Source organism: Globicephala melas, chromosome 5 (assembly GCF_963455315.2).
Source record: "Globicephala melas chromosome 5, mGloMel1.2, whole genome shotgun sequence".
NCBI lineage: Eukaryota > Metazoa > Chordata > Mammalia > Artiodactyla > Delphinidae > Globicephala > Globicephala melas.
The window spans coordinates 121638166-121782344 of NC_083318.1; the positions used below are offsets into that span (position 1 = coordinate 121638166).

The window sequence follows — 144179 nt, forward strand, 5'->3', positions numbered from 1 at the left end:
CATTTATCTGGGGATAAATTTTTCCACTTCTGTTAATTTTCCAAATAACTGAAATTTACTCTAATCTACATTAATATTATTTTTGTGCATCTAACTCTTTGTAAAACTCATTACACTTCCCAGAAGTCATATTTGGAGAATACTAAAAATGATTGAATCTTTCATTAGTAACTCAGGGACATTACCAGTCTGAAATTCAGTGATACCGTCTGGAGCTATTGAGATCTGTTTATCCCTACTTAAAAAGGTCCTAGACTGCCATTCTTTCTGGGCTTTTATTTCCAAAAAACTTTTGGAAATAGTTTTTGTTTTCCTCATTCCCCAACCGACTCTCAGCTGTTAGTTCTTAGTATTAGACTTCAGCTTGCCTGCCTCTAGCAGGCATCTTTCTCTCTTCTAATTGCTGTTTTGATTCAATTATAAAAATTAAAATAAATGATCAAGCATTATTCATTTGTTTAAAACAAAATTTAAAAAAGCTCTTAATGAGGCCATAGAATTTCCTCCTGTTGGAAGACGCTGGAGCTTTAGTATCTAACTTTCACCAATTTGGTAACTTAGAAGCTAATTTTGCCTTCTTTTTATTATGGACTATGTTCTACAACAGTGTTTGTTTGTATTTGGTTTATAGACAATGTACAATAGGATCAGCTGTGGGACTGACATAAAATTAAGACTCTAGGGCCCAGCGTTAGAGGTACTCACACTTAGATCCTGAGTTGGACCCAGGAGTCTGCGTTGAGCAAACACTTTGGAGGCTTCCTGTCTCAAGCAAATTTGAAACCCACCGTTCCTGTGCAAGTGTCACTACTCATCTGAGGATCATTGTGCCTTCTTTAAATTCTCTTTACAGTATCTCTTTTATCTCCCATCTTCTCGATTATAGCTGAGACACTCTTCATGCTGCATTAGAAGACTCGTTTGTCACAATTAGGAAGCTTCTTATCACTTAATGACTCAATCCTTTCCATTTCTTGGGGGCAGAAAATCAGAAGGGAATGTACTAACGTACATATCAGTCCTCCACACCTGATCTGTGACCCTTCAAACTTAAACACTGACTGGGTAGAGCATCTAAGCTGCAAATTCACAGATCTGCCAACAAATACACGTTTTTCCTAGAAGAAAAAAACGGATGTAGAACTTAAGGTTTAAACTGAAGCTCCTCTTGTGGATGTGGAAACAATTTCCTCTATTTGAAATACGTATCATGTATCCAACAATTAATAACTCTTGTCTGAATTTTAAGAAGTCCTCCAAAAGTGACTCATCCTTCATTCTTTTCTGTCTAAAGTTGCATGAGACATAAAAGGAAATCCAAGATTTTGTCTACGGTAGAAAACCAGAGAGAAAAGACATCTCTGAGACCAATTCTGGTGGAAGAAAAGCCCTCTCCTTCTCTGTCTCCCTGTGCCTGTCTCCCAGCAATTGACAGCTGTGGAAGGAAATCACATACTCATGGTCACCACTCTCAACTTTGTTCCTGTATTACCTTAGCACGTTTTAATAAGCACCTGACTCTCCACTCTCTATAACAATTCATTTATTCCACAAATATTTATTGAGCATCTATGAGGCAGGAACTGTGCTAGTTGCTGGGGATACAGGAGCAAAAAAGGAGATTAAAAAGCTCTGCTTTCCTTACTTTTACATCCTAGTGGGAAAGGTAGACAATAAACAAGACAAAAAATTAAGTGTATAGTATGATAGGTAATTATAAGTGCTAAGGAGAAAATAATAAAAAAGGGATAGAGATAAGAAATGTTGGTAGGACAGTTGACATCTTAGTGTGGCCAGGAAAGTCTTCTCTGAGAGGCAAGTTTGGGGTAAATCCTGAAAGATGTGAAGCAACTAGCCACTTGGACATCCGGAGAAAGGGAATCCCAGGCTGAGGAAGTGGTGAGTGCAAAGGTCTTGCACTGAGATCATGGCTGGTGTTTTCATGGAAGGCTGAAGCTGAGTGAACAAGGGAGAGAGGAGTAGGGGAAGATCTCAGACAGGAGACTAGGAGGGACAGAGGCGAATGATATGATGCACAACAGGTCTTAATTCTTGCCCGGTTCTTCATCTGAACCAGACAAGTCATTGGTGGGCTTGAACAGAATGATATGATGTGAATTGAGTTTTAACAGGATCATGCTGCTGCTACATTGAGAACAGATTGGAGAGAGATGAAGATAGAAGCAGTATGAATGGACTAGAGGTTATTGCAATAACCTAGGCTAGAGATGAAATGATTTCTACTTTTCTATACTGTTATCAAGTTCCCAACATACCCTTTTCCTGCTCACTCTTAGATGATGGTACCATCCACCGGGAAATGTGGAGCAATCCCACGAGAAGTCCCTCACCTTCCCACCATGAACTTATTCATATCTGCAACTGTGGCGAACCTCTCTTCCTTTCTTCTAACCACAATGGAGGAAATTATCTTCTTCTAATAAAAGGTACGTAGTAAAATACACTGAGTGAATACTGGCTCTGGAACTAGATGCTTGAAATATAATTTTGTCTCCTCCACTTCAATTCTCTGTGACTTGGGAAAATTCCCTGTAGTTCTACGCCTCAGTTTCTTCATCTGCAATATGAGGACAATGGTGAAAATCACTTCAACACATTGCGTGAGAACTAGAAAAATAATAATAGTATATTCCTGTCATTGAGAAGGGAGCCTGGCACATAATTAGAGCTCAGTAAAACTTGGTTTCACTTTCCACGCATGCTCTGGAGCCCCTCTTGCCTCTGTCCTTGAAAACGACACCCCAGTGATGAGTCTCCCTTTCTCCTGCAGTTTCAACGGTTTCTTCCCGACAAGATCCTTTTCTTCAGTGATTAAATGTGCTCAGGTCTCCCCTATCTTTAAAAAAAAAAGGGTCCCTGGACTCTTTTATTAGCTCAGGTTTACTATTAACTAGGAAGCCTGTTAAAAAAACTGAAGCACGAATGCCATATTTGAAAGGAAAAGAAAAGTGAGGCAGGGAAGGCGTAAAGCAACATAAAATGAGGTGTTATCAAACAGCTACCCCTTCGTTTTTAGCTCTCAAGTATGCAGAGGGTTATTCAACAGATAGGACTGCTTGACTCTTGCACTTTCTCCGGAAAGGCTGCAAGAAGAAAATGTGCCCCTAGGAATACCGGGAGGAAGAAAGGTGAGGGAATCGATTTGCCTAACTCTTGTGTAGCTCTTGTTTTCCAGAGGGCTATGCATGGCCTTTGAGGAGTGAATTTCTCTGCCCTTTGGAGTTTGTGGTCTGAGTCTCTGGGATGCCAGAATCCATACTGGAATACGTCAGTCTGGCTGTGGTTGCGATTCATCCAAGTTTAGAAGTGACAGGAGAAGCCAGAAGATCCTGTGGTGCAACCGGTCAGCTTGGCCACCTAAAGGAGCCGAGAGAGAGCCTATTGCGCTTAGGGGCAAGTGACGGGTCAGGCCCAGACAAGGAACCTGTGTTGGTCAGAGCTGTTTAGCTGCCACTGAGGCTGAGCATCTGAGAGGCGGGTGGTGCCAAAGGAATATGAGTCACAAAGTACGTATGGCTGATGCAGCCTCATAGCAGCTCACATTTACCCCTGTTTCTTCAACTCTTTACCAATTTCTTGAAATAGCAGTCTATACACTCTGTCTCTTCTTTACATCCTATTAGCTCTTAAGTTGTTTTCACACTAACCCTAACCGTGTATTCAAATGGCTCCCAGTACAGTCATCAGCGACCTCTATGAGCCAAAATCCAAGTAACGTTTTTCAATCCTTATCTTATTTGACTTGTCAGCATCATTTGCTGCAAATTGATAATCTTCTTCTCTAGTCATTCTCTGCCCTTGCCTGCCAAGACAGGGACTTCTAGATTTCCTCCTATCTTTCGGCTTGCTGCTTTCCGTCTCCTCTACCACGATTCCTTTAGGTGGTAGAGTTCCTCAGGGTTGCATTCCAGATTGTCTTCTCTCCTTTCTCTACTTGCTCTCCCTTGATATCGCATTCATTGCATGGCTTTAATTACCACATATAATCCAGAGCTGCCTCCTATGAAACTATACCTTTGACCCAATCTTCTCTTCTGAGGCCCAACCTAACTTCTGTTTATTTTTATTTTGTGTTTTTATAGACACCTCAAACTTAATCCATACTCAAAATTTAATGCTCAACGTGGGAATCATCCTTGACTCCTATGTCTGTCTGTCTCTCTCTCTGTGTACATATAATCACCATGTCTTGCATATTTTACTTTCAAAATCTTTCTTGAATTCATCTAGCTCAAGCCATTTCTTTCCTAGGTCAAGCCATCTTTTGCCTGTATGAAAACAATGACCTTATCTTTAGTTTCTTCTCATGGGCCACTCCAATCTATTTGCCACACTGCAGTATAAGTGATCTTTCAAAACTATTTCCTAGGCCCTATACCCACCTCCCAGTAGTAACTTCCCTCTCCTCTCTTCTCAGCTGAGCAGAAAAATCTCTAATATGTACTTGCAATCAACATTTCCTGTTTCCCATCTCCTAATCATAATTGGCCCACTCCAAATGAGTTTCCACCTCCCAGTAATTCCCTCTCTTCTCCAATTCTTCCCAGTTAAACTAAAAAAAATTAAAATTGCTGATATAATTGCAGTCTGCATTTTCTCAGGATAGTTCCCAATCTTCTAATCATGCATTAAACCATTCCAAGATGGCTTCCATCCACATTGCCTGCTGAGATATTGCTAAATCCACAGGGGCACTTTAAAGTCCTCATCTTATTTAACCTCATAGCAGCATTCCAGAGTGTGGGTCTCTCCACTTTTCTTGAGATACTCTTCTTTTTTCTCTGTCAAGAGGTTTTAATCTTATATTTTAGAAGTTCCTTTTGTCTTCATAGACTCCTCATCTTTCATCCAACAATCACGTGTTAGAATTACCATAGACCCTTTCTTCCTTTTCAATTTTATCCATTGCATTTATTTTAAAGGACAGTGTATGTATAACATACACTAAATTCACATCTCTAGCTCATGCTTTTTCTCTTATCTTCAGATAGATATATGCATGTGGCTACTTATATCTCATCTTGAATAGCTCAAGAGAACCTAAAACTCAACATCTTCAAAACCAAACTTAGGAGCTCACTCCTGAAACCTTGTGTATTTTTATTGTTCTTTGTCAGTGAATGGCACCACTAGTCTTTGAAGTTTACAAGTCAGAATCTTAGCAACATTTTACTGTCCTCAATTGTTAATTCAGTCCTGCATCAGGTCAGCTCAATATAACCTTCTGCATATCTCCTTAAATAATATTTTCTTTCGCAAGGCATCAGCAGCTCACTCCCCTGCCTAGAATAATTCCCTGAAAACTTTTGACCCTTATGATAAATTTCAATATCCTTATCACGGCAGGCTTTTGCATGACCTGGGTCCTGACGATCTTTCTGATCTCATATTGTATTACCCCCTTCTTGCTCATTTCTCTCTAACCACAATGACCTCTTTTCCTCTGCCTTGAATGCAATAAGGTTTTCAGTTTCTGGGCTTTCACAATTTCCCAACGAGGTCTCTCTTTGCATATCTAAGACTCACTCATCTTCTAGGTCTTGAGTTAATGTCTAGTCCTCAGAGAATTCTAAACGACTAGAGTTTCTTTGTTATATATTTTCACTGCATAATTTACATTTCTTTTGTAACTCTCATTACATCTTTAATTAAATGATTTTAATAGTTAAATATTTATAATTATGTTTTTATATTTTTTATTAAGTAAGTGCTATGGACTGAATCCCACCCCCACCCCCCACCCCCCCACACCCCCACCCCCCCCACCCCCGCTCCAATTCATTTGTTTAAGTCTTAAGCCACAGTGTGATGGTATTTGGAGATAGGGCCTTTGGGAAATAATTAGGTTTAGATAAGGTCATGAGGTTGGGCCCTCATGATGAGATTCATGCCCTTAGAAAAGAGACACCAGAGAGCTGGCTCTTTCTCTCCCACCATGTGAGGACATAGTGAGAAGGAGACCCTCTGCAAGCCAGGAAGAGGGTTCTCACCAGAAACTGAATCAGCAGCATCTTGATTCAGTCTCAAGAACTTCCAGCCTCCACAACTGTGAGAAATAAATTTCTATTGTTTAAACCACCAGTCTGTGGTATTTTATTATGGCCGTTTGAGCAAACTAATACAATAAATCATTAAATATTATTAATTAAATGATTTAAAAATAAGATTTGCATTCACATCTTAGATATCATGAGAGCAGGGACTATATCTGTCTTATTGTTTTATACCTGTTCCCTACACCAGGGATGAGCTCATAATAGGTACTCAATAGATATTTGCTGAACAAATGATGATTTAATCTTTATAAACTGCTGTATCGTATTTGCTTGATTCCAGTTATTCTGAGAATTCCAAAATTGTCCACAAGTCTTGAACTCTAACTAGGTTTTAAGCCCTGGGTTTATTTTTTATTTTATTTTATTTTTTGCGGTACGCGGGCCTCTCACTGTTGTGGCCTCTCCCATCGCGGAGCACAGGCTCCGGACGCACAGGCTCAGCAGCCATGGCTCACAGGCCCAGCCGCTCCGCGGCATGTGGGATCCTCCCGGACCAGGGCACGAACCCGTGTCCCCTGCATCGGCAGGCGGACTCTCAACCACTGCGCCACCAGGGAAGCCCCCTGGGTTTATTTTGTGATGCTGAACCTTAATCCATTGCTATTTTAGACCTACCATCTCTTGCTGGAGTTCTGGACAGAGAATAGGAGTATAACCAGAAAAGCACTGGACCAAGAGCAGGGAGGCTTGTTCAGAGCCTGACACTGACCTAGTTAGCTTCTGAGACTTTAGTATGAGTGTTATACCAAATGAGGACCTCGCAAGTTTATTAGCATAAACTCATCCAGCTAAATGTTTTTCCTTTACTTCAAAGACTTTGTACAAAAAAATAAATCCAGTAAGTAGTTTTGTAGATTTAGTTATATATGATCTATTCATCTGATCAAGGAATATCTTCCTTCTGGTTTTCTCAGAGAGAACAGAGCCTTTCTTCCACATGATTTTGAGTTGTGTTCTTAGTTAGCATCTGCAGCATAAGTAATCAAGGACAACTGCTCAGAAATATAAGAGGAGTTTAAAGATTTTCTCTCAGGAACCCAGAGCAGGTAAACATTGTTTAGGGACATAAAGGCTTGAGAAGAGTGATCTTTCCAAGTAGATTTGGAGTCAATAGAGGGGAAGTATTATTTGGTCTTTTGGGGAAACAAGAAAACAAAGTTACTGTAGAATTCCCTCACTGAGGCTTAGTGATTATCTATGCAAATTACAATGCTGAATGTAGAGAATGTCTGTTCTGTTCTCTAAAGTATGAAAAGCCAAGATAGCCTCTGTGTGTGTGTGTGTGTGTGTGTGTGTGTGTGTGTGTGTTAGAGAGAAAGAGAGAGAGAGAGAATGAAAATGAAAAACAGAGAACTGGTACAGTTTCATGCTACCTGTACAGATTTAGAGACATTTTTCCAGAACCATATTATTTTTTAGTTGAATATTTTAGACATTTTAACGTCCTCCATTTAGCTCCTCCAGGAAGGACAAGAAAAAGATTTTGTGGGAACTGAAGCTTATAAAAAGTGATAGTTATTTTTAAGGAAAAGATATAAGGTATGAAGGCAATTATTCATTTAGAATGAGAGGAAAAAAGCACAACTGATGATGTATTTTAAAAGCCAACAAGTATCACAAAAGTCACAAAAAACACAGTTCTGTAATACTTATTTTCTACATATTTTGGCTTTGTAATATTTGATCACTTCCTCATATGACAAAAATTTTGTAAAATCATTTTCTACAGGGAGAAGAGAAAGATAATCATTCTTTCTCTAGCTGGGTTGAACAAAATTTGTTCTAGGTTACTTATAGTTGAGATGTCTAAACCTGTGACTGCACACATATATACTTGCTACTTCTGCTACTAATCTAAGAAATACTGGCAACGTGATAAATTCTATTTCTCATGATTCTTATCAAAAAAGAAAAAAATTACATTGCGTTTTTATGTGACTATGTGGCATTTGTTGTTTTCCTGACAGAAGGGAACAAAAGGAACCACATGTTCAGCATGTACTTTGATGCATCTCATGAGTAGAATTATTCACAAACTACCATTTGACTCCATACATTTCAAATATTATTTTGCTTCCACAGTCCACAAAATTCCAGTTCCAAGGGCTATCAAATGCATTCATATCATAATCAGACACATGCCTATCCACGTACAGCGCAAGGCCTGTCAGTGCAGTGACCAGTGAAGACATTCCTGAAAGGCAGTAGTGCGTTGAAGCAACTAGCAACTTAATAATACATAGAAGTGACTGTAAACCACAAAAAATACCTGTCACCAAATCCTAACTAAATTCCCAACTCAATTTCCCCTAAGCCATATCCTCATAATATCCATTCCAATGCTACCCAGCAGAAGAGGAAGGGAGACAAGGGAGAGAGAGACAATAAACCTAACTGATTTCAGCTAAAGCATCTTCCTTTTATAAAGTTTATAGCAAAGACATATAACTACATGAAAACTTTGCTAAGTCCCACCTAGATAACCTTGATATTAGTATATGCAAGTGAAAGTCTCTGAAACATAAGTTTCATTAGCTTTGTGATAAATCTGCTTTTGCCCCGAGGTCTGTCTCTGGTGGAAGTTTCATTCATCAGTGTATGGCGTTTCATGCAGAATGAAGCCTGTGGAAAGGACAGTAGGTGGAGAGGAAGCCTGGCCTCCTGCAGAGTAGAGGTTCCACATGGCCTCTTAAAGGGCCATTAGTCCTGAGCCTCATATTTTGTCTTCTACATCTTTGTCTCTTGGAACATCAAAGGGGAAAAATACGTTTAGTATAGCAGGAGCTTCCATCTTTCATTATTTTCATCATGAAGAAAATCAACCAAAGGAATAGGCACTGCTTTTCCAGTGATGCCCAGGCAGGGCTGTCATAGAGGGAATACGTGGTTGGGCCACAATGGATCAGTATCTAGCGTTCAGTTTTGTAGCCCCAGAAACTCAAACTTGTTGAATCTGGAGAATTAAACCAAGCTAGTTACACTCAAAGAAGCTGGTTGGAGAAAAACACAAATGCTAATTTAGTAATTTAATAGAACATAATTACTGCTAAGGAGCTGAGACATTTGCCCTATGGGTCAATATGTTTTTTGGTTGTTTTTGTTTTTTGTTTTTTCCCAAGAGAATTCTACTTGGGTTGCGAAGGTGTTATTAGAAGATTATTTGGGCAGCACAAAACAAAACATGGTATTATAAACTGATTAGATAGAATGCCCTTCTAATAGAATCACACCTTGGTCACCATGTCTCAAATTTGAGTGTTCACAAAAACACCTCGGCCAAATAGAAAGGAAAAAATCAAAACCACTTTGAATATAACCATTATTTCACGAGTTGGCAGTATTTTACTCTTGTTCTATGAATCAGGATGCAAATATAATGAGATTTAAAAGGGGTTCATGAACAATTATTCAAGGCAGTTTGGAATGTTTGGGATTTAAGAGCTCAGAATCATAAAAACTAAATATGTCTTTCCACATGGCCACTTGAAAAGATCATGACAGGCTTAATTAGCTGTGAGGCTGACAATTAATGGAATTTATATTTTAATTTAAAGCAATAAAAATTCTGTAAAAGTGAGTTTCTGAGATATTGTTGCTGCTTTTTTATTTTTTATTTTTGCAGTATGCGGGCCTCTCACTGTTGTGGCTTCTCCCGTTGCAGAGCACAGGCTCCCGACGCGCAGGCTCAGCGGCCATGGCTCACGGGCCCAGCTGCTCCGCGGCATGTGGGATCTTCCCGGACCGGGGCACGAACCCGTGTCCCCTGCATCGGCAGGGGGACTCTCAACCGCTGCACCACCAGGGAAGCCTGTCAGCCAGTTTTGACAAGAGTCAGGGTGGGGTGTATGGAACATCATAATCTGGGAAATCTCTCCACAGGTTAGTAAAATGTTGATCTGGGATACAGCATCCAAGGGGAAACCAAACTGAAACACCAGTAGGTAGAGGCCATTATGAAGGGCATCAACTGGATCCTGGGAGGGAATGACCAAAGAAGATTGGGAACAAAATAGACAAAGAGAGCACACAGCAGTTTCTTGAATCCCCGGGGGAGTAGCCCAGGAGCCATTAGTAAGGTAACTCTTTCACTGAGTTATGTGTGAAGAGTGGTTTATTAAGAGGAATGAACCAGTACAGACACTCCGTTTCTAACTTTAAGTTTATATGTTTCTATGAATACCAGAAAGCTGTGCCTGCAGTTGGCTTTCTTTATTTGGAAAAAAAGAGAAAAAACAACCCAGTTTCTAGAGAATTAACTTCAACTTCCATTTGTCTGGAAGTTTGGAAGGGAAAAGTAAATAAATCCCTCATCATGCTTTTAAATTGTTTCAGATCTAGTCCTGTGAAAGATTCCTCTGAGTATTACGAAATGGCCACAGAGATGAACAATGCAAAAAGGGATTGGGGAAACAGAATGAGAACTAAAATGGGTAGAAAAAAGGAGGAAAATCTGAATAGGTAAATTAGTTAACCTGGATGGAGTATATATGAAGTGAAAGCACTTAGATGCCATGCAGTTATGTCACACTTTTGTATGAACATAACTGTAAAAAATCCCTGGCATAGACTACTCACTCAATTTTTATTAGGTATCATTTGACATAAGAAAAGAATATTTCCCTAAGATACTATTTCTAGCACACCAAAACTAAGACATCGGAGCAGAAATCTTGGACATAGGGTATGTGGTAACAGCTGAGCTAAATGGAAAGTTGAGTAAATAATGAAGTACTTTATATTTGCTTATTTATCAATATTTCTGAGTTCATTTACATATTACAGAATGCCAAGGAAGTAATCATACCTGTGCTTCATTAGATATAATTAAATGAATTATGTTCTATCTTATTCCCCAGAAGTGCTTGTAAAAATCTCATTTCCTTATTAATAGGATTAATGGAAAAAACCCTTAAGCTCAGTTTTGTACACAAAAAAACCAATTTATGACAATGATTTCCAAAGCTTCTTAAGGCAGATAAGGATGAGACATGGTGATTGAACTTTTTAACAAAAAGCATAGCCCAACAGGAGAACTGTGTCACAGAGTAATGAGCCCCAGTCATTTCTACGTTTGACATGCAAGCTCATTCACCATTTGTCAAGGGGATTCCTGACAAATGATGATGCTACTAAGAATTTTGTACTAAAGTAACTTTTTTGAATATCTTATCCATGAGCGACTGTGCTTTTACAATTTTCCCATATTTATGCCCTTATATATCGAGACTTAGAGACTGAACCCTATAAGGTTAGTGAGTTAGTGTGAGGTGAGAGCCTTGTCTTTATATGTTGAGGTGTAAAATTATAATGGACCATTGCAGAATGTAAAAGACAGGCTCTTCGGAAACTTCAAAAATCAGCTTACCGTGTCTTCTTTTAACTTGAGCAATAATGAAATAGCACTGGCCCTTGGCCACTGGGAGTTGATTATTAGTAAGTGAGGAAGATATTTTACTGACATAAGTTTGGCCAAATGACTGGGCCCGCCCACTATTGATCCTCGCATCCATTTTGGCTTTGCAGGAGGGGGACTTAATATCTCTAGGACCATGAGCCTGTTTGTCTTCAGCTCTGTTCCCAATACCTTCAGGAGATTCCCCAATTGCCATTTCAGATAGACAAGTAACAAAAGGAATCTGTTAGGTTCTATCTCCACTGAAGAAAGGACCTGATATTTAAAGAAACTTAAATGTGGAACATGGAATAAATTCCTAAAACTAAGATTTGGGAGTCTGTTTAATCTGCTGTCAACAATATTTTGGGACTCTCATCATCGGAATACTTCTTAGGAAACTGGTCAATCACTTTGGAATAATATGGTTTATTTAAAATCTGAACAACCTGAAAGCATACCATGGAACGAAGACAATCTATTTTAGCCTAAACTACAAGGTTAAGGTTTGTCTGTTTTAATATACAATTTTAGAAGACTTTCTGGAATCTCACTTAATTCTCTACACACATTTGAAGTTTCCATGGTGATTATCCCCGTTTTTTCATGGGGAGACCAAGGCATAAAGAGGCCAAGTAATTCAGTTGAGCCATGAAGGACCAAAAGAAAGAGCCAGGATTGAACACAGAGCTCATGCTCTTTGCTAGTTCATGATCCCTTTTTTTTTTTGCGGTACACGGGCCTCTCACTGTTGTGGCCTCTCCCGTTGCGGAGCACAGGCTTCGGACGCGCAGGCCCAGCGGCCCGCGCGCGGCATGTGGAATCGTCCCGGACCGGGGCACGAACACGTGTCCCCCGCATCGGCAGGCGGACTCTCAACCACTGCGCCACCAGGGAAGCCCCATGATCACCTTTTGGCCTTCCTACCATTTTAGGTGATTTTATTCAGTGACGCGCTAGGAGAGAGGAAGGAGGCAAGGATGGAAAGGAAGTTTAATTTGGGGCTCAGTAATGGTGCCGGCTGAATAATCTTCTCAGCACCACACAAGTTAAAGTATGCCCATCAGTGTTGGAGTCTTCACTACACAATTTCTTCAGTGTCAAAGATGTCAATTGCAAACCTTGAGATGTGCTGGGAAAGAATTCTGAGATTGCTCTTGCATGACCTCACAACAGCTTATCTCTCAGATTCAACAAGAATACAGAGGACGAATTGTGAAAAAAACAAAAGCAAAAACCTCTTTTCATTTCTCAGATTAGAGTGGTTTAGTTCTCTTCACAGGTTTTCTTTTAATAAAGTGCTCTTAAATCACACACTTCCAAATAATGAAAACATTCAAGTAGGTTAGAATAAAAAATGTTTGTATAAATATTCCCTCAAAATATTAAATTAAACAAAAAGTATCAGGTCAAACAAAAGTTTTGTTTTGTTTTGTTTTATGATAGAGATAATACGTTTTACTCTGAAAATCTTTTTAAGAAAAATAAAAAAATACAAGATAAAAACCATCCACAATTCGCTGCCAGAATATAAGCACTGTTAACATTTTCTATTTTAAATACATGTGTATATTCACACATATGTATATATGCATATGTACATACAAATGCATAGATACATGCAATAAAATATCATGAAGGTGTTTCCACATCCATAAAAAATTTTTTAATACTATTTTGTGGCAGAATATTCCATCTTATTCCCCAATAATTAATGTCCTTGACAAGTGTTCATAATAACATAAACTTTAATGAGCATCTTCCTTTTTAGAATAAGTTCCTAAACATATCATTGCAAGTTCAAAGAGTATGGTTCTTTAACATAGATGTATATTGTTTTAGTGTATCAATAACCTTGATGTATATTGTCAGGTCACATCCCCCTGAAAGGTCATACCCCAAGAATAAGACAGTAACTTTCCTTGAACATTAATTAAAACTGGGTATTGTCAGAAAATACACCTAATTATATTGGAAAGGCAAAAAAAAAAATCTGTTATCTCAGTTCTTGAATATCCATGTGTTTAATTTCTACTGAGATAAATATACTTTTCCATTTTGTTGGCCTTCTGTTTCTTCTATGATGTTGTTATTTTCAGGTGCAAAGTCATTGTTTTATTATTGATTAGCAAAAGGTCTTTTCATATGAAGGATATCAAATCTGTATTATGTATTATTTTTTCATGAACTTTTACATTTGCCTTTTCATCTTGTGTGTTGAGCCAAAAATCTTTTAATTCCTATGTAAGAAAAAAGATCAAGTCTTTCTTTTATGTATTCTGCTTTTGGAGTTATGCATAAAATGTCCTCTCTACCCCAGTTATATGCAAATAGTCACCCATGTTATCTTTTAGAATGTTATAATTTTGTTTTTTATGTTTAAATCTTTAACATATAAGAAATTTATTTTGGTATTTGAAGTAGATACCTAACTTTAATTTTTTTTAAGATGGTTAAAAACCTGTCAAAAATCACCTATTAAATAATACATTCTACTCATCACATTTGCTGTATATTAAATTCATCTATATCTAAGCTCGCCACACACACATATGGGCAAATATACCTATGTATATATGTAGATAGCTATATATATTTCTGTGTCTGTACTTTCTATTTTATACCATTGATCTGTCTCTTCTTGCAGTCGCCACTGTTTCAATGAATTCTTTTACCTTAAAGATACCCCTGATCTATTAAGATAAAGCTGACCTACTGTATTACTCCTATTTTTCCTTTTTTTTTTTTTTTTGCCTAACCATTTAAAAATGCATTTCTCAGATTTTGTTTTTATTTTCTTCATCTACAGGTCTTATCTTTTAAATAGACATAATATTCTATTATCAAGCATTCTTGGAATAGGCATCTAATGTTTTTCACGGAAATGCCTAGCAGTCAGGCATCAGAATCAAAGAAATCAAAATGCTATTGAATTCCTGCAACAATGATTGTGACCAACATCAGGACTGACCATGTGTGCTGAAAACTCCCTAGTTAAAGCAGAGGAAGGAGCAGGAAGTGAGGTAATGTGAGTGGCTCCACTGTGAGTTCATGGCCACACCCCAATTTATTTCTGGAAAGTGCATGTGACATCTATTCACATACATTGCTATCTTTATACTCTCCAGGATATGACAAATAAAGTAACAGCTCCAAAGACAGTCTGTTTTAGAAAATTACTTAGAAGAAAGGGTAAAATTAGGTTTTATACACAAAATAGACACTTAGAGGCTCTTCTGAGACTTGGTATAACTTAGGATAAAACAACCTAGTTTTTGGGGTGTTTTGATCAATCAACTTGCTCTATCCACTCTCGGAATAAGTCCTTCCCTGCACCGCGCAGCAGTGAAATGTATGTCCTCCTTATAAACAGATAAAGGTGTACTTTTGGAATAGTTTTCTTGGCGGAACAGATGAATTAATATTGACCCACTGACACTCTTTTGTCCAGGGGCTTCATGCCTAAAGGTATATAAAGGACGATTGGCTGAGTTTAGACGTGTAGCCTGTGGCTGGGGAGAAGTGTAGAATTACTTGGCGCACACACACAGGGATTTTAGTCAGGGCTGAGCCTGCGTTAGCACCATGTTTTAATCAATTGCTATTAACATCAAAGAGATCCTTAATACACAGAGTATCTTGCCTGATTGACATTCTGGTCCAAGACTCCATCTCTCCCTACTTCATTGACTTGTTACAAGGGCATTCCATCCCAGTGCCATTCCCATCACATTTCCTAGAGAAGAGTATCCACAGGGTATTATAAGTATTTTTTCCTTTTCCTTCAACGAATTCCAACAATAAGACCAGGAATGAGCCGTGAGCACTCACGGGTCTTTACTTAATTCTATTAGAAATATCCTGAAAAACCTCCCTGGCCATCAGATAAGAAGTCTTTTCACTTACTCAAGTCAGAGCATGATCTACTTAATAAAGTTTTGCACTTATCTCCAGAAGGTGGTCTTTACTGATCTGGCTTTCAAGTTGGAAAGAGAGAAGAAAAGTTGATTCTTTGTGGATTCTGCTCTCAAATTTAACCCTCAGGCAATTAAAGCCTCTTTATCCAAACCAAGTCGTTGTTTAATAAGGCCCCTTTATAAACACTCCAAAACATGCTTTCAAAACAAAAGTTAGAAAGCCTGTAAGATCCATTCTCAAGAAAGATCTCTTTCTGTTCAAAACCCGTCCTGACCTTTTTGTTGAAGAAGAACAAAATAATGTAGTAACAAAAACACAAGTGGCTGCCAAAGGAAGAGAAAAAAAAAAGTTCCTGTAAGGGACTGAAACAATAAATCTCCTCTCTGCTGAACTCCCAAAGGGAGTGTGTGCATTTCCTCCTGTTCTTTATCAGAGCCCCCGAAATAAGTAGGCATGGGCAGTGGCTGTTCAAGTCCAGCACACCTTTTCCATTTGCTGAGAAGGCCCTGCCAGGCTGGGAGGGAGTTGTCCCTGCCTGACTCTGGAGAGAAGAGCCACTGTGACGAGCCACAGGCACCATGAAACTGCTTCAAGGGACCATACTTTGTCTTCTTCTGTCCAGTCTTTGTAGCGGTTTGGACGACGCAGGTACCCTTTTCTCTTATTGTTCTGACGGTGTGGATCAGAAATCACTAGTGGGCGGCTCTGAGCCTCAGTTTACCTTCAGGGAGCCTCCCCTGAGAAGTAGACGCAGCAGTGCGTTTGCTGAGTTGAGTGTGTGTGCGTGGACGGGGGGATGCGTGGAGAAGGCTCTGCAGAGAGGATGTTTGTTTTCACGGAAGGAAAGTGTTTGCTGCTGCAGCGGCCTTGAAGTGTGTTCCATGGCATCGTAAAGGTACCGGGAATATACAATAGCCTTTTCAGAGAGTAACAATCTGGGGATCCAATGCTGGCTAAAAATGGACTATTTCTCAAAAATGTGCTCTTTTCAGACGTAAGTCTAGAAATAACAAGATTGTCATGTACCGGTGAAAGGCTGTAATCAGAAACATTGCTCTGCAGACGCTGGCCTATATTTGTCCCAACTATCTTTCGGCTCTGATAAATTGAGAGGTTGGATAAAACTGCCTGGGCAAGTGAATCTTAATATCTTGAGGGTGAGGGTGAGAATGGAGGAGAGTCACTTGATTAAAGTTTATGGATGCTTGCTCTAGAAATTAACACAGATCTACACACATACGTACAATATTTTGCATAACATTTCAGGGAATTTATAGACATAAAAACCCTACCCATTGACTGCAGGTTCTGAAACTTAGATAAAGGATATATATGCACCTACATAAGCCCTGACTATATTAATGACCAGTTGCAAGAAATTATTACATTTGACTTTTAACCCTTCCGGAGGGATTTACTGTAAGCAATTAGATTTAATCAATATTTATTAGGCTCTCACCATGTATTCAGCAGTGCAAGGAATACAAAAATGAGTTAAGACATTGTCCTTGCCCACAGTGGCAAATGCACTATTGGGAGAAATAAGCATGTAAATCTAACATAAGACAGATTTAATAGGTGCGAAAACTAAAGTACAAACTATCATAAAAGAACACGGTTGGGACACATTGATTCTGGCTCTGAGGAGCCCTGGAAAAACCTCAATTCTAATTTTATTGTGCATGTGCTCTTTTCAAACTTCACTGCTTACAAAATTCCATTTGCAGTGATTAGGTAGGAAAAAATAAACACACTCCCTCTTGAACAATATTTATCATTAATTTCTCAAAATATGTTATATAAATTTAGTACAAATGCCCAAACACTGCAAAATCACATACGATTGATTACAATCCATCTGGGACTTTCCAGGGTTAAGCTGAAGTGGGTATAAGACCAGAAAATTTCACTTAGATGAGTTACAAAGTTCTGATTTTTTTTTAATAAAGAATATTTATGAGATGACACAGAAATCAGTGCACTAGCTTATAAGTAACTCTTCAGTTTGCATGGGAGAGATAGATAGGAATGGATTACATGTACTTCAGAAAGCAAAGTGGAATAGAATCAATAGAAGTAGCCTACAAAACCTGACCGTAAGGAAGCTGGAAAGGTGAAGGATAACCCAGAGATGACCTGGAAGATTTTTCTATTATGATCATTGTAGGAATAAAACCAGCGTCCTTTAGCTCATTGGTAATGAGCCCAACCTCTCTATTAATAGTGTCTTCTTTCTAATGAACTATTAACCAAAGTAAGATAATTTCTTTTTTTTAATTTAATTTTGTTTATATTTTTATACAGCAGGTTCTTATTAGTTACCCATTTTATACATATTAGTGTATATATGTCAATAGTAAGATAATTTCTTATTTGAGCAGAGACAGCGGTTACATAATGACTATCTCTTTCAACCTCTGCCAGGGAGCCTTTGTTAATTTTAAGGCAAGTGTCTGTAAAATCTACCCCATTTATCCTAGAAAAAGAAGTGCTGGTTCAGGAGCATAAATTGACCATCGGAGTGAGGCCTACAAGGAACTGGAAGAGATTTTCCCATCCACGTGTATGATTTTTTTTGCACCTGGTTCTGCCTGTTTTATGTTTTCCTTCCCAGATACGGTTCAGGAAATGAAGCATTTCCTAAGCTGATTTATTAAGTTCTTTTCCTAACCCCCTGTACCGGAAACACATTGATTTCAAAGCTTTATATGTTCCCCAAGCTTAGAATGCTTAACATATTTCATCAGCAGAGTTGATTATAGGAGTACAGAAGGAGGCATTTCATCTGCCTTAAATTCACAAGTTGTCAAGAAGATCCATGCTTTTTTGCATAGTAATTTATTCCTAAATAATGATCTTTTAGAGAAATTGACTACTTTTCTTTTTCTTTGTCTTTTTTGTCAGTTTCAGATTTAAATAAATACAATATAGTTTTTTGTGCTCTTCGTGAAAACCAAGGAAATCTTTCTGCACGGCAGTGAGTGACTTTATTACTTGGTGAGCAGTACAATATTTTACAGTTTCCAATTTGGAAAGCTGTTCTATTGAAGTATGTATGGGAGGTTCTTGAAAAGGAACTGTCATTCTTTCCCAAGGTTTTCTAAATTGTATTTAAAACTGAACAGACCCCTGCGTGGCTTTTAAGCTCCTTTGGCTTTTAAGTCTAGACTGATGAGCTTTAGACTGTCAGGACTGAGAAAAGTTAAATGAAGAAGGATTCCAAGAAAAAGGAGGCCCTGGAAGCAATTTACTTTTCAAGTGCCATTTGCTTTTTGAACTTTACATTAATTTAGGAAAGATTAAAATGTTTTAGCCATCTGCAAGCAGGAACACACGTCACTTTATTGGTGTCTGAAGAAGAATTTAATTGCTTGTTGAAATTCATTTGTTAGGGATTGAACATTCAGTGTCATGGGAAAAAAAAAATGGATTGAACACCCTCTAAGACAAACACTATGCTAGACGCTGTAGGTTTATAGCGATCACTGTGACTCAGCCCTTGTCCTAGAAGTGGTGGGGAGAGAGGAGCGCCAAATAATTACAAGTTTGATTCTATCGTAAGTCTTAAGTGGTAAATAAAGAATGCTGTGGAGAATTCACAACTAGCTTAGTTTTGGGTGTAGGAACATCAGAAAAGCCTTCATATAAAAGTGGAAATTATGATAAACTTTGAAACTTGAGAAACAGGTTGGATGGATGGAATTTCTTGAATAGGAACTTTAAAACATCAGTATGTTCCAGTCTAGAAATGTAAGGAGGTCACAGATTGGACAGAGTTTAAGTGTTGGAAATATAGCCTCAGGATATGTTGAATACCAGGATGAGTAATATTGACTCAGGTAGTTAATTACATTGGATTCTCTAAATGTGTTTGAGCATGGGAATTATCTGATTGGGACCATAAACTGAGAAGATTAATCTGTCAACAGGGTATACATTAGACTATTGCAGTCAGGAGAGAGAAAAGCTAAAGAAAATGGTTCAAGTGTTATTCCAAGTCTGAAAGTCTGTCAATAAAATGAAAAGAAGGGTCTAGGGAAGAGCTTTAAAGAAGTAGGAAGTTTGTGACGCCGTATTATTGACTGGCTATGAGAGAGATAGTGACTGAGGTGTAGCGTGTTATTTGAATAACAGAAGTAGGGAAATGGATTGGGACCAGACGTATGGAAAGATAGGAGGAGATGGTTTCGGGAGAAAGTGATGAACTTGATTTTGAACATGGTGAGTTCGAAGTCTTAATAAGATATTCAAATAGAGATGTCCAATGGTAGGTTAAAATCGTCTGGTTGGTAGGTGGAATGCCCCTGGAGGTGATGGTGGGGGATGAGTGTTCTTTACACTTGTCTGCCAAGAGATTTTAGTCCTGTCCTACTCACTGGAAGATTAGTAACATAGCGAGGCAATTTATTTCTCTGCTGGACGCCCATATTTGTAACTCTCTTATGGCCCTTATTTTCCAACTTTATCTTAGTTATTTGTGTGCATATCTTATCCCCTGTACCAGACTATAAGCACCATGAAAGTAAGGGTCATATTTATTATAGTCTGGATAGTAACAGTTCTAAACACATAATAAGGATATAATAAGCTGAATGAATGCATAAATGAATGATATAGTTGCCTATCCATTTTTAATTTCTTACTCTGATAATCACTTTTTGTTTACTACCTTATCCTTGTGAAAGAGTTGTGGACAGGTATGAATCACAGAACATAACATGAAAATAAGTGGAGTATTTTGATCCCTGGCTATGAAAGCACGAGCCAAATATATGGAAAGGGGCTTCTTATCAAAGTAAGTCAATTCCCAAACTCCAGCAGAGGAGAAGATGTTAGGGGTAGGTGGACAACCTAGTACCAGGTGACAGTAATTTACAGCAAACCTGGACGAATAAACTACTCTGACTATAATCATTGGGAGGAAGAATATCTAAATAAAATTGATTCTACTTCTCCTTTTTTGGGTATCAAATACTTTATGTAATATCTTCTATGGCTATAAATATTCAAGGAGAAACCTTATTACCAACCAATTTCTCAAAAATACAAAATGCCTTTTTTTCTAAAAGCAAAGTTCACATAAGAGAAGTTGGAAAAAAATTAAATAAATATCGTACATCATTAACTCATGTGTTATTTTAAGTAACATATGTGTTGCTTCAGAGCAGATTATCTTACTTGTTACTTCCTCTTAGCTTAGTCACTATCAATAGATCTTACCTGAAGTGGGTGATCTATTATAGAAAGAGTGAATGAGTGTGGAAACAAATTCAATGGGAAAAGTTTCCAAGCCTTTTATTTGGCATACTTTCCTTACTACTCTTTTTTTCTTCAATGATCTTTAAAAGTAGAAGTGATCATTCTAGAATTCTTATTTTTAAGAGACTCATAACAGTTGTCACTGGCAAATTGGCAATTTTATCTTGCTGATTGTAATTATTCAGATGTTGAGAAAAAAAGATGAACGTCTGAACGTTTCAAAAAGCTTCTAATTTACTGGATAGTTGCCCATCCTTTCCTTTTCATTGATGACATTATATTTCAAGCTTCAGGTAAATATTTTAACTTGTAAATAATTATCTAGTCCAAGTTCCTTATATTCTTTTTTTCTTAGTCATCACTTTCCAACTTCCTCTTTACCTCTGAGAACAATCTGAGATGTGTTTTTCTAAACCTTGAATGTCAAAGCAGGAATTGACTCTAAACGACATTCCATTCCATTCCTGTGTAGTAAATGTCTCCATTCCTGTTAGTGAATTCCTGTGGGTCATTATAGCTCTGTCAGGTTAGGCTAATAATGCCTGTTGAGTGTTAAAAGAAGTTCTTTTAGTTAACAAGTAAGATCCTTTTTCCTTTTCTACTGTTGCACACAATATCAACAGTAGCATGGGAAAGATTAGTGGTGTCAATCACATCTAGAAGGGCCACTATATGATTCCCAAAGTCTGGCAACCATAAAAAAAATAGTTTTCTAAACTTGAATAGAGGTTTTGTGTCTTGTAGAATGACATATCAGTAGAGGTAATCATAACTAGTCTCTATATAGAAGCAGCCACCTACATCCTCTCTGGATGCCTTTAATCTAACCATTGCTATGGCAACCTCTCAGGTGTAGCTTGACAGTATCTTGTCTCACGTGAATGAGTATCTCTTGCTTTCCTGTCTCCTGTTGTTCTCATACTAAGGCATGCTTCACCTACAGAAACCCACCTGGCACTGTTGTGTATCTGAGCTAGAAGTGCAGGAGCCTTAGCACTCTATGAGACAGGCTTTGCCCAAAAGAAGAAAGGGGCCAGTGAATAAATGCTTTCCTCTTCTATTGCTGCTCCATTTTCACTATTTTAGTTCTCTACTCCTTTTCTTGACATCACTTTCCTTTACAAACTTCATACAAACCCTTGTCTCAGGCTCTGCTTTTTGGAGAAATTCAGGATTGATTATTTTCTGATGGGAACATTTTGGTTTGGATGATAATATATACATTATACCAGAGTTTCTCTGATATTCTAATTGATATTCACTACCTTTCTTCCTCTTCATTTCAAGAAAAAATTCGATAAAGCTTTTGTTGAATAAGTTAAACAATATTCTAAGCAGGTCCTTTCCTAAGGCAATCATTTGTCTGTATAGAGTCAATAAGGAACTATATTGTGAGGTTGGTAGTCAAAAATGTCAATGTCATTGATTCTATTCTTAGTGTGCTGCTCATCTGAAATGTAAACTGATTTTTATTCTGTTTAATCAGTCATATTCTGGCCTAAACCTAAATTAGTTGTGTCAAAAAACAGAGAATGGAGACTTCCCTGGTGGTCCAGTGGTTAAGACTTCCACTGCACTTCCACTGCAGGGAGTGTGTGTTCTATCCCCGGCTGGGGAACTAAGATCCTGCAAGCTGCAAGATGCGGCCAAAAAAAAAGAAAAAAAGAAAAATGGAGATCACAACTAGGTCTGGTCCAAGTTAACCAAGATATGTATTGTTACAACATCTACTGACATCTACCATTTGTTGTACCTGGCACTTTACACACATTACTTCCATCACAACATTTCAAGGCCAGCTTTGTCATTCCCATTTTACTGATTAGGACACCGAGGCTTGGAGATAGTGTAAAGTTATCCTAGAGTGATAGTGCTTAAAATCAAATCAGAGAATATTATTCTTCAAAATCTTCCCTTCTAGCTTGCTATCTTCCAATGCAGTACAACTGCAATAAGTTGAGTTTTTCTGATCAGAAGAATAAGGGTAGAGACGTTCCACTTGAGTCGTTTGGAAGCACTGCTGCCTCTCATAGCCCCTTCAGCACCTCTAAACTGCAAACTAAGACCACAGTGCTATGAATGAATTTCTACTTAGTGCTAATTAGCCACTTAATATCCTGGATTCAATTAATTATTAGGGGATGGGTTAAAGGAGTTGTAGGCATTTCCCTACCTACTCACTGTTATGTTGGTTGGAAAAAAATAATGTTCTTGGCTCTGATACAAATGTCAGTGCAGCTAATATGGGACTTAGAAGAGAAGGAAAGAAGCAAAGAGGAAATAACTATTAGTGAAATAATTACTTAGTGTCACATCTATAATTCTTCTGGAGCCAGACTGTCTGGGTTCAAATTCCAGCTCTGCCACTTACTATCTATGTGAACTCGGGCAAGTTACTTAACCTTCAGCTTTCTCAGCTATAAAATAGGGATAAGTACAGTCTCACCTCATAGGGATATTGGGAGGATCGTGTGAGGTAATACACAAAAACACTGAGAATAGTGTCCAGTATACAATGACTCTATGTTTTGCTGAGTTTGGGAACTCAGAATCCTACAGATTATAATATCCAATTCCTTAGACAAACTACTTTATTGCCAAGTTGATTCCAATCTGGAATCAGCAAATATTTAAATAATTACAATGTTCATTCTCACAAAGAGAAAAACCAGCACATAATTTTTCACAATAGAATTGAAGTAGGAATGAAATACGATTGCCAGTTATGTTCTTAATCATAATATATACAGGCACAATTTGACATATACAGACTGGTATATTATCTAAGATGCTTTTCAGATTTGTAAGTTATTTAACTCACCGTATAAACTACTCACTCAAATTAATAAGCAAAATTGTACTTGTGTTTAACGAAAATTCTAACTTTTTAGTCTGAGAATAGTCAACATCCTCAAATATTATTTCTTATCTTAAAGTATTGAGCATTGCTTACTCTTAGAGGTGGGATAGGTTAGTGGAAGGAACTTTGTTCTTAATGTGAGAACCAACCAACTTTGGATCCAGCTTCTTAGTATGCTGAAGCCAGCCAAGACACTAAATGCTTGTTACCCTCAGTTTCTTTATCTAAAAATGAGAAAAATGATAATTGTTGACACAATATTGGTATTAAATAATTGGAAAACCTATTTTAGATGCTCTGTAAGTCATAAATCACTATTAAAATTTAGTTATTAATATGCAACCTAACATTTAACTCACGGAATCAACAGATGAAGAGGAATGTACTTCATAATTTGAGAATTTTTCTTTACTGTCTGGGCCTTTAACTGCCAATCCATCATTGCTCTTTTAGCCATGTACCTTTACATATTTTTTTATGGCTGCTACACACTCAAATTGCTATGTGTTGAAATTATGCCCAAGTTAAAAAAAACACACACACAAAACACAGAATATCATTTGTATCACACATTGAACTTATTTTTTTTCCCCACATCTTTATTGGAGTATAAATGCTTTACAATGTTGTGTTAGTTTCTGCTGTACAAAAAAGTGAATCAGCTGTATGTATATATATATATCCCCATATTCCCTCCCTCTTGAGCCTCCCTCCCACCCTCCCTATCCCACCCCCCTAGGTCTTCACAAAGCATCGAGTTGATCTCCTTGTGTTACGCAGCAGCTTCCCACTAGCTATCTATTTCACGTTTGATAGTGTATATATGTCCATGCCACTCTCTCACTTCATCCCAGCTTCCCCTTCCCCCCAAACTTATTTTTAACTGAAGTGGGAAAAGGAACGATTTGTGTGTGTGTGTGTGTGTGTGTATGTGTGGTATGAACTGTGAAATTGTCCTCCTAGGGCATTCAGCAAGTATGAGGACATAAATGCTGAACTCTCACACACTTTCCCTAGGGAAGAGAGGCCACTCCTGCATTTGTCAGCTCAAGGCTATTCTGACAACTCCTCTGTCCAACAGTGAGACATCCCCCAGTTATCTCTCCCCCGCAAATCCAATTTTAAAAAGTGAGAATCACCTTTTTAAATGCACATAATTAACTAATTTAAAGGTTTATTAATGTTAATTGCATTATTGGGATTAAGATATTTAAATTATGTGAATCTATAAACTTTTTTTTTTCTTTTTCATTTTCTGAAGGCCTCATTTGTTGGGTGCAAGTTTTATATCAATTAATGTTTAAAACTCTATAGATTTGCAAAGTAGAAGAAAAATGACAATGTTGTCAATCATTTAAAAAACCCTTATTAGAGTCCATTACAACCTAACTAAACATAAATCTCTTGGAAGCAAGGACAATGTCTAATTGATCATTGTTTTCCCCATGACCTATCTTTGAACACATAGGTGATGCTTACCAACTGGCTCTTGCTTTAATTTGGAGAACTGTATTTCTTCAAAAGTCAGCAGAGTTGAAAATACCCAAGGCATTCCTGGCTTTGTTTTCAGTGACTTGAGGACAATATATATATAATTTATTTATTTATTTATTTATTTAGCTAGCAGTACATGGGCCTTTCACTGTTGTGGCCTCTCCCGCTGCGGAGCACAGGCTCCGGATGCGCAGGCTCAGCGGCCATGGCTTACAGGCCCAGCCGCTCCGCGGCACGTGGGATCTTCCCGGACCGGGGCACGAACCCGTGTCCCCTGCATCGGCAGGTGGACTCTCGACCACTGTGCCACCAGGGAAGCCCACAATAGTTATTTTTATCCTTGGCCTGGGTTGTGGAGAAGCTGTGAGTGTCATTTTAGGATACTCTCTTCATTGGCTGAACTTATTTGATTTCCTTTATGAAGTTGACCTACTGTCTTATATTTGTATGAATAACAGAAAATGCCTGCCTTTCGTTTACATCAACTGTCCAAATCACACCAGAATGGTGTGATTATCTGAAGGCAAGTATTGAATCATTCCTGTGTCTTGCTCACAAGAAAAAATTGGTATCCTTTTATTCTAGGCACCATTCATCAGGTAATCCTGAATCATTTAGCTCAGAATAATCCTTACCGCCACTAGAACAAAATGTAAAATTATGGAAATTCAAGACACGCTGATTACAGAAGTCACCTCTCTGTTTCTGAAGTCTTGGTTCAGAAGGTCAAATAAATAACTTTATCCTATCTAATCCTGTTCAGAAGTAAAGGTATCCAATAATTCAATTATTCCCAGATTTTTAAATTGTCACTGATCAATAAATAATCAAAGTGCCATCTGGGCAGTTGACATGGGACGAACAGCTTTTTCCTTTGTCAAATAAAAACACAAAAGTCCTACAACGCATATACCATTTTACGATCGTATTACATAAAAGAAAACCTGCTGTAGCTCCTTCCACATATTTGGAATATAAGATGTTCTCTTCCCTCCTTTTCTCATTGAGCTCTGGCTGGTGTCACAGACCAACGCTGTGCACCTGTGCGGGGCGCGCCGTCCTCTGAGCCAAGACCCTTTGGCTTTCGTCACCAGCAGCCGCAAGCTTGCTGTGTGACTGAGCTAAGCAATTTTTTTTTTTAACCTCTCAAGACTTTCAGTTCTCCATCTATAACATGATGTGGTTTGACTAATCGATATTGACGTTTTCTCCTGGATCTACAATTGTACGATCTTCCTGTAGTGAGCAATTTCTGTACATTTCGCCTCAAGTTATCTTGCTTCATTTTCATTCTGTGATTCCTAAATATGTTCATTCTGGAGCAAGATGTTCAATTCTGTTCCCTAATGTTTACCTCCTTTGGGAATTTTCAGATAGGGCTGTTAGAACGGATCTTCTTTGCATGTGAAAAAGCCAATTCTCTGCCGTGAGCAACATTTCTCAGAGTACGTACCAATGAAAGATCTTTTTTCCATTTTTCTACATGGCATTATTTGTATTTGGCTTGGCTGAGGGAGGGGTAGAAAAAAGGACTGAGAGAGAGAGAAGGAAATTTTCTGACGTCAGAAAAAGATTGAGAGGAAAAATGAGGTTAAAAGAGATGGAAAAAGTGATGGAGGCTGATAGAGAGGCAGAGGCTCTCTGAAGGGGCTGGGATGGAGAAAGGTCAAGAATGAGAAGTGGAGGAAGGCTGATAGAGAGATGGGGAGACATTCTTTTTTTTAACATCTTTATTGGAGTATAATTGCTTTACAATGGTGTGTTATTTTCTGCTGTATAACAAAGTGAATGAGCTATACGTATACATATGTTCCTATATCTCCTCCCTCTTGCTCTCCCTCCCACCCTCCCTATCCCAGCTCTCTAGGTGGTCTCAAAGCACCAAGCTGATCTCCCTGTGCTATGCGGCTGCTTCCCACTAGCTATCTATTTTACATTTGGTAGTGTATATATGTCCATGCCACTCTCTCACTTCGTCCCAGCTTACCCTTCCCCCTCCTGTGTCCTCAAGTCCATTCTCTACTTCTGGGTCTTTATTACTGTCCTGCCCCTAGGTTCTTCAGAGCCAATTTTTTTTTTTTTTTTTTAGATTCCATATATATGTGTTAGCATACGGTATTTGTCTTTCTCTTTCTGACTTACTGCAGTCTGTATAACAGAATCTAGGTCCATCCACCTCACTACAAATAGATGGGGAGACATTCTAAATGCTCTAATGATTTGGGAGGAGCTTTCCCCATCGGCCCTCTAGCCACTTTTACAGATCCAATACCTTGTAGATTTCTTTCTTATCATTAAATCTCTTGCCAGTTCATTCCTCCATCCATTGCTTTGGCTGAATGCTGAATTTTTCAAAGCACTTTCACTGATCAAATATCTCATTTAATCCTTGACATTAGCCAGGGGATTGGCCAAGCTGGTGTTATCTGTGCTCATTATCAGAGGAGGAAAGCCCAAGGACTCGCACTTAGTGACTCAAAGCAGTAGCCCTCAGTGTTAAAATATCTATTAAAATATTTTTTCCCAGTGATCTCCAGGCCACTCCCTTTCAGTAAAACACAGAAAACTATTTTTCCAGCAGTTACTACAGATAATTTTTATACACTTGTACATTGAAATACCCTCTGAGAAATCCTAGACTAGACTCAAGTTTGTGACTAGTCCTCTGAGCTCTTTTCACTGTCCCATACCTGCAAGATAACCAGAGGTGTCTGGAGGTGTTTATCTTTCAGAAAAGTGCTAGGGTGTAGTGCCTTCAGGGAAAATTTTGGTATTAATTCAGTATAACCTAATTTCTTCTTTTCTTTTTTACTTACACTAGTTTAGGATAATAGGAAACTTGATTTGGTCAAGACAAATATTAGTGGAAACGTTGAAATCTTCCTAGTCACATAGGCTTAAATTCCAGCTTTTTTTGACCATCTCTTTATAAAGGAGAGTCTTTACTCCCTACTCATTGTAAGATCTTATGGACTGCTTTCCATTCTGCTATTAGCCTCCCTTCTGTTTTCATTAATACCAAAAGACCAGGAGCCTCTGCTGTGTAGGCTGCTCAAGAAAATTAGCCACCTTGAATAAAGGATTGATTAGGGAAACAGCTATAGTAGTCCTATCAAAGTTTCAAGTGGGGTCAGGATGTGTTTGATAATCCAAACACAAGTATTTCTGGTTCCCAGAGAACTGTTAAGAGCCAGAGGAATTTGAGAAGGTAGGGAGGATTAAATGATTAGCATTTGAGCATGAAGAGAAATGGAGAAGCGGTGAAGTTATGAATCTGGGCAATATATACAGGAAAACCTCCAGTATTAGAAAATGACAAACAAATCTGTAAACTGGTCATTACCCTGCTATTTCTTAATAAACCAGGATAAGATAAGTTTTAGAAAGAAGTCAACAGCCTCTCTTCCAGAGTTTTACAAACTAGAAACCTCTGATATCTAACTGGCAGAAGTGTGTTGTTTGGCCACACAATGTTTTATGACTACAAGCTACTATTTAAAAATCAGCAAGTTTCACAAAACAACAACGGCGACAGAGAAAGAAAGAGAAAATCTTATTTTCAGCTCTTTTGGCAACTCTGGGTTTCATATTTCCTCACAGCAGCACTCGGTTAAACCTGAGTAATAAGTGCCCCCTTTAAATTGGGGATGCTCTCATTCCTACAAAAGTATGTGCACTTCCACCCAATCTGACTCTCTCATTTGCTGCTTTGCAGATGTGGGCATAGGGTTAATCCCTTCACCTGTAGGATTTCATCTAAGCATTACGTGTGCAATTTGCAAAGCTATCACCATGTGCATGGTGGTTCAATAGATTTTTGAAAGGACAGGGTTCTGGGACAATTTTCTACAACTAACTAGGCTTGCCAGCTCAATCTCAGAATTTTAAAGACATTCCAGTCACCATTTTCTTTTTTATTTTTCTTAAAGATTAATGCTTTTATTACAATATGCTATAAATAATTAACTTAGCCCTGATTAGTACTCTTGTTTCACAGTCTTGAGAAAGCATAAAACTTAGAAAATAATTTAAAGAATTTAGAAACAACAAATCATAGCACACGATTAAAATGTTACTTTATTTTTCTTTCCCATCACCTCTTTACAATTTATTTGGTGAACATAAACTTCCTGCCCTTAATAAAAATATTGAAGCTCCATGACTTTTTTGCTTACTCTTAAGAAATGGACAGTTCTGTGGACAACAAAATTTGCAGAGGCTATCAATTTAAAATTAGAATATATGTAGTGGGAAGCAGCCGCATAGCACAGGGAGATCAGCTCGGTGCTTTGTGACCGCCTGGAGGGGTGGGATAGGGAGGGTGGGAGGGAGGGAGACGCAAGCGGGAAGAGATATGGGAACATATGTATATATATAACTGATTCATTTTGTTGTGAAGCTGAAACTAACATACCATTGTAAAGCAATTATACTCCAATAAAGATGTTAAAAAAATAAAATAAAATAAAATTAGAATATATGATACAAAAATCATAACTGAAAATTCTCTCCTGTAGCTCATGCCTGTGTCAGATGGAATTCTACAAGTGGCTTCTTTACAAGCTCTCTATTTTCTGGTTCCCTATTCCCTCTCCAGCCCCTTTCTGACCACTCCACATTGGAAGCAGGGTAAGAGAGGAATGAGACAGTTGAATGAAACTTATTACTTGACCTGGCACCATACGTAGTGCCCAGAGCCTGGAAGATGGTTAAAACCAATAACCAAATGGTGCATTTTCATGGGTTCCACAAAGGTGTGCTTTTGGACCTGTCTCCCCATGCAGCAACTTGGTTCATGAGGATGGATCCTAGTCTGGGAGTTCAGTGGTTACTCCTTCCAAAGCACCGGTAATCCTGTGTTATCTCAGAGCTTCTTGATGCTAAAGTGTCCAACTCTCCACACAGTCCCAAGGAACAGGACTCAAAACAGCCCACTCTTTCATTCTCACTCTTCATTTGGTCCACAGGAAACAGTCTTATATCCCTATCTCTAACACTCCTTGCTCAGGTAGGCTTATTCTCAACATAGTAATAACCTTCCTGGTCCTACACCAAAGCAGCTAGGCAGCAATCCTTCATTCTTTTGATTTCCCTGGGGTAAATCAGATCCAAGGCCTCTATGCCTTTCAGCTGTAGGGACCACATAGTAAGGTAGGTTTGAATTGCAGGGGGACAGACGAGCCTGGCTCCTTAGGGGTGAAGGAAGTTGGAATGGGATTCAAAAGAGGTATTTGGCAAAGACGACCTCTACTCAAATAATATCTATATATCTCTGCACACTTTTATTCTTTTTATGTTATACAGTGGGTAAAGAGATTCAAGGGTCCACAGACAGGTTTTGGATATTTTATCTGAAATTCTGCATACAATGATTTATCCCACCCCTTTGTAATTTTACCTATTTTGGTACCTGATTAAAACTTTAATGTTCACATATTGTGCCAGATGTCTTACACCAACATTTCCTTTGAAACAGCTAAAGACCTGGATGTGTATTTTCTCTGAATTTATTGTAATCATGCTATAAACCAATATTATAATTAGAACAGTGAAATTTCTGTATGCTTAGAAATGAAGATATTCATTTATAAAAAACCTATGGATATAGAAAAAAGAATCATGATAGAAATTAGAACAATATTTTGAAGATGAAGGGAAATAAAATATTTTATAAGAGCATATGTATGATACAGCTAAACCAGTAATTAGAAGAAACTTTATAGTCTTAAATGCACACATTAGAAAGAAAATAATTTTTAAAAGGCTAAAGTAAACCCACATAAAGTATAAGGGAGAAAATAATAATAAAAGCAAAGTTAATGAAATAGAAAAGAAATATATAATGCAAAGAATTCGTGTGTATATTAATAAGATTGCTAAACCTCTGCCAATACTAATCAAGCAAAAGGAGAAAAGAAGCAAATCAATAAAAATGAAAAATACAGGATCATCTGAACACATGCAGGGAACACACTTTTAAGAATTCAACATTTCTTCTTGATAAAAACATTTAGGAAACAAGACTATAGGGGATTTTCTTAATCTGATAGGGTACCTTCAAAAACTACAGCAATCATTATACACAATGGAGAAATGTTAGCTTTCGCTTGACAATGAGAATGAAACAATCTTGCCCAGCAATGCTACTTTTATAAAACACTGTACTAAATATGCTAGCTAGTTCAGTAAAACAAGAAAAATAGATAAAAAGTAATTAGAAAGGAAAAATAAAAGCTGCTTATATCTGAATCACTTTGCTGTATACCTGAAACTAATATAACGTTGTAAATCAACTGTATTTCAATACATAAATAAATAACTCTCTTTTGTAAATCATCCTTTCAAGTAAAAATGGTATTCTGCAGAAAAAAACAGAAAGTTCACTTTGTAACTCAAGCTGCATAGGTGCTTTTCCTCGAGACACCATTGTACTTGTTATGCTGCACAAGTGTCTCATGAATACTTCTTGTTTTGTCACAGATAACAATAAAAAAGTGCATTCAAATAATATTTAATAACTTTTACTGTCATTAAAGAGATCCTAAGTGAAAAAAGAGAAAACCTTAAGAAATACCATGAAAAGTCATGGAGAGAAATGTCGACAGCCTTCAGAAGCATTTTGTGACAAGAACAATCTTGTTTTAGCAAATAAATCTCTATTGTCATTAATCATACACTATTTGCAAGTTCCCCATTTCCCTCACATCTCTGGAACAAATCTCTTATGAATAGGGAAGATACTGTGTACTTTTTAAAGTTTTAATTTAGCTATTATTGATTTCCTCCCAGTCTCATTCTGTTATTCTCTTACTGCAGGTTGTCATTCACCTTTACTTTCTTAGGGTCAGAAGCCTTTCATGTAAGACTTGCCTTTGCTCAGGTTTGTCCTCTTGCATTGAGGTAGCCTTTTGTAAGATGTTTCTACCTGGGATTATCTAGTAGTCAGAGGCATTCATCATATTTAATTTGAGTAGTTGATTTGTAAATCTGCCCCACTAGACTGAAGGCTGACCCTTATGTTAGTGTACCTCAAGATCTCTGGTCTCCACCAGGTCCTTACTGTGAGGCTAGGACCTGTCTTCTGAAGTCTAGATTGAAGCTTGCTTTGTATGCTTCTTGGTGTTTCAGATAGGCTGTCATGAGAAGGAGCCGTGTTTAATCCTCCTTAGGACTTTAATTTCATTCAGATTCGACTTTCTCCTATCTCCATCTAACTCAGGGTAAGAGAAGTACTTTAAAAAATTTTTACCATTTTTAAAAACTGTTAAAACATTTATTAAAAGTACTTATAAGCAAAGCCATGTGCTTTGTTTTCTATAAAATCGTTTCAACAAAGTGGAACATCTGACTTTATAATTTAACAATAATGCCATATTTGCTTATTAATTGAGATTTTACAAAGTACTTTTACATACATTATCTCTACAAAACCCTAAAATGCAGGCAAACTGGTATATGTTAACTATTTTCAATTTATAAATAGAGTTTTAAATACTTAAGGGAGTTTAATTAACCAAATATATAAATGGGATTAAATGTTAAAGAGACCCTAAGTGATTGCTAAACTTTCTACATTAATAAGTAGAATAATAACATTTGTCAATTGAACTTAAAAACTTGCGAGAAATAGACTTTTTATTACATGAATTTAAAAAAAACCTGAATATTAACTTCAAAACTAAATTAATCTCTATAAAACCTTTTCTGCACACAAAATATTTACTTGGGGACATTAAAAAAAAGTAAAAACACATTTAACAACTTGAAGAATATACTTGCAAAACATATATTAAATATCAGTATCATAAATATAAGATATATAAGTGAATTATTTGGACTCGTAAGGGAAATAAATAATTAATTTTATGCCATCACCTAGCACAGTCCTAGAACATAGTAGGCATTCAGTTATCATCTGTGTTAGTTGAATGAAAAGGGACTCATTAAATGTTCAATTCTGTGATTTAAGAATTGCATATTTAGAAATTCTAAGGAGAGGATAGTCACTGTAGATGCAACTAATAAATAAGGGTTCATGCAGATAGTACAGCTTCAGTTGAACTTTAAAGACAAAAATTATCCATGTTCTATAAAAGTTTTTTTAAATAAAGAAGAGGGAGGAACAACACGAACAAAGCTACAGAGTAGGAAATAAAAACGCCATGTTTAAGGGATAGAAAACCAGATTATCTATTGGGGAGCAATGGGAAATTTGAGTGGGTAGATTCAGATTTTAAACAAAACTTTGAAGTTTCTTCCAGAATACAAAAATTTATTTTTTAAAATTGAATAATCTTTGTACTTGAAAGTAATCTAACAAATTGTAAGTAATGTGGTAGCCAGTCTCCAAGATGGCCTCCAATGATCCTTTCCTCTTGGTATTTAAGCACTTGGGTGGGCCATTCTCACACTTACTTAGGACTGAATTGTGTGAGTCCTGGAAGTCAGTGGAAGTGATGTGTGATTTCCAAACCTAGGTAGTAAAAGACACATGGCTTCTACTGAGGTCTCTCAGATTGCTCTCTCTGAGGGAAGCCAGCCATCGTGTTATGTTTTGAGAACAGTCAGGCAGAGAGACCCAGTGGAAAATAACTGAGACCTTCCACTGACAGCCAGCACCAACTTGCCAGCAAGGGGAGTGAGCCACCTTGTAAATGGATTTTCCAGACCCATCAAGCCCTGAGCTGACTGCAGAAACTGTGAGAGACAATAAATGATTATTGTTTTAAGACACATGCTTAGGAATAATTTGTTGTGCAGCAATAGATAGCTAATGCAAGTGTCATCACATAAAATTTGAAATACATTTGAGTTTTTGACACTCAGATGAACAGAACGAACATCCTGTATCAAGGGAATTTTTCTAGATTGCAAGGTAAATTCTTTTCTCTTAAACTATATCCACAGTAAATATTCGATTAATATTGGCAACATCCTTGCCTATTAAATTCATAAAGTTGAGAGCTTTAATTTACCATTGAAGAACTGGTGTAGACAGAACTAGAATGATGCTTTATTACCTTTTTTGTGGTACTATATTACTACTACCAACACTAATAAATTTTATAAGCATATAGTTTTTTCTGTTCTTCCAACATAGATAATTAAAAAGTTACACATTCTAATTATGGAAGTTATCATGTTATTTTCATGGCAGATATATTTTACTAATTAATTTGGTTTATAGTTATCATTTGCATTTCATGATGTGCTTACATGAGAATTAATTTGTTAGTGAACTGTATTTGTCCATTTATTTTCTCTGCACATTAGTAAAATAATTACCGAATTTTTTCATCTAATGAAACAAAAAGGTGAAATTTTAGGGTGAAATTTTTAACTTTCATTCACGTATTGGGAAATTAAGTTAAGGAGACAAACAATATTAAAGAAACAAATTTGGAAAGGATTAAATTAGTTTCAGATATTATTTCCTCAGATTAAAGAGTAAGTCATTCCAACTCCTTTTTCTTCTCCTCCTGGAATTCAATTTACCTCTTTACTCATGTAAGTTTCTGTTCTTTGACAATTTTGCTCCTATTTGTTTAAACTGCAGAGATGTAAGTTGAATTCATGTTCTAATAAAAATCTAACCACTACTGAGCAAAATAACAATAGTTACTTCTTAGTTGTATAGCACGATCTCGTCACACAGTTCCATTTGCAAGTATAATTTTATAAGATATATTTTATAATATGATAAGTATCATATTAATTATTCATTTCTTGCTTGGGGTTTCCTTTGCCTTTACACCTTTTTCTGATGTATTTATTTTTACCCTGTTTTACTAAATTTGCACATTTTTTGCATTTGCTCTTTTGTTGTTTATATTTATTCCTACTAAACTTCGTCCTGTAAATGAATAATAATTTAATTATTTTTATATTGCAAATTTCCTTACTATTATCCAAGATATTAAAAATGCAGCTCAACACACTCTCCTTTAAAAACCTGATTTAGATTCTAACTGGATTATTTTAGGTCATATGGCCCCTTTTTTTTATACAGTTGATCCTTGAACAACATGGGTTTGAACTGTGTGGGTCCACTTATATGTGGATTTTTTTAAATAGTAAATACTACAGTACTATGCAATTGGAGGTTGGTTGAATCCATGGATGCAAAACCTCAAATACAGAGGATAAGGAAGAATTGTGGAGAAGGAGGGCAGACTATAAATTATGTGTAGACTGCACAGAGGGTCAGCACCCCTAGCCCCCATGTTGTTCAAGGATCAACTGTATAACATTTTCTCCACATAGGTATTTGAGACATTAGATAATTATTGATCACCTATTCAGCCCTTAGTTTCTACCTGTATTATCAGTCCCTTAAACAATACTAAGCTTTGGGCTGCTTTGACCCTGATTGTTAAAGAAAGATGGGAATAACGCATAGTGGTATGAGATGAAAAGGGAAGGATAAAAATGGAGTTTGGGCTGACGTTCTGTCATATGGAGAAGCTAAAATTTAGGACATTACAAGGTACTTTAAAACTTACTGAGTGGGGACTTCCCTGGTGGTGTAGTGGTTAAGAAACCGCCAGCCAATGCAGGGGACATGGGTTCAAGCCCTGGTCCAGGAAGATCCCACATGCCACAGAGTAACTAAACCCATGTGCCACAACTACCTAGCCTGTGCCCTAGAGCCTGTGAGCCACAACTACTGAGCCCACAAGCCACAACAACTGAAGCCCACGCACCTAGAGCTCCATGAGAAGAGAAGCCACTGCAACAAGAGCAGCCACTGCAATGAGAAGCCCGCAGACTGCAATGAAGAGTAGCCCCTGCTCGCCACAACTAGAGAAAGCCCATGCGCAGCAACGAAGACCCAACACAGCCAAAAATAAATAAATATTTTTTTTAAAAAAAAGACTTACTGAGTGGCCTTAAAAGGCCCTCACCTAAAGCAGTATTTCCAGGGTGTGTAATGGGTACAACTGGTTGTACTTGAGATAATTTTAGGCATAAATGGAATTAAACAACATTGACTCAAATCTCTATGATTCTTACAGTTATACAAGTGTATGTTTGGTGTTATGTCTTACTGTGCTGTAACACTCATTAATTTCACTTTTCAACATAGGGAGAGCAGGACTCTAGCATGGAACCATCATAGTCAATGATATCTTTATAGAATATGAATTTTGTCGTAGTATTTATTTATTTGCAGTACGCGGGCCTCTCACTGTTGTGGCCTCTTCCGTTTCGGAGCACAGGCTCCGGACGCGCAGGCTCAGCGGCCATGGCTCACGGGCCCAGCCGCTCCGCGGCATGTGGGATCTTCCCAGACCAGGGCACGAACCCATGTCCCCTGCATCGGCAGGCGGACTCTCAACCACTGCGCCACCAGGGAAGCCCCCATAGTATTTATTTTTATAGTTAATTTTTTAAGTGAGTTGATTTTAAGAAAAAGAGTAAGGAACCAATAGCAGATAGAGAATATGAATAAGCTCATAAAACTTGTACAGGAGTGAATGAAATTTTGGACACACTTTACTAGAGATTAAACCTTAGGAGGCTGCTATAACCAAATATGGTGTTTCCTTTTGCCAGCTTTTCTTTTCTCACTAGGAAGTTACTAAAATGCACAAGAGTTTTAAAGACACTTTTATAGTTGGTAAGTGACTCTTCTGAATTTTAACAAACATATCTCACTTCAACCTTTATCACCCAGGAGAATAGGAAGTGTAATGCTTTCAAATGTTACAGAAGTCTCACTAGAAATAAGAAAAATGCCCAAAACATAGAAAATTCCCCATAAATTCTTCCCAGATTTTAAAATGACCCATATATCAGAAAAAAATCATAAATCCAAGTTTATGCAGCATTCAACACTGTTGAGTTCACAAAAAAAGCAGAGAAATGTTTACAAATAGTAGTAAAGCATAAAGGAATAATGATTCAGCAACAAATTTAAACTCAGAAATTTTATTTCAGTATGAAGTTTCAATAGTAGATCATACGTTCAATATAAATTCAACCCAAGTTTGTATTTTCTATTTTTAGTTTAAAGTGATAGATTAATTAAAATAGTTTGAAGATTCTGGCTATTCCGGTAAAACTTATATTTAGCATATAATAAACAGTTAATAAACACCTATTGTCAAGGACTAGTAATGGGAGATACACAGATACATGTTAATGCTATCAGAATTGCTTGAAAATTGATTATTCTGGTATATTTTACATAATGATTCTAAACTAATAAAAATGTTTAGTTATCACTAATCAGTAGAGAAATGCAAACCAAAACTACAATGAGTTATCACCTCACACTGGTCAGAATGGCCATCGTAAAAAATCTACAAACAATAAATGCTGGAGAGGGTGTGTGGAGAAAAGGGAACCCTCATGCACTGTTGGTAGGAATGTAAATTGATACAGCCACTATGGAGAACAGTATGGAGGTTCCTTAAAAAACTAAAAATAGGGGCTTCCCTGGTGGCGCAGTGGTTGAGAGTCCGCCTGCCAATGCAGGGGACACAGGTTCATGCCCCGGTCTGGGAAGATCCCACATGCCGCGGAGTGGCTGGACCCGTGAGCCATGGCCACTGAGCCTGCGCGTCCGGACCCTGTGTCCCGCAACGGGAGAGCCCACAACAGTGAGAGGCCCGCGTACCGCAAAAAACAACAACAACAAAAAACTAAAAATAGAACTACCACACGACTCAGCAATCCCACTATTGGGCATATACCCTGAGAAAACCATAATTCAAAAAGAGTCATGTACCACAATGATCATTGAATCACTATTTACAATAGCCAGGACATGGAAGCAGCCTAAGTGTCCATTGACAGATGAATGGATAAAGAAGATGTGGCACATATATACAATGGAATATTACTCAGCCATAAAAGGAAACGAAATTGAGTTATTTGTAGTGAGGTGGATGGACCTAGAGTCTGTCCTACAGAGTGAAGTAAGTCAGAAAGAGAAAAACAAATACCCTCTGCTAACACATATATATGGAATCTAAAAGAAAAAAAAAAAGGTCCTCATGAACCTAGGGGCGGGAAGGGTATAAAGACCCAGACATAGAGAATGGACTTGAGGCCACGGAAGGGGGAAGGGTAAGCTGGGATGAAATGAGAGAGTAGCATTGACATATATACACTACCAAATGTAAAACAGATAGCTAGTGGGAAGCAGCCGCATAGCACAGGGAGATCAGCTAGGTGCTTTGTGACCACCTAGAGGGGTGGGATAGGGAGGGTGGGAGGATACGCAAGAGGGAGGGGTTATGAGGATATATGTATATGTATAGCTGATTCACTTTGTTATAAAGCAGAAACTAACACACCATTGTAAAGCAATTATACTCCAATAAAGACGTTAAAAAAAATGTTTAGTTATACAGAGCACCATGCTTCTTAGGCATACTGGATAAAAGAAACTAAGTATGTATCAATAATAATGTAAGATTACATCTATTGGTTTTCTCTCATTAATATTGCTGTTAGGAAAGTAAATTTAATTGTTCTGGCATGAATTCATCTTCAAAACCAGAAAAAACAGTTTACAAATAAATGTCAACTGCAATCTAATGGTAACCTTCACACTTAGAAAACAACTTTATTACTTAATAATGGTGGTATCTCAGATTTAAGTAATTATCGCTGCTGCATTGAAGTGCTTGTCCTATAGCTCCGTAGTCTATTTGTTCTGATTATCCATCCTGCCATATTTGTGAAGCAAACAATTTATAGCCAACTCTGGAATAATTTGCTATAGAGCAAATTTACAATTTCTTCTGCAGCAAGCACATAACTGTGACTCAGCCAATTTGATTCTGAGTCTGGTAAACAGCATTTAATAAAATAAAAATAATTTTATATAATTCAGATAGCTCCTGGCTATCTCCAACTTTAATGTAAAAACATGTTCAGATTATAGACTTACTTGCTGCTCTGGGAAAAAGCCCAGTGCAGCCCATTTCTTCAAATCTTTCGTGGTGGAGGGAGGATTGAGTTCTCATGTTCACCTTTCTTTCCACCTTCTTGCATCCTTCAAATTTTGTATTCCACTTGGCTTCTTGTGACATTTTCTTTAACTTTGCACTGGCAACAACCAAAATGTAGTTCTCCTTTCTTTCCTGCATGCCCAGAAAGATCCACTTAACTGAAGTCTTGCTGGGTATTTGCGGACTGCATGTGGAATAGGTGACTTTACCGAAGGAAGGGAGGTTTTACAACAGAGTGGTGCAAAGTTAAGAATGTGTTTTAGATATCTCCGTTCTTGAAAGTCTTTTGGATGCTTTACCTTCTTTCTTGGTCTATTCTCTCTCCTCCTCCCCCATATCTTCTCCTCTCTTACCCTCAAGGGTAAAAAATAACAGATCATTTCCATTTTCTTGGGCAGAACAATTCAGTTCTCTCTAGCTCTTTCTCTTACATTTCTTATAGTTTTGGACATCCTTTTGAATTTCCAAAATCACTCTGACAAGTGTACACCTGACTGTTTGCTCTTAGATAAGAACAAATTTTCCATCCTAGTCATCATCTTGGCATTTGGGAAGGGATTTTGGAATGGTTCTTTCTTCTAGTTAAATTTGAATGATATTATGCGAGAGGGCACTACTTTTAAATGATGAGGCAAATTTGAGTTGATTGAGAAATAAAAGTATACAGTCATCCTTCTCTTTAAATATGGATTTCCTGATTTCTTCCATTGTCAGCAGAGCTGAATGTATCAGAAAGATACTTTCCAACCAGGCTTTGAAAACATATTCTGTAAACATGTCTGTTGCCTACTATTAAATAACAAAAATCTGTTGCAATGTTCAGTGTAAGCGCTTTCTTTTTCCAAAGGCTGCATCTGTCCCACAACACGCAGAGTTATTTTTAAATGTGTTAGATTTAATTAACCCATCACAAGTGACTCTTCAATGGCATCCTAAAGGTATGTTCAAAATATTTTTAATTTGGAAAATATACCATATAAAAGCTAGTCTCCAGAATCAGAAAGTAGACACCATGACTTCTTCTCTGTTCTTATATAAATACATGATAGGCTTCTACTGGGCATGTGGTTCCATCTGAGCAAAACTGAGCAGTTTTTCCATCTCCAGTGTGGAGAAACCGATTCACAGAAAGAAAAAGTATGCTTTTATGCTAGCACTTAGAGCCAGCACATATTGGAAACAAAGAGCTATAAATCCCCTTCTCTGTAAGTCGCTGCTTGTTTGTTTCTAATTAAAAAGTATGAGTCATGGGTGTTTAAAGACTGACCCTAATTATTTGCAGGGAATGGATAAGACAAGATATCAAATTCCGGCTCAGTTTGTGATGCTATATAAAGTCATCAGCCAAATAAACAAAATTGTACTGTTATTGACATACTAAGATGCACAAAGGAGTGGTCCCCCAATGTTTTGAAGATAAGTACCTCATTTACATGGAAACTGAACCCCTTTCCAGTAAGATAATAATTGCACCCACTAATTGAGAAGACAGAATGCTGCTAAATATTTAGCAATTTTTAAACATTTGTATTTCATTAATCACAATAGAAACTATATAAATTTTAAAATGGTAGCGTATATGTGTGAATCATTTTTTTTCAATATGCAGACAATATTTACTTTGAATATAGATTCAGCGATCCCTGGTTGAAACTCTGTAGATCCCAATTGTACCATGCCCACCATATGGTAGCAACCATGGACCTATGGAACAGCAACATGGAAAACCTCTTTCTTCTACTACATGAAACTGACTTTCATGTTTTCTTTATTCTATCCTGGAATCTTTCTGTTCCATTATTATAATCACAGTTTCTTAAAAGAAATGGTATAAGGATATCAGAAAAAGATAATACTAAAAATAATTTATAAAATCTGGCAAAGTTGTTGTCAAATTTAGGATGTAATTGGAAGAATCAGGTTTTGATTTAGGGAGGAGCTTACGTTTTATTTAGAAAGACTTTACTAGCTTGAACTTACTGTGTTGGACATGGCTCTGTAAATAGTTAATCAAGTATTTAGGGACAGTATAAGCAAGAAACATCAATTTGTCTGACCTATTGGTAGAGCTCTAAAATGTATCTCATGTCATCGACTTTTTTTTTTTTTTTTTTTTTTGGTACGCGGGACTCTCACTGTTGTGGCCTCTCCCGTTGCGGAGCACAGGCTCCGGACGCGCAGGCTCAGCGGCCATGGCTCACGGGCCCAGCCGCTCCGCGGCATGTGGGATCTTCCCAGACTGGGGCCCAAACCCATGTCCCCTGCATCGGCAGGCGGACTCTCAACCACTGCGCCACCAAGGAAGCCCGTCATCGACTTTTTAATCAGGATAAATTCAAGTGTAACCTAGATGTTAGCTGCATCTCTCAAGCTTTTATATATATTAATGTTTTGCTCTGCACAGAAACCCTATGTTTCTATAATTTTAAAAACAGAGGCTAAAGAGATTAAGTAATTTGCATAAGGTCACATAGCTGGTAAATTGTGGAGACCTGCAGTCACCTACGTCCTACACTACACTGCCCCTTTTTTTATTCTGTGCTAAGATATTTTTTTCATTTATTTAGTGTCTTTTCTTGCATTCACAGGAGACCCTGAATATATATGCTAAAAATAATTTGATGCAAATGAAATAAAGAAGGCAAAATAGTTCTTTGATGTGATCAATGTAAATTAATTGGTGATTTTGCTGTAAAAGTGAGACTGAACAATAATATATTCACTATATCACTGTTGCTTTACCCCAAAACAAGAAAGGAAAAAAAAAATTTTTTTATCATTTCCCTAAATCCAGAACTAACAAATAAAGGACACTGAAAAAAATCATGTCTTAGAAAGCCCTTCATAAATTTTCTGAGTCATATGATATTACAATAAAAGTTGACTTTCTTACTTTAAAATTTTTTAATAAAGTTGTTTCGCACTAATATTCTATTGATGAACAAGATAAGATATAACTTTGAGTGAAGAGATTTTGCTCTGTTTTATTTAATAATCCCTGATGGATGATGTGACTGGTCAACAAAAACAAAAAAAACGGAGGTACTACTGATGACAAATGCTTTTTACTTTTAGTAATTTACCTTAATTAGTTTCATTTGTTTTCATAATTATTAGCAACAATATGAGAAAAACAATTGTGCTCTAAAGTACTCTAAATAATACCGAATAGTAGCACAGAAATACTGCAACCACAAACGTGACATTGCAGTTCTAAGACTAGCCAATGTAGAGGAAAATCACATGAAAGATGGGATTAGAACATCTGAGTGTAAACAAGGCTCTAACATCTTCCGCTGCTGCAGAAGATAATTGTAACTGTGACTCTTGGCAAGTCACAATCAGACCTCAGTTTCTTCATCTATGAAATGAAGATAACAGTATTGTCTGTTCTACTGTTCTATGAAATTGTTAAAATCAAATGATGTCAGTGAAAGCAATTATTGTTACACATGTTTGCATTCTTGGAATGTCTGTCATTTATAAAGTTTTTTGTCACTTCAAATAATTCTTTTTAGGGCAAGAAAAGATTGTCTTTGACTTTTCAGAAGATAGAAATAACATTTTGTCCTTTTATTTTACCCCTTAATAACTGAAATTACCATCTTCAACAGATACAAATTAAAAAGCATTTAAAATCAGAGAGTTTTTCTTTACACTTAGAGAAGACAAACATAGAGTAGATGAGGTGATAAATATGACATCTCAAAGTCAGCCAAATATCATTTTCTACCTTCAAATGCAATACTGTAGACTTTTGTACAAACTCAGCTGTCACTCATTAAGTGTAGACATGAACACACACACACACAGACCTACACATACACATTGCTGAGAAGGAGCTATCTAGCTTATTGTATATGAGCTCTATTCATTCACGTAGATGCTAGTTTACCTATAATAAAATATTTCATCATTTGTTCTGCTGTGTAAAAGAGAAGTTTCGGGCTTCCCTGGTGGCGCAGTGGTTGAGAGTCCGCCTGCCGATGCAAGGGACACGGGTTCGTGCCCCGGTCCAGGAGGATCCCACATGCCACGGAGCGGCTAGGCCCGTGACCCATGGCCGCTGAGCCTGCGCGTCCGGAGCCTGTGCCCCGCAGTGGGAGAGGCCACAACAGTGAGAGGCCCGCGTACCGCAAAAAAAAAAAAAAAAAAAAGTTTCAACACAAAGTATTCCAAATACCTATTCCAAACTTTGTCTTTCACATTTTCTCTATTTCTGGGTAGACTAACACCCTAAAGGGAAATACATTTTGTCCAGGTAACATTATCAGATTGCAAATAAACATAATCATTTTCTCCCTTGTAATAAGAATGCCTTTTGGGGCTTAGATTTCTCCCAGGTGATGAGTTTATAACTCTATAAAGCCTTTGTATATAACTGCTAAAGTACAAGCCTCCTTCTTGGTATGTAGAAATGCAACTTATGCTCAATTATTTGCCATAATGGATATTTACATTGTAATTTAATCTTACAGGTAATATAATTTTACAGTTGAAGAGATTTTGTTCAACAGACACTTTTCATAGAGAGGAAACTGAGGCCCAAAGTGGTGAAGTGGCTCACACAGTTACATAATTAGTTGATGTCACAATTGCCAAGGCTGTGTGTCCTTCCACCTCCCGTGGTGTCATTTCATGTGTGTCAATCACTCTTCTAATGTCACTGCTGGTGGAAAGTGTCTAGTGAGACCTTCCCTGTTCCTGAAGAAATGCCAGGAGAGCCTGTAGTGAAGACCCAGGATTTCAAGTGGCGACATTCTAAACTCAGAGGAAAGCTGGGGGCGCCATTAGCGAGAGAAGAGGACCACCTCCTCCTCCGTTATCACTGCCCCTGTGTGGAGCCCAGACAAGGGACAGAGCAGTGCTGTTCCTCCCAGGACTGAGAGGGCCCTTGATTGATCCCCTTCCTGAGACAACCCCAAGAGACTTGCTTGTAAGGTTTGCTGGTGCCGACAAGAACCTGCAAAGCCTAAGCATCTTGTTTCCTGGGAAGATGCTTTTTGAGCCACAGAATCACAGCTCCTCTCTGGGGTCAGAGCAGAGCATGGTAGGAGGGGTATGGGGATGGTTGATCTAAGAGCCCAGGAGTATGGCCAGGTCACTCCTCTCCCCTAATACTCTCACTCCTATAAATATTAAATATAACCTTTGCTTTTCTATACCTCAAAGAGCTGAAACTTTCCAAACCTGATACAGTATACAAAAAGTCCCCTTATAATAGAGTCCACAATCTCAAATATCTTATTATGCAACCTGAGTTTTAAAGAATCACAATTATTTTGTGAAGGAAAAATACCTGCATTGCCCCATAATTTCAAACCTGACACGTGGGTGAGTGGAGGAACCTTGCCTTGGGAGGCTCCACCTGTGTGTCAGCCAGAACACCTTGGATTCTCAGGTCCATTTTGCAGATATTGTTGTTTTCTGTTTAAGAAACTCGCCAATGTACTGCTGCCTTCCCATTCTCCCCAGAGGGGCCAGGTGGCTGAGACACCTGTCCATGCTTGAGCCTGCCAGGCCTGGCACTCCTTCCCCACCTCACAGATGGCTGGCAACCCGAGGAGATTCGTCTTTAAGGCATAGCTCTCTCCCACTTACCTGCAGATTTTCCTCTCTGTGAGAGATGAGATCTCCTTCTTTTTATTTTTATTTTTTTAACATCTTTATTGGAGTATAATTGCTTTACAATGTTGCATTAGTTTCTGCTGTATAACGAAGTGAATCAGCTATACGTATACATGTATCCCCATATCCCTTCCCTCTTGCATCTCCCTCCCACCCTCCCTATCCCACCCCTCTAGGTGGACACAAAGCACCGAGCTGATCTCCCTGTGCTCTGCGGCTGCTTCCCACTAGCTATCTATTTTACATTTGGTAGTGTATATATGTCCATGCCACTCTCTCACTTCGTCCCAGCTTACCCTTCCCCCTCCCCGTGTCCTCAAGTCCATTCTCTACATCTTCGTCTTTATTCTAACTTATCCCCCAAATTCATTCCACCTAGGAAAGGTAAGCATTCTAAAACCTTTTGTGCTCACTACAGTATTTTGTTAGCCTTAATCGAAAAAGTAAACTTCAAATCCTTTTTTTTTTTTTGAGTTGCCACTAGCTCTGATGTTTTCATTGAAAATTAAATTTTTCTGTTTTCCTCTCCCCAAAGATTCTATTTTTAAGTGTCTAATATCCCCAAGGCCCCATTTCAGGCCTTATGTTATATAGCCTCTGTTTTATTTGGCACTATTGTCTTTGCCCTTCTCTTTGAATATCCTTTCTTCTTTTTCTACCATGAAGCATGATTTTTCTTTCCTTCTTGTGCTCATTTATCTGATTCCTTTTGAAACCTGTTCCACGGAGAAAATGATTCTCATTATCCTAGACACATAGAGAGACATCACCTTACTTTGATTTCACTCGTATAGGATGAGCTACGCATAGCATTAATTATACAGCACCATTTTCCTATGGCACCTTAGCATAACCTTATAGGTGTTTCATGCATGTAGAGCTTGAGTATCAAAATAAAGTCTAAGATCCTCTAGGAAAAACATATTTTTAATTTTTGCTTAGGTCTTATTGAAATAGATGCTTAGTAAACGTTTATTGAGGTAGGTTACTCATTGGCTAGTAGTTTACTTATAAATTTCATATAAGGTATCATGAAATTTTTAGATCAATGCAAGTAGAAGTCATCAGGAATACATCATCATGTAATAATTGTTGTTTTCTTTGAATTGAGGAAAAAAATTAACTTCATTTAATTTGGTTGGCAATGAACCAAAGTGACCTGTGCTGTATAAAAGAGCAAGGACCACCATTAATGGAAAAACGTGTTGCTATGACACTGATAATCAAAAGGAGTTGGTGCCCTGTCTTTCACAAAGGCTCTCTTTTGATGGGAATATAGAAAGGGTATCATATTTCCTTTATTTATTTTTATTATATTACTATAGAAATATATTTTACTTATATATAAATTTTGTATATTATACTATGTAATTAACATTTTAATATATTTTTAATGGGTGAGGGAAAATTGAAATTTTCCACTTAAACTTTGCTAATTCTTTGTTACTTCTTTTCTGACAAAGAAGATATAGCGTATATGTTGAACAAAAATTATAATGCTAGCAACTACTGACAAAGTACTACGAAAAAGGACCTTCTCACTATTTATGATACCCCAATTTGTGCACTGCCATCACATACAAACGTTAAGAAGTGGATCTCTATTCACTATAAGCCATGATGCATAGGGGAGAAGCAACCACAAATGACAACTGAAAATTGACAATTACTTTATTTCAAGATAAAATCTGTATAAAGTTCCTAAAAGCCTAAGGGGTGGCATATATGGGAGGTGGCACTGCATGAAGACAATATGAAATAGTAGAAATAGTATGTTGTAAGCTATCGAAATATAAAATTAGCTACTTTACCATCAATTCCATAGAGCAGTTGATCTAAGTGATGAGATTATTACCTAATAATGGTACTTTGAAGGTTTATAAGACCATTTAGTAGTTAGCATTTTGAATTTACTGTAATTATATATTTCTAAAGAAACCGTTCTTCTGTTTCCTTAAAGAACTTAAAACCTTCTTCTGAAATTGTGTTTATGGTTAAAACTAGCAAAGTAAATATTTTCAAAGGGAAACTTCAGCACTGTCTCTGCCACAATTGCATTCCACATACCCAAATGGTAGAATTAGAAAAAAAAAATCAACTTTTTACTAATTGGTGCTATGATCTTTTGAAACTACCTTAAACTCATACATTTTCTGAGCTATAAAATGTAGGACTTCTATTACATTAAGATCTTTTTGAAAAGTTCTTTCCAGATCTCAAGTTCTAGAATTCTAAGTTACTGTCATTCGGTGTTTGTGTTGATCTAGAAGAAGCAAGATCAATCTTCTTTAGTAGTGGATTTTCAGTGGACTTTAGAAACAGAATTGGTAGGGAAAAAGAAAGCTAGAGAAGCAATTGCTCCTTATGAGGATGGATGAAATTCTAACTCTTAGAGACTATTCGTGAGTTACCTCTAAATGTAATTACAAAGCATGTCTGAGAAGATTGGAGTCGATGACTTGATCATTTGAAAACAGGAGAAAGTATGAATCTTGGTTTCTAGCCATAAACTGAATTCTCAAAGTTCTTATGATTTTTATAACTAAAATAGTTATTTTATTAAAATCCCAATAATGCTTCATCCTTTCATAGCGTAGGAAACTGGTGCTATGGCGTCCCTTGTGCTCTCTCAGTTGGAGTGTATGGATATAGGGTAGAGTCAGGATGAAATGCCATCTGTTTCTCCCCAAAGCAGCACTGTCTGGTTTGGCACAAGCAAAGCTGTGAGGCACAGGTCTCCTTGTTAAATTATTCTTTAATCACTTTGGAGATAAAGAGAGGGGAAATGCTACCTCACAGTGTCCTATGAAAACACTTCAGAATTAACCATTTTCCTCAATGGTTTATTATGAGATCAAATCAGACCTAGAAGAGATTTACAGATAATACAGTAAAAGCATAATTGATGGTTACTTGAATCCTGGTCAATAAAACCTTCAACAGTGGTAGTTACAGGGAATAATTCTTTTCCACCATATGAGGAGAGAAAGTTTCTATTTGCAGCATTTTTTTAAACTCAGTAAATCTCTATTTTTATTTTTCAATTATAAATAGTTTTAAAAGATTGGAAATATTTTAAAGCTTTCAGTCTACTATGGAAAAATTTTTATATGTGTGTTTATGTATAGGTACACGACAGTATGAATGCTTGTTATTAAAAAAGAAAAAAACAGTGAGGTGTTTTGTCTGTTTCCTCATCCTAGGCACGTAGAGGTAAAACATCGGTGCATCTAGTCACTTCCACATTTTTGATATCACACTCCGTCAAAGGCAGAAAGCAGGTGGGGCAGGGGTATGTGGCTTGGCATGGAGCCACCTTCCCATGGCCAGATGTGTGACGCTTCAGGGTATCTTCTCCGGAGTCAAAGGTGTCTGGATTCAAATTCCAACTGTATTACTTCCTATAATATGGACAAGTTGCTTACCATTTTTGATCCTCTTCTGTAAAATGGTGATCTAAGCGTATAAACATTGTAGGGTCTTAGAATTAAATGATATAATCCATGGGAAGTATTCACATACTACCTGGAGCAGAGTGACGCTCAGTATTCTTAGGGGTTGTTTGTCAGTCCTTGCCAAAAGAGGGAATACTCTCTGCTGAACAATCTGAAGAACTAGTAATGGAGACATTGATGAGCGCTAATGGATTAAGGTTTTACTCAGGGAAATCCGTGGCCAAATGTGTAGAAGGGCGGTAAGAAGGAGAAGCCTTACAGCACATTCCAACCTGACCACATAAGTAGCTAGAAATGTGTCTTGTTGTAGTTTGCCTCAAGTCATTGTATGGATGAGAACTCACTGATCTCACATGATGACTTCAAGAGGGTCGACCACATTGGTAAACATAAAAATGGCAGCTTTCAATTCTGTTCCACTGGTATCTTCTCATTCTCTGCCCCACTTATTTCCCCATTGTGTTTCCTACGGTTGAATTTCCATTTGGTCACTTCCTATGGCTCCCCACAGACTCGTAGATAAAGTCCTAAGTCTCTGGCTTGGTGTTCAAAGTCCTTTACAATCTGGTCTCCAGAATTTTACCAGACACATCCACCATGTCCTGTCGTAGTACACAGCAATCCAGCCAAACAGAGCTCTTTGCAGTGCCCTCAGATATGTCTCACTCTCCCACTTCAGACATTTACTCATGCTCTTTCCTCTTCCTGTGTCACCGTATTACTCACTCTTCAAGCTCCAGCTCCTATGTCAACTCTCTCATGAAGTATTCCTTGCTCATGCCAGCAGGGTGGTCATTTTTTTTTTTTTTTTTAATTTTGCTGTACGTGGGCCTCTCACTGTTGTGGCCTCTCCCGTTGCGGAGCACAGGCTCCGGACGCGCAGGCTCAGCGGCCACGGCTCACGGGCCCAGCCACTCGGCGACATGTGGGATCTTTCCGGACCGGGGCACGAACCCATGTCCCCTGCATCGGCAGGCGGACTCCCAACCACTGCGCCACCAGGGAAGCCCAGGGTGATCATTTTTTATCTTATAAATTCTTGCCCTAACTTTTTCTTGTCTCACAGTTTTCACATTTTTAGCTGGAATCACAGTAAGAGATACATTTTGCATTAATACACATTTCATTCTCAAACACACACACACACACACACACACACACAATGCTAAACAAAAGCTTCATGAAACAATACTTACCCTCATTATTTGCAGTATTAATCTAATATTGCCTCTTTTCTCTTTCATTTGGGGAAAAAAAAGCTCTGGCTGCAATGTATTAAATAGACTTAAATTACTCTTTAATTGTATCATAACCTGAAGTTTGAAAAACACTGGTCTACACAACTCATACAGAATATTCTTTATTATTTACTGTGTATAGGCATTATGTTCCCTACCAGATTAAAAGCTACTCAAGGGTGATACGATGTGGTGCAGTATCTAATCATGCTTTTCATATTAGTTCCCCAATAAGTATGTGTGGAAGCAAAAAAGGAAAGAAAAAAGTAAGGGAGGGAGGAAAGAAATATGAAAAATATCTCTGGAGTTGTTGATTATACTCAGAAATTAAGGTTGTTGCTATTTAGCAAGTCAACAGAGAGAGATCATTCAAGTTATTTACTGGTGAAATTTCCAGTCCATGGGGTATATGCCTCTTCAAATAACTTCTTCAATCTCAGTTTAAACTTAGAAATTAATGTTACCTCATGGACTCTAGGACAGAAAGAAAAATAGTGAGAACAAAATGACTAATAGAGAAAAGGTAACCTCATACACGCTGTGCTCCTTTTCTCTGCTGAGTATTGAGGGGAAGGAGAGGATGGGAGTAAGACCAAGGGTGTGAAGTGTTTCTCCAGAGGTGAAAAAAGCTTTTGACTTGATTTCGGTAAAGCCCTTGAAAAAGCTGTTCTGTCATTCCTGTATGTGCGGAACACATCGGTATGTGCTGCATACATCAAGCAATTTCTGTGAGCTGTCTGTAAACAAAGTCAGCGCTAAGCATAAACACTCCCAAGGCCCTCAAGTCTATAAAATAAAACAGGAAGTACACTCTATCTCATGACATCTCAAATATTGCTTTTCAATGACTTGAAAGATTTTTGGGTTTTTTTCTCAGATTCAAAGAGGAAAATTTTGGATGAAATTTAAATTTGAGAAGTCATACAAATGACAGACAATTACTGTAATGACATACTCAGTTTGACTGGGATCTGAACATGAGTCTTTGTTATTCAAAGTCCATTTTCTCAACTACCTGTTGTACTGACTCTGTATACAACTGACCCTTAAATAGCATGAGTTTGTACTGCGTGGGTCCACTTATACACAGATTTTTTTCAATAGTAAATACTACAGTGCTAAAATCTGAAGTTGTTTGAATCTTTGGATGCAGAGAAACCTCGGATAGGAAGGGCCACATATAAGTTATACTTGGATTTTTCTATCGCATGGAAGGTAGACGCCCCTAACCCCCAAGTTGTTAAAGGGTCAACTGTTCTGTATACAAAGTAACAACATAAAAATAGTGCTTTCCATGAACAGGAATATTTTTTCCACATCCTTTGTAAACATTTGTTTGCTGTTTTTTGATCTGCAACATAACAGTAAGTATACAGAGACAAGTCCAACAAATGCAGGATTAAAAAAGTATATAAATGCCAATAAGTTACAATAATATTATATGAAACAAATCTTTCCATAGATCACTGAGAATTAAATCCTACATACTTCACTTTTAAAAAATAATATTGCAATGGAAGTTTTAAGAATTATTGTAAGATATTGGCTTTCTATTGCCAAAAAATAATTATTAAAAATAAACATAGGGCTTCCCTGGTGGCACAGTGGTTGAGAACCCGCCTGCCGATGCAGGGGACACGGGTTCGTACCCCGGTCCGGGAAGATCCCACATGCCGCGGAGAGGCTGGGCCCGTGAGCCATGGCCGCTGAGCCTGCGCGTCTGGAGCCTGTGCTCCGCAACGGGAGATGCCACAACAGTGACAGGCCCGCGTACTGAAAAAATATATATATACATATATATATGTATATATATATAAAAATATACATAACAATGTATTGTCTTCACTTCTGTGCCTTTGAGAGAAATAAGTCATTTGAAAAGGCAGATTTATGGTGGCTCTATTCCCAAGAATGTAGGCTTGTTGCAATTGTTGAATTTCTTTAAAATTTATTTTCTCTTTAGAATATATATGTAGTATATGGAGAGAGAGAGAGAGAGAGAGAGAAATGCTATGTACCAAAAAGAGATGCACTAATACTGAGATTTTAGTATTTAGTAACTTTAACATGCTCTAAAACATTCAGTAAAATACCCACTGCCCAGAGAGTGCCTATTTAATTATTTCATCGGACAATGTTAGTTTAGTTGGATTAAAAATATTGTTAAGCTTCAAACTCATACATTTATTCCTCACTAGTTTTGTCAGATATTATTTTGTTTCAGAACCACAGACTGATTCTGCCAACCATCTTAAAAATTCACGCCATTGGTGAGAAGCAGATGGAGTTAGTGAATGAATACAGAAATCAAGGCTGAATTCATTACAATTAGAAAATTAATTCCAAAACCATACCCGATGCAGTAGTATACATACAGTTTACTTTGTTTAAAGATACTAGGCTGTTGATTGGCAAAATAAATGTAAATTTTAATGCAACTGCTTTAACACAATTTACTTTTTTCCGAAGTCAAAGATACAGCCACTCCTGTATTATCATCAAATTCTGCAACAAAAACATCTGTACCAACATCAAACACAACGTCATCACCAAATGGTGCAGAGAAATCAACAGTTGAAATATCTGCTAAAGGTAGGATTAACTCTTCATGACACTTACTTTAACAAATTAAATTAGTAGCACCCATATAAATTAATCATAGGAAAATAATTTGGGAATCTCATATCTGTGTTATGAAGGTCTAGGTTATTTCACTATTTTGAAACTCATGTGTTATTTTGGGTTGAATACAGAACCGTGAGATCACAGTGGGCTTCTTCGATGATATCGCTTTGGGTCACTTCCTGTTTGGGAATGATCCTATTGTGATGGTTACATATACAAAGTTTATTTTTAGAGAAGAAAAAATTGTCATTTCTCAGTCATAAAAATATCTGTCTAAATATTCCAGTTCCCCACTTAAGCAGCACAGCTCACAAGGTGAAACTGTATTAATAACAGAGCTGCTTGTATATTTTGGAGATTAATCCTTTGTCAGTTGCTTCCTTTGTCAGTTGCTTTGTTTGCATAGCACAGGGAGATCAGCTGGATGCTTTGTGACAATTTAGAGGAGTGGGATAGCAAGGGTGGGAGGGAGGCTCACGAGGGAGAGGATATGGGGATGTATGTATACATATAGCTGATTCACTTTGTTGTACAGCAGAAACTAAACACAACATTGTAAATCAATTATACTCCAATAAAGATATAAAAAAAATAAAGTACTAGGTAAACTGTGCAGAGCCAAATATCTCCTCCCCCAAACACAGCATGTGTATATATAAGAACCAAGATTTTATGAATGTCACATAGTAAAAATAGAACCCTTGCCCTAATCACAAAAGGACATTCTAACATGTTTTAAGAGAAAAGGGAATGCTACCATGAGTAGCAAATCAGTAAGTTGTGTTCACTACTTAAAGCAGATCTTTATCCTTTTGTTGGTCCCCCTGTCCTGTATGAGTGCCATCTTATCTGAAACAACATTTACTACACGCTCACTCTATGCCAGGAATTATTCTTCATACGACGAAGATTAAAAAGATGACTAAGGGCCAGTCGGAGCATGCGGCAACTGCGGGGAGTGGGGGGAGGGGCATGGGAAAACAGAGGTGACTAAGGGTTAGGTACTGCCCTCAGAAGCCTAGGAGAGGGCTTTGTACAGAGTGGGAAATCAATGAATTGTATCATAAATGAAAAAAATTAATTAATTACAGGAGTTTGCAAGTTCCTTTAGTATTTATGTTTATTGGAAGTTTCAAAGCCACAACTAAATCAACAAAATGAAATCTTATTTTGGGGAAAAAAGGCACATTACTCCTAGGTCCTATTGACCAGGTAATTTTTCCCACTGGGAAAAATAAAATGATTTTAAATAATTCACTTTTAAAGAGACCTAAGTAACAATCTGCAGTAGAAATTTGCTTTTGGGACCTCTCATACAAAAGTGTGTGTGTGTCAAAGGTTTACCCAGTACCTATAGAAGGATTTTAATTCACCTTCAGATTTGACTGACTTTTCTTTACTCCATGACAGGTGAGATGAAATTGTAATTAATAATAATGTCATCTATCTAGGAGCTACCAGCAAGGAACCCTTAGAAACATCTCTGCTGTCAACACTGTCTTCAGTAACCACAGCAGTTAATGGTGAGTAATGTATCTGCTTTGGCACCATTTTTCTTTTATGTATGTCGTCACATACCATACCATAATAGTCACCCTTCTAAAGTATTCAATGAAGTGGGCTTTAGCATATTCACAAGCTTCTGCACACATCTGGGACATTTTCATCACCCCCAAAAGAAACCCTACATCTATTACCAATCACTCCCCCACCCTTCCTCTAACCCCTGGCAACCACTACTTTCTGTTTCTATAAATTTACCTATTCTAGAAATTTCATATAAATGGAATCATATGATATATGATCTTTTGTGTCTGGCTTCTTTCACTTAGCATAATGTTCTTAGATTCATCCATGCTATAACATGTATCTGTAGTTTATTTTTTTCTATTACTGAATGATATTTCATTGTGTAGACAGACCACATTTTGTTTATCTGTTTATTAGTTGATGGACATTTGGGTTGTTTCTACTTTTTTGCCTATTGTAAATAATGATGCTAAGAACAATTATGTATATGTTTTTGTGTGGCCATGTGTTTTCATTTCTCTTGGGTATTCTCAAAAATTAATGAACAGAAACCTCAGTATTTTAAATAGAGTTGATGGGCCAGAAGAGGGAGCTCTCACACCCTGAGACAATAGCAGAGCCCAACAGGAAGCAGAGACTCTCCTTTCCTGGCAAGGACTCAATCAATGAAAAGTCAGGGGCTCTTTGTTTACTATCGCCCTCCCCACTTCCTTTTCCCCTCTATAAAAATTTCTTCTTCCCTTGCCATGTGGGAACTTACACATGACTTGCCATGGTTGCAGACCCTGAATTGCAATTCTCTTCTGATCCCAAGTAAGTGCATCTTGGCTGGAGAAATATCTGTCAGTCCGTCGGCTTCAGGTCAACAGTGAATACCTTGAAGTGGAATTGTGGAGTCACATGGTAACTCTATGTTTAACTTTTTGAGGAACTGATTTCCAAAGCAGCTTCACTATATTACATTCCCACCAGAAAGGTATAAGGGTACCTTCTCTGCACTGATGAGTCTGTCTCCAGTAAAAGGAAAATTTATATCCTGCCTTTAGGCAGAAAAGGGAGGCATTTTTATGCATTTGCTACTTCTTAATTGCATTCAGTTTAAAATAATTTTATATCAAAGATGCATATTTTGGGGTGACATATTCTGGTTTCCTTTAGTAGTTTATGCTGTGGATCAAATCAGAGAAATACTTGCTCAACTCAAGATCACAAAGATTTAGACCAACGTTTTCTTCTAAGAAGTTGACACTTTCAGCTTTTAAAGTCTTTGATATAGTGTGAGTTAGAGGTCCAGCTTCATTCTTTTGCATGTAGTCATCCAGTTGTCCTAACACCATTTGTTGAAAAGACTATTCTTTTCCCATTTGAATTATGGTAGAACCCTTGATAAAAGTCAGTTGGCCATAAAGGTATGTTTTTACTCCTGGACTTTCAATTCTAATCCATTTATCTATATATCTGTTCTTATGCCAGAATCATACAGTCTTGGTTATCATAGCTTTGCATTAAGTTTTGAAATTGGGAAATGTGAATCCTCCAACTTTTTCTTCTTTTTCTAGATTGTTTTGACTATTCTGGGTCACTTGAATTTCCATGTGAATTTTAGGATAAAATTGTCCTAACTTTCTGCAAAAAGTCAGCTGGGATTGTGATAGGGATTGCATTGAATCTATAGATCAGTTTGGGAAGTACTGCCATCTTCACAGCTGTAAGTCTTCCAAATCATGAATACAGGATGCCTTTATTTAGGTCTTCTTTAATATCCTTTGATAATGTTTATAGTTTTCAGTGCAGAAGACATTCACTTCTTTTGTTCAATTTATTCCTAATATTTTATTCACTTTATTGCTACTGTAAATGGAATCATTTTCCTCAATTTTGTTTTTGGATTGTTCATTCCTACTGTATAGAAATACAATTTATTTTCATATACTGATATTATATCCTTCCACCTTGTTGAACTCATTTATTGGTTCAAGTTGTGTGTGTGTGTGGTGTGTGTATTCCTTAGTATTTTCTATATATAAGATTCATCTGCAAGTGGAGACAGTTTTACTTCCTCCTTTCCAATATGGATGTCTTTTATTTTCTTGCCTATTTGCCCTGACTAGAACTTCCAGTTCAATATTGAATAGAAGTGGTGAGAGCGGGCTCCTTTTCTTGTTCCCAATCTTAGGGGAATGCTTTCAGTATGTCACCATTAAGTATGATATTATTGTAGGTTTTTCAGAGATGCCCTTAATCAGGTTGAGGAAGTCCTCTTATATTACTAGTTTGCTGAGTGTTTTCATCATGCAAAAGTGTTAGATTTTGTTAAATACCGTTCTTAGTGTATTAAGATTATTCTGTGGTTTTTAATCCCTTATTTTATTAATATGGTATATGACATTGATTTTCATATGTGGGACCCATCTTGCATTCCTGTGGTAAATCCCACCTGGTGATGGTATATCATGCCTTTTATATGTTGCTAGATTTGTTATCAATTATTTTGTTAAGAATTTTCATGTCTGTATTCATAAGAGATATAAGTTTGTAGTTTTCTTCTGTTGTCTTCGTCTGATTTTGGTATCGGGTTAATAATAGCCCCATAGGATGCACTGTGAAGTGTTTTCATCTCTACTAATTTTTGGAAAAATTTGTAAACAACTGATGGTAAATATTCTTTAAATGTTTGGTAGAAGGTACCAGTGAAAATCTGGGATTTTCTCTGTGGAAAGCTTTTGATTACTAATTCAATCTCTTTACTTGGTATAGGCCTTTTCAGATTTTCTAGTTCTTCTTGACTCAGTTTTGGTAGTTGATGCAACTGGGGTGTTAAAGTCTTCTATTATTATTGTGTTATTGTCAATTCTCCCTTTATTTTTGTTAATATTTGCCTTATATATGTAGGTGCTGCTATGTTGCATGCATGTATATTTACAATTATTTGATCTTGTGGGTTGATCCCTTGATCATTAGATAATGTCTTTCTTCATCTCTTGTTGCCGTCTTATTTTAAAGTCTATTTTGAGTAACTCAAAGTGGAGTAAATACTGCCAGAAGTTTACGTTCAAGAGTTCAGAATGCTACTCCCACTGGAAGGGCTGGGTCCTGGCAAGCTGCCCTCTGCCTGACTTCCTAGAATGCTCTGGATGGTGCATTTTTCTGACCAACAGTCAGAATTAATTACTTTTTCAATTGCTAAAATGTGGGGGCCAGAGCTGTGTAGACTTAGATGAAAGGGAGGAAAATATTTCGATTTTGCAACTCCAGCCTGAATGGGCAATATTGCACATTGCTCAGCTTGATTTGTTTGTTAATTCAGTTAAGCTCAACAGCCCACCTACAGGGGTTTGGTTAAATAAATTATAATACATGGATTTAAAAAGAAGTAAGTAGCTCTAAAATATACCATCATAAAAATGTGTCTAAGGTATGAAGTGTTTAATGCACTTTGAGCAATCATACCCCAATAAAGTGGTTTTTTAAAAATAAATTTAAAAAAAAGTCTAAATTGTCTGTTATGAGTACTGCTACCCCAGCTTTCTTTTCATTTTCATTTGCATGGAATACCTTTTTCCATCCTCTCACATTCAGTCTATGTGTGTCTTTAGATCTGAAGTGAGTCTCCTGTAGGCAGTGTATATATGGGTCTTGTTTCTCGTTTTGTTTTGTTTTTTTAATCCGTTCAGCCACTCTATGTCTTTTGACTGGAACAGTTAATTCACTTACATTTAAGGTAATTATTGATAGGTATATATTTATTTTCATTTTGTTAATTGTTTTCTGGTTGTTTTGTACTTCTTTTCTGTTCCTTTCTTCTTTTGCTCTATTCCCTTATGATTTGATGACAATCTTTAGTGTTATGTTTGGATTTCTTTCTCTTTTTTGTGTGTCTCTATTATAGATTTTTGGTTTGTGATTATCATGAGATTTATATATAGTTCTCTCTCTCTTTCTCTCTCTCTATATATGTTTAATGTTTTTGACATCAACTTTTACATCTTTTTGTTTTCGGTATCCCTTAAATACTTATTGTTGATCTAGATGATTTTACTGCCTTGTCTTTTAACTTTCCTACTAGTTTTACGTGGTTGATCTACTACATTTACTGTATGTTTGCTTTTACCAATGAGATTTCTACTTTCATATTTCTAGTTGTGGACTTTTCTACTTCACTTAGGGAAATCCCTTTAACATTTCTTGTAGAGCTGGTTTAGTGGTGCTGAACTCTTTTAGCCTTTGCTTGCCTGTAAAACTCTTTATCTCTTCTTCAAATCTGAATGATATGTTTTCCAGTTAGATTATTCTTGGTTGTAGGTTTTTTCCTTTCATTACCTTGAATATATCATGCCACTCCCTTCCGGCTTACAAAGATTCTGCTGAAAATGCAGCTCATAGTCTTATGGGAGTTCTCTTGTATGTAACTAGTTGCTTTTCTCTTGGTGCTTTTAAGATTCTCTTCTTATCTTTAATATTTGTCATTTTAATTATGTTTCTTGCTGTAAACCACTTTAGGTTCATCTTGTCTGGAACTCTCTGTACTTTCCAGAAATAGATGCATGTTTCCTTTCCCAGCTTCGGGGAGTTTTCAGCTATTATTTCTTCAAATATGTTCTCTGCTTCTTTCTCTCTTTCTTCTCCTTCTAGGACCCCTTATAATGTGAATGTTAGTATGCTTGATCTTATCCCAGAGGTCTCTTAAACTGTCCCCATCTTTTAAAATTCTTTTTTTCTTTTTTGTTCAGCTTGGGTGATTTTTCACTCCTCAGTCTCCAGTTCACTGATCGTTCCTCTGTATCATCTAATCTCCTGTTGATTCCTTCTACTGTATTTTTTATTTCAGTTATTGTATTCTTCAGCTCCATTTGATTCTTTTTATATTTTCTAACTCTTTATTAACTTCTCAACGTGATCATTCATTCTTCTCCCAAGTTCACTGAGCATTTTCATGATCATTACCTTGACCTCTTCATCATGTAGATTACTTATCTCCACTTCACTTAGTTCTTCTTCTTGGGTTTTGTCTTGTTCCTTCATTTGGAACATATTCTTTTGTCTCTTCATTTTGCCTATCTCTGTACATTTATTTCTATGTCTTAGGTAGGTTGGTTATGTTTTCCAATCTTTGAGAAGTGGCCTTATGTAGGAGACATCCCATGGGGCTCAGCAGCCCACATCTTTCTGGTCACCAGAGCTGTATGCTCTAGGGGTGCCCCCTGTGCTGACTGTGTGGGCCCTTCTGTTGTGGTGGAACCAACTACTGCGGGCACACTGGTAGGCAGGGCTGGCCCCAGGCCAGTTGGCTGCCAAGCTGTGACTCATACGGTGACTGCCAGCCCACGGGTAGGTAGGGCCAGGATCTGTAATGGCTGGCTGTGTGACCCAGCAGGTCCCGGAGCTGGTGCCTTCCTGCTGGTAGATAGGACCAGGTCCCAGTGTGGCTGCTGTGCAACCTGGGGAGTCCTAGGGCTGGTGACAGCCTGTTGGCAGGTGGGGTGGGGACCCGGAGCAGCTGGTTGCAGAGCCCCAGATCTCTAGGGAGTGGTGCCTGCCTGCTGGTGGGTGGGTAAGTCCCTGGCACTTCAAGGCTGGAGGGAGGTTTCCAAAATTGTGCTTGTCATCGCCAGCATCCTCACGGTAGAACAAGCTCCCCAGAATGTTTGCTGCCAGCATCTATGTTCCTAAGGGCAATCCGCGTGGCTTCCTCTCTCTCTGTGAGGCTCTCCAAGATCAGCAAATGAATCTGACGCAGGCTCCTTTCAAATTACTGCCTCTGGACTGGAACTCGGAGCATGTGAAACTTTGCGTGAGCCCTTTAAGAGTGGGGTCTCTGTTTCCTATAGCCCTCTGGCTCTCCCATTACACAAGCCCTGCAGGCCTTCAAAGCCAGGTGTTCTGGGCACTCATTTTCCTGGGAGTGTAGGACATGCAGGTAGCGGGTCCCAATGTAGAATTCAGACCCCTCGCTCCTTGGGGAGAGCCTCTGGAATTGTGATAATCCTCCCGTTTGTGTGTCACCTATCTGTGGGTGTGGGTCTTCACGATACTACATCTCTACCCCTCCTACCTGTCCTGTTGTGGTTCCTTCTTTGTATCTTTAGTTGTGGAAAATCTTTTCTGCTAGTCTTCAGGTGACTTTCATAGACAGTTTTCCTGTAAATAGTTGTAATTTTGCTGTACCTGTGGGCAGAGTTAGCTCAGCGTCTTCCTACCCCATCATCTTGCCCACACCTCAGGATATATTATCATTTTTTAAAGATTATTTTAAAATTGTTTAAAAACCGAAAAACTGAGTTTCAGAGAGCTTACATGACTTAACAAAAAAGCACAAAATTCATAATAACAATTTGGAATTTGAAAGTTGGCTCTTTAATTTTAAATTTTTCTCTCTATTGAACTAATTCATAATCAACTATTACTTAATGAGTATTACTATTTTAATCTCAACTATTTAGACTTCACTATTTAATAGTGAGCCCCTCAGGTTTTAACAGTGCTTATATAGCACTTTTCTTTCCTACACAAAATAGTCACAGAATTCTGTAACTTTTTGCCTTTCTTTTCCCTTTTCGGTGCATGTTCTGGTTCTTTCCCTGCTTTTAGGCTATATTTTGGGTGAGACTGCCAGCCTGCTATGAATGGTTATTTCTTTTAGGTTGCTCCTTTAAGTGGAAAACACATACACACATACATAAACACACACAACCAACTTGTTAGCATTGTGTTTTAAAAAGAGTAAATAAGTCCAAGTGAAAGGTGATATTCTTGAGCATAGTATAGAAACATTATTAGCACATGAATTTCACAATAACACAAGATCTTGTTATTTCTGCCTACTGTGTTGTTCATCTTACTTTCAGTGTGGTCAGACAATGTCTGATTTTAGGACCCTCATAATTAATGCAATTAGTTGTTGTCTAAAATTGTTTGTAATTAGCAGAAACGTTTCTCATAAAATCTTTTGCCAAAGTCCAAAATGTGAATATATCAGACAAACAGAAGTTGAACCGCCCAGTTTGAAGCAGTGTGGTGGTATGTGCAGGGTGGACGGCCAGCCATTTCTCTCTCTTACCGCCAAGCCTGTGAGGCTTCCCTACTGGACCCTTAGGACTTTAATAGTACAGTTAAAATTTACTGAAATAAGTCATTATTCTGTTTAGTTAAATTCTATTCATAGTAAAATAAGTAATGAATGTGTTCTACAACTGGAAAACAAACAAAGCAATTCTTTTGCACCCTCCATCTAAGCTGGGAATAACCTCATCTGTAATGGTTAATTACAGTTTTTCCAAAGGGGCAGCTCAAATGTTTGAGAAGCTTTTAATGTCCCCATAAGCACTGTTGCTGATTTTTCCTATGTAAGAATTTATGGGTAAATAGGATCAACTGATATGAGAAAATAAAGAAGAAGCTCCTACCAATATTTGCTCTGGCTCCAAGAAACACTGTTAAAATAGATCTTAAGGAAATAGAAAGTCAACATCTATTTGTTAGTGAAGTCTCCAAGAAAGAACGAAGGGATTAAAACATTACTACATTGCTCCGAGGGCACCAAATACCTCAACCCACTTGATTTGGGGGGTATATAATGCAAAAAGCCACTCTAAGTACAGATGTAAGTTTATTCATGACCTAGGATCAGTCCCAAGTTCCTATATGAGCTTACCTTGGTAAATTGGGTTAGAGAATTGATAAATCTGGAGACACCTAAACACCTTATTAGGCCAGGCCTCAACAGCAGGGAGCTCTCAGCAGTCTGCTGGGGCCTACTTTCCTGGGGTCATACTACACGGTACTTGATGGTTTTGCAAGAGGTAGGATATTGCTAAACACCCAATTCCAAGGGACCCTTAATGCCTACCTTAATCTACCCTCTAAATAATATGGAAAAGAAAAAGGAAATTTAAATCTATATAGAAATAAAACTTTCCCCTCTTCTTGTCTCCCACTGAAAGCTATAGTCCTACTTTACGTACATTCCTTCACCAGCACCATTTTGTGCTTCTCCAGAATCTCTGGGGACACCGGGATGGTCTGGTTGCATGATCTGAGCTCCTCTTCCTCAGGAGTGAGTACTGGAGAGAACGACGTCTTACGTTCTCTTTGAATTGTTCAGGTATTTGGCCGACATTCCTTCACATCTTTTTCCCTTGGGTTTAGCATTTTAACTTATTTACATTCTGAGGTATTGCTTTTCACTCCAATGGAGGCGTTCAGAAGAATCTGAGCAAAACCTCAAGCAGCTTCTTTTCCGTTCTTTGCCCCTGCTTTGACACATCTTCCTAGGATCGTTGGTATAAACATTTAGGCCCTTCACAGTGTTTCTGTGGGCTCTTTAATATTACCTCAGAAGTCACTTAGATGAATCAGGATATTAAATAATTTTACCCCAGACTACCCTCATTGCTATGGGTACATAATTTCTATGAAGCACTAGCCCATAGAATGATGCCTGAAAATGGAGCTACTTGGGCAATTGTTTTAGAAAATACTACCCTCAGAGGGTTTTACAATGCACAATAACATCTGTAACAATTCTCAGTAATCCTAACACAAAGACATTCATTTGATGTTTTTTCAGAAACTATGCGGCTCCAAATAATTTGACTATCAAAGTGTTTTTTAACATAAACAAAGTAACATACCAAAGTACTAGTATTCTATAGCATATGTTTTAGTAAATGTTGATTTCGTCAAAAAGTCACTTATCCCATATTCTATTTCTGAAGACAAAGTGACCACACAAGAAGCTTTTGTTACGCATATTGGACAAAACAATACTGTAAGTCAAATTATGTAATTTCAAAGGAATAAAGCTGCTTAATCCCCTTTGCTTCGCAATTTAACTCCATAAATCCTCCCTTCCAAGTCAGTCCATTGTAAACACACCTTAAATTCCTAATATAATTAAAGTTCACATTTGTTGCTTACTTCCAAAAATTTAACCTCCCAAAACATACAACATGAATCTCACATTGATAATACCAAGACAAATTATAAAACAGCCCATATTCCTCATTCTGCTTAGTTCTAGCCAATGGTTCTAACTTAGGGCTCTGGTTGGAGTCAAAGTCTCTTCTCTGCATTTACACTGTGGTATCGATGAGACTTTCTCAAGCATCTCTTGTGTTTGATTCTTTATTTCAAGTTCAATATGGTTTAAAAATTCCTCATATTTTGTCTTTCATACATTCCACCTGTATCCAATTCTAAGACTTAAAAGAACATAAATTTCAAAAACACAAGTCCTAAAGGTAAAGCCACTATTATCTTGATGCTGTGATTTAAATTAGTATTGCTCAAGCAAAATAATGTTTGTCAAATCTAATACATATATTATTACCTAGACTTAACAGTGTGAGTCACACCTGTAGACCACTGCTGATATATAGTGTTTTCTGGGGGAAAATGGCCAGACAGAAAAACTGAAAGAGAGCAAACCGTATAAGTTTAAAGAACAGCTTTGAGATTGGTTTCCTTTTGCTCTGAGGTGTCAATCACTTCTTGGCAGAAGTCCAGAATCTACTACCTGTGAACCTGAAGTGCAATTGGGAACATTTTCCCAAGAAGACGTTAATATAAGACTATGATTCTCATATTTTAATAAATGTAGGTTACTCATTGTCTTTTCTTCTGAGATTAGGATTTGAAATATTTAGTACACCAGTAAAGTTTGAAAGTTTATGCCTGTGGCAGCATTAGTCTCCACATTTTTCATTCTTTTCACTTTTCATTCAATACATCTTTCATTCTATTCTATTTTCATAGTCCACCATGAATATTTCTAAATATTTGGATCACTTTCAAAACATTCCTGTCTCCTTCCATGGCCTAATTGACATGTGTAATTGACAACCTGTCCTGAATTGAGTGTGGGCTCTAATTCTATTCTCATTTGTGAAGTATATTCCACATTAATAATAAGCAATTCTCTAAATAAAACTTGGCGGTTGTACCCCCAGCTACTCCATTATTCTCCTTTTCTCTTTGTATTTTCGTAAACTGGCAGCTCCTCGCATCTTCCTTAGCTATACATTCTATTTTTTCCCATCACCGAGACTGTTGAGTCTGCTTTATACAAGGGAATTCTTTAGCCCATCAGGATAGCTTTTTCATGGTTTCCAATTTTAGCTCAGAAGAATTCTTCTCTGAAGATTTCTGAAGAAGAACTCCTGTTCTGATGTTTTCAAAGCATATGTTCTTGGAGTTCCAGTGAGAAGCAAGATCTTTATCCCCACGTTCCTTCATCCTCAAGTGTTGAGTTTCTGTAACTTTCCCACTTCCATACTATTACAAAGATCAATTTCTGCTTTCCTTACATAATAAGACATTTCTTTTCTTCCTCAAGTATTTCCCTCTCAATTTAATCAAGATTCCTCTGAAGTTGGTGACCATTTTCACTCATTCTTTCTCATATGCAGTGTTAATCCTATAGCCTCTATTCAAATTTATTCACTTTCTTTAGCATATCAATTTCTAAAGCCTTTTTGCCTGAAGACATATTTACCCACTGTCTATGAGGTCTTCCTGCAAACTATAAACTTCTCCAGCATGAATCTCTCAAGTGCACTAAGAATTTGCATTGCACTATAGATGCTTATTGCCATAGAATGAAAGCTGATTGGCACTTCTGGAAGGCACCAGCAGTTCAGGCTTCCAGACCTCTTTGTGGGAGGAGTCTATTAAACTGTCTTCCCCCCATCTCCAGCCAACATCATATCTAGCTAACACTAAGCGTGCACTAACCAGCATGCCTATCTTTTCTTTACTAACTCAATGTTCCCCATGCTAGACTTCGAAAAGACTGAAGGTCATCAATCATTTTGTTTTATAATATTTGTGCAAATATAGACTATTTAAAGTAATCTTATTCCAATGCTATTTTTGAAAACTCAGCTTATTTTTTCTTTGTTGCTGAATTTCCTTTTTGCCCCCCCCCAAAATGAACTAAATATAATTAAAAGTTTATTCTGTTTACTTCTTGTTATCTCTTTCCTCCCTGCTATTCCACCTACCTGAAAATTCTCTCCTAGACAGCATGGGAATCATACTACCACTTTCAACTACTACTGCTGCCTTACCACCCCCTTTCTAGGGTAGCTGAGCAACTAAGTTTTACATCAGAAACGTTTGGCTCTCTGTGACTGTGGGGAAATTATATAACTTTTCAGAATCATACGTAAAATTATGATCATAATTACTACTTAATTCATAGAATTACTGTTATGATCAAGTGAAATAACCTATATCAGACATGTAGGAGAGTCTAATGTCCCTCCACTTTTAAAAATGTAGTTAACTGACTCACCAAAAGACAGACATCAAAACACTGGATTTCTAGATCTTGATCAGAAGACTTTAAGTAACTAATCTTCAAGTTGTAACTGGATGTTTATATTAATATTAATGATATGATCTAGTGATTGTTTACACCCCTGATGGCTACTCATTCTTTTTTACATAATTAGGATCTACAGCCAAAGGTGTCACGAAGACTGCGTTCATCACTACAAGAACAACAGTGATAAATCTTCCACTTCCAAATGCTACTTCAACATTACAAAGTCCCCAATCCAAGAGTAAGTACAAGAATTTGTGTTGAAATGTTAAACTAGTATATTGGATAGAACTAAACTCAGAATGTTTTCCAGCCCACAGCTACCAAAGAACAATGCCTTACTTATATTCTCTCCTAGTCTCTACCAAATGGGACAACCATTTAGCGACTTTGCTTTGTACAGTGATACTCTATCCCTCCATAGCCACAAATGAGTGGATGCCAAGGAGGATCAGTCCAAGCCTGAGCAATAATCTATGATATCACCTGGCACAAAAAGGTGAGCTTGGCCAAAAAATTAGACAACTTTGATGAAATGGAAAAATTCTTAGAAACAAATTGCTAAAACTGCCTCAAGAAGATAGGAAGACTGAAAAGACCTAAAGCAATTTAAGATTCTGCATTAGAAAGTTAAAAATGGGCCCATGGAGAAAACTCCAAGCAGGATGGCATCAAGTGTGGATTCTATCAAAATATTCACAAAAGAAGTAATACTAATTCTTCTCAAACTCTTTCATGATGTAGAGGAAACATCGCACAGATAATTATCTGAGACCAGTATTACCCTAACACCAAAGATAGAAAAGAATGAAAAGAAAACACAAATAAAGAAAGCTACAGACCAATATCCATCATGAACACAGATACAAATATCCTTAATAAAATATTACAAAAAAATCTGTAACATATGAAAAGTGATATAAAGAATGAACAAATGGAATTTATCCAGGAATGCAAGGTTGGTTTAACATATGAAAATCAAGTAATGTAATACACCATATTAGTAGACTCAGTAAATGCAGAAAAAGTATTTGACAAAATATAACACCCACTCATAATTAAAACTCAATTAAATATAAATAAAATGGAACTTCCTCAAACTGGTAAAGGATATCTATGAAAAATATACAGCAAACATCATACTTAATAGTGAAAGACTTAATACTTTACTCTTAAGATCTGGAACAAAACAAAGATTCCACTCTCCCCAATTCTATTCAAAATTATAACTAGAGGTTCTAGACAGTGCAATAAGCTGATAGATAGGTAGATAGATAGATAGATAGATAGAAAGGGACAGATAGAATCATTCATCCAGATTGGAAAGGAGGAAATAAATGTGTTTTTCTCAGTAGACTGCATCATTATCTATGTAGAAAACCCAAAGATTTCACAGTAAAGCTACTAGAACTAATAAAGAGTATTCTATACCAGAGGATCCAAGATATGCACAAATAAATCATATTTCTTTACGTTAGCAATGGCAATCCAAAAAATAAGGAAACAATTCCATTCATAATAGCATCAGAAAGAATAAAGTATTTAAGAGTAAATTTAACGATAGAAATGTAAGATTTGTACACTGAACTATAAAACACTTCTGTGAGAAATTAAATATATAAATGGAAATTTCTGATTTGGTGAACATGTGAAGATTTGAGGAGAGTGGTGCACTAGGAGAGGACATGGAAGCTCCACATCCTTTCTCCATACCTTGTCCTGTGCATCTCTTCCATCTGGCTGTCCCTGAGTTATATCCTTTTATCATAAGCCAGTGATCTAATGAGGTAATGGAGTGAATTATCAAGAAAGATTTGTCCCCATCAGTAGGGCTAGTGAGTACCAGAATTAACAACTGGGCATATCTGATTCCTTGCCCTGTGTTCTCTTCTTTATTGCACACTGCCACCTCCCTGAGTTTTTTGTCTTAAGGCAGATAGTCATATGAGTATAACTGAACTAAGTAAGACTAGTCAGTGGTACCTGGCACATCAGCTGGAGGGGCTCTAGTGGGTGTCTGGGACCCTAAAAAGGACACATCATGGGGTCAGTTTCCAGGCAAGAGGAGCAAAAGAACTAAGGGACCCCCAAAGCCAAAGCAGAGCTGAGCCTATTCTGATCACATGCTCTGGACATTCACATTGTGGAGCCTGGTATCAGAGCACATATGGGAGATGTGGCAGGTGTGAGCCAGCAGGCCAGACACAGCAGAGCAGGGAGCAAAAGGCAATATATGCATTTTTAATGTAATGCACACACAATTTAAATAATACATTTATTTTAGTATTATGTGAAAAGACCACTTGTTAGTTTTAGTGATTCAGACAAGCCCACTAAGAATCAAAAAAGAAAATTTTTCATTAGTACAATTACATCTGGTACTTGAGCAAAGAAATCAGATTTTAAAACATTACTGCCAGTGGGAAAGTGCTAGTGAGATGCAAAAATGACATCATTTTGATTCTGACTTTAGCCACACAAAGCCATTTCAAGGGTTCACAAGAAAGATGGAATCGCGGGGGAAAGAAAAGTAGAATGTGAGTGTGTTGCTTCTGTATGTTTAAAATTTTTTTAAAGCCAATGATGAATGTTTTGAACATTTGCTTCCTTAGGTTTTATACTGTAATAACCTACCATCAATTTTCGTAACAAATATATTTGTTTCTAAGTATATAACCATCAACAAAGACAGAAATAGAAAAAATTAAATGCAAACAGAAATACTTTACCTAACCATATATAAAATTGTTAAAAAAGCACACAAAAAGAATCCAAGTACTTTAAACAACATAGTCTTAACTGCATACCCTCCTCAGTAGAACAGATAAAGGGGGGGAGAGAAAAGGAAAACACTGCAGAGAAATCCTGAAATTCACTTGATGAGTTTGTTTTATTGAAATGAATATAGCGAATCTAAATACTTGGTACTACAAGATTGAAAAAACATATAGATGTGTTCTCAATGTGAAAAGGGGAGATACAAATACAGAATGGGGGAAGGAAAAAAACCACTGCATTATCATATTGAAACCAAAGGCATCAGCATAACCTCACGATTAAAATTCAAATACGTATTTAACATTGCAAAGAATAAATAAATAAATAAACAAACAAACATTACATGTTTATGGATTGGAAGACTTGATATTTTAAGACGGCGGTTGCTTCCAAGTTGATCAATAATTGATAAATTAGTCAGTGCAATTCCTATTAGAATACCAGCAGGTTTTTTGCATAGAAATTGATAAATCAATCCTAAAATATATATGGAAATGAAAAGGACCTTGAATAGTCAAAACACTTTTGAAAAAGAACAACAAGATTGGAAGACTCAAACACAGCCAATTTCAAAATTTACTCTAAAGCTATAGTAATCAAAACAGGGTGTGATTAATGTGTTAAGAATAGCATGATTCATAATGGTCAAACACTGAAAACAATCCAAATGTCCATTAAGTGGCGAAATAGAATATCTCATTTGATTTTCCATTTGGAATTCATCTGTAATATTCCAAAACATGGGATATCCATATAATAGAATACTATTCAGCAATTTAAAGGAACAAAATCCTGATACATTCTGTAATAGCATGAATCTGAAAAACATCATACAGTGAAAGAAGTCTTTCTCAAAATACAACGTATATGATTCCGTTTCTGTGAAATATCCAGAAAGGATATTTTTATAGGGACAGAAAGCAGATAAGTGGCTGTCTACACCTGGAGATGGGCCTGGGGATTGACTGCAGAAAGACCCAAGGAAGTTTTTTGTGTTGACGAAAATGTTCTAAAACTGTAGCATAGTGATGGTCACACAACCCTATACATTTACTAAATATTATTGGGTTGTGTACTTAAAATGAGTGCATTAAGTGGTGAGTTTCCAAAGAAAGATTTGTTTAAAAAGAAAGAGAATGTTGATCTAGGCCAATAAAATTCCCTTCTGGGTAATCTGAACTAGAAAACCCAAAGAAACCAAAAAGTCAGAGGAACTGTAGTAGCAAGGTTTTAGTAGAGTGAGTCTGAGACAGCCACGGTGATTGGTGTGTATGCCTGCGGCATAAGGAAGCAGGTATTATGAGTAAGCAGAGTTGGTAGAAGAAGAATGGAGAGAGACTATGTGCGGAAATAGAGAGACCCCGTGAGCAAGATTAAGTTGTTCAGGCGAGACAGAGAGAGTAGCAGTTCTGAGAGATCCCCTGATTCCTGACAGTTTTCCAGTTCCAGTCCACATGTATCTTCACAACAAGGACTTCCCTTACTCTGGCCTCTGTGACTGGAAGTAATCTGTACTTTTAGTCAAACTATCCTGAGTAGAAAAGCTAGCAATCTTCTGTAAGAGCCTTATCAGATCCCGTTCATTATAAATACAGGATGTACTGTTGGCAAACACGTAGTCCTTAAGAAAAAGCAGCTACAGGTGACTCACAGTCTCCAAGTCTCTTCTTGAGAGACCTCTAGGGTAGAATGACACAGCAAGTGGGGACTGTAGACGCCCAAGGCCCAATGTTGTCTACAAACACATCGAGAACCTCCATTTCCCCCCTTTTTTATTGTAATCATCTTAGGCACAACATAAAAAAGGTTATCTAGAAAAAGTTGAATTTCACACCATAATTGTAAACTAATCATTCTATTTAATTAGTCACCACATAAAGGAACTTAAAGAAGACGGTAATTTTTCCTTCATAAGAAGAACATTTTTTTGTGGTAGTGTTTTGGGCTCTGATGAGTAGAACCTATTTTGTAGGCAATATATGTCTAAAAAGTACCTTTGGCAAACCAAAACCTCATCCATCTCATAATATGACTGCACCCAAGACAAACAAGAATAAAAGTGAATACACATCTGCAAAATGTGTAGCAGTTGAGGATTAAACTCAAATAATTTGTACTTTGCCCTGACACCCACCCAGGCAGTGCCTGATGTGGAAAATGTCATTCAAGAACCATGGTTTATTAAAATTAGCACTTAGAAGTCTGTGGTCAATCCCATGGGTCACTTGAGGTTCCTAATTCTGCCTTGATTCATGCAATAAAATGCCCTCTGCATCTCAGTTCTGGAGACTCCTGTATTTACTTAGCTTCTAAACACAGTCTGAAGTGGCTTTCTTCCAAGTAGTTTAAAAAATACACCCACAAAATCATTTCTTGAAAAATGAAACACCCTGGAAAGCAAGGTAATGAAAGAAGGGTACTTACTGCTTCCCGTTGCATTTGCCATTTGATTAACCAGTTCTATGCTAAGTCCTTTAGAAATTTTGTTATAAAACTCATTCTTTGGGCAGCCATCCTCCCTAGATCTCTCTCATTCCTCAAGGTGCTCCCTGCTAAGCATGGACTCCACTTGATATAATGAGTTTGCACACATTTCCATCGGCGCCTGACGAGACCAGGAGTCTGCCCAGATTCCTGGTTAGCAGGGCAATGCTCCCTTTCCATCTCCACCCCTCACACACACAAGCATTCAAAATTAGTGGAACCAAGACAGAGAAACAGAAGGAGAACAAAACAATCTATAGGCACGGGAAGGTTGAACACCTCTTAAACATATGGGGAATGGGTCCTCGCAGAGTGACTCTCAGATAAAGGCACTGTGGGTACATTATCTCAAATGCAGGCTTGTTTTAGAGTAGAGAAGAGCTATTGAGGTCTGTTGCTTTACCCCCTAGAAAGGTGGAATGTAGATCAAAAAAGCATGTTCTCCAAACATTTCTAATCGTTTCCCATTCTCTTCAAGTTGTGTGTATTTCTCCTGTTTTATTCTTTTATTCTGCCTGTAGAAGACAAATTTCTAGACTACTAGGATTTTTAAGATAGAAATCCTTATTAATTCAGTGATCTGACTTTATAAAGAAACGCGGGCCCTTTGGATTAATTAGTAAATTAATTTATTCACTAAAAATCTTTTGGAGAGCATCGGTGACCTGACATGCCCCCTAGCTTCTGGAAATTGCTAGTAATTCTCTGCATTCCTTGGCTTAGAGATACATCACTCTAATCTCTGCCTCTGTCTTCACATTGTCTTTTTCCCTGTGTGCCTACATACGGCCTTCCCTTCTGTGTCTCCTCTTCTGTCTGTGTCTTCTTTTTTCATAGAGACAATTTCTTGGGATTTTGGGCCCACCCCAATCTGGAATGATTTCATCTCAAGATCCATAATTACACTGGCAAAGATCCTTTTTCTAATAAGGCTGTATTCACCGGTTCTAGGTACACATATCTTTCCAAGGAAGTCAGGGGGAGGGGGATGTCACCATTTAGCCTACTCCAGACCATGTCCTGAATTTACCCTTGTTACGCCTAGATTTCAACATCCATGCATTTGTCACTGTCCATTGGTAGGGCTACCTCACCGGGCACTGAGGAGTGATTCAAAGAAATGTCAATCACAGGAGTCCCCATCCTCCAGTATCTAAACTGTGGGAAAATTGGACGTAAAACTCTGTTGTAAAATTACAAATCTTCTCTTCCTGAGTTCCCTGTTTCTGCCAGTGGCTTAAAAATGTGGCACCCTCTCTGACTCTTTTCATTTCCTTTGCATACCTGATGGTTTCTGAAGAGAGAAGAGAAAAGTAAAAGGAGGATGGAGGGGAGAAAGCAAAATAGATGCTTTTCTTTCTGGAAACTTAGTCATTCAGATATCTATAACCAGATTTGAAAGCAGGTATAGTTCACACTGTAAGAGATTGACAGGGAAGGAGAGACCATTGCTCTTTCTCCCTTTGGTGGATTTTATCTCAGCTGAGGAGAGAATGTGGAATAAGGTTATAGGCAGAAGACAAATTGAGATGGGCGAATGTCAGGACATAACTCTACTAAGGCAAGTGCGTGGATAAAAATACTTCTCAGGCTTTTGCCACTTAGAGCTTCTGCTACCACAGCATATACAATATTACAGACTGGAAATCTGAAGGGAAAAATCTGACTTTTGTTAAGTAAAAACGAGTAACATTTCTAAGTAATCAGTAGGTTATTTAGTCAGAGTTAATAACATTTATATGTAACAAATAGTTTATCGTATATGTTTCCTTTTTGCATAATTTATCCTAGTTTAGTATGGAGTTTGTTTAACACAAAAATCACATATAATTGTAGTAATCAAGTAGCCACTTCAGATATACTACTGGTTGAACATGAGGATGGCCTCTGCCCCAGCCTGTGCTTTCCAAGGCACCACAACCTTCTTAAAATAAAAAAAAAAGGGATCTACAATCATGCCAAGAGGAAGTTAGCTTATGGGTTACAAACAATGATTCTGAAATCAGATAGCTTAGGTTCCAATAAAAGCACAACCATTTATTTGGACTGTGGCCTTTGGTAAGCTCCTTAACTTCTCAGTTTCCTCATCTGTAAAGTGGTTGTAATAAGACTACACCCTTACGGGATTCATGTGAAGATTAAAAGAGGTAAAATTATATAAAGCTTAAAACAGTGTCTGGAAAGTAAATAATACATTTTAGCTATTCTTTTATTAATGATAATCCTTATAAAAGCCAGGCAAAGTTGGTGTTTATGATACCAGTTTCACAAATAAGGAAGCAGGTTCAGAAAGACTAAATGACTTGGCCAAGGTTAAATTAAAAGATGAAATTCAGACCCTGTTTTTCTCGCCTCAAATCCCATAAAAGTCACTATACCACACTTGTTCTCATTACAACTGTTTCACACAAGGTAGCTAAAGGAATGAGACAACAACTAGCTTTTAATTGGGTGCATCATATGCTTGACAAGTAGAAGTTCAATCAATATGAGAGACTGACGGACTGATAGGCTGGTTGAATATAAACCTGTGATTCTCACCAGGGTGGTTCTCTTGCTGTCACCAGATTTATTCCCGACTGTGGTATTTGTTCATGCTGCCCTCCTCATCTGTATGGTCCTTCTTTCATCCCCTTGTCCTTCCTTCACTTGCTTATTCAAATTCTACACAACTATCAAGAGCCTCTGCAAGATGCTACCTCAATACTTCCCACAACTTAATGAGTGTTGCCAGATATGCGTACCATCTGCACTATTATTTAGTACTTTCTTTCAATTGATGCACTTTTTATTCTTAAATTTGTTTGAAAAGTAAACCATCATAAATGAAAAACCAGTTTGACTTGGCATAAACAGAAGCTAGAAAGTCACTATGATGTAAGCAAAATAAAACAAAATTCTAGTTAGATTTTGTTGCTTGCCAAAGGCTCTGAGTTTGAGGCTTGCTTGTCCTTGTTTAAGAAAATAAATCAAATCCTTACCTGGAAGGGGAGATACCAGGATCATGAAGGTGGTTTTCCCCCGTCAAGGCTTATCCATAGCACTCTGGATGTGCTGTGCTGACCCCTGTGATTTTTCCAAATGTGGAAAACTCCACTGAATAATTTGTGATTGTTGGGGACTGCATTCTTCCCGCTGTGGGGTGAAAAAAAAATGATATAAGCACATGCTACATATTAATGACATATTTGCATCAAATTGAAATTTTGAAACTTCGTCATTGAAACAAACAAAAAAGCTGAAAAGAAAATAACTTTCTCATTTAGTGTTTCAATCTTATTTAATGTCACTTTCCAGTACTGCCTCATAGAATCTCTCTTACAATGCTATGCATCTCATGCTTTGGAAAACACTAATTTATCTGATCACCTATCCTCATTAGTTCTCTTGTGAATGTCACCATTTATCTATGTCATTTATTTGGGAACTTAATTACAATGTTTCTTACATGATATTTAATAAGTTTGTATCATTTCATGTGGGATGATAAAGGAGGAATACTCAGGATAACAAGGTCTTAGTCACAAGTCACAGATTAGCCAAACCAGAACTCATCTCATGTACAGTGGCTCAGTCAATACTTTGTTTGGAAGGGCGGCGTGGAAATAAGAAGGAAAATCTGAATTGGTCCTAGTAAATTATTTTTAAGCAAATCAGAAAAGAATTATGTATGGGAATGGCTGTATATATTTTTTCTCCTGGGCCTGTTAATGATAAATCATGTTCTGTGTGTAATTATATACAGCTATATATAGCTGTAAATATAATGGCCTTCATAAGATAAGAATATTTAGCAAAGTTACTTGTTGTAGTATTGCTTATTATTTCTGTTTTAAAAGCTGATAGTTTAAGCAAAGTTTAGCTTTGGATTAAATTGTGGATTAAAGTTTAGCATTTCAACGTTCATTTGCATTTCATAAGACTTCAGTTTCATATTAGAGACAAACTCAACCAAGAAATTTTAAGTTGCCAGCCACCCTGATTAAGGATTTGGTTTTTACTAAACATCTAAGTTTGAGACTAGGTTACACACTTATTTGCTATTTGACTTCACCTACTTCCTTTTCTTAAAAACACATTTGCATTACGAAATTTATAAATAAAAAAAAAAACAAGAATAATACTTTAGCCATATTCCATAGCATTCCTCTCTATTAAGATTTTATATCCACAGAACTGAATCCAAATTTGAAAATAGTATGCCATATGAAAACACTTTATTATCTTCAGAATAATACATCCTTTATTTTAGGATAAAAAGCTATATATATTCCAGTATTGATTAAATATTTAAGATTTACAGAATTTTGTCCTCCGAATAATAACATATTCATTCATATATAAAATTCTGGACCTATTAAGATTCAGTAAAAGGATTTTGAATTTTTTTAAAATAAATTTATTTATTTTCTCTTTGGCCGCGTTTGGGTCTTTGTTGCTGCGTGCGGGCTTTTCTCTGTTTGCAGCGAGCAGGGTCTACTCTTCGTTGCTGGGAGTGGGCTTCTCTTGTTGCGGAGCACCGGCTCTAGGTGTGTGGGCTTCAGTAGTTGTGGCACACAGGCTCAGTAGTTGTGGCTCGCAGGCTCTAGAGAGCAGGCTCAGTGGTGCACCGGCTTAGTTACTCTGCAGCATGTGGGATCTTCCTGGACCAGGGTTTGAACCCATGTCCCCTGCATTGGCAGGCGGATTCTTAACCACTGCACCACCAGGGAAGCCCAGATTTTGAATTGTTATATGTTATTTTTTTAATATTCAGCTACATCTTTAAGGCATAGTTATTTTTCTTTTGTGTAATATGTCCCTCTAAAATCATTATGCATTTTTTAAAACATCTTTATTGGAGTATAATTGCTTTACAATGGCGAGTTAGTTTCTGCTGTATAACAAAGTGAATCAGCTATACGTATACATATATCCCCATATCCCCTCCCTCTTGCGTCTCCCTCCCAGCCTCCCTATCCCAACCCTCTAGGTGGTCACAAAGCACTGAACTGATCTCCCTGTGCTATGCAGCTGCTTCCCATTAGCTATCTATTTTACAACCAGTACTGTATATATGTCCATGCCACTCTCTCACTTGGTCCCAGCTTACCATTCCCCCTCCCTGTGTCCCCAAGTCCATTCTCTCATTATGCATTTTTGAAGGATGAAAAAAATGCAAAAAAGGATAGTCAGAAGGTTTTATCTGATATGAGTTTAAAAATTTTTCATTCTCTGTAAAGTCTATCAGCAAGAAGGTTATGACCTGATATTAAAAGCAGGAGGAACAAAAGGTTTGGATTTCATTTGTATTCTAATCCTCTGGCAGCTGATAAATATTTTAACTGCAACTTTCAAGTACAACATTATGCCATGTTCAAAAGTATTTTAACTAGTTATCAAAAGTAGGAATTAATTACATAAGCTTTCCACTCAGAACAGTTTAGTGGAAGGAAAAGCTGTCTCTTTGAGTAAAAGAGAATGGACCTTAGAGCCAACAGACCTGAATTATAATCACGGTCCTCCCTTTGAGAAAGCAGTTTCACTGCTTTCAACAATATTTGCAGATCTGCAAAATGGAAATAATAACGTCTTTCTTGTAGACATCAGAAATTAATATATGGAACTGATCATAAGAGTTGCTTGAAAAATAGTAGCTATAATTATCCAAGCAGGAATATTAAGTAAGGCATTCATTTTCTCTTAAAAATTGAATTCAAAGAGGTAGAACTAGGTTTATTATTATTACTTTCTACTGTTATTCGTTCATTCCTTATATTTTTACCAGAGACCTGGTAGTAGGCTCTGCAATTACGGCTCTGAGTAAAACAAGAAATCTTTTTCCTCCTGGAGTTACATTCTAACTAACAACAAGCATATTTTTAAAGAATCAATGTCCCTGGAGTGATAAAAGTACTGTTGAGCAGATGAGGCAGAGTGGTGGACTAGAGTGGAGGGAAATGAGGCTTGTGCCCCTGGGAGACAATTGTACCATGCTTTGATCTAAGATGGTGAGGGCGGAGGTGGGTTTGAGGATGCTAGTCAAGAGTTATGAATGCATAAAGAAGATGTGGTATATAGATACGATGGAATATTACTCAGCCATAAAAAAGAATGAAATAATGCCATTTGCAGCAACATGGATGGACCTAGAGATTATCATGCTAAGTGAAGTAAGTGAGACAGGGAAAGTCTAATATTATACTATTGCTTATATGTGGAATCTAAAACAAAAAGATACAGATGAACTTATTTACAGGAATAGACTCACAGACGTAGAGAACAAACTTATGGCTACCAAAGGGGAAGTGAAGGAGATAAATTAGGAGTTTGGGATTAACATATACATATTACTGTATGTAAAATAGACAACCAACAGGGACTTACTATATAGCACAGGGAATTATACTCAATATTTTGTAATAACATATAAGGGGAAAAAATCTGAAAAAGAATAAAAAGAATATATATATATAAAAAAATATATATATATAAACTGAATTACTATCACTGTGCTGTACATCTGATATTAACACAACATTATAAATCAACTATACTTCAGTAAAAAAGAGTTCTGTTTCAGGCATGTTAAATTTGAGATGATGATGAGACAGTCAAGTGAAAATACAAAGGAAGCAAGTGAATATTTTTAAACTATCATTATTGGGCTTCTATTTGTTTCAATTTTTTTCTATATTTTTTCATTTGGCAAATCTTGGTTCATGGTGCAAACACTCCAAGTTGTTGAAGTGATCTTTGATTATAATTCTCAGGTGATTTTATTTGTAGAAGCTCTTCTGAGCTATATTTACTTTAGAGGAATTCCCTAAGTTTCAGAGGAATCTGTCTGAACCATTCTGAATCTTCCTCAGGTCAGGAGATGCACAATAGCTTAGTAGGAATACGACACATGGCAGTGCCACTCATGAAGTACCTACCAAAGTTTTGTAGTTGTCTGGGTTATCTAGGCATATTCAAGATGTGGGGTTGTACTAGGTGCTCCAAAAGAGGATTCAGCAAAATACAGCTCACAGGCCAATCCAGACCCACACCTGTTTTTGTAAATAAGGTTTAATGGGAATACAGCCATACATATTCTTTAGGTATTATGTATAGCTGCATTCACACTACAATGGCAAAGCTGAATAGTCACTAGAGACTTATGACCCACAAAGCTTAAAATACTATTTGGCCCTTTAAGAAAAAGTTGGCTGACCCCTGCTCTGAAGTTTCTTCTAATCAGGAAGCCTCTTGATTTTATGATTTGATGAAAGTAAATCGGAAATGAGCTAAGATCTATATCTATTTACCACCTGAAATAATTGTGAGAGTACATTTGATATTCAACATTTAATTTTCAATTTTCTTTCCTCTAAAGCTGAGATTCAGAGTTCAATCAAAGCCACAGAAACAACAGGTAAGTTTATTTTCTTTCTCTGAAAATATTCCCGGGTAAAATCCCAAGAAAGAGACAAAGTAGATCAATCAGTCTGAGGACAGAGTGAAATAGCACAAAGGAAAACATTACATGGCAACTAAAATATTTAGGAAATCTTGTGTTAAAAAAATGCAGTCCCGGAGAATATACAATGATGTGCCTCAGTGCTCTGGGGCTGGGATGAGTGGAACCAGTTCTGGTAAATGCATAAAGCCTGTGGAATTTTCCTCTGCTCAGAACCTACTGTTCCTGGTCTGTTTCTGTGGTCAGCTTGCCCTCTCTCAGAAGTATAGAGTGTGTGTTTGCTGTCTTCTCTACTTTCTAACAAAGCCTGGTCCTGGCATCCGAAGAGATGATGTTATAAACCACAGTTAACAGCCTAAAATGTTATCACTTAAAGAAGTGCTCATGCTTTGCCATCCTTAGTTTTAAACTGAATAAATTCTGGATGATGGAGCAACAGAAATTGAAAAAGATTATTGGGCAGAGGAAAATGATGATGTTGAATCTTCCTATTGTTTTGAAATTATAATTGTTTGGGGGATTTTTACCTTCCTACATCCTACCTGGTACTTATATACATGACAAATCTCTTAGGTTCTCAATAATAACCACCTTTGGTATATATAAAATGAGAAATACATGAAGTAAACTTGTAAGATCATGTAACTTTTTAAAAAATTGGAAAAATAAAGGCTTGAAAATTATGAGCGACTCTGATAACATTTTCACAACAAATGTCCTAAATAATCATCATAGTTTACCTTCAAAGAATTAGAAATGAAAATTATTATGCTTTTAACTTTTCATCATTTATCTTCTACATAATACATCAAATGAATAAAGAAGTTATTTTTATATTGTTAACTCTATTTCACCTTATCGCCATATTTTTTTATTCTTATTTCCATCTACATAGTCTAGAAATGCAACAGAAAAAACATTGGGAAAAGCAAAGCAAAACAAAGCATAAATATAGTACATCCAGGCAAAGAGGGTAGCTTTACATCGGCTGATGCTTTGCACTGTTCTGGAGAAGTCCTGTCCGCCCGCTTCATGGATTGGTTATCAAGGAGAAGTTACAGATGAAAGACAATTGGGAAGCTGACAAAGTGTCAGCTCGTTTTAAGGGGAGACTGAAGCATCTTTTATTTTGTTTAAAATAATGGTATCAACACAATGCCAACTTTAGCTATAATTGATTTTTAAATGTAATAAAAAGCCCATTTAGACTTTAATTTTGAATTATAGAAACTAATGCTCCTAAAACAATTAATAGACAAACCACTGATTTGAATAGCAGACTAGAAGGAAATGAGGCTGATTCTATCAGCTGTAGAAAAGTCAGTCTCAAACTTCAGATGTATGTTTGGGCTGAAGACTAAATCCAGATACACTCAAAAAATTCACAAATATTCACCCAAATGATCAAGGAGAGGCATCCTCCTTAAAATAATTAGCATTTCTCTTTTAGGTAAAGTTGAGGTAGCCTTCTTGACCACAGAATTATTAGTACTGCTTCCTTCCATAAATATGAGTTAAATATACATTTAATGTTTGACTAGAACATACTGAGTTCTCATGTTTGATATTTTCTTTCAGATTATGCATCTGACTTTAATTTTCTTGAAAAATTATGTTTTTACCACTCTCTTCAAAAACTATTTTTAAGGATCTAGAAATTGTTGATTGTTTTATGTAGGATCTTTTTTTGGAATTCAGGATAAGTAAGGCAACTATATATAAAATGTGAATTATAAGCAACTATACATAGATATGACATTCAATTTTATGTAATAAAGATTAAAGAAAGATAGTCATAGTTAGATGGAAATGATCAGTCAAAGTCAGAAGACATGTCCATTCATTCCACTCAACAGAGCAAAGGTAGTATGAATGGACAACTGAGTTTAACAATGCTAAGCATGAGGAATTCATGCCCAATATCTAAAGCATGTGGGAAAGTCAAACTTCACCTGACCACTGAAACATACCTGGAGAGACTCCAAATTTTGTATAATCCCCTGTCAAATATACAGAATGGTATATTCAACCAATCACCACTAACTGAGGCATTCAATAAATATTTGTTCTGTTCCATCACACATAGCACTAGCTAAGAGTTTGAGTGTTACATGGAGCCTGCCATTAAGGGTTACTAAAGACTAGTCAATATTATAAATAACTATAATCACTCCAGCAGTCATGTAGGTATAAAGTGATGTGTCATAGATGAGCCTCAGGTAACCTTATGCTAAGATCAGAGAAGGAAGAGAGTTTTTTCCCTTTAGCTGTTGTTGTGGTATACATTGGGTGGGAAAAAGCAGTCTAAGAAAGATGAGGAAGGGGTTCATGAAAAAAGCGACCTTCTAGCTGCCAGATTTTTCTACCTACTCATTTTTTTAGCTCTGAATTCAGAGCTAATGAGGAGATAGAAAGACCCACTAAAAAGTGATGAAAGACTGTTTATTCCCCAGAGAAAGATGCAGCCATCATGCGGCCATTACAACAATTTAAAGCAATGATAGAATTCACTTTTCTTTAGCCTTATCATTTTCTCACAGACAGGCAGAGCTAATAATTTGTCCTTGAAAATGAACCTCTTGATTTCTTTAATAAGAGACCTCAGCTCCAGAGAAAAATGGAACAATATGCCTCAGAGTATTGGGAAAGGAATAAACCATCTGCCCTTAACTTTCTGAAAATATAACTATATTTGTCAGGGTTTTCCAGAGAAACAGAACAAAAAGAATATATATATATATATATATATATGTATGTATTTGTATATATGCATGGAAATCTCTAAAGAGGTTGATTATGAAGAATTGGCTCATGCATTACAGAGTCTGAGAAGTCCTAAGATCTCAGTTGGCAAACTAGAGGCCTGGAAAGGTAGGAGAATGGATGGTATAGTTCTAGTCCGTCCAAAGGGCTGAGGGCCAGGAGAGCAAATGGTGTAAGTTCCAGTCTGAAAGCTGGCAAGCTCAAGACCCAAGAAGAGTCGATATCTCAGTTCAAAGGCAAAGGAAACACTGATATCCCAGCTCAAGGCAATCCGGCAGAAAGAGTTCTTCTTACTCCATGGAGCCTTTCTGTTCTATACAGACCTTCAACTGATTGGATCAGAGCCACCCTAATGGAGGGTAATCTATTTCACTCAGTCTACTGATCTGAATGTTAATCTCATCCAAAAACACATTCACAGGCACAACCAGAATAATGCTTGACCAAATATCTGAGAACCCCATGGCCAAGTCTAGTTGACACATAAAACTACTCACCACAACAACATTCTCATAGTCACCAGCACAGCTTGTGAAAGTTCTCATTGTACCCATCTTCTTGACTTTCTCAACTGTGTTTCAGGACCTCAATTGTATTGTAGACATTAATTTTGATGGAAAATCAGAAGCCAGTACAGGCAAAAGTCCCATCAAAACTGACTACTGGCCTTTGGAAAGGAGGATGCTCTGTCTTGGTTCATTCATTATGCTTGACATCTTATGTAATGCCTGGGATTGGTTACTCATCTCTCAGAATTCATATAATGTGAAGCATGAATTATTTTTATACAGAGGATTACTTACCTGAATGTTTGAACTTTGAATGACAGAATCTTTGTTCAGGTAGAACTTTGTTCGGGTAGAACTATTGACAGATACTATTGTTCAGGTAGAACGCACTCAAACTAGAAATATACCCATAGCGAAGTGATATCCAGAGTTGTTTTTGTTAACTTGGAAATTTTATGCTGTTTGAAAATTAGTTGAGAATAAAATAACTCAGTTATGGAATGAAAAATATACCAATATTTATGTGATAGGGTCTGGCATAAACTTCCACTTAGGAAATTGTATGAATCTATAAATCTAGGTATGGCTATGTGGGTTCTTCTCTAGTTCAGGGATCTGATAACGCTCTAAGAAGTGCTCGGCCCTGTTCTTGTGGCTCTCTAGTCTACACTGAAAGGTCATAAAAACTCACAGTCTCAACTGATTAGCTAGCCAACACTCACTTTAAGAACCAACACATTTCAATGATATTGCTAAGGGTGTGAGCTCTTCCAATGAGCTCTACAATGTGTTTTATTTAATACACTAGGAATAATTCTGTCTGCTTGTATGTATATGCAGAGTCTGGTTTGGCCTATTGAAGGAAGGAGGTGTTTAGTTTACCTTGGTAGGAAGAATACCTTCTCAATTGGAGCCGAAATTGAAATAGATAACATTTCATGTAACAAAAATAAGAGGCATGCACTTATAACTCATTCCGACTGAGGAGCAGAAGCTTAGGCAGCACAGAATTGTGGTTGACAGAACAGAGTCTAGAGTTTGCATTCAAACCCCAGCTCTGTGTGACTTTGAGCAAATTATTTACACTCTCTGGGCTTCAGTTTCCACTTTATGAAATGAAAATATTATGAATACAATAGTGAGTGTAAAACTCTTAGAACAATGCCTGGCATGCAGTGTCCCATAACTTGAAAATAAAGTCCTTTTTAACATTTTCATGTCCGTGTTTTGGATTGCTTACGCTCACATTCTCAGAAAGCATATGGCACAGGAAGAGTTACACGTTGAAAAGCTTCTCAGTGTTTTCAGGTCGTACTATCCAAATTGTGAATTTCAGGTAAGATGATGTATATATTTTGGGAGAGAGATGAGAACATTCTAAAACTTTCAGAATGCTGAGAAAAAAATTTCACTGGTCTCATTGATAATGATACCATTAACAAGTAAGATGAACTCAACTCACTTGAAACCTGTTGGTTGCACGGCATAATGGAAAGGAAAGAGATAGGGTTTTGAGTCATACTTGGCTTATGTCTTAGCCCTTCTGCTTATTGCAAGACATGTTACCTTATCTCTCTGAGCCACAGTATCTCTCATCTTTAAAGCACATAATAAAAATGTTTAAGAATAAGGTGAGTTAGCACATATGGAAGTAATTAGCAGTGCCCCATTCATTCTTTGTGCATTGTATATAATTTTCTGGAAATTAATAACTATTTATATTAAGTCACAAAAGAAAAATATGCCCTCCTTCTTCAACGTATATTTCTACAGAGTTACCTAAAGTAAACAAATCTCTAGTCACAGTTATTACTGGGTTAGAGGATGCTATTACTTCTGGTTAGTTATGCTGATGGCCCAAAGCAAAGTGAAAGCACTTTGAGATAAAAATTGTTTTTGCAGAGCTTGAAGTGTACAACTAGGTCAGAAAGTTCAGGTCTGATGAGAGCAGAAATTAATTTTTCTCATATGAAGGCAGAAAAGTTTCCTTTTGTCATTTTGCTCATTAAGTAGATGAGGGGATCCCGTTAAAAGTGAAAATGCAGACTAGCTATGACAAAATCTGAATTGAAAGGAACCCTGACAAGAATCTAAATCTTAAAGCTAGAAGAGACCTCAGGGATCATACCAGCATATTCCCCTCCCAAAACAGAGAATGGGACCAACCATACTCATAGCATTTACTGACTGGGCCGCTGATGTGCCACTTACGTATATAATAGACCATTTTCCACTCTGATAATGAAAGCCTAGAGTAAACCATGCTCCCTTTCCCTGAGTGTCAGGATGCTCAGAACCAATTCTTATGGCCAACGCCAGCAACCGTATTGATGCTTGGTATTAACTCTTAGAAGGAGCTTATTTGTTTCTTCCAGTTTCCTTTGTTCTGATTTCTCATTTTTATTTTATTCATCTTATGGCCTATATCATTGCTTAAGCACCTCTAATTCTTTCTGTTGAGAATTAATTTATAAGTAAAATTCAATTAACAATAACATGGTATCTCTTATTTTAATCCTTGACGTACTGTTTGTTTTTTTCACATCAATCAACTTTGTGCTGTTCACCTTCCCTGTGGGAGCTCCTTAAATGAAATAACTCTCTCATGTACTCTGTTGTATTTCCTTCAGCATCTACTGTTGGACCCAGAGTAGGTGTCTATTTTTTTCTATTACTTCAGAATGAATGAAAAAAATTAATGAGAATGATTTTAAATAAGTACCCATCCTAATATTAAGGCAAAAAAGGAAAACACATGAATTCACTTCCTCCTCAACAATAGTTGCGTCTGCTGCCAAAAAATTTGTTTGTCCATTCAGCAAAACTTATGGTCGCTACTTGTACACACTGCTCTAGCGCTTGGGAAATATCAGTAAGCAAAATAAAGATTCTTGCCCTCGAGGATCTTATATTCTAGTATAAGTATAGACAAACTATAATCAATACACGTATTAATTAACCAAATTATAAAGCAAGGTGGGAGGTGGTAAGTGCTATGAGAAAGAGAAGATGTAGAACAGTGTAGAAGGGAGGGATTATGGGTGCCAGAGAGGTGGGGACCATTTTCAGTATTGAAAAAGTGGTCAAGATAAGTCATAAAAAAGGTTTGAGAAAATACAAGAAGGAAGTGAGCCACCTAATACGTGGGGGAAGAGCATCTAAACAGAGCTACAACTTGAGGAGAGGACTGGTGTGTTAAATAAACAGGGCAGGGAGAAAGGCAGGGGATATACCAGGCAGATTACCTAAGATTTGGTGGGTTATTTCAAGGACTGTGATTTTTTTCTGTAAGTGGAATGGAAAAACACTGAGGATTTTAAACAGAGGGGTGACATGATCTGACTCATGTTTTATAAGTATAACTCTGATTGCTGAGGAGAGACTGTCAAATGAAGCAAGATTATCTTTTGCAAATTTTCGAGGCGAGAAATGATGGTAGCTTGGACCAGTGTGGTCACAGGGTCATAGGGTGGCATGCAATCTCCAAATTCCAAATATATTTTGGAGGTGGAGCCTATAGACATTCTTGACGATTGCATTTGGAATAGTATAGAAAGAGATGAATCAAAAATAACTCTGAGGCTTTTGGCCTGAGCAACTGGAAGGAATATCTGCCATCAGCTAAGATAGAAAGGCTGCAGATAGAGCAGAAATTCAAGTTTGGACATGTTGAGTTTCAGATTTTTATTATTTGCCATGATTATGAATCTGAAATTTAGGAAAGAGGTCTAGGCTGGAAGCATAAATTAGGAGATCATTTGCACTGATATTCTATTTAAACCTTGAAATTGACTGAAATCACCAATGAAACTAGTGTAGTTAGACGTGAGGACAAAGGACTGCATTCTGGGGCCCTCCAAGACTGAGTCAGAAAGAAGAGACAAAACCAGCCAAGGAGACTGAGAAGAATAAGACATAAGGTAGGAGAAAACCCAGCAGTGTGTGCTCTGCTGGAGCCACATGGAGAAAAGGTGTTAAGGAGGAGGGAATGAGTTATTGTGACAAGTGCTGGAAAGTTCTTTTTAAAAGTGAGACATGAATCCATCAAATTGCAGTTAGAGACCAGTTCCAATTATTTATAAATAATGAGAAAAATGAATAAGCATTCCGTTCAATTGAATTTAGTCCCTCAAACACATATCAAATGCGTACATATCAAAAAGAAGAATAGGAAACATGGTGAAATGAAAACAGAACACACAGTTTTATTTTCTTTCTCACACTAGAATATTTTATCCTCTACTGCCTCTCACACTTTTTCTCCTGTTAATATCTGTGTATGGTATGCCTTAAGGAAGGTTTGAGAAGGCCATCAGGGACTCCTCCAGCTCAAGTCCCTCCTCAGGGAAACCCACGGTTCCCAGGAGCAGACCTGCTTTCATATACTTGCCAGGCTCAATCACTGGCTGGGAGCAGCCCGCAGGAGGTATGGCATCAGCACAAACACAGTGATGGAATTCAGAGAGCAGGTGGGGAACCTCGGTCAATTACACTGTAGTTCGCCTTCCATGAGGTGCATTCTCATAACCACCAGAGGTACCCTGGGACATCAATAAGGTCTTCTGTCTAAAACTTCCAATGATTTACCTAGTAATTGGTTTACAGCAAGAGCCAAATGTGTTCCACTGTCAGATGGCAATAGGGTAAATTTGGTTTTTTTTTTAACATTTTACTTTATATTGGAGTATAGCCAATTAACAATGTTGTGATAGTTTCAGGTGCACAGCAAAGGGACTCAGCCATACATATACATGTATCCATTCTCTCCCAAACTCCCCTCCCATCCAGGCTGCCACATAACATTGAGCAGAGTTCCCTGTGCCATACAGTAGGCCCTTGCTGGTTATCCATCTTAAATATAGCAGTGTGTACATGTCAATCCCAAACTCACTGACTATCCCTTCCCCCATTTTCCCCCCGGTAACCATAAGTTCGTTCTCTAAGTCTGTGAATCTGTTTCTGTTTTGTAAATAAGTTCATTTGTATCATTTCCTTTTAGATTCCGCATATAAGGGATATCACAATATTTCTCTTTCTCTGTCTGACTTACTTCACTCAGTATGAGAATCTCTAGGTCCCTCCATGTTGCTGTGAATGGCGTTGTTTTCATTCTTTTTAATGGCTGAGTAATATTCTTTTGTGTGTGTGTGTGTGTGTGTGTGTGTGTGTGTGTGTGTGTGTGTGTATATATATACACCCCACATCTTCTTTATGTATTCCTCTATCGAGGGGGATTTAGGTTTCTTCCATGTCTTGGCTATTGTAAACAGTGCTGCAATGAACACTGGGGTGCATGTATCCTTTTGGACCATGTTTTTCTCCAGATATATGCCCAAGAGTGGGATTGCATGGTCACATAGTAGCTCTATTTTTAGTTTTTTAAGAAACCTCCATACTGTTCTCCATAGTGGCTGCACCAATTTACACTCCCACCATCAGTGCAAGAGGGTTCCCTTCTCTCCACACCCTCTCCAGCATTTATTGTTTGTGGATTTTTTGATGATAGTCATTCTAACTGGTGTGAAGTGATACCTCATTGTAGTTTTGATTTGCATTTCTCTAATAATTAGTGGTGTTGACCATCTTTTCATGTGCCTTTTGGCCATCTGTATGTCTTCTTTGGAGAACTGTCTGTTTAGGTCTGCCCACTTTTTGATTGGGTTGTTTGTTTTGAGGATATTAAGCCTCATGAGCTGTTTGTAAATTTTGGAGTCTAATCCATCAGGTAAATTTGGGTACACATTATTACAATAGACTTGGTTCTTCAAGTCTCTTTATTACAACAGACTTTATTCTGAGGTCTCTGCCTCAAACAGCCTGCTCCAAACTTCTGGCCTGAAGTTTGCAAACTAAATTTAAGTCATAACATACCATATCTGCAATTCAATAATCATTACAATCACCAAAAGTCAAGGTCTAAGAGCAAACTGATGTCATCTAAGAACACCATATACTCCAGTTTCTCCAGTTCCTGACTAGAGCAAGGAAGCTTCTGAAAACATGTAAGTGTCTGAAGAGTCATATAGCTTTACACTTAGAATACCTGAGAAAATTAGATAAATTGACTTTGGTGAAAGACACAACTCTGTAGGTGCCTATCACAATATAACAATAGGATATTATTATAAAATAATATATTAATATAATATAAATTAACATAATTTTATAGTAATTATATATATTATAAACATATCAGTATCAACACTTCTAAGCAATTTAAATTTATTTTTACTCATTTAATTTTCACAACACTATGATGTAGAAAAATTATAATCACCATTTGTAGATGTGGAAACTCAGACACAAAGAGTTTAAGTGCCTTGCCTAAGATTCCACAGCAAATAAGTGCTAGAGTCAGATTTGAGCCCGCGTACTCAGCCTTCAGAATCATGCTCTCAACCATCCACTGTACCTCTCCTGTACCTCCTCTGCCAATGCCGCTTTAGTAGAACGTGGCATAATACAGTCTCAGTGAAATCCACAGAAATCATAAGCTCTGAACGTACCATGGCTCCATCTTAATTGCAGGAAGAATTACATTAAACTCACAATTTATGAATTCAGCCAAGACCTGTAATTTCATCAATATGATCATGCTAATGGACAGGGTTTCTCAAACTGTAAGTTAATTCCCATTAGCGGGTCATGACTACTATTTTTTAAAATGAAGTAAAACACCAGAAATCATTCAATGTAATAGAGGTGAAGTGTGTGTATGTGTGTGTATGTGTGTGTGTGTGTGTGTGCTGGTTTCAGAAATGATTTATTAACTAAAGTTTGTGGTTAAAAGAAAAAAAAATAAGTCTTTGTTCAAGGAGCCAACAAATCCTCTTTTAAGAAGGGTTAATTCTATTGCCTCCCTGTGGATCACTAGCAATAATGGCACTGGACAGTCAACACGTTTTAACCTTTTAAGGAGGAAAGCTTGGAGTTTCATCTGAACCAGATAGATTATACTCAGAACTGTAGCCGCCACTTAGCCTGTCTATGAGAAGGTAATAAGGTAGAACGTGGAGTCTTGAAAATTAACCCTTGGGAAATCCCAGGGGAATTAATGCCATTGGTTATTTAATCAGCCATCTCATTCTCTACCAACACAACCAAAAGACCATTCATCCTCACTAGAACACTTGACACTGGAAAAAGCAACTAAGTACCGAGGTTTGAGCTAGTTCCCACTCTTGTATTTAAGATTCCTTTTTCTGCCTGCTCAGTGCACGAGCCTGACATTTTTCTTTGTTCTTACGGGCATATATCTAGCTTCCTCCCACAGATCTCTTGCCTGGCAAGAACAGAGTCTTAACATTATTCTCCCCCCACAAATGTCAAAAATGCATAAGCATGCAGCGCGTGCTGGGCTGTGGGTGACAGAGAGAAAGATACAAGGCAGTCATAGGCAATATCAATTTCTTTCATGCAATTATGCATGGGCTTCACACTCCTAAGGGGGCCATAATTGTAAGAGGTGCCTCTTAGTTTATCCAAGCAGTCAGCTACATCTTACTGCATACCCACTGTGGTGAGAGCTTCGTGTGGTGGATGGTGGGAATTACAGCCCTCACACTCCAGGAGCTTGCAATTCAGTGTAGAGACAAGGCAAACAGGTGTGATTAAAAGATATTACTTCATATTTCAAGAAAAAGAGAATTATTTTTCAAAAAATGTTCAAAATACAAATTACATTTTATTACAGATTCACAAGAATAAACGTTGTACACTTATAAAACATATAATTATCTATGTTTCCTTGAAATTTATTGAGATTTATGAGTTTTGAATAATAAATTTTTATTTATTATTTTTTTGTTTTAGTCCTTCTGACTAAAGGTGGCAAATGTTGACTTATGCAAACAAATAATAATAATCAATTTAAAATTAACATTTGCCGTGGTAAAAAGAGCATAGACAGTGGTCGAAATGCATCCAAGCAGCAGTTACTCTAGAAAAGGCCTACAACTGTAAACCACTGCTGAGATAAAAATGAAGGGATCTTCTATTATTTTTTTCCCCAGTTCTTCCAACCAAAGTCTCAACTGCAATCTTTCCCTTTGACCACTAAGAAACATTATAAAATCTGAAGTCCTGTGTATTTATGTCCATTTTAAGTATTTATAGTGAAAAGTATCACGATCACTCAAAGTTGTAATATCTAGACTGTGATTAATGCTTCTGCATTGATTTGCATTCTTATGGGATGCAGAACTTCATGCAGTAGGTGATACAGTCTGTAGCCTAAGATGAGAAACTTGCTCACGTTTTTTTGGCCAGTTCTTGAAGGTATACTACTAACACCCACGTTTTCTCATTCCAAATTTAATCATCTCTACAGGAGGAGATAGAATGAACTCATGATTTAATGTATAACTGTATGCATCCCATTATTCAACAATAAGCAGTTTTTTACAGATCATCAGAAATGCAAATTGTTTGAATCTGCAAAGAAATCCAGTAAGAAGAGCAAATACTATCATCTGACGCTACATTTATCATTTTCCTACAGTTAACACTCTACAACCAGATGCGTCACCTACCAGAATCCCTACATTATCCTCAATATCAGTAACAATTCTGGAAAACATCTCCCAGTCTCAAGGTATGACTTGTGTGTGTATGAGTGGAAGCTTGCTTCGCCTGACCCCTCCTCACCAAGAAAACCTCACCCATTTAAAAAACAGCTTATTGAGGTATAAGTTATACACAACAAAACTACACATCCTCAAACAAGGGAGGGGACACGAGGAAACTTTTGGAGGTGATGACTCTGTCTAGTACCTTGATTGTGGGGATGGTTTCATGGGTATATGCATGTGTCCAAACTCATCAGATTGTATACATTAACTCCCTACCAATCTTGAGTCATGAAACAGAACTCTTTCAGAATGAGATAAAATGTTTTCACTCCAAGACTCATACCTATAAATCACAGAGGCTTACCTAAACGGGGAGTGGGGGAGGTGGGGGGAGGATTGTGAGAATTGGCACACATTAACCAAAGGTGACCTTTTTTCTTTCTTAAAATAATAGGCACTGAGAACGCAAAAAATGCAAGCTCTTCTTCAGCCAGCCCCTCTTATTCCAGTGAGTAATACGTGCATCTTCATTCAAGGCAGTAGAACTGCAGAAAGTTTGAATGTTACCCATAAGGGAAGGGATTCAACTATAGACAGCCTTTTCTCAACTTTACTGAACCTGCAATCCCATTATAATCCTATATAATTGCTACCTGCTTTGAAAGTTTCCTCCCATTGAGTCTGGTTTTAATAAATACACTTTGGGGATTTTTTTTTTTTCTTACCTTAGTGCTAAGCAGCTACCACCAGGGGTCAAGGTGAATTGATGGGACTAATCTCTGATAAGCCAAAGTGCATGGGCAGAGATTCCATAAAAGTGAATTTTCACCTTTACAAAACTTTATCTTAATGTTAAAAATGGCCTTTTCAGAAAAGTTCCATTTTAGCAAAAACATATATATGTCAGCCACTGTTTATGCTAGGACTGAATAGAGAATATTCATTAATTTCCCTGAAAATTAAGAATAAGATGAATATATATGAAGCTGTGATAATAAAAGATTATCTTAGGTTTAGGTAAAGTCATTCCATTCAATAAGTCAGTATTGCATTTATTGAGCTGCTGATTCATGCCATCTTCATTTTGGGAGGCACTAATGATCTCATGTAAGGTCTAATATGAACCCAGCAGAACTTACTTAAAACAAATATTTAACCATAACAGTGAAGTGTAACCCACCCTACAAATGAATCTCCTAGCTATTCTCAATCCCCCGGTAAATATAAGGAGTACATATGCCAGCAGATGAGAACACCTAACTAAATAGTAACTATAACATCTATATCTCTACTTATATCCCTATGACAGCTTTTTCCTTTCTTCACTCTTGTTTTAACCTGGGAAATGACTGTCAGAAAAGAAGGCAGATGCTAAAACAAACAAACAAACAGCAAAGACCTTCTTTTAATGAGAACAGCAAAAACTCACCCTAGTTTACTGTAGCAACACCACTCCCCCAAGCAGACATTCACAAATACACACATGCTTATCTTTCTTGGACCATATTGTTCCACCATGATATCCATCTATATCCACTTATGTTATTGTATGCCTTTTTAGTCCTAAGGTATTTTTACAGAAAGATATTAGTGATTTTTTTTTTAAGAAGCCAGCTTTATGACTAGAGCATTTCCACTAGAACCAGTAGAGGATATATATTTCTTTTTCTTCCAGTTTTATTGAGATATAATTGACATACAGCACTGCATAGGTTTTAGGTGTACAGCATAATGATTTGACTTACATACATCATGAAACTTATCACAATAAGTTAGTGAACATCCATCACCTCATATGGATACAAAATTAAAGAAATAGAAAAATGTTTTTTCTTGTGATGAGAACTCTGGGGACTTGCTCTCTTAACAACTTTCATATGTAACATACAACAGAGTTAATTCTATTTATCATGTTATACATTAAAACCCTAGTGCTTATTTATCTTATAATTGTAAGTTTGTGCCTTCTGAATGCCTTCATCCAAGCTATGTATTAGTAACTTCACTATAAACTAGTAAAGAATATAAAGTGTGAATATGGTTCTGACCATAGGGGACAGCTTCTTCCTGGCCAGTCTCCCACCTCCTCATTCCTTCAGTCACCAGGAAAGTGGGAACTGTCTTCCTTAGGTTTGGAGTTTTATTTCAGAAAGGCTACAAGACTGACATCAAGTGGATACATCAGAAATGACAACTAGGGCAAAACCCAGGAATCAGATAATTATCTTCTTTGCTTAAAAAAAAAAAACTTCTTTTAAATAAAATGATGTTTAAAGAAGAAAGGAAGCATACATGCTTTTCCTCAGTTCATGAATGATTTGTTGTGAAATTCAATAGCCACTCTAACTGACAATGTCTCCAATACTTTTTAGGTATCATTTTGCCTGTGGTTATTGCTTTGATTGCAATAACACTTTCAGTCTTTGCTTTGGTGGGTTTGTATCGAATGTGCTGGAAGACAGACCCAGGTAGGTAACAGTGTTTTGTTTCATTTTGTTTTCCTAAAAGGAGAATAAACATGCTTAGTCTAAACTTGAACTTAAACTCTTAAGAGGAGAGAGGCATTATACACAGAAACGAACTGCTGTATTGCTTGATCACAGAGGTAGAGGGAAAGGGGCAGAGAAATCCACTGAATGCCGGTGAAGGTAAGGAGTAGAAATTAGCTACTGATGGCAAATAATATTGAATATGGACACATTTTTTTAAAATGAAAAAGCCCTGGTTTTGTGGGTGGTCAGGGGAATACGGTAGTAAAGAAGGCATAAAGTGACATGCGTTAACTATAGCGAAGATTTGTTCCATTTCCGTATAACAGAAAATAAAGGGAAGTATCGCTAAGAATTTCACTTTGGGACCCATAATTTCAAGAAGAGTGTTTTGTGACTTACTTCCCTCCTGGGAGGCACAGCTGCCTTCCTATGAAGGTGTCTTCCACAACTGTGTGTTCTGCTAATTGAATCAGTTCCTCAGGATTGGACACTATTGCAATTTTTAGAGGGATTCTAGTCCAACTATTCTTTATTATCCTCCTTAATCTCTCCATTAGCTTTGGAAAGTCTTTCTTCTTTCATTGAAAATGACGCTGCCTTCTTTTACATCCTCACTCTTTTTCTTCTTTTTGCTGCTTCATCTTCTTCTCCCTGCCTCTTGAATATTTATGATTCCCATAATGGCATTACATTTCAAAGTCTTTTTTTAAATAAACTTTTAAACCTTAGGATAGATTTAGATTTACAGAAAAGTTGTGAAGATAGGTAGAGAGTTCCCATCTACCCTTATGATTAATATCTTACGTTAGTATGGTATATTTGTCACAATTAATTGACCAAAATTGATACATTATTAACTAAAGTCCCGATTTTATTGAGATTTCTTTTGGTCTTTATTCAGTCTTTTTTCTGTTCCAGGAACTTGAGGTCTCTTTTTATTTCATGCTTCCTCTGAATCCCCCTCCAGTTCCTGGGAACTCACCTATGTTATCTTAAACTTCAATCTATCTTTCCATTTCAGACACCTTCCTGGTTGTATAATGCAGTGCCATGTATTCTGCTTCATCCATGTTATTCCTTCTCTTGGAATGTTCAGCCCACTGCTTAACTTTTATAACACACCTTAACTTTTATAACACACCTAATCTCCATCTTATCCATTAGAATCTAGCTTAAAAACAAACTTAATCCATATTTTTTCGACACCCCATCTCTTTAAGCAGAGTGGAGTGTTCTATTACTTCTAATTCCATAGAATTTAATGATAGCATTCATCACACTATAATATAGTTACTTCTCTATAAGCCTGCTTCCCCTGAAAGTCAAACATCTTATTCTGTCTAGGCTGCTGTAACAAAAATGCCATAGATTGGGTGGCTTAAACAACAAACATCTATTTCTCACAGCTCCCGAGGCTGACAAGTTCAACCAACACACCATCAGATTTGACGTCTGATGAGCGCACTCTTCCTGGTTTTCAGATCTGCCTGTGTCTTCTTGTGGCAGAGGGGACAAGAGAATTCTCTGGGGTCTCTTTTATAAGGGCACTAAGCCATTCCTAAGGACTCTGCCCTCATGACCTAATCACTTTCCAAAGGCCCAGCATCCTAATACCATCACATTGGGCATTAAGATTTAACATATGAATTTTGAGGGGACACAAACATTCAGTCCATAACTTCAGGCAACCCCTCCAAGTCACAAACTACGTATGACTCACGTGGCATTGTGCATAATAACTAGCAGAGAGAGCCTTATGATACGCTTGTTGAGTTAAATTTTGTAATTTTCAGTAAAATAGAACCTTCCCTTTCCTCACTTTAATTCTAAACAGTTCACTAACAGAACTCTACCTAAGTCTCATATACTGTTAAAAAGTAAAAATGAATCATTTTTATGAGCCACGCTCTTCTTTGTTTACCCCATGGACAATGTGCCCCCAGGACACTAATGAATGCTGTTCCTGAGGCCAATCGCTGACTGTGCAGGGCGCGGACAGTTTGGCGCCTGAGCAAGACAGTGCAAGGGAAAGTAATGATATGAAAACAGCAGTGTTCATTTTAGCTCTTGCTATAAAATAAGAAGAAAACAAATCAACGTCTTTCCCTCTGGGAGTTAGTGAATAAACTTCTTAATAAAGTCTGAAATATGTTTCCTCACTCAGTTTCCAGAGGGGAAATAGCATTTTTATAAATCAGTTTAATTTCTCTAAGTTTCTAAACCACCAATCCTATCTTTTATGGGAACTCAACCAATCTAGTTGAAGCCAGTGGGTGTTGAGTATACAGGATAGGGGAAAAAAACTGTGGGCTAAATCCATCAGTAAAAATACCCTGTAGTGAAAAACTGCTTTGCATAGGAAGATTTGCAAATAAGTTATTTGAAAAGTTGACACTTTCTATTAAAGGGGACTTTATAGGTGAACTGGATTGTTGTTAAAACCCTACTGATGGTAGGGAAGATGAAGTTAGAGCTAGTTGGTGAGCAGCATACCGTGCCATGAATTAAATTCTAGGGATTAAGATTCATGTTGGAGTAACTTAGCCAAGGTGACAGAAATAGCAGTAGCCAAAATTTTCGTGGAGATCAACGTCTTTATAAAACAATGATGGTCAAAGTCAAGAGAATGATATTCAAAAGGCATATCCTGATATGAGCTACCTTAGAGATGAAAAGAAATCCAAGAGATGGGAGCCGAGCCATGGAATAAAATCACAGCAAAATCCGGAATAAAGCAAGGCCCTTAAGTGATTACATTAAATATTCTGCCTAATAGGCCACAGACCAATGCAAGGTTTGACCAGCATGATCTGCTCCCGAGAGGCCATGCTCTTGTGCAGAATGAATCACTCTGCGTTCTCACGAGCCCGGCTTGCTTTCTACCGACCCTCGTGGAACAGCCCGGCAAAGCGGACAGAAGATGAGTTACAGTTAGTAGGCTCAGTGACGTTTTGTAGGGCACTTCTGAGAAGCTGAATCCGTGGGCTTCAGATGCAATTAGAAGCAATAGCAGCATCGTGGCTCACCACAAATACAGAGATTTAGGTCCCCAGAGAGAGCAACATACAAAGAAAAGCCAAAAATTCAATTCTTTGTTTTAAGAAGGTAATTCAATACTCTGAGAAGCATTTGTTTCCAGAGATACTGAAACCTTTTTTGGTGTCTGTGGGATGTACAATAATGGATAATAGTTCCACACAGTGATACGAAACTATAAGATTAAAATTAGTCCAGAGCTAAGTTCAGTGGAGTTGACCTAGTTGAGACTATACCATGAATGGATTAGCTGTGACTGAGGAATGAGTAGTCACCACGTCTGAGGAAATGGTCAGTGGGGCGGGGAATGGGGCGAGAGACTGAAAAGTTAAAAATTGGCTTTAGAGACATCTTTGAGCAAAAAGTGGCAGGGGTCTCAGGTTTTTTGCAGCTAAGCTCCTCACAGCTCTAATAACAATTCCCTCCTCTCCTAGGCACACCTGAAAATGGAAATGACCAGTAAGTAATGTTGCATCATTGTTTTCTTCTAGAAGCTCTGACCCTGTCATTTATATAGAGGAAAGTATTGATCCTCTACTCATACTTCTTCGGGTTTTTCAAGCATTTTGCAGAAGGCATAGTATATGGGGTTTGGCTACCTATTTGTCAGAGAGCTCTCAAGTATGAGAAATTCCAACAACTGGCTCTTAAACTTGGGTAAAGTGGTAAAATCAGAAATCAAAAGTTGCCAAAAAAATCATAGAAAAACATAGCTAGAGTTTTAAAATAGTTTTCCCATTGAAATTTTCAATATGCTTCTCACAATTAGGGAAAAATCATGCCTGCACCTTAAGACAGCTCTGAGTGGCTTTACTTTAACAACAGATGGTTATTTTGCTTCGACTTTACTAAAACAAACAAAGCAGTTGTTAGCAATCCTACCAACTGTTACAGTCAAGGTGCTGCAAAGAGACAAACTATTTTAATGTCAAAACCAAATTCTGTGGTTAAGTTTTCTGTGTTGACCTGACTTTGTAGCCCTTTTTGTGGGTGTTTTTGTATATTCATTGGGATGTGAACTTTAAGAATAATGTCCCAGGCTTCCCTGGTGGCGCAGCGGTTGAGAGTCCACCTGCCAATGGGGACACGGGTTCGTGCCCTGGTCCGGGAAGATCCCACATGCCGCAGAGTGGCTGGGCCCGTGAGCCATGGCCGCTGAGCCTGTGCATCTGGAGCCTGTGCTCCGCAACGGCAGAGGCCACAACAGTGAGAGGCCCGCGTACTGGAAAAAAAGAATAATGTCCCTACACCACCTACCATTCTTAATTAAAAGTAGAGGTTCTTGAGATATCCAAGGAGAGGAATTGGGGTTTGAAACTATTTTGAGTCTGAGAAGGGATAGGTGGGAACTCTTGTTGAAATAGACAGTTCAGACACTATACTGCAGTATCCACGACCTCATGAAAAGGAATTACCCAGAACTCAGATCAGTCCAAAAGGTTTGGAAACATTTCTATGTCTTCCCCTCACAATTAGGAAGTGGAAGCATGTGCAACATGGACCTCATGACAGGTGGGGTTTTTTTTTTTTTTTTCGGCTGTGCCGCTCGGCATGAGGGATGTTAGTTCTCCCACCAGGGATCGAACCTGTGCCCCCTGCATTGGGATCGCGGAGTCTTAACCACTGGACTGCCAGGGAAGTCCCTACGTGACCCATCTTGATGTTTAATTTAGCTGATGATCATCACCATAACAGAATAACAGAGATTTATTGGCTTGATTCCAGAAATGAAAGTGCTATAAAAGTATATGTGTCTGTACATGAAGAAACACAAGTTTTGCCGTAGAAACACACAAAAATATATATGCACGTGTATATTCTTCTTTCTGTTTGTATCATGTTTCCTTTCCTTCACAGATATGTAATGCTAATTACTGTGGCGCTAACTTAATGTTTTCTGTTTCCAAATAGACCTCAGTCCGATAAAGAGAGTGTGAAGCTTCTCACCGTTAAGACAATTTCTCATGAGTCTGGTAAGCTCCCAGATTGTCGATTAGATGAAAAATGGTTATTTCAAAATCTAACTTGGATTTTGTTCATGTGAACATAACCAAAAAGCATAACTTCTCTAGAAAAACTCAATCATTAACTCCCAAGAAATACAAAATTCTCCTATGAAGAAAAGATGAGCCCTAGAAATATCATTTTTGGTAAGATTATTAGACTCTCTGGCTTTTGGAGGTTGCATGCAGATGTGTTCTCAAGAATGGGTGGTGACTAGAGGCATTTTCTATTCTGCAGTAGTGGCAGAAAAAACACTAAGTATGCCGCAGGGTTTTTTTAAAAGTATTGCTGTTGTTTTGTTTCATTTTTGGTAATGGCTGTGTACAGTCAACTGGAACTAGGATTCATCAGTTAAAATGTATATCATATTTTATATCACTTCAAATACTTTAATTGAGCTTCTCAGTAAGGACAAAACACAGTTTCCTACTGATAAAATTTACATTTCTTTTTTCTAGTCTCTTAGGTTTTGATTTTGTTTGGTTTGCAATCTAAAAAGATTTTCAAAATACAGATATGATTTGTATGAATTATATTTGTATCGAAAGCAATGAAAAATGAGATGCTAGATAGTTTTTAAAAATTAAAAAAACACAGATTACATTTTTGTTTTGAGTAAACAAAATATTTAAAACATCAATATGACCAAAAAAATAAAAAGTATATAAATAAAAAGTAATTATGAGTTTTATGAAACAACCTATGTGGCTCTAATTTAAATATCAAGTTACATCAAGACATTTACTATATTCAGTCCCCCCAATTTTACCTATACAAAATACTCCCACAATACATATGTTATGTGAAGTGAGAGCTATCAGATGATAAACGTTATAAATATGTTGCAAAAACGATTTTGTAAAACAAAAGGCTATAAATATAGTCCCAATTGAAGAGCAAGATATCAAAGGCTGAATAAGGTCCCCATTTCAGGTAGGAGATTCTAACTAGAACAAATTACAACAGATAAACAAAAGAGGTTGAAAAGCAAGGGCACCCAAAATCTGCAGCGACATGGCCAAATCCCTCATGGGAGCCATTTTCTCTTAAGAGAGACTTTCATTCTTGTATCTCTTACACATTTCTTTATTCCCACACTGTTCTCTTGAAGGTAACCATATGAATGAATGAAAGAGTAAAATTCCTCCACAGGATAATTGGAAACCACTCACCAGTTTCTCCTGGCTGTTTACCAGCCTTGACTAAGTAGCTGAGCCTATTCTACTTGGTCAAGGTTTAGTCTCCAGGCAAGGAGACTAAACGTGGACCAGTCCTGAGTAAGGTTATGAAGGACCCGGAGTGCGACTACACCATTTATCAAGAAAAGCTCTCAGAATCTGCCTGTGACTTGTGAGCAGCATGACAACCTGTAATTTCATGCACGCTCCTTTATCCCCTCGGGATTTAAACCGAACACTCGGCAGCTTCTGGGGGTCTCCAAGCTGTGGACCAGAAGCCTCCGTATAGGAGCCCTTGGCTCTCCTGGTGAGGAGGGGCCTGAGATCAGGACCACCTGCTCTGCTACCTGTGTCTACCAGGGAAATGACAAGTGACACCAGAATCGCGGCTTTCAGGAGGGGAAATCCACAGAGAAACCTTGTGTTTCTTGGTTGCTAATTTGCTTTCTGATTCTTCTTCAAGGCCCAAGCATAATTCTGTGTAAGCTACTATCTCCCACCGTCATACTAACTGCAATAATAAGTGGGTAGATCACGGTGGGATAGTTAAGAAGACCCTGAACTACCCAAAGTTCCTTTTCTTCATAAGTAGCTTTTCAGGTCATAGGTCTAAGGAGGAAATATTACTATGGAAATAATAAGATCTAGTCTCTGGTACTTTTATTTCTGCCAACCTCAAGTTAGGAAGCACACTTCTTTTAAGAAAATAATCTCTCAAAAGTCAACCTAGCTGATTATAGAAAATATTTGGTAATAGGGGAAAACTAAAACGGGTGACTCTGAGTTGATTTCAGTAGCCTAGAACTGATAATCTAAAACAATGCCCTCCAAATTCTCTTTGTACTACCACAGTTTTTATTAAAGTCTGTCCACCATTAACAGGATTTGATGGTTCCTGAAACACCTGCAAACAAATCTCTTTCTACCTTCTTTCAAAACTTATTCAAACATGCTTTCGTTATAAAATTATGCTCACCACACTCAATAGAAATTACATTATTATAATTATTTTCACTTAAATCTCTCTTCCCTAATAGTGACATCATTCTAAAATATAACTAGAATAGTCTGAAATGATTAGGTTTTATATAAGTTCACAGGCTTAGCCTAAATTTCCACTATCTCCTATATAAAAATTTTTAAATAGTTAAAAAATACAGAAAAAGAATTTGATAGAATATGTGACTATTCACCACTCAGAACTGATGATTGTTATATATTTCATATTATGTGCTACATGGCCTAAGGGACATAGTATTAATTAATGCACCAATGTGGGTAACAACATGAAATTTGAGATTCAATGGTCTTAAGAATTCATTGGATTGGTCAGTATGTCAATTTATAAACTCTGGTCTTATATCTCAAAATCAATTTTGCCATTTTAGAGGTCAATATATCATGTTTCCAAGGAAACAGAGCTCTGCAGCAACTCTCCTTCAGGGGAATGCCAGTGGATGCTAAATTTTCTGGGTTTCTACAAGCCTCTATGTGTAATGGTTATTGTTCTGAGTATTTTCTCTGGATAAGACAGTTCCTTGCCTCAAGTCCTCCTCCTCTAATTGGCCATGGTGTTCATCCATCCACACTTCCTGCTTCTTCTAAATATGTTCTTTGTCAAGCAGGGTTCTTCCGTTGAAAATGTGGCCCATAATGTTTAAAATTTGATTATTTCAATTGGGAGCTTTCTTTAATGTAAAAGAGAAAGCCTACTAGGGTATACACAAGAACGTGCTTTCAGAAAAAAATGAGCACCAAACATAGCAGATCACGGAGTCCTTTATGAGAACATATAAGATGCCACTCAGGTTTAGTAAGAAGTCTTGCCAAGTTAAACATCCTCATGATTTACTACAAAATATACATGTGACATGATGCATTTTCAAGATGATTCCCACTTACACCACTCCTCAGAAAGTTAATGTACATTATCTCATTTTTAACATGTAAGGCTATACAAATATGAAGAAAATTGCCTAAATTAAGGAATACATGATTCCACAAAAGAAAGAAAATACTGTATCACTGAATTTAATTTCAAAGCATCACTTGGTTTTGAACTATTTGGAGGAAGAAAAAGCAGATCTGAATCCATTTATAATTTATAATTTATAATTTTCCTTTGCTTAGAAAACTCTGATAAGTTTTAATTACTTAAGATTAAGTTCCAACACTTTAGCACGTCTACAAGGCCTTTCATGATGTGCCAGATTTCACTTGCTCAAATTTTGAACCACTTAATAACATGTACTTCCCAGATGTCACTCATCTCCTATCCTCTGTGTTCCTCACTGAGCTCAAGCTCTTTTGAAGGAGGAGACAGCACCTTGGTCTCCTTTGTCACTCCCACCTCCCCTCCTACGCATTGTTGTTACTTGAATCTACATGAAAGACACAGGTGATGTGAAATGCTTTGAACACAAATCCAAGAGCAAGTAAAAATGCTTGGGGGCTTCCCTGGTGACGCAGTGGTTAAGAATCCGCCTGCCAATGCAGGGGACACGGGTTCGAGCCCTGGGCCGGGAAGATCCCACATGCCGCAGAGCAACTAAGCCCATGTGCCACAACTACTGAGCCCGCGCACCTACAGCCCGTGCTCTGCAACAAGAGAAGCCACCGCAGTGAGAAGCCTGAGCACCACAATGAAGAGTAGCCCCTGCTCGCTGCAACTAGAGAAAGCCCCCGTGCAGCAACGAAGACCCAATGCAGCCAAAAATAAATTAAATAAATAAATTTAAAAAAAAATGCTTGGAGCCTCTCAGCTCCCCATCATCCTAAGTTAATATTTATCTTTATATTGATGATGGAATAACATGGTTATTTTGAGCAATGTTCCCTGTGCTGCTTTGTACGTCACCAAAGTATTCATGTTGGCCTATAAATTCATTTTCACAAAACTCTCACTGAATTATTTAAACAAAGGACCCTAGAATGTTTTCCTGATAAAATGGCATTTTAAATATATGATGTAGTTTTGCTCAGGCACAGCCAGCTTATGGAACAAGCAAAATTCAATAACTTATTCCCTAGGGCGCCTCTCTTGCTATCACCTCCCAACTCACACCCCCTATCTGCAGGGAGTGAGTTAGCATTGCTCTTCTAGGGTAAAAATAAACAATGGCCGAATAAAGCTCATAAATCTTGGTGAACAATTTCCAGGCAATACCAAGAGGTAAGTTGTGGCTCTAATGACGTTCTTGAAGGGAAATTGGACTTTCCTTGAAAAACAGAAAACAAGCCAAGAAACTTGTATTTTCATCGTTATTCACTCTCTGAACTTATAGATCAAAGCATATCTTCTGCTTTTAGGTGAGCACTCTGCACAAGGAAAAACCAAGAACTGACAGCTTGATGAATCCTCTCCACACCTGGGCAATAAATATGTAAGTTCCCTAATTCCACTCACTGAGATACTCATTAATATCTGTTTTGTTAGCCTGCTGCAGCTCAGATTATTTTTAAAGACTTTTATAACCTGAAAAGTTAATAGCTTGTGTCAGTTAAACCATCATTTTCTATTTGTCTAAAAACAAACTCTAAGAACATTTGCCAGAGAAATAAATGTCTTGGGGGCTGTAGAAGATTCTTCCAGTTGCCCTGCCTACCTCAGGAATGATACAATTCCTCCTTTCTGCCTGTTGGTAATGTTTCCTCGTAGATGCAGTTTGCCTCTGCCTGGGTCAGCATATATATACTTAACAGTGGCAGTTACACAGGGTTCTATTGCTAAGGAAGATTTGCAGGACCCAAAATGACAGTAAAAAAAAAAAAAAATAGTATATGACATAGGAGCTGCATTAAGGTAAGAATGCGCATCACAGCCAAAGGTTGGCTCAGGGAGAGGGGTCCAGAGATGCCAGGTGGGAGGTCCAATTGTCCTCCCTCAGTAAGAACCATACCCAGGTGTACTTTCTCTCTGGAGCCAGGAACCATGGATGTGTGCACAAAGTACCTCAAACAAGGTGATCCAAAATGCACTCTCAGCTGGGGTTTCTTATACAGTAAGTCCCCTACATATGAACCTTCAAGTTGCGAACTTTCAAAGATGCGAACATGCATTCCATCAACGTCAGGCATGAGTGAAATTGCACTCTGTCTCCTATTGCTAACGACCCTTCAGCTCTACCATCTCCCACCTCCTCTCCCTCCTCCAGTCAGTAACTCTTCTTGCCTGTTGACTCGATGCCAGCCCCTGTATGCCAGCTGTTGTACTACTGTACTTTTCAAAGTACCATACTGTAAGAGTAAAAAGGTTTCCTTCATTTTTTGTTTTTTTAATGTATTATTTGTGTGAAAAGTATTATAAACCTATGACAGTACAGTACTATACAGCTGATTGTGTTAGTTGGGTACCTAGGCTAACTTTGTTGGACTTACGAACAAATTGGACTTACGAGCACACTCTTGGAACAGAACTCGTTAGTATACAGGGAACTTACAGAACCCAGATGGTCGTGTAGGCACATTCTTGCTGTATAACTAGATGAGCGACAGAGCCCTCCATGTGTCTCAATGAGACCAGATGCAAGGTGATCAATCTCATTACATTAATTGTTAATCAATGAATAGTTGAAGCCTCTCAAAACTATGATTACAAGCAACTGCTATTCTGTGCGTTCCATTCTTTGACCAGGAGTCAGTGCAATGCAGGTACATGTCTTATTTCAGTAAAACAACTCAGCCCGATTTCAGGCCTGCTGGAATTAACCTTTCCAGCTTAGCATGGGACCGTCTTTTGCTTTTCTAGAATTGGGTAAGAAAAGTTTCTTTTGACTTATTTTTCACAAGCAGCATTGATTAAGTGCCCTCACAATTAGGGTTTGATCATTTTTAGAACCTGCAGAGAAATTTACCCTTTAGCAACTAATAGTAAAAAAGCAAAAGAACAGATAAATAGGTGTATGCCCAGAATTGGCCTAAACACAATGGTAGTCACTCTGGGTAGCGTCCGGGGGGAATATCATTGTTATGCCCACTACCTATGTCTACTTCCCAGCACAAAGACAGTGCTGTTATGGATACTCAGCCAGTGTTTATTGAATAAATCATGCCAGCCATGCTTCTCTGGCCAGGAGCAGGAGATGTAAACAAAGGAGTGTCATCCAGACATGCATCAGTGTCAGAATTTCATCCTTCTCTAGCCAGCAAGGGGTGGGTTAGGATGAGAGGAATCTGGGCCTTTGCCTATCCTTTTGCAATGCACTCTTTCAGACGCAAGATTCAAGAACCTGAGAAGTGTGAGAAATTTGTGGAGACGTGGTCCAGCCCTCTCTAGTATATGGCAAGCTTCCTTCCGTACAAGCTATGGTTTCTTTGCAATCCTGTGGCTAGTAAAAGGATGCCTTCCAGATTGTTAAAATGCTCAAATCTTAGTGACTAATTGTCCAGTTTGGAGGAAGAAGAAGTCTTCTGTTCAGTTGGGAAGAGAAAGAAAGAAGAGTCTCTATGCAGGAGACAGTCTCTATACAGAAGAAAAGGAAGAGTACTGACCCAAACAAGCTCAACAAAATGAATTATTATCCAACTCCCATTCCTTTCAATTTTTGTACTTGAAAAAATGTTCCTAGCCTCTAATCTCATGTCTTTTGATTTGCAGCGGTAAATAGCTTCTGTTGCCTTTCTGAGTAATTGTGGAATTACATAACAATGTTCTGAAGAGTAAAGATGAAAGTAATGGGAAGAAACATATTTGAAATTGGTCAGTTCTATTGTCTATTTGTCTTACTCTTTTTCAATATATTTCTATTAGCAACCATTGTACTTTAAATGTAGTAACCGCTGAGTAATTGCTTCCTCCTAGAAATCAGATATCACCTAGAAATAAGATATCAACTCAGAAATTCAGGATAAATAAGAATGCATTTATCAGAACTAGAAGTTGAGAAAAGAAATTGAGAAGTCTTTGGATTGGTATGCAACCGCAAACACTGATACGGACACATTCACTCATGTTAAAATTTTTCACCTCAGGATAAATTTCTAGATGTATTTAATGCCTGCTGCTTCGTATAACGATCATCTATTTTGTGCTGAATGTTACATTTAATGGAATTCCAAAATACCTTTAATCTATGACCCTTGCCCTCTCTGCAAAGCTTTGTCTAGTGAGAAAATGAAATCGCACATAAGAAATAAGAAAATAGAGAAAAAAGTTAAAAAGCTATATGGGCATGATTGATACAACTGATCAATTCAATCTAGTTCTAAAATCTCTTAAGACTTTTATGTCAACAAGCGGAAGGTTGATAGGAGTTTCAAAAAATATCCTTCACTGCAGACTTACTGCTATATTTAGGGACCATAATTTATTTAGAATAAGAAAATGATTATTTTAGTTTAAGCTTTCCCTGTATAATTCATTTTCCTCCCAGCGACTAGCTGATACCTCCCTCAAAATGGCTGTTAGTGCAAAAGTAACTTGTGGTAAGTTTTGAAGGCCGCTGGAATCAATGATTAGAGATACATTAGCTGTATGTACTTCTACACATATTTGTGCTCACTTATAATGCAAATATGCTCTGTTATCTTCTTCTGAGATTAATTATTTTATGACAAAGTGACAAGGAATTGATCTGCTGTTACATAGGACTTCTGCTAAGGCCAGAATTTTTATGCCAAAATGTAGAGCAGGAAAGCACATCCTTTTCTTACTGATGCCAACAAAAGGTCTGAACAAATTGGTTAATAACGAGTGTGAAGGGACATTAGCTAATAATATCTATATGGGGAAAATATATAAAAAGCTAAATGTAAAAAAAAGTAGAAGAAAAATTTGTTAGGTTGTATTATGTGTCTGATTAAGAATTTTCAGACCAGGAAACAATATAACACAATGGAAATAATAGGAATTCTGCTATATCATGACTTAAAATTTCCAAACATAAAAATTATGTTTGTCATAAATGTGAGACCAATTCATTAATATTTTAAATATACAAAGACAGTTATACAAATCATAAATTTTTTAAATGAGCAAAGGCCAGGAACAGGCAATTCACAGAGGAGGAAATAAAAATGGTAATATAAAATTATAGAAGAGTTCCTGTACTATTACTAATCAAAAATGGAATTAAGACCAAAAAAATTATAACCTTCAAGTACTTGAGTTTTTCTTTTCCTAATTTCTAAAAATCATACTGGTGAAGCAAATAGTATCATATGCTGCATTTGACAGTATAAATTGGATTAACTGGATTAATCTTTCCAAAGAGCAGTTTGGTAATATTCACTAAGAGACTTAAAATATTCACATTTGTCACCTAGTAACTTCACTTTTAGGAAATTTTCAAAAGGAAATTATTTGAAATGTGATTAAAGATTAATATACAAAGAATGGTAGCAAACATTTAGAAACAGCATGTCCAGTGGTATGGAAATTTCAGATAAATTAGGTATGATCCAATCAATGACATTATACAACTAGCAAAAGTGATTATCAAGACAATTTTTAAATTGCATGTAGACATGTCCAAGATATATCTTAAATGAGGGAAAAAACAATTTTAGAACTGAAAAGAAAGTCTTTTGATTGTTCTGAGAGCAATCCTGTGCTTTAGAAGGGAGGAGACCTACTGCCACCTGGCCGCTCCCTCTCCAGTAGGTCTCCTGTCTGTTCTGTTCCAAGCCACCTGCCAGTTTAAGAAGTGAGGGGAGTTTCAGATCAACGAAGAACCAAGGGGCAGCAAGACCAATAACTTGTATGAAAGTCTCATCCCACAGATCCTCAACAAAGTGGAATGTTACCCATTTCTATTTTTCTTGCAGATGCAATTCACTGTACTTCTGTAATTTTCTAAATGATATCCTTGATAATCTAAAAGCATCTTTGTGAACTTCCAGAAAAGCTTAACATGTTCTTCAATTATTTTTCTTACATTTTAAAATGAAGAATGAGGGCTAAAAAGAAAACATCACAAGTAAAGCAAGATTTATTTTCTGATCCTAGTCTATGGCCTTCAACAAATTTCTTTATAATGCTTTGCAGTAGGTTCCACATCTATAAAACCAGGATAGAATGACCTTTTCTCCTAGACCCATTGTGCTTCTTTGCTTATAAAGTGTTGTCAATATGATTAAAGAATCTATCATGGGGGCTTCCCTGGTGGCGCAGTGGTTGAGAGTCCGCCTGCCGATGCAGGGGACACGGGTTCGTGCCCCGGTCCGGGAAGATCCCACATGCCGCGGAGCGGCTGGGCCCGTGAGACATGGCCGCTGAGCCTGCGTGTCCGGAGCCTGTGCTCCGCAACGGGAGAGACCACAGCAGTGAGAGGCCCGCGTACCAAAAAAAAAAAAAAAGAAAGAAAAGCCCTGCTTTACAGTCCTTTCCACAGACTAAGACTTGACCTGGATCCTGTGTCCACTCTCTGGTCTTCCAACTGTCCCGCAAGACACAGTAACCAGTGTCCGGCTCCCGCACTGCAAGGCAGCAATGCAACCATCCCTAGCAAAGGTCCTGCCTCACCGATCATGCCATGAGGGAGCAAGATGCAGGTCTCCACGCTGGTCCACTGCCCACCCTCACCCCCACCATATCATCCTCCTCCCAGACTCCAGCAAACCACCAGCACTGCCATCAGCAGCACGACAGCACCTACCCTGCCATGCCGGACATGTGCCCCTTTCCCAATTAAAGCACAGAAGCTTCCATCTCCTGCTGTTTTGGGGCGCCAATACAGAAAGTTCTTTCTGTACCGCAAACAAGAAAACCCAAAGTAATAAACCAAAGCCCTGACTCTCCTTTCTGTGAAGGAGAAGTGCAGACTTGCCTGTTCACTCTTCTCCCTGATAAGTACACGGAAGCAAAGCATGAAAGTTGCCAATCAATTTCTTAATTACTCACATTGTTACCCCAAGCAACAGACCTCGAACGATGTCGCGTTAGTGATAGGGTGCGGTGAAGTGCTTTAATCAGAAGAGGAATACGATGAGATTTGTGCTTGAGACACATCACTGAGTGTTCAGTGTGGAAGATTAATTCAACAGGAGTAAGACTGGCAGCGGAGAGGTCAGAGGGCTATTTCAGTATTCCCTGGGAAAAGAACAAGGGCTTCACCAGGTCTGCAGATACAGTAGGGATACAGAGGAAGAGGCAGAATAGAAAAGAATTGTCTGGAAGGTGACATTCTCCAGAGGTAGGGATTGTGTGAATGTAGGCATTGGGGAAGGAGAACTATTAGGGGTATAGATTATGCCCACACATCAAGCATGAGTGCCTGGATGGATCATGAAGGTAAGAGCAAAGATTGGAATTACGGAGCGAGAGGGAATAGGTTTGGGAGGCAGTCTAGTGGGTTTCCTTTCAGACTTGTTGAGGTTGAAGTGCTTATGAGACATTCCAGTGACTCTACTGGGTGGAAAAATTCAGCTGGTCGCTAACATTTCTTACCAAGAGATGGTGTCCCCCAGCATCTCTACGTCTTCACTTTCTTAGAATCTGACCTTTTTTGTTTCCCCCTTTCCCACCCCACAGGCTTACTCTTCAGCTTCTGTGCTCCACGGTTAGAAAGGGAGAAAGCCCTGTGGATTCAATCCTGACCTCCAATCCTGCTCGCCAGTGTGCACCTGTCCCAATAAAGTGATGTCCAGATGACACGCAATAATCTAAGAGAATCGGAAACCATCCTGGGCCTTTCCTGTCCTTTAAGATGTGAAAAAACACATTACCACATTTTATAGGAACATTCCTAGGGAAGGGAATTTTAGGAGGGGCATCTGTGAGCAGGTAACCTGACAGCCCAGGCAGGTGCCTTCACTGATGAAATGACTGTCCCTTGAGTTTAAAGTTTTCAGAACTAACATTTCTTATCCACGGAGACTTTCCTACTTTCTCAGTGTTCTTTTATTACCTAACATTTGTATTTATTGTTTTCTACTATGTTAATGCAGGGAAAATTTGCAAGTGTATTATTAAATATTGGGTCAAAATCCTGCCATGCCACTTTGTACATAAAGATATTTTATTCATACTTACATGTGTTACTTTTCATGAATAATTGCTGTACTCAACACACTAAAAATATGATAATATGACTGTGAAAATGGCAATGATATTGTCTTCCCATAATTATAAGTATTTTTGGATTATTAGACTATGAGAACTCACTAATGAAAGGCATCTAATAAGTGAGAAAGGGACAAAGGATTCACGTATCAGACCCTGTTCAAGGGAAGTCAATTTACCATTTCTTTGGTCTTTCTTTTTGTAATTCACACTATGTGACAAGGATGTAAGGGCATTTATGACACTGTACTGCATTCATTATGAAGATAACAGTACTGTGATTTTTCATAATCGATTTGATTGACACTATCTCTGTGCATTTTTATTTTCTTTTAGAAATGTACTGATTTGTTCTACCAATCATTCTTAAATCTCCAGTTTGTAGAAACCAACATTTCATAAATACATAATTGTGATATTATTTTTCAGTGTATCACTTTCCTAAAAATACCATATGATTATAGCTGCCGCTCCATCAGGGTCAAATTCTTCTGTTGAAGGCTGAATGATAAACCTTGACCACTCCTTGGACACAAGGGATCAAGACATCATGATGGCTGAAGTTCTGTGGAAAGTTCTGGAACAAAAACGCTGCCAGGGGCAGCTCTTTAACTTTTATGATTGCCTAAGCTGATTTCGGTGCTAAATTATCCTAGTGATACAAGGACAATGTAGTAGAGACAGAGGGTACATTTAAAACTACCTTTTACAATTTATTTTGTTGCAGTGTATTTTAAAATGTTCAGCGTTGAGGATTATATGAATAATCACTTTGGTTTTTGCTCCCTGATGTCTGCACGACTTCTAATCAAGGACACCAAACAAGAATACTTATATTTTTTTACTGGTGCCTCTTTATGTTTCTTTGAGAAGAAAAATGGGGAATAAAAAATAAAAAGAACAACAGGGTATAGAAAAAGGCTAGGATCTCCAGTACCTACACTTTCCCTTGAGGGATGCTTTGCCCATGCTTAACTCTAACCTAGAAGTCTTTAAATGGGTGCAGCAGTGGCTAGAGCATGCCAACCATGGAGCATTTGTCTTCAAAAGAAAAATATTCCAACACCCCCAGAATGCTTTACAGAGCAAAAGCATTGTTACACAGAATGTAGTAAAGATACAAACTCTTCTGCAATTTAAATTACTACAAGTGATATGCTATTTTGACTTCTAGAAAAACCATTTTCTTGACCTTAATAAATATTGTTCGAAGGGAGTTTATAAGGATCAGGAAGAAGGAAAGCTTTTTAAACATAATGAAAGAATGAAATTCACTCTAGTTCAAGAATTATACATAAGGAATATGCTTTATACTTACAACTATAGCATTAAATCTTTAAAAAGTCAAAGTGATAAGAGGATTGAGATATTTGCAGAGATATTCATGGCATTTTGTAAAGTCAATCTCAAAGGTAATGTCTGCATTTTTATAAGTCAACTTGAATGTCTGTTGAAATAAGGCACTTGGTTTTCAAGCCAAAATTATCATTAATCAGATGTTTTTTTAATTATCTGATTTAGATGATTTACTTTTTTTTGAAGCCCCCCCACCCCACCCTCGCCCCTACTATTTTTATGCCTGATTTCTTAAAGTTTTTTATTCTGATATACAGTTCAAATGTCACTGCAGCCAAGGAAAAAATGTATTTAGATCAAAGGCAAACCTTTCTGTGTGTTTGTTTTGCATGACAATATGAATATAATTTAAGTCTATCAATAGTCAAAACATAAACAAGAGCTAATTAACTGTTGTCATCTAAGAATAATCGGATGTTGTTGTCTGACACACTGGCTGTGATCAGTCAGCAGAGAAAGACTTCTAAATTCCCCTTGCTGAGCTGAAATATTCCCTTACATATCTGACAAATCTGTATCTTATTTCTTGTCTACCTGCCAAACTTAAGTTCTTGAGGATCAACTTAGGACACCGACAAACCTTCAACAATGAGCAGGCTAGCTCTTCCGCCTGATTTTTCTCCATCGAGAATTTATGGGGTTTTAAAAAGAAAAGTCCTTTAAAAGCTGTTTTTTGAGTGGTAGTCTCAAGACTGTGAATTTGTTAATTATTGCCTAATATTGAAGATATCCGTCATTGTGATTAATTAACTAATAAGTACCTTGAACTGAGAATATGTCGTGGATTATCTACAGAACTTCTGGTCAAAATTTCCCCACAAACACAAACAAGACTTCTCATGTTCCTTTAAATGAGTATACTTTGTCTTTTCTTCAAGGGGATTTATCCTATGGGTCTGAACACCTTTTTCTTGTTCTGGATACTTTTTAAAGGAAAAACAGTTTTGATAAATAATGAAAAAACCTCTATCTTGTTCATCAATATTACATTCCTGAACTTAAAGTCAGAATTCTACCAAAGTGATTACGGATAATATCATTGGTTAGTGACACTGTGTCTGAGGCACTGTTTCCATGCACTGTGCTAAAACCTTCACATCTGTCATCTCAGTTAATAAGAAAACAATGATAAGATACAACTTCTAATATTACATTATATTTGTTTTATTATTTTTCTCAGCAGCAGCATATTCATTTTAGATATATGGAAACCAAGACAGAAAATTAAATAACTTACCCAAGGTGGTACAACTAGTAAGCTGTAAAAATTTGGATTCCAACCTAAACCCCAAATCCCTGCTCTTCATCACTATATTACTTAGTCTTTCTAATCTCAGTTTACCTATATATAAAAACGGGCTAACAATTATGCTCCTGGCTATAGTTAGTGGTAAAAGGACCACTTTACCATCCCATTATAAACAAAGGTGACAAAGTCATGCATTAATCCTATGAAATCTCCAAAAAACCTACCCAAATTAATAAATTAATTTGTAATAGTTGAAGAATATAAGATCAATATACAGAATCAACTGGTTTCTTTTATTTAGTAACCAAAAAATGAAAATTAAAAAAATATATATACCATTTACAATTATGCCAGTATATATAAAATTCTGAGGGATAAATTTTACAAGATATGTTCACTCCCTGTACACTTAAAAACTGTCAAACTTCTAAGAGAAATTAAAGAATACTAAATCATGCATTAAAAGACTCAGTATTATTAAGATGTCAGTTCTATTCGAATTGATCTACAGATTTATTACATTTTCAGGCCAAATTTAATTTTCTTCTCTGTAGAAATTGTTAAGATGATTCCAATGTTTATATGGAAATAGAATGGACTTAGAATAGCTAAAACATTTTCTTAAAAGCCTAAATTTGGAGGACTCACAATACTGGATTTAAAAACTTACTTTAAATCAAGACAGTTCAGAACTGACCTAAGAATAGAATTTAATCAATGAAATAAAATAGAGATTACAGAAAGAATCAAATGTATGCTTTTCTCCTATAGACACATGAATATATGGTCAACTGATTTTTGACAAGGGTGCCACAATAATTCAATGGGGAAAGGACAGTCCTCTCAACAAATTGTTCTGGAACTCACGTGATGAAAAAGCAAAGCTCAACGCTTACCTCATACCACACACAAAACTGACTCTAAAGTGTCATAACCTTAAACGTTAAATCCAGATCTGTAACATTTGCCTTCTTTAATGTCAGTAAAGATTTCCTAGATAAGGCCCCAAAGGCCAAAATTAAAGACAACATCAGTCGAACTTTAAACTAAAAATTCTGCTCTCCAAATGAGCGTTAATAAACTGAAAATGCAAAGCCAAAGGATAGGAGAAAATATTTACATTATATATATCTGACATGGCTTAGATCTAGGACATGTAAGGAGCTCAAAAAGCTTAAAAATAAGAAGTCAATCCACTGAAAAACAGAAAAAAATTAGAAAAGACAATTCACTAAAGGGGATATATGATTTTCTGATAAGCACATGAAAAGACACTCAATATCAATTATTCATCAGGAAAATGCAAATTTAAACCTACAATGAGATACCACTACATATCCACAGGAGTGGCTAAAATTATAAAGGCCAACAATGCCAAGTGTTGATGGAAATATGGAGAAACTAGAATTCTCATACATTGCTAGTGGGAATGTAAAATCATTCAACAATTTGAAAAACAATTTAGCAGATTCTTCCTGGGATAAAATTTAAAAAGTTAAATATATACTTCTTATATGACACACCATCTCCACTCATATGTATTTACCCAAGACAAATGAAAACACATGTCATGGCTATACAAAGACCTGTAACCAAAGGTTCATATTAGCTTTATTCATAATAGCCAAATGTTACTAAACAAATTGTGGTATAGTCACACAATGGAATACCACTCAGAAATAAAATAGAAAAAAACTACTAATACACCCAACAAAATGAATCTAAAAAACATTATGCATTATGCTGCAAAAAAGAAGCCACACATAGTGGAATGCATATTTTATGACTTCATTTATATGAAGCACTAGGAAAGAAATCAGCCCAGTGGCTGTCTTGAGCCAGGATATAAGGGGAATGCCAAGAGAGAGGGAATTTTTTGAGTTGGTAGAAATTTCTGTAGTTTGATTATGGCATTGATTACAGAGGTGTACATATTTGCCAAAACTCATGCTGTAGACTTAAAATGGGTATATTTTTATATGTAAAATATACCTTAATAAAATTGACTTTAAAGGTATTTTTCATAATTAGTGATGTTGAGCATCTTTTCATGTGCTTTTTGGCCATCTGTATGTCTTCTTTGGAGAAATGTCTGTTTAGATCTTCTGCCCATTTATAGATTGGGTTGTTTTTGTTTTTTTTGATATTGAGCTGCATGACCTGTTTGTATATTTTGGAGATTAGCCCATTGTCAGTTGCATCGTTTGCAAATATTTTCTCCCATTCTGTGAGTTGTTTATGATTTCCTTTGCTGTGCAAAAGCTTTTACGTTTGATTAGATTTTGAGCACCCTTCTCTAGTATCAGGTGTTTGTGATATCTGTGTATGCCCTTGCTCACAAACATAAACCAAGCCTCTGTGTGTGTGTGTGTGTGTGTGTGTGTGTGTGTGAGATAAACTCTGATAAAGGACAGAGTGTCTTTGGCATGCTGGCAACATATTGTTAGAGAGCTTCTCCTGCTGCTGTTACAGTATAATAATGCTGTGTGCATTTAAATTATAAATGTAAGTACAGTACATTATTTATAGCATTTTGCTTGGAACTAAAACTAAAGCAAATGAAAGCATTTAAAACAAAAACTGTCAGCCACTACATTGCTGTTCCCATTGGATTGCCATTTAATGATCTCAAAGAGCTTACATGAGTTGATAGATTGGAGGAGGCACAGATGAGGTTTTCGCGGGATTTGCAGTGAAACCCACTTATTTGCTGAGTGCGGTACCACTGTTTGTGATATGTGTGCTACAAGAGGCAGGTTTTAACTAATTAGTTTTAATAATTAGTTCTATTAGTTAAGAACCATGATTCAGAAAAGTACTGAACTTCACTTTGACATCCGCGACAGATGAGCCCAGTCTCAACTCTGTCTTGTTGTTGGGATATGGCCACTCCCTGGGATTGCCATGAATTTTTATTTCAAAAGAAGACTAGTTCCTCTAAAATCCTGCTAGCTGAGCTTCCCACTCTGTGGAGGTTCAGAATGTGGAGTATAGAAATGAAGTTGAACTGTCTGGATAGAGAAATGTGGGAAGTTTTCAAAGGTTGAAGTTTTTAAAAATGTGTGTGGGAAGGGAATAGAAATTGAAATCATCTATTAATACCACATTCTAATAGTTATCAACATCATCATCATCATTCTCAATAAAGTTTTATTACCTCCTACTAGCCCAGGGTATTGTTTTAGACACAGCAGTAACCAAAAGACACCATAAGTGATAATTCCCTCTAGGAGCTTATTATATAGAAGATAATACATATAGTTTAAGAGGAGGGCTCTTTGTGACTTACTGCTAACATGGGCAAGTGAGGTGAAGTGATTAAATGGAAAACGAAATGTTATAGGGCATTGCTTGTTCTCCAAGCTGTGTGCACTGGGCACAGAGCACAGGCATGGAATAAACGATGAGCTCTGAGTTAGCGATGAGCTAGGTTCCATCAGTTTTCCTCTCAATTCTGAGATGGTGATATTAAGGTTTTGAGAAGATTAAGTAAAATAATGCATGCAAATCATTTAGCACAATGACTAGCATATAAACCAAGCATGAAAAACAATGACTTCAAAACAAAACCAAATTAAATGTAGCAGAGGGCTGATACAGACAGTTAAGTATACAAGTTTCGAGCATAAATAGAAGCCACATCCTGGAAAAGTTCTGCCTCTCTTTCTATAGGTGCTAAAGAAACTCTACATGTATTTCAGCCAAGTAGAAGCTTATGGAGGCAAGAAATAGTTAAAGGATGATGCCGCAGCAGATCTTTTTTGTTTTGCTTTTAAATTAATGTTAATGCAGAAAGGAAGGAAAAGGGCAGAGTCAAAAATATTTCCAAAAGAATATGTGTGATTTTGATGCTGAGAATAGCTCCTTTGAGTGGCACAATTTAATGCCACGGGATTATATTTCCTTCTCTCAGTCTATTTTAGGGGATAGTTTGGGCCAAAGATCAAGAAAGACTCCCTTCTCCTTGCTGAACCCAATTAATTAATAAGGTACTTTACTAAAGCAGTGAAAGGGTCACACTCTTAAGATACAAACATTCATCTAAAGATTTCCAGAAAAGATCCCTTTATTTGCTACTCAACTCAGTATTAATTAATAATCAACAATTACCCACACTGGATTTTCAGACTTCAGCCACAAGAGTCTCTCTCCTGAATTGTTTCAAAGGCCTGAGATTTTCTGTGACTCACCCCACTCTATCCCCATTTTAAAAGGCATGGATTTTTAAAAATTGATTCATCCAGGATCAAGGTCAACAGATCACTGGATCTGTCCTTTGAGGTAACCTGCCAGCTTCTTTTATCCCAAGATGATGAACAGCAATAATAACCAATTACAATTTATACTGTCCAATTATGGGCATTGGGAAGCAGGTTTCCATTATTCTGTAAAAGACATTGCAAAGTTTCATGTAGGCAAAAATCCTCATGAAAGTGCAAGCTATGACAACTTAAGCACATCTTGTACTGTGTCATCTTATACATAAACTTGCCATAATAACCTTGTGGGTGGGTTGGGTTGCTATTATCAATTTTCCCCTTTTTATATATACGGAAACATATGGTTGGCTCCCAGCAAAATAATTTATTACTAACGAATATGCAGACTGTTTATAAGTGGCCAAGAAAGCTTTGGCTATAATCCAGGTCTTCTGACTTCTAGTTCAAAGCCATTTCCATCAGAGAAGCTGAAATTTATCTTTCCCTAGACTTGAAAGATCAGTTAGCCTACTGACCTTGCCCGGAATGTAATCGTGACTGCTAGATTACCAAAACTGTCATTATTGTCAACAAGAAGTTATTCAGCCAAAGACTTAAAAAGAAAATTCTCTTAACACCTTAGCTTCATGAAGAAAAAAAAGAATTTAATAGGTACTTATTTGGAGACACTTATTATCAGAATGTTTTGGGCTAACAGAATGATTAAAGCTTACATATTCACTGATATCTAAGCAAATTATATCACTAGACTCACAATCCTATGACAACTTTTCTATAGTCTAAAGCAATGCTATTCAATAGAAATGTAATGTGAGCCACATATGTAATTTAAAATTTTCTAGTAGTCACATCAAAAATAGAAACAGATGAAATTAATTATTTCAGTATATGTATACATTAACTATGAAAGAAATACGTTCTTTTTTCAAAACTAAGTCTTTGAAATCAGTTGTGCATTTTACACTTACAGCCCATCTCAATTCAGACTTGCCCACATTTCAAATGTTCAATAGCTACCATGTTTCAAGACTACCATATTGGACAGCATACGTCCACGGGGTCTAGGACCCCCAATCCTGATATCTAGTAACTCTAATACCCAAAACTAAAAAGAGGGAGCAGGAAGACAGAAAAATACTTTAAAATATCAAATAGTTCAGAACCAGTGCTTAGTGATAGAATCAAATACTTGTCAAGCTATACAATTAATTCTTCAAAATAAAGTGTTGTCTATATGATTTTTATAAAGGAAAACTGTGTTAAATTATAAATCAGTTGTCCTACTAGATACTCCCATTCTCCAGTTTTCTTCTCAAAAAAGACTACAACTAGGTTTTTAAATCTAATATATTGCACGTGGACCCAGCAGATATTTCCGCTTGGTATCAATAGTGAGACAACTATTAGGAATATAGTTAGAGATAAGGTAAGATCATTTTCAATTTTATCAACCACTCAGCATGTTGCAAATTGGTAAAGAGGAACCACCTGTGAACCAACAGGGGCTTATCATTCTCTATCTCTTACACTATAATGTTTCCTTGAGGCATTCACTCATCTGCGTATTCTGTATTCGATTAGTTGTATCTACCTTGAATCTGTGACTCTTTTGTCAGGACATAAACACGATTAGGCAAAGCAAAAAATCTTCCCCAGTCATTATCACTTTGGTTTATGGTCCACCACCCTTCTGAATCTAGTACTGTCCATGAATTCTAGGTGAAAGTTATCCTCAGTGATCCATGGGTAACTGCATTTTCAAAACCCTTCCAGTTATTTTCCACCCTCTTATTTCGATCACAATTAACTACACGCAAATCCCTGACTATTCCAGACTCTAGGTATTACTACCTTCCCCAGAAATGCGCTTCCTCTTAGACCGCCATCCTCCATAACTCTTAGACTTTATAGCTTTCTCTAAAGACCCACAACAGAATTCACTGTCACTCCTTCTGTGTCTCATTGTACATTTTATATAACTCTATTATATCTCACAATTGATTGCAATGATTTTAATATAAAAATATATTTGTATATTTAACCTGTGTTCTTTGTATTTACATAGCCACTTCCAAATCCTCATTCCCATGGGGCTGGAAAGAATTCTACCACGGCATAGAGCCAACCTTAATAGGCACTCAGTGCATGCATGTGGAATGAACGAGTGATCTTAGTACAATTTCTGGCATATCAAAGTTTCCAAATCAAGTCATTAGCCTATGTTATAGCTATAGCCACATTACTAGGTGGGAAGGAAATAAAATTGGCCCCGAAATTTTAACAAAACCTACCTTAATAGGAAAGCCTAGTTTAAAATTTCTTCTGGCTAATTGTCCTTGATACATTTTTTCCTAATACCCTAGTAATATAACAATGGTGACATACATCAATTTATTAGATGAATTATTTATTGGGAACCTAGGTTGTTCCAAACACTGTCACTATGTCAGAAGTAAAATGGCAAGACAGACATAGCTATTGCCCACTTAGAGGTCAGAGAAAAAGATGAAAACTCATACATTTGCCTAAAACTAAAATTAAAATGATGAAATGCAACTGGAAAAGGCCCCACAAATACTTTGCTTCTGAAAAGAGAGCAAACCTGCTTCTCTGAAAAGCAAGATAATGGAAAGGAACATGTCTTTTTATTTCCTCACTGTTTGCCCACTCAAAAAGAGGATATGACCTAACTAAAACATTGAGCATGAATCCTGTGGCTGCGGGGATTCTATTTTTTGAGGAGAGCAAGATGATATTCTCATGCTTCTTCATCCCCAAGACACCCTACCTCTCTTTCTATAATACCTCTCTATTCTCCATGTAGAGACTGCAACACTCAGAAAACAACAGGCTAGAAAATAGGAACAGGTCTTAAGCGCATGCACAAAAAGAGTCCTAGGAATAGAATATTCGGAGTATTCTTCTTTTTCATCTAGCGTGCTGATTCGAATTGTTACAGAAGGAAGTCGGGGACGGGGAGCTGAAGGAGGGGTGTCACATGATTGAATCTCAACAGGGTTTATCAGGTGAAAGGCTGCCAAACTCCAGAAATGGAAATGGAAACTGTGTAGCAATTTGTTCTCTTGTCATGCATATGATATTGAACAAACACTCAAGTGGATGGTGAGTGAGATCAAGGCAATCTATATAGTGTGTGTTTATAAACACCAGGTCTAGATCCATTTCCTTCAAGGAAGAGTAAACAAGCTAGTAAAATACAGCCTATGAAGAAAAGCTGCAGTACAGGAGAATAGAACAAGATAAGGAAGACTCAGAAGGAGAGCATAGGTCTGAAACCAATTTATCATGAGAATCGTCGCATAAGCTTGGAAAAGAGCGTGACCCCTATGACACAAAGAAACCAACATTAAGAGTACAGGTTAAGAGGCAATGGCAGCATGTGAGCACAAGTGTTTTGAAGATTCCAAGGGAACCAGATATAGTAGAATTAAAATTCTCTTTTGAAACTAAAAATAGAACTACCATATGACCCAGCAATCCCACTACTGGGCATATACCCTGAGAAAACCAGAATTCAAAAAGAGTCATGTACCACAATGTTCAATGCAGCTCTATTTACAATAGCCAGGACATGGAAGCAACCTAAGTGTCCGTCAACAGTTGAATGGATAAAGAAGATGTGGCACATATATACAATGGAATATTACTCAGCCATAAAAAGAAACAAAATTGAGTTATTTGTAGTGAGATGGATGGACCTAGAGTCTGTCCTACAGAGTGAAGTAAGTCAGAAAGAGAAAAACAAATACCCTATGCTAACATATATATATGGAATCTAAAAAAAAAAGAAACGAAAATGTTCTGAAGAACCTAGGGGCAGGACAGGAATAAAGATGCAGATGTACAGAATGGACTTGAAGACACGGGGAGGGGGAATGGTAAGCTGGGACGAAGTGAGAGAGTGGCATGGACATATATACACTACCAAATGTAAAATAGATAGCTAGTGGGAAGAAGCTGCATAGCACAGGGAGATCAGCTCAGTGTTTTGTGACCACCTAGAGGGGTGGGATAGGGAGGGTGGGAGGGAGGGAGATGCAAGAGGGAAGAGATATGGGGATATATGTATATGTATAGCTGATTCACTTTGTTATAAAGCAGAAACTAACACACTGTTGTAAAGCAATTATACTCCAATAACGATGTTTAAAAAAAAATTCTCTTTTGAGGCAATAAAGAGTAGGGAAGAAAAAGGAGGGAAAAGACAAACAAAATAAGGAATGAGAAAAGGTCTGTAATAAATACAGAAAAGGTATTTTTTATTAGAAAAGAAAAATCTGTACAATTTTGTACTAATACATTTAAAAATTTTAATGAAATTGATGACTTTATGGGGAAATATAAATAGCACAGATTTACTCAACAATAAATTTAAAAAGCTGAAACTGCCGAGAACGGCATTTTCTTCTCTTCTGTGTACATTCCTCCTGCATAACCAACTGGAGGCTAAAACTGGTGTGAAGTCAGGGTACAGAGAGAAGGCCACCTTCTGTTCCCCAGCCCAGCAAACCAGAGCTCTCTAATGGAATTCGACACCTACCCTTGCTCACCACAAAGTGCGGCAGTCCTGCCTTTGATCCACGTCCTCCATATTTTCCTTGAGTGCCTTGGGAAGAAGAGTGCTGTGATATGATGGAAGATTTAGTTTCTCCTGGGACTCCCTGGACAACACTCTCTAATAGCCCAATCTTGCTGTAAGTTATTAAAACATTTGCGTGCACTCCTCCCTCATTTGTAATAATCTTTCTGAATCCCCTCTTCTCTTCCCTCATTAAGATGTTGTATTAGTTTGCTAGGGCTGTCATAACAAAATACCATATACAGGAAGGTTTAAACAACAGGAGTTTCTTTTCTCACAGTTCTGGAGGCTAGACGTCTAAGATGAAGTTGTCAGCAGGGTTAGTTTCCTCTGAAGCTTCTCTACTTGGCTTGTAGATGGTTGCCTTCTTGCTGCATCCCTGGTGTCTCTTTCTGTATGTCTTAACCTCTGCCTTATAAAGACACCACACTGCTGTTTTTTAAATAGATAACCAACAAGGACCTACTGTAAAATAATAATAATAAATAAATTTAAAAAGGCACCCATCAGATTAAACTAGGGTCCACCTAACAGCCTCATTTTAACCATAATTACCTCTTTAAAGACCCTATCTCCAAATACAGTTACATTCTGACGTACTAGGTGTTAGGACTTCAACATATGAATTTTGAAGGAACACAACTTAGCCCATAACAGATGCTTTCAAACAATGTAAGTATTATGAGTTTAGGCTTCGCAGGCACTTAGCCTATGACCTTTCACTGGAGCATCTACTCAATTTTCTCTGATCTATATTTGTCCACACGTAAGTATGAACAATTTTCCTCTTACCCCTATGGATATCAGATTTCCTCTTCTATAAAATAAAGGGATTTCACCAGATACAATTTATGGTGTCCTCAAACCTTAACAAAATCAGGATCCTAAGTCACTGTGTATAAATTCAGTCAGAGAATGAGAAGGCAAGAGGCTGGTGGGAAAAGGACCAAAGCTCAAAAGAAAGATATAGCCAAGTTTCCTCCTTGTGAGTGAAAGCTCCAGCCCTCTCCTCCCTCCAGCCCTACAGAGGCAGGAAGCAGGAGAAAGACGAGGGAGCAACTCTCCTGCCTTGACCTCTAAACCTCTCAAGGAGGCCTGTCTATACCCAATCAGATGTGGCCTCCTCATTTTTTACAGACATACTGAGCACAAAATGTCATTGCTACCTACCAACCTACACATATACGTGCATAGAACTTCTTACATATGTTTGTAGACTTTACAGTATTTATTTGGCAAATGCCATGTTTGTTGTTTCACTTTTTTTTCACTTTCAACAACTCCAGAAATAGGATGCATCTTAAAATCACTTTGGCCTAGCAGCAGTCATGACGGAGGTGTCATTGCCTGGACATGTGTATATGAATTCTTGAGGTATGGGTGTGAAATTTACAAGAAATTCTCAGAGACAATAGTTGGTCATCTTTTTAAGATGTGTGATCGCCAACGTGCTTGATGACACAGAGGATATTTTGAGGGTGGGGGGATGGGGCAGAGGAGAAAAGAACACCTAAACGAGGTGTTAAAAAATAAATCTCACAACAATGGGGACGTACTTAATGCCACTGAACTGCGCATTTAAAATGGTTAAGATGTTAAATTTTATGTGATGTGTAGTTAACTGCAATAAAAAATAAAATGATCGGAAGAGTCAGGTTCGGAATATGAAGATGTTTAGGACACGCGCTTACAAATTTATTCCCCTCTTTCCTTTCATATAAGTACGAGTGATAAGTGATAAAAATCTATACCCACACAAGACTAAACAATGTCTTCTATTAAATACAGAATAAAAATGCTAAATGGTGGGACTTCCCTGGTGGTCCAGTGGTTAAGACTTCGCCTTCCAATACAGGGAGTGCAGGTTCGATCCCTGGTCGGGAAGCTAAGATCCCACATGCCTCGCGGCCAAAAAACAGAAGAAATATTGTAACAAATTCAATAAAGACTTTAAAAATGGTTCACATCAAAAACAAATCTTTAAAAAAATGCTAAATGGTAAAAAAAGTATGATGTCATAGTTCAATTGGAAGTTGTTTTCTTCCTATAGGTAGATGAAATACTGGTGTGTCTTACAATCAATGCATCTTAGATTCAACCAAAGATAGTATTTAATGAGGTCCTACTATGTGTCAGGCACTGTGGTAAGAATGGAGAATATGGAATGAACGCAGGCCCTGCCCTTCTGGAGTTTACATGGTCTCAGTACATATAGTCACTAAAATATGACGTAAGAAAAATAATTAAGGGAGATGGGTGCTATAACACTGGAAAATAGTGCTCTTGGAGCGTACCTCAGAGAGGTTTAATCTTGCCTGGGGGATCGTGGAAACCCCCTTGGAAAAATGATAGCTAAACTAGGACAGAAAAATGAGAAGGAGTTAGGCAGGAGTGAGGACATAATATTCTTCACAGAAAGGAGTAGCAGGTGCAAAGTCCTGAAAGCGAGCACAAGCACAGCTAACTATGGAACTAAGAAAAGTCGAACGTAAGTGAAGGAGAGAAAGGGGGAGGAGACATAGATAGAGCTGGAGAGGTAGGCAGGGGCTGTATCACACACAGGCCCAGGTCTTCCCGGGTTACACAGGCTGAGGCTCTACGTGTTCATAGGGGCAGCTTGAGGGGAGTTATGTTCTGCACCTGCCGCTTTGCTCATAGGTTGTAAGAATTTCCTCTGGGTCTTTTTTAGTAAACCATCTGTGACATTTCACAAATTCCCCTCACAGGCAAAGGTGCCTTGTCTGGCAAGAACTCTGCCTTAATTTCGCAGTTTTAAAAGTCTGCTGTCCAATCGATGCCTTAAAATTCCAACACTTAAGGAAGGTCCTAATTATTTTTATACAGTGGTCAGTTTTGAGTCTACTGTCTTTAAAATCAGCCCATTATTCTTAAGTTGTCTGATGCCTGAACAAGATGTTTCTCTATAAGAAGAAATGTCCTTAAAATGTAGTTGAAATTATTTTGCCAGCCAAGCAGATTAATCTTTGAGTAACGTGTGTGTGCTCCTACGAAATTTAAAATATTATGCACATCACCCACATTAGCCATGTATACTTGTCTATATTTCAATGTCGACGTGGTTGATCATTCTGCATAGATTTCAGCCCCACAAAAGAAGCTAATACAATAACAATAAAAATAACCATATTAGCTTGGATGGTTAATTGTATGCAGCAACTTGACTGGGCCACTGGGTGCCCAGATATCTGGTTAAACATTGTCTTCGTCCATTTGGGCTGTTATAACAAAATAGCATAAACTGAGCGGCTTATGGACAAGAGAAATGTACTTCTCACAGTTCTGGAGGCTGCAGTCCAAGATAAAGACACCAGGAGATTCAGTGTCTGTTGGGGGCCCACTTCCCAGACAGCTGTCTTTTCCCTGTTACCTCACATGGTCAAAGGAGGAAGGGATCTTTCTAGGGTCTCCCTTATAAAGGGCACTAAACTCTTCCATAAGGGCTTTACCCTCACGACCCTATCACATTTCAAAGACTCCCACCTCCTAATACTATTTCCTAGAGGTTTGGGATTTCAACGTATAAATTTTAGAGGGACACAAACATTCAGTCCATTACAAACATTATTTCTGAGTGTGTCTGGGAGGGTGTTTCTGAATGAGATTAACACTTGAACTGGTAGCCTGAATAAAACAGATCACCCTCCCCAATGTGGATGGGGTTCATTGAAGACCTAAATAGCATAAAAGGCTGATAAAGAACAAATGCTTTCTGCTTGACTGTCTTTGAGCTGGGACCTTGATCTTCTGCCTTTAGACTCAGATTCAGATTGAGATTCACACCACTGTCTCCCCTGGGTATCCAGGTGGCTGCCTGCAGATCATGGACTTACTTCTCAGCCTCCACAGCTGTATAAGGCAACTCCTTATAGTTTAAAATATATTATATTATATTATATTATATTATATTATATTATATTATATATTTATATAATTTGTTCTGTTTCTCTAGAGAACTCAGACTAGTTCAATAGCTAACAAAAATAGAGCCCTTAATAGTCCCAGATACTGTAATGAGGTACTTACGTTAAGTCCAATTAGGCTTGTAAATAACTGTAAGGTAGAAACCATTATCTCCATTTTGCGGATAAATAGAAATTGAGGCTTAGAGAGGTCAGGTAGATCTCCTAATGTCAGCTAACTTATTCAAATTCTCAGAACGAGTGTGGTATCACTATTTATTTTACAAACACTAATAATAGTAAGTATGCTGAACGTGGTTCTAAGTATTATCCAAACACTACTCAGTTAATCCTCCTAACAGCCTTGCGGGGCAGACACAGAGGTTGAGTAACTTACTATGAACCAGCAGAACCAGAATTCGAACCCAGATCATCTGACTTCGAAGTTCTGAGCCTAACCATTTTCTCAGTCGTTAGAGGCCAGACTAGCCAAAAATGTCCACTTTATGAATTACCAGCTTTATGCCCTTGGTAGAATCGTTTAATCAGAATTAAACTCCCAGCCTAAATTTTCTAATCTTTAAAATGCCAACTACACGAGATGATGTATACATCAAATGAGATGACACACATTTCATTATGATTTTAGTAGTCATTGTGATCCTGCTTAGTCTATCACTTTACAACTATTATTATTGTCACTAATGATTTATATTAATTATATGTTATCATTAATTAAATGATTAATCCTCACAACTATGGGTGCTTCATTACAAGTATTGCAGACTGTTACCATTGTTTTTTTGTTTGTTTGTTTTTGTTTTTTTTTTTGCGGTACGCGGGCCTCTCACTGTTGTGGCCTCTCCCGTTGCGGAGCACAGGCTCCAGATGCGCAGGCTCAGCGGCCACGGCTCACGGGCCCAGCCGCTTCGCGGCACGTGGGATCTTCCCGGACCGGGGCACAAACCCGTGACCCCTGCATCGGTAGGGGGACTCTCAACCACTGCGCCACCAGGGAAGCCCCAGACTGTTACCATTTTTAAGAGGCTCTGTGTAAATGAAGTTTTATCGTCTATTACTTATTGCTGGCTGGGCTCTGTCTCAGTCCTCAACAAGAACAAAGAGGGAGGGAAAGACAAGGGATCAGGGTGAAGTGCCAAGAGACAAAAGGATATGGCTTGGAAACCCATTCTGAGTCACAGATCTCTCTCAAGAGGGAGAGTCAATGTTTATATTGCCACCATCCCAGTTCTTTTTCCAAGTATTGAGGCCATTTTCTGCCATTCTGTCTTGAAGTTTGGAACAACAAGTGCCAAAGACAATCCAAATGGTTCCAGTGCCCTTTGCTACATCCTTTCTTCGAGAATAGTAAATTCCAAGTATAATATCTGAGCAAGGATATGAATAAAGTGACTTCAAGCATACAAAATATGAATGACAAAATATCAAAATTCACCACCAATGAAGCATAATCAGGGAAGTAAAACCTTCCCATCTCACTTGCAGCTGCAGAATACCTGGCCACTTGATTGACTCACCTCCTACCTGGCTTTGTGCTCAGCCATGGGACCTTCCTCAGCTCTACTTCCTTTTTCCCAATCCCTACACATCTGGGGAGACTTCAAGGTATTTTTTCTAGCTAAAGTCAAAACCTCAGTTGGCTGCATGCAACATTTTCTTTTCCTCATCAGCTCCCACTCCAAAATGCCTTAATCCAAAAACATTTGTGTTGCCATGGTGACTCCTATTGTAGTTGCTAGAAGCTTTTGTAAGACGCAGTCAGTGTCTTGTTATATTTCAGTTTTAAAATTTCCAGCAACAAGAAAAATGAAGTTTCCTTTGTTAGAATAGGAAGTGGAGTGTTTAGCAAGTTTATAAGCAAATGACAGAGATCTGGGAGCACATAAGACACCGGATCCCCAGGAAAGAGGGCCTTGAATGCTGAGTACAGGGTGAGGTATCTCTAAGGGAGAAGATACCAATGCAAAACACAGAGTCTCCTGTTCTTTTTAGCTTTAAATGGTCTTCTCAGTTTCTAGGGGCCTAAATAAGTGATTGAATAATTCAGCCAAAGGAAATTTCCAATATGAACTTGAAAGACCAGGGGTCCACAAACTACGGCCCACAGGCCAAACATGCCCTACCACCTGTTTTTTTCTTAAATAAAGTTTTACCGGAACACAGCCATGTCCACTCTTTTATGTGTTGCCTCTGGGTACTTTTACTCTACAATAGCAGAGTTTTGTAGTTGCAGCAGACACCATGTCACCCATAAGCATAAAACATTTACTATCTTGCCCTTTACCGAAATGTTGACCAACGCCTGCTATGGGCTGGGAAGAAGCAAAACAGTTAAAGGAGAGAGAGGGTGACCAAGTACAGTTTGGAATTTCATTAGAATATCTGCCTTTTGTCCCTTAGTTTTTCCCTAATACATTATTCACATCAAATTTAGAGCTCTAAAGTGTGGGAGAAAATCTCTTTCCCTTTTGTTTCAGCTCAAGTCCTTTGAGGAGCAGTTGCCTACACAGTATTAGACCTGCAAGGGATTCATTGGAACAAGTATGTGAGTCCTGCCCTCACAGGAGCAGTCCTGCCCAAAGCAAGCCCCGTACAAACACAAGGGAGGACTTGGAAGGCATCACTGGGACCACCCATCAATTACGTTCCCCACGTTAGATCCAAGTGGAGCATTTTCACGGCCCTCACCCTGCCCCATCCTATTATTTCAAATTTATCATATTTCCAACCTGCCCACAATTGTTGAGAGGCCGATGTGCATACAGAGCACTACATTAAGTATTGTGATGGGGAAGAAGAATACAAAGGATAAAAAAATTCACTAAGCTCTGAGCAGCGGAAAGATCACTTCAGAACTGCTGGACAAGGCAATGATCTCTGACTTTCCCTGGCAGTTGTTTGTTAGGTTCTCAGAGCATCTGAAAAACTCTCTTCCTGACTTTGTTCCGAGCCCTCTGACACTCTGGACCACAGAACAAAGGGTCTGTATTATGCTGATTCTCTGATGGCTGTGCTCTGGGCTTCTCTTCTCTGTTGTCTAGATAGAGTGCATGCTGGTGGAAGAGAGATATTAGACACATGAAGTGGAACAGATGTCAAACTGCTTTCAAGTTCCCGATTATTATTCCTGCTTTACAATGGAAACAAGCAGAGATGAGAAAGGGATTTCAAAAAGATGAATCCCTGTAATGTTATTTCACAAGGCAAATGCTTGGCAGTCTTCATGTCTTTTCTTGCTTTCTCTGCCCAACCTCCTTTTGTCAAAATCTGACTGAAGAGTCGCTATGACCACCAGTTGAACACTGAAAATGATGCAGTCCGGAATCACTCCAAGAGTGCCAAGCTATTGTTAAATAAATATATTAGTGGACTGGGATTGATAGTTACAGTGTATTATTGCTCTCTCTTCAAGCAACTTAAAAGGATGACCTGGAGTCTCAAGAACTTGTTAACTATTGTTTTAAAAAGCAGAATCCTTCTAGAATGCACTTTAGTTTCAGAATTAAATGACACCTTTCTTCCATGAAGGAAAGTCGGCAAGTCAGCCTTCTTTCATTGTTTTCTTACCGATACCTTGGAAATCAAGCCAACAGACACAGATATTTGTTCATCTCAAACCTCTGTCACCCTTCTCACTGCCATTTCACAGAGCCCTGTCACCTTTCATCCTTCTCCCTCCAATTCTAATTGGGATAAGGAAGAAAATAGAGAAAAGGACAGAGAGCTTTCTGTTCCCTGAAAGTTAAAAGCCTGGTAGCTTTCAAAGGCTCCTATCTCTGCTTTATGATTTTCTTGCCTTGACAACAACTTTCCTAATAATAAGTTGCTGGTAGAAATTCATGCTAATTCTGTAATAGAAAGGAAGAGACCTAAGTGTCCAGACTCTAGTTTGTCAACCATTATACAAAAAGTAGTAAGAACTACTTTAATGAGATTCATATTAGCAGATATATTTTTAAGGTCAATCACTCATACCTTAAGACCCAGAACTTACTGATGAGAGTAATTTGGTAAAAATGCATTCTAAATTTGGGTCCCCACAGTCTTATCACCCACATCACCCATCCCGGGCAGAGTAAGGGTGTGGAATTCAAATTTACTGAAGGTAATAAAACATGAATAATTTTAGAAGATCATAATTAAAATTAATAATTGTTACAGCTGTCAATATATAGAGAACTCTCTCCTTAATTAATAGGTTTGATGTTCCTTCTTCTGTCCTATTTTAGAACAATATACATATCTGTGCCCATATATACATATAGATGCTGCTATTAATAAGTTACTGATTAAAGGGAAATCAACAGACACTTCTCCTGTGCTGAATTCTATCTCATTTGAGGTCAATGGTTGCCAAAACGTTGAGTTGCCACAGGCCCTTGGAATTATTTTTCTTCTATGTGTTCCATGTTTTGAAACAGTCTACCGATCAAATGACCAGACTTAAATAGAAATTAATTAATTTTTTCCATTTCTATTCACCAAGGAATATGTAAGTATTCATCAGAGCTTGCACAGAGCTTGGGATATTTCGCTTATCACCATGAGTTGATATCATTTTAGCCCATAGAGGAGAGACAAGGTTTTATCCAGCAGCTGAAGCAGCTTTATTGTCAGTACGTTTACAGTTTCCACAAGGTTGTTTTAAAAAATAATGAACACTGCCTGCAGGTCTCCGTTATTAACTTCGTAAATCCCCAAAGAGCTTGGGACACTGTCGTTAAGCATTGTCCCAAGACAGAAGAGCTTCTTCTCAACATTTGTCCCACTCCAATATCCAGAAGCCACAGCCCACTCTTACAAGTAACTATTGATCATAGTGACAGATTACAGCCATGCTGCCCAGGGGTAGGGATTCCCTAGAATCTCAGGGAGAAATGGAGTCTGTCGAGAGAAGAGAATATATGAGTTGAAAGAGTGTCACAAGTGACTCTGATACAACCTTCACGTCCCCTCCTTAGCTGAAAACGACTTCTAGAAGTGATGTAATTCCTCAATAGAAAGGGCATTTGTATATTCAGTTATGAAAATTAAACCCTTTTCTATGAATCCTGGATGTAGCTAGATTACTGGGGAAATTCTCATGATCTGAAATACTTTTATTAGTTTCTCTGTGTTTTCGAACAGGGAAGTAATATCTTTTGTCACTCCTGAAGACTGATCACTCTGAGAAGAAAACAGTGCGGCTCCAGAATCCCTAGAGGCCGAGTTTGGTGCGTAGAACATCTATCCCATTATAAGCACTCAAATATTACTCAACACTCTTTTAAAAACACAGGAAAGGGGGCTTTCGGGGACTGCAGCCAAATTTCACCACAAATTCCTCCACACGCTCCTCTCATTCCAGCTCCTGGGTGGCCTTCTGCTTTGGAGGAAGCTACTTTGAACTTCAGATGCTAAGAGACAACAGCATCAGGACACACACTGAAGGTGGGGGGCAAAGCTCTTGTCCCCTTCCCTGTGATTATGAAAAATGCCTCCCGTGCTCCCAAAGTTAACATTCCAAATGAAACGGTAAACCTGCAATCCAGCAATCTATTTTGGAAACGGTAGTCTCGGATGTGCATGAAGTTGATTCTGTTGAACTTTGATAATCTGCCAATGTCTTCATCATATTTTCCAGGGAGCTTATTATTAGCTGTACTCACAGTCCATGTACACCTTGAATACATTAGAGTAATCCCCATAGCTTTATCTTTCAAAAGATTTTGAACTAGAGCTTTGGCTACTTTTATTCTCCAGTGGAAGTCTAAACCTGCCAAGGACTCACAAGTGGAAGTATGCCCAAAACCGAGCCTATTTCTTTTCAATATATTATCTTTCTCAGCAGAGCTTTGACAAACATAAGAATTGTGCAAGGTTTTAAGCTTGTAGCTTATGAATTAAGTTTCAGGTAGTCAATACTTTGCATTCATGGGGATGGGGATAAGAGAGATATAGCACAGAAGAAGCTAAAGACATAAAGAGAAGGTAGCATAAACAAACTGACTTCCAAATTGAACAAGTAGGTAAGTTTACATCTAAATAACAAAAGGGCTATTATGGAAATATCCTATGTCCACTGGACATTTTTGTTTACATTGAAATTCCCTGCATAGACAACATAGTTATACAGAAATGTATTAGAATAATAGACTCAGCAAACAGGATACATAGGGCACTGAAGCTTCATTAATCTGAAACTCTGATTTCACACAGGAGGAAACTGCTAAGACACTGCATGTTTACATGCATATTTCGGGTCACGCAATGGCAGATCCAGACCGTTTGGGTTTGATTTTTTCCATTACAATATCTAATTACACATGAAGTTCCAAAATGCATTTGATTTTTGATCAAAAAGTATAAGAGTGGAATTAGGAGTAGTAAATCTGGGCTGTGGAGAACACTAAATAACATAGAAAGTAATGATATAGTCAAGATGAACTATTTATTGTATGCGCTGTGGTTGTGCTATTGTGTGACTTCTCAGACTCCTCAGTCTGGGAGAACTTGTTGAACTAAATCTCATTAAAACAAAATATCAATTATTAGTTGTCAATAAAAGACTGACTCCATGTGTTATGTTACGGAATGAAAAATGACATTGGCCACTCTGAGTCTGCCTGACGTTCTTCCTCCACTTTGGAAAGACAGAATTGAGAAGAATTTTCTTTAAAATCTCAGACATTTTTGATGCAATGCCAAGTTCTCGATATGGTTACATTTTAGAAATTTACTAAAATCTTATAAAGTTTATTTCATTTTTTGGCATGTGACATAAATCAACTTAATTCAAATGTCAGCACAATTGTGATAATTTGTGACAATTAATCCTCCAATGAATGATGCTTCATTAAAATATAAAAAAGGGTAAACCTCTGATACTCTTAAAGGAGGCTAGCACTTACTGCATTGTACTGAAATTGGGTTTTATTAGAACATCTTCTCTATGTATTCCCTGAAGAGCCTAACAATATCTTATTTACTATTAATATTCACAGACTCTACAGTTGCCCTGCAACAATCTTAGATCCCTATAGTATTTAGTACAAAAATTTGTGTTACATTGAACTGAATAGAATCCTTTTTATTTCTAAATGAAGGCAGAGAACTAGACTAGATCAGATGTGTGCATTCCAATGCAGAAATGATCAGAAAAAACACATCAAAAGGGGATCTGTTGCTATTTTCTGATGGCACAAGTGGAGGAGAGTTAACTGCCCACTAAAATCTGCCAGAGTACAAAGGTGACATTGAGAAGTGGCTTCATAGGCACGGCTTACATTTCCCAGCCTCCGCTGCAGGTAGGTGGGAGCATATGATTAATCCTCACTGGATTTCTGTACGTGTGAGAAATAACTTCCCTTGTGTTGAGCGACTGAATTTTGGTGCTTTCAATTATTGCAGCAGCTACTCCGAACCTAATAGAAACCACAAAATATCCCTATGCCTACCAGTCCCTTTTATGAAACTTTATACACAAATATCGTTTTCTCCTGGATGCGCTGAGCTGGTGAGGTTAACAGTATGTTATTCAGGAGTTGCGACACTGTTTTTGAAGTACTGTATTATGCAACAGGATTTGCTACTTTCAGCTGAATTCATTATCAAAGCGACCCCGCTGACTTTTCTGCTGGTGGCAGATTTTTGAGGAGCTTATTCCAATCTTTAGCAAATCATCATTATTTTTCTCTTCAATCAAGCACAGGTAGATATTTCCTCACTTTCCTCTCTTCCTCCTCTTTCATTCTCCTTCTGTCACCCACGCCTACTTAGATTCACTAAATACTTACACAAATTTCTTTTTCTAACCAAAAGGCCTAATTTTAACTGCATTTTTTATAATCATAAAATCATTATTTTCCATATCTGATGAATAATTAACAATTGAAGAAGTAGGTATTTGCTTGGATTTTACTTACGACTATGTTGAATTCTCCACTGAATTTGAAATAAGGAAATGCAGACCTGTCAACGATATCGCCTATTGGAAAATATTACTGTGGTGCTAATCCTTTAATGAGACAGTAAGTAGGCCGCCTTTGGAAACTGGAGTCTTTTATGTTATAAAGATGTACAAATCAAATTTACTTTGCACATATTCAGCACACTTTCAGATTTATGCCTTTAATAAAGCACAGCAGTGATCTGGTTGCATAGATGAACACTGACATTGTGCAGTAGAATTTTCCCAGTGGGTGCTATTTGCCCGCAAGCCATACGAGGAGAAGGCTGCGTGGTCCCCATAGGGTAAAAACATTTTCCAAAATCCTGCTGGGTAAGTCAACAGTGAAATGGACTTCTAATGAGAAATTGGGTAGTTAGAAATTCTGTAATCATTTAGTGATCATTTGATCTGCAAACATTTGTGGTTGGCTAAGTGCTCTCACACTTCAAGAAATGATACTATCTTTATTATCTGAAGGAAATCTGGCTCCCTTTATACTCTTGAATTCTATCCAGTAAAGAGTTCCCACCTCGCTCTTCTAATTAGTGAGCTGTGCCTAGCACCCACAGCTATAGTACTAGTAGTGGGATCTAAGGTCCCAAACATCTCAAGGTGGATTATAAGACCCTGTGTAATTTAGGTAAAGTTTGCCTTTCCTGTTCTATCTCTCATAACACATGCTTCCCCAGCATCCCTCTACTTTAGCACACGGACATGTGCAAACACCTACCCTCCAACCTTGTGAGCTGTTGGTACCCACTGTATATATTCTTAAACAGAATTACTTTAGTTCCAGGCTGAATGTCCTTTCCTCCAGAAAGCCTTATCTCATAGGTTTCATTCTCTGAGAAGAATAACACAGAGGTTACTCTGCCAGAAGATTTTTAAAGAGTTCTCTTAGGATCAATATCTGATGGAAGAAAGGGAAGAAAACAAGATTGGACAGAAGGGGAAGTATAGCTGTGATGAAATATCAGAAGAAACCTGAGCTGACTCCAGAGGGAGTTTTGAAGCTGACCCTTAAGTGCTGTCCTAAGTTGGGAGACAGGGTGGGGAGTTTGTAGCCCAGATCAACCAGGCACTGGGTGCAGAGTACCCGAGGCAGGAGGCATAACCTTGAGTGAGGCAGCTCTCATCAGTCAAGGCAGTACGTGAATGGTGCCTAGAGCGGAAGGCTTTCTGCCTGGAGGATTCTCAGTAATTGATGGGATCCGCTATTCCCTTTTGAAGGGTGATAAGGAAGCACATCACAGCACTCAACACACACCTCCTCGCGCTCCACTCAGATCCACTTCTTTAAATGAAAATACTTCATACCAAAATTCATGGGATGCAACTAAACCACCAAGTAGAGAAAACTGTATAGTCTTAAATAAATGAGATAAGAATACAGGACAAGAATTTGGAAGACAAATAATATCAAAGAAAGAGGAGTGAAGAGAAGTTAATCAGAAAAATGGAAAACAAATACACAATGGAGAGGTTCGACAAAGTCACAATTGGCTGAAAAGACCATTAGGACTTTGCTGGTGGTCCAGTGGTTAAGACTCTGCACTTCCACTGCAGGGGGCACAGGTTCGATCTCTGGATGGGGAACGAAGATCCCACATACTGCGTGGCGCAGCTAAGAATTTTTAAAAAATAAAAAGTTCAAAAAAGATTATTAAAATGAATAGGCTGATGGAGAGAGAGAGAAATAACCAGTTTAGTCGTGAAAAAGCTGATATCATTACAGATTTTACAGACAAAAATGCTTTAATTTGTAAGAGAGAAATAAATTCTTAAAACATTTTAATATTGAATTACTCAGGTCAATAATTTAAAATTTTCTACCTCAAAAACTCCAGGTCCAGATTGTTTCACTGCTGAGTTCTACTAAACATTAAGGGTGAATAATTCTAATGTACACAGACTCTTCCAAAGGATTAAAAATATGTTTCAATTCTCAACTGATTTTAAGAATTAGCATTGTCTGGATGGCAAATCCCAGTAATGTCAGTAAAAGAGAAGAAAGTGACAGGCAATCTCACTCATAAACAATGATACAAAAAATCCTAAAGTTTTCACAACTCAGAAACAGCAATATATGAAAAGAAAACTACATCATGACAAAAGTGGATTTATGTTAATCCTAAATTTGGTTTAACATTGGAAAATCAGTCAATGTAAGTTTGTTAAGATAAGTAACCAGCAAAGATACAATTCATAACTTCTAAACTAGCTGAAGCAAATAAGAGAATTTTTAAAATCTTGATAAATTGAAGATGACAGAAAAGGACGGAGTAAGGGATAAGCATTGGACTAAAAGAAACACAAAGTAAGATTGTGGAAATCATTTCAAATACACCAGTAATCATTCCATATACAAAAGCACTAACTTGCCAGGTAAAATAGAGAGTCTGTCAGATTAGAAACACTGATAAATAAAGAAATAGTAGTACCAGCACATTATTTAAGTATATAGAATAACAATAAGAACGGAAAATAAAAGCAATACTAGTTGTTGCTTCTGAGCAGCTGACTAAGGAGCAGTGGAGCAAGGAATTGCCTTCCAATTTAAATTTTTTTATAAAATGTTTAGAAATAGCTACATATCAATACTATTCTTTATCAATACTTAGGTATCATCTACTTCCAGGTATTCCAAATATTTTCTCATTTTAAAAGATGCTTAAACGTTTTTATTTGTCTTCTTTTTTTTTTCATTATTATTATTTTTTTTTTTGCAGTATGCGAGCCTATCACCACTGTGGCCCCTCCCGTTGCGGAGCACAGGCTCCTGACGCACAGGCCCAGCGGCCATGGCTCACGGGCCCAACCACTCCGTGGCACGCGGGATCCTCCCGGACTAGGGCACAAACCCGTGTCCCCTGCATCAGCAGGCGGACTCTCAACCACTGTGCCACCAGGGAAGCCCTTATTTTGAGTTTTTTAAGGAACCTTCATATGGTTCTCCATAGTGGCTGTATCACTTTACATTCCCAACAACAGTGTAAGAGGGTTCCCTTTTCTCCACACCCTCTCCAGCATTTATTGTTTGTAGATTTTTTGATGATGGCCATTCTGACTGGTGTGAGGTGATACCTCATTGTAGTTTTGACTTGCATTTCTCTAATGATTAGTGATGCTGAGCATCCTTTCAAGTGTTTGTTGGCAATCTGTACATCTTCTTTGGAGAAATGTCTATTTAGGTCTTCTGCTCATTTTTGGATGGGGTGTTTTCTTTTTTGATATTGAGCTGCATGAGCTGCTTGTAAATTTTGGAGATTAATCCTTTGTCAGTTGCTTCATTTGAAAATATTTTATCCCATGCTGAGGGTTGTCTTTTCATCTTGTTTATGATTTCCTTTGCTGTGCAAAAGCTTTTAAGTTTCATTAGGTCCCATTTTTTAATTTCTGTTTTTACTTCCATTTCTCTAGGAGGTGGGTCAAAAAGGATCTTACTGTGATTTATGTCATAGAATGTTCTGCCTATATTTTCCTCTAAGTGTTTTACAGTGTCTGGCCTTACATTTAGGTCTTTAATCCATTTTGAGTTTATTTCTGTGTATGGTGTTAGGGAGTGTTCTAATATCATTCTTTTACATGTAGCTGTCTAGTTTTCCCAGCACCACTTATTGAAGAGGCTGTCTTTTCTCCATTGTATATTCTTGGCTCTTTTATCAAAAATAAGGTGACCATGTGTGCGTGGGTTTATCTCTGGGCTTCCTATCCTGTTCCATTGATCTGTATTTCTGTTTTTGTGCCAGTACCATACTGCCTTGATTACTGTAGCTTTGTAGTAGAGTCTGAAGTCTGGGATCCTGATTCCTCCAGCTCTGTTTTTCTTTCTCAAGATTGCTTTGGCTATTCGGGGTCTTTTGTGTTTCCATACAAATTGTGAAATTTTTTGTTCTAATTCTGTGAAAAATGCCATTGGTAGTTTGATAGGAATTGCATTGAATCTGTAGATTGCTTTGGGTAGTAGAGTCATTTCCACGATGTTAATTCTTCTAATCCAAGAACATGGTATATCTCTCCAGCTGTTTGTATCATCTTTAATTTCCTTCAACAGTGTCTTATAGTTTTCTGCATACAGGTCTTTTGTCTTCTTAGGTAGGTTTATTCCTAGGTATTTTATTCTTTTTGTTGCAATGGTAAATGGGAGTGTTTCCTTAATTTCTCTTTCAGATTTTTCATCATTAGTGTATAGGAATGCAAGAGATTTCTGTGCATTACCTGTGTATCTTGCTACTTTACCCAATTCATTGATTAGCTCTAGTACTTTTCTGGTAGCATCATTAGGATGCTCTAGGTATAGTATCATGTCATCTGCAAACAGTGACAGTTTTGTTTCTTCTTTTCTTATTTGAATTCTTTTCTTTTTCTTCTCTGATTGCTGTGGCTAAAACTTCCAAAACTATGTTGAATAATAGTGGTGAGAGTGGACAACCTTGTCTTATTCCTGATCTAGGAGGAAATCGTTTCAGTTTTTCCACCATTGAGAATAATGTTGACTGTGGGTTTGTCATATATGGCCTTTATTATGTTGAGGAAAGTTCCCTTTATATCTACTTTCTGGAGGGCTTTTATCATAAATGGGTGTTGAATTTTGTCAAAAGCTTTTCCTGCATCTATTGAGATGATCATATGGTTTTACACATTCAATTTGTTAATATGATTAATCACATTGATTGATTTGCATGTATTGAAGAGTCCCTGCATTCCTGGGATAAACCCCACTTAATTATGGTGTAGGATCCTTTTAATGTGCTGTTGGATTCTGTTTGCTGGTATTTTGTTGAGGATTTTTGCATCTATGTTCATCAATGATATTGGCCTGTAGTTTTCTTTCTTTGTGACATCTTTGTCTGGTTTTGGTATCAGGGTGATGGTGACCTCATAGAATGAGTTTGGGAGTGTTCCTCCCTCTGCTATATTTTGGAAGAGTTTGAGAAGAATAGGTGTTAGCTCTTCTCTAAATGTTTGATAGAATTCACTTGTGAAGTCATCTGGTCCTCGGCTTTTGTTTGTTGGAAGATTTTAAATCACAGTTTCAATTTCAGTGCTTGAGATTGGTCCGTTTAAATTTTCTATTTCTTCCTGGTTCAGTCTCAGAAGGTTGTGCTTCTCTAAGAATTTGTCCTTTTCTTCCAGGTTGTCCATTTTATTGGCATACGGTTGCTTGTAGTAATCTTTCATGATCCTTTGTATTTCTGCAGTGTCAGTTGTTCCTTCTTTTTCATTTCTAAATCTATTGATTTGAGTCTTCTCCCTTTTTTTCTTGATGAGTCTGGCTAATGTTTTATCAATTCAGTTTACCTTCTCAAAGAAACAGGTTTGAGTTTTATTGATCTTTGCTATTGTTTCCTTCATTTCTTTTTCATTTATTTCTGATATGATCTTTATGATTTCTTGCCTTCTGCTAACTTTGGGGTTTTTTTGTTCTTTCTCTAATTGCTTTAGGTGTAAGGTTAGGTTGTTTATTTGAGATGTTTCTTGTTTCTTGAGGTAGGATTGTATTGCTATAAACTTCCCCCTTAGAACTGCTTTTGCTTCATCCCATAGGTTTTGGGTTGTTGCGTTTTCATTGTCATTTGTTTCTAGGTATTTTTTGATTTCCTCTTTGATTTCTTCAGTGATCTCTTGGTTACTAAGCAATGTATTGTTTAGCCTCCATGTGTTTGTATTTTTTACAGATATTTTTCCTGTAATTGATATCTAGTCTCATAGCGTTGTGGTCAGAAAAGTTACTTGATATGATTTCAATTTTATTAAATTTACCAAGGCTTGATTTGTGACCCAAGATATGATCTATCCTGGAGAATGTACCATGAGCGCTTGAGAAGAAAGTGTATTCTGTTGTTTTTGGATGGAATGTCTTATAAATATCAATTAAGTCAATCTTGCTTAATGTATAATTTAAATCTTGCGTTTCATTATTTATTTTCATTTTGGATGATCTCTCCATTGGTGAAAGTCGGGTGTTAAAGTCCCCTACTGTGATTGTATTACTGTCGATATCCCCTTTTGTGGCTGTTAGCATTTGCCTTATGTATCGAGGTGCTTCTGTGTTGGGGGCATAAATATTTACAATTGTATCTTCTTCTTGGATTGATCCTTTGATCATTATGTAGGGTCCTTCTTTGTCTCCTGTAATAGCCTTTATTTTAAAGTCTATTTTGTCTGATATGAGAATTGCTACTCCAGCTTTCTTTTGATTTCCATTTGCATGCATTATCTTTTTCCATCCCCTCACTTTCAGTCTGTATGTGTCCCTAGGTCTGAAGTGGGTCTCTTGTAGACAGCGTATGTATGGGTCTTGTTTTTGCATCCATTCAGCCAGTCTATGTCTTTTGGTTGGAGCACTTAATTCATTTACATTTAAGGTAATTATCGATATGTATGTTCCTATTACCGTTTTATTAATTGTTTTGAGTTTGTTTTTGTAGGTCTTTTCCTTCTCTTGTGTTTCCGGCCTAGAGAAGTTCCTTTAGCATTTGTTGTAAAGCTGTACTGGTGGTGCAGAATTCTATTAACTTTTGCTTATCTGTAAAGTTTTTAATTTCTCTGTGGAATCTGAATGAGATTCTTGCTGGGTAGAGTAATCCTGTTTGTAGGTTTTTCCTTTTCATCACTTTAAATATGTCCTGCCACTCCCTTCTGGCTTGCAGAGTTTCTGCTGAAAGATCAGCTGTTAACCTTATGGGGATTCCCTTGTGTGTTATTTGTTGTTTTTCCCTTGCTGCTTTTTATGTTTTTTCTTTGTATTAATTTTTGATAGTTTGATTAATATGTGTCTTGGCATGTTTCTTCTTGGGTTTATCCTGTATGGGACCCTCTGTGCTTCCTGGACTTGATTGACTATTTCCTTTCCCATATTAGGGAATTTTTCAACTATAATTTCTTCAAATATTTTCTCAGTCCCTTTCTTTTTCTCTTCTTCTTCTGGGACCCCTATAATTCAAATGTTGGTGCATGTAATGTTGTCCCAGAGGTCTCTGAGACTGTCCTCAATTCTTTTCATTCTTTTATCTTTATTCTGCTCTGTGGTAGTTATTTCCAATATTTTATCTTCCAGGTCACTTGTCCATTCTTCTGCCTCAGTTATTCTGCTACTGATTCCTTTTAGAGAATTCTTAATTTCATTTATTGTGTTGTTCATCATTGTTTGTTTGCTCTTTAGTTCTTCTAGGTCCTTGTTAAACGTTGCTTGTAGTTTCTCCATTCTATTTCCAAGATTTTGCGTCATCTCTACTATCATTACTCTGAATTCTTTTTCAGGTAGGCTGCCTATTTCCTCCTCATTTGTTTGGTTTGATGGGTTTTTATCTTGCTCCTCCATCTGCTGTGTGTTTCTCTTCTCATTTTGCTTAACTTACTGTGTTTGGGGTCTCCTTTTCACAGGCTGCAGGTTCATAATTCCCACTGTTTTTGGTGTCTGCCCGCAGTGGCTAAGGGTGGTTCAGTGAGTTGTGTAGGCTTCCTGGTGTAGGGGACTGGTTCCTGTGTTCTGGTGGTGAGGCTAGATCTTGTCTTTCTGGTATGCAGGACCACATCTGGTGGTGTGTTTTGGGGTGCCTGTGACCTTATTATGACTTCAGGCAGCCTCTCTGCTAATGGGTGGGGTTGTGTTCCTGTCTTGCTAGTTGCTTGGCATAGGGTGTCCAGCACTGTAGCTTGATGATCGTTGAGTGGAGCTGAGTCTTCGCGTTGAGATGGAGATCTCTAGGATAGCTTTCGCTGTTTGATATTACGTGGAGCCAGGAGGTCTCTGGTGAACCAATGTCCTGACCTCTGCTCTCCCACCTCAGGGCACAGGCCTGACTCCCGACTGGAGCACCAAGACCCTGTCAGCCACACAGCTCAGAAGGAAAGGGAGAAAGAAAGAAAAGAAGGAAAGGAAAGGAAAAGAAGGAAGGAAGGAAGGAAGGAAGAAAGAAAGAAAGAAAGAAAGAAAGAAAGAAAGAAAGAAAGAAAGAAAGAAAGAAAGAAAGAAAGAAAGAGTTATTAAAATAAAAAATTTTTTAATTTATTAAAAAGAAAAAAAATTAAAAGTAATAAAAAAAAGAAAGAAGAGAGCAACCAAACCAAGAAAATCTACCAATGATAACAAGCTCTAAAAAGTATACAAGAAACAAAAACAGACAGACAGAACCCTAGGACCAATGGTAAAAGCAAAGCTATACAGACAAAAATCACACAAAGAAGCATACACATACATACTCACTAAAAGAGAAAAAGGAAAAACATATATATATACATATATATATAAAGGAAGACAGCAACCAAATCAATAAGCAAATCTACCAATGATAATAAACTCTAAACACTAAAAACTAAGATAAACATAAAACCAGAGACAAATTAGATACTGAAAGCAAACCCCAAGTCTACAGTTGCTCCCAAAGTCCACCTCCTTAATTTGGGATGATTCATTGTCTATTCATGTATTCCACAGATGCAGGGTACGTTAAGTTGATTGTGGAGCTTTAATCCACTGCTTCTGAGGCTGCTGGGAGAGACTTCCCTTTCTCTTCTTTGTTCTCACAGCTCCTAGGGGCTCAGCTTTGGATTTGGCCCCGCCTCTGAGTGTAGGTCGCCGGAGGGCGTCTGTTCTTCGCTCAGACAGGACGGGGTTAAAGGAGCCGCTGATTCGGGGGCTCTGGCTCTCTCAGGCCGGGGGTAGGGAGAGGCACGGAGTGCGGGGCGAGCCTGTGGCGGCAGAGACCGGCATGACGTTGCACAGGCCTGAGGCGCGCCATGCGTTCTCCCGGGTAAGTTGTCTCTGGATCCCGGGACCCTGGCCGTGACGGGCTGCACAGGCTCCCCGGAAGGGGGGTGTGGATAGTGACCTGTGCTCGCACACAGGCTTCTTGGTGGTGGCAGCAGCAGCCTTAGCGTCTCATGCCCGTCTCTGGGGTCCGCGCTTTTAGCCACGGCTCGCGCCCGTCTCTGGAGCTCTTTTAAGCATCGCTCTTAATCCCCTCTCCTCGCGTACCAGGAAACAAAGAGGGAAGAAAAAGTCTCTTGTCTCTTCGTCAGGTCCAGACTTTTCCCTGGACTCCGTCCCGGCTGGCTGCGGTGCACCAACCCCTTCAGGCTGTGTTCACACCACCAACCCCAGTCCTCTCCCCTGGATCCGACCGAAGCCCGAGCCTCAGCTCCCAGCCCCGCCCACCCTGACGGGTGAGCAGACAAGCCTCTCGGGCTGGTGAGTGCCGGTCGGCACCAATCCTCTGGGCGGGAATCTCTCCGCTTTGCCCTCTGCACCCCTGTTGCTGTGCTCTCCTCCGCAGTTCCGAAGTTTCCCCCTCTGCCACCCGCAGTCTCCGCCGGCGAAGGGGCTTCCTAGTGTGTGGAAACCTTTCCTCCTTCACAGCTCCCTCCCACTGGCGATGGCCCGTCCCTATTCCTTTGTCTCTGTTTATTCTTTTTTCTTTTGCCCTACCCAGGTACGTGGGGAGTTTCTTGCCTTTTGGGAGGTCTGAGGTCTTCTGCCAGCGTTCAGTAGGTGTTCTGTAGGGGGTGTTCCACATATAGATGTATTTCTGATGTATTTGTGGAGAGGAAGGTGATCGCCACGTCTTGCTCCCCTGACATCTTGAAGGTCTCCACAAGAAATGAACTTTTATACTCATTAAATTTAGAAAGAAAATCTGGATATTTCTATCAATAGATATCAATATTATAGATGAAACAAGACACATTATTTTCAACAATGATAAATGGCAAACACTTACATAAAGCTTGCCAGATGCCATATCCTCTGATCTAAGAGATTTTATATGTAATTCATTAAATCTTGACAACCTATGAAGAAGTCGCTAAAATTATACCCATTTTATAAATGAGCAAACTGACAGGAGGGGTTAATAACTTTTTCAAATTCACCCAGGTGTTGAGAAGCGGAGCCAGGTTTGAACACAGGCATATGGCTGCAAAGTTTGTACTCTTAGCCCCTGTGATATAAAGGTAACACATAAACATTATGGAAAGTAAGAATAGTAAAGGGAAAAGGCACCCATAATCCTTATATAACTATTGTAAATTGTATAGTCTCTTTCTATTCTACGTCGTGATTTTGTATCATGATTATTATAGTACATATTGTGAACTTGGGTTTCATCAGTTAACATATTAAAACTATTTTTCAATGTTTTTGTATAATTATTACAATTTGGTTTACGTCTTCATATTATTCAATCCTATGGATGAAATAATTCACTTAACTGCTCTATTATTGGACATCAGGCTGCATCCAGTATTTTCCTATTGTATGTGTATATAAACCTACTTCAATGTCTTCATGAATGCAGTTTTTACCATGCTTCTAATGGTTTCTTTAGGAAATATATCCAGATGTGGAATTATTGAGTAATTAAGAGTGAGTTCTATAATCTACTTTTTAAAAAAAATCTAAAATGTTACCAATTTTTCTCCAATCACTGTGTTACTAGGTTGTTAATCCTTAATATCAGTGATAAACTAAATCCCACCTTTTTAATTCTCCCTTGCCATAAGTTACTGTCAAATACCCAACAGCCATATGGAGCTAACAGATTAGAAGTTCCAGTTTGTACCCTTATTAAAAATCACTAATCTTATTTTTTTGAATCTGGCAATAATGTTATCAAGTTACTTTATTTGCCACATAGACTATTTTACAGAAGAACAAAATTTCTACCAGCACAACAGAGTCCTTTTGTTTTGCCAAGGAAGTCTGAAACTCATGATTTTTATCATTTCAAGTAGATTCTGTGGAGAGGTTTCCTAGCCACAGCTGGATCAAGCAAAGCCACTATGGAACTATACCCATTTTAATTGCATTTGTTCTGCCCTAAAAGCTGAAAAGCTAAAACTCCAGAAAGCTAGGCATTTTAACTACTTTTTCTTTAATGTACTGAATTATTGAACCAACATATAATCACAGAATAAATATCTTTTTGCTCTGGGTCTGGTATATCACAAAATTATAGAGAAGACAATTTTAGAACTGGAAAAGAACTTAGAAATATTCATTTTGTCCAACTCCTTATTTTATAGATGAAGAAAATGAGGCTCAATAAGTTTAAAATGAGATTTTTTAGATTTACACAGAGAATTAATGGCAAAGTGAGATTAGAACTAAGTCTCCTCACTCCTATTTCCCCTCTATGACTATTTTTGCAATTTGAGAAATGGTACAATGAAGTCCAGAAAGACTAAATCCAGAAAAACGAAGGACCTTTAATCATAGGAATCAGGCCCCATTTATATCAAGAATATATGATATTAAACAAAAATTTCAGTAAAGGAGAAAATGTAGGCTAATAAACTTGTTGATATGTCCTGGTCATCATATGGCCAAGATGATATGGCCATGATGCTAATTTAGGTCACAGAATATATGGTGAGGATGACCTAGTATACAGTTAGTGATAATTGGTCTTTCTCAAATATGTAAGATAGAGCCTATGATTAAACTGTTTTTAAGTAATATTTTCTTCTCAAAAGAACAATTCATTAATGTAGGCATAGGATGAATCTAAGTTTTTTTGGTTTTTTTTTTGCTGTACGTGGGCCTCTCACTGTTATGGCCTCTCCCGTTGCGGAGCACAGGCTCCGGACGCGCAGGCTCAGCGGCCATGGCTCACAGGCCTAGCCGCTCCGCGGCATGTGGGATCTTCCCGGACTGGGGCACGAACTCATATCCCCTGCATCGGCAGGCGGACTCTCAACCACTGCACCACCAGGGACGCCCTGAATCTAAGTTTTTAATTACTAAAATTAGGTGATATTATCAGAGGTGAAGACCTGTCTGAAAGTTTAGAGAGGCTGTACCATCACCATAATACAGTTTAACTGACCACGGACCAATGACATCAGCTTCACCTGGGAGCTTGTTAAAAACACAAAAATCAGCCCCACCTAGACCTATCTGCAAGTAGAGCCAAAGAATTCATACTTTAGCAAGCTCTCCAGGTGATTCCCATGCATCCTGAAGTTTAAGAAGCATTGCTCTAACAGCATCATCTTCAACCTTTTGCACATTGGGATGATGTAGGAACCTTTAAAAATACTTATGCCTGGGCTTCCCTGGTGGCGCAGTGGTTGAGAGTCCGCCTGCCGATGCAGGGGACACGAGTTTGTGCCCTGGTCCGTGGAAGATCCCACATGCCGCGGAGGGGCTAGGCCCGTGAGCCATGGCCGCTGAGCCTGTGCGTCTGGAGCCTGTGCTCCACAACGAGAGAGACCACAATAGTGAGAGACCCGCGTACTACAAAAAAAAAAAAAAAACAACTTATGCCTGAGTCCCATCCTAGATTCATATTTAATTAGGCTGGGTATTATCATGGTTGAGAATCAACACTCCAATAATTTATTTGGAGCATTTGTGTTAGTTCTTTTATATAAAATTATTGAAAATAGACCTCAGCCAACCCAGCTCCCCCAAGGTTTAGAACAGGGGTCTGCCAAGTGAGTGGATACAAATGACCATTGGAAGATAGGTATAAAATATTAGAACCTCCATTTTAATTTATTTTAAATTTCAATGCTTTAACATCTATTTTGCCTATGTTTATCATCTCTGTAAGATTTTAATATAGTGACACACTTGTAAAATTTATAAATAAGAGGATGCATGCTAAATAGCTTTAGTTATCAAAGTTCATGATACAGAATGATGGTTTTCAAACTTAAGTGTGCACAAAAACTACCTAGAGAGCTTGTCAAAATACAGATAAATTCCATTATCCTGAATCTGGGTTCAGGAATCTACACTACAAGATATACCCCAGATGATTCTTATGGAAATGCTCCATAGACTACTCTTTAAGAAACATTCATTTAAAGCCAGACTTCGTTTTTCAGTTAGAGCAAAAATGGAGAGAGTTATCTGGAA

At 37.6% G+C, this 144179-nt stretch overlaps 1 protein-coding gene and 1 non-coding gene across 3 annotated transcripts; both read left to right on the plus strand.

The window, feature by feature from the left end:
* The first annotated feature begins 15814 nt into the window (after positions 1 to 15814).
* Positions 15815 to 109760, plus strand: EMCN (endomucin). Of its 2 annotated transcripts, none has more exons than XM_030865592.3 (12): positions 15815 to 16035; positions 51755 to 51877; positions 53362 to 53433; positions 64894 to 65004; positions 77383 to 77421; positions 89239 to 89331; positions 89763 to 89816; positions 91681 to 91776; positions 95271 to 95295; positions 96748 to 96809; positions 101328 to 101401; positions 107488 to 109760. In XM_030865592.3, exons 1-11 carry the CDS (start codon positions 15966 to 15968, stop codon positions 101360 to 101362), a joined length of 780 nt encoding a protein of 259 aa, XP_030721452.1. In that variant the 5' UTR covers positions 15815 to 15965; the 3' UTR covers positions 101363 to 101401; positions 107488 to 109760. The 2 variants fall into 2 exon arrangements, with proteins under 2 accessions (XP_030721452.1, XP_060155741.1); XM_060299758.2 differs by lacking the exon at positions 15815 to 16035 and adding an exon at positions 33663 to 33875.
* On the plus strand, positions 72999 to 73161 carry LOC115858199 (U1 spliceosomal RNA). Its single transcript, XR_004041566.1, has one exon. It is a non-coding gene; the product is annotated as a U1 spliceosomal RNA (small nuclear RNA).
* Positions 109761 to 144179: the final 34419 nt, after the last annotated feature.

What these genes read in the sequence shown, in the direction of transcription:
- EMCN (XM_030865592.3), top strand. Translation starts at nt 15,966, where the DNA reads ATGAAACTGCTTCAAGGGACCATACTTTGTCTTCTTCTGTCCAGTCTT. An exon ending in ACAAAGTCCCCAATCCAAGA is followed by an intron (nt 65,005 to 77,382) that starts GTAAGTACAAGA and finishes TTTCCTCTAAAG; the next exon opens with CTGAGATTCAGAGTTCAATC. An exon ending in CAAAGCCACAGAAACAACAG is followed by an intron (nt 77,422 to 89,238) that starts GTAAGTTTATTT and finishes ATTTTCCTACAG; the next exon opens with TTAACACTCTACAACCAGAT.